The sequence below is a fragment of the Carcharodon carcharias genome, chromosome 10 (assembly GCF_017639515.1).
Source record: "Carcharodon carcharias isolate sCarCar2 chromosome 10, sCarCar2.pri, whole genome shotgun sequence".
Taxonomy (NCBI): Eukaryota; Metazoa; Chordata; class Chondrichthyes; order Lamniformes; family Lamnidae; genus Carcharodon; species Carcharodon carcharias.
The window spans coordinates 74,775,067-74,902,042 of NC_054476.1; the positions used below are offsets into that span (position 1 = coordinate 74,775,067).

The 126,976-nt window shown below is 42.6% G+C and overlaps 1 protein-coding gene across 1 annotated transcript; it reads left to right on the forward strand.

The window, feature by feature from the left end:
• The first annotated feature begins 38,012 nt into the window (after positions 1–38,012).
• On the forward strand, positions 38,013–119,230 carry chrm4a (cholinergic receptor, muscarinic 4a). Its single transcript, XM_041197950.1, has 2 exons — positions 38,013–38,107; positions 117,114–119,230. Exon 2 carries the CDS (start codon positions 117,119–117,121, stop codon positions 118,580–118,582), a length of 1,464 nt encoding a protein of 487 aa, XP_041053884.1. The 5' UTR covers positions 38,013–38,107; positions 117,114–117,118; the 3' UTR covers positions 118,583–119,230.
• The last annotated feature ends 7,746 nt before the right edge of the window (positions 119,231–126,976 follow it).

Consider the following 126,976-nt stretch of genomic DNA (forward strand, 5'->3'; position numbering starts at 1 on the left):
CATTGGGGTGCCATCTGAGCTAGAGGCTCCATGGCCCAATGACAGCACCATGGGCAAGAAAGGCTGTCTTCATGGTCAAAATTATGCTGCCGGAGGGATGTCACTCTTACTACCCTCAGGAGCCTAACAAACTTGTAATATTTTATTTGCATCTACTCCTCCGAGGACGCCTCCATGTCGAGGTGCCCTTGCAGTCCCTGACCTGCCTCAGCAGTGTCCAGTGGAAGTGCTGAGGTTCTGCAGCTGCCAGCCCTTTGATTGGGCCAGTAGCCTCAGGAGTCCACCCTAATAGGATGATGAGCATGGAAGCAACCAATTAGGAGGTGGCTCTTTGAAGATTGCTCTGCCAGCCTCACTGCTAGTAAGTGGGGATTTGGGATTCCACAGCCTGCGGGAAAATCCTGCCGTATGACTCAATGACAATTTACATCCAGTACAGGATAGCGTGTGACTTGGATAGCAATTTGGAAGAGGTGGTGTTCCCACGCACCTACCCAAGGTTGATATCATAGGTTTGATAGGTGCTATTGAAAAAACCTTGGCGAGTACATCTCATAGGTAGGATGCACAGCAGCTATGCTATGCTGGTGAAGGATACTTTGGTTGGTGGGTGTTGCCTTATACTCTCCCTGAGTTGGTTTTTGTGGTCTCATTACCTATCTGTGCCTTCCCTCTTATTCCCCACTCCCACCAGACTGGTGCCAGCCCACAAATGAGCAGATTTATTAAACCCATATACAGCCTGCTATCGCAGCACGAGTGGTATTCACCACTAACAGGATGTTGCCGTCAAGCCAAAAAGACATTCTGCCTATCATACAACTGACTAATGCGGTATATGAATTTCAGTGTCAGTATGTAGGCTGTACATCCCAAAGACTGGCAGATTGTATCAAACAGCATGTCCCAGCCGCTGTTCACAATGGGCAAGGTACAGACCGTAGCCAACCAGCCTGTGCTTGAAAAATTCAAAACACCAGTGTCCAACTTTAGATGTGATGTTGTGATTGGACAATATTTGCTAAATAATCCTCAGTGTACTAAAAATTCCTCAATGTGCTAAAAAATTGAAGATTGTCAGTCAGGCTCACAGTGTGGCACATTTGCGTGTACTGGACACTACATATATTAATACACAAGCCCTGTTCTTTGCAGACAGAAAGACCATGTACACACATTGCACCTGTTTCAGTTAAACAAAATAAGTGACAGCCATTCGCTGGTTCATTCCTCAGGGCAATGCCTTGACCAATTGGATTCAAGCTACCTGGTTTAAATTTCAAACACTGCTTGGAAATTAACTGTCAGTCACCATTAACTGGTACATCCTCTTGGCAAGGCCTATACCAATCCCAGTCCACTTGCCAACCAATCAGAACTCTCTTCTCATACAGTATAAAGTTGTTGCTTCTCCTGATATTGGTATTCTTGTGATTGTCCTGATGAGTGCAAGATGAAACATTTTGACAAAATGTATTTTTTTGTGCACTTTGTATATGGTACACACTGCTGCCATTGTGCGTAGGTGGTGGACAGGCTACCAATCAGGCAAGCTGCTTTTTCCTGGATGGTATCAAGTGACTTGAGTTTTGTTGGAGCTGTACCGATCCAGGCAATTGGAGCGTATTCCATTACATTCCTGACTTGTGCCTTGTAGGTGGGGGACAGGCTTTGGGGAGTCAGGAGGTGAGTTACTCTGCAGAATCTCCAGCTTCTGACCTGCTATTGTAGCCACAGTATTTATATGGCTAGTCCAATTAAGTTTCTGGTCAATAATAACCCCCAGGATGTTGATAGCAGGGGATTCGGCAATGGTAATACTATTGAATGTCAAGGGGAGATAGTTAGATTCTCTCTTGGTGGAGATGGTCATTGCCTATCACTTGTGTGGCAGGAATGTTACTTGCCACTTAACAGCCTACATCTGAATGTTGTCCAGGTCTCGCTGCATATGGACACAGACTTCTTTTGTATCTGAGTAATTGTGAGTGGTACTGAATACTGTGCAATCATCAGTGAATATACCAACTTCTGATCTTATGATGGAGAGAAGGTCACTGGTGAAGCAGCTGAAAATGATTGGGCCGAGGGCTCTCCCCTGAGGAACTCCTGCAGTGATGTCCCAGGACTGAGATGATTGACCTCCAACAACCACAACCACCTTCCTTTGTGCGAGGTATGACTCCAACCAGCGGAGTGTTTTCCCCTTGATTCCCATTGACTTCAATTTTTCTCAGGCTCCTTGATGCCACATATGGCCAAATGCTGCCTTGATGTCAAGAGCAGTCACTCTCACCTCACCTCTGGAGTTCAGCTGTTTTGCCCATATTTGGATCAAGGTTGTAATGGGATCAGGAGCTTAGTGGCCCTGGCAGAACCCAAACTGAATGTTAGTGAGCAGGTTATCGCTGAGTAAGTGCTGCTTGATAGCTCTGTCGATGAAACCTTCCATCACTTTACTGATGATGGAGAGTAGACCAATGGATCAGTAATTGGCTGGGTTGGATTTGTCCTGCTTTTTGTGGACAGGATAGGCCTCATGATGACCATAGCAATAATGTCAGGCATTGCCTCCTCCAAAGGTGTGAGGACATGCAGCTATGCCTGTTCCCCACTGGTTTGCTGCTTTTCCCTCATGTAATGGACCATCTTAGAGAGATAGAGGGAAGAGTGTCAATGAGTGTGTTGCAATGTGCTTGTGTCATGTGCCTGCCATAGCTGAATAGCTGGAGGCATGTGAAAGCAGTAAGATGTGGATGTGAGACTTTTCTGTAATGTTTTGATTGCTAGAGATTGATATAGGGAGAATGATGGAGATGTGGAACATTGAGCTGTGTTGTAAGGTTGGTGGTACAATTACTGGGATATGGCACTTGAGTTGCATTGACTAGCCTTGACCACTTGTATGAGGTGATTAAACTTCTTCCCACATTGTATCCAGGTCTCCATGGCCAGGCTCCTGGCATTGTTCTCTGTGACCTTCTGCTCTCACTACCTTTGTAGTGTTTGTCTGAATGGCCACATAGCCGATTTGAATAGATCACTTCTCTCTTTTCAACCTCCTGCACTGCATCCGATAATTTAAGAGCCTTCTCTTTGGCTTGCTGCATCATTAGTCAGGTTATTTCCATCCCTAATTTGTTTCACAGCCAATTGAATGAGCTGCTGCAGCCAGAATGTAACTCCCCTTCAAAAGGTGCAGGCTTGCTTTAAGTAGAGCAGGCTAACTTTAGGTGTTGCTAGCCTCCTTTCTAAGAGTACAGTCATTCAATAGTTTATTTAACACTGGGCTGCATGTCACCATCATGAAACTGAGCAAGAAGCACAAAGATTGCATCCAGCCTTCATTACTCTCAATGGGTACAGGTTAATCGCGTTTCACAATCCCTGTTCCAGTTGTTAGCTGTTATCGAACTTTTTTAGCCTTATATCTCTTCCTAGTTCAACATGAGCTTTAATATTAATCTTTTCAAGCAACTAGCTGCAATAATTTATAGATGGTTCAACATTTGTTTGTGACAGATTTCCATATGCTACTCCCCCGTTGTTTGATGGGATAAAAATTTGTTTTCCCCATTTTTATGGTGCAGGAGTCAAGGTTTGTGACCTGCCTTTTCTTGGTCCAGTGGAGGGAAACAGCGTGTACATTTGGGGCTGCCACAACATTTACCTGATAGTAGCACCAAGTGGAACAGTTCTCATGCTGCAGGGTGCCTCTGCACTCAATAGGGAGACAAGAAACGTTCACATGGTGCAGCTAGCCTTCTGTTGTTAAAGGCAATCTGTCCCCCTTAAAGGGAAACTGCACTTAATTATAGGAGGCTGCTTCAGAATACCATTGCTGCAATTCTAAACAAGCAAAATGGAATATCAGAGCAGACAGGGGGCTCCAGGGTCACAAATGTCATGCTGGAGGCCTCAGTGGTAGAGGTGGACTGGAGTTGAGGCACCATGGTTTCATGGGGGGCCAGGAGACTCTAAAGGACCACCCTCAGAAGGGAGTATATGGCCAGAGAGGTCAGTTTCTGGTGTCTGGACTGGAGGACCAGGCAGCAGTGCCACAAGATGTCTAATGATCTCACATGGTTGGTCAAGGTCAGTGAATTTATCTTCACATGACATCTTCTACCCACCACACTACCAACTCCTCACACCGCTCAAAGCACCACAGCCACATCATTCACGCAACAGCACTGTCTGGCACTCAGGACTCACATCTAATATCCAGATACCCCACCTTCCCTTCACACAGGTTCAACAGCTGCCAGCCTCATAACCACCTCTTGCTACCCTCCAGCCATTCAGCTATGGGAACCAAATCACTCAAAAGCAGTCCTACACAATCATTGACATTCCTCCCTGTCTCTTGCAGCACAAGATGGCCCATCATCACAGGAAGCAGAGCAGAACTTGTGGCTGTTTGGATTGAAATGTAATCATGTACGAAATGTACTACCTGACTTGCCATAGTCATGTGACTTCTGTCATGTGACACTGATTGGAAGCAGCCATGTTACGCTCAGTTCTCATAAAGTCAGAGTACAAGAAGCAAAGTACTCACTGAGCTCGTAACATAAATTTTTCAGGCGGCGGGCAGCTTGGTGGGATCGGGCAGGGCCAGGTGCGGAACCAATCGCCGCCTGCGTATGCCTACCCAGTGTAAGATGCAAGCGGTAGTGCTCAGCACCACCTGTGCGGGGAGGAGAGAGAGTCGGGGCCAGCATGAAAGAGCGTTTCAATCTCCCTGAGGCAGCTCCGTGCCTCAGGGAGATTCAATTGCTACTGAAAATATTAAACACATGGAGCAAAAATTTATTTAAACGTATCCCCTCATGTGACTGTGTCACATGAGATGGGACATGTTTTTATATGTAGGAACATTTTTAAATTAAAATAATAAAAGCTTTAGGAAACCCCAACCCACTCATGTATGAAGTTTCCATAAAAACACGAAGGCCACTTGGCCTTTTCGCCTGCCCGCCAACCTTAAGGTTGGATGGGCAGCATTAACAATTAGCTTAATCATTTCCCTAATGGCTTTAATAGGCTGTTTACATATTGCGGGCGTGCAGCTGACTCCGGAGCGCGCCTGCCGAATGAAACATTGTGAGACAACGCGATGATGTTAGGACACACATCCGACATCATCACACCCCATTTTATGCGTCAGCATGTCAGGCCCGCCCCCATACACCGACTGAAAAATCCTGCCCATGGTGTCACATATGGAATTGAGATTGAGTTTTGAAGAGATTTAACAAAGCACTGCTACTAAAAGAGGAACCCCGAAATGTTCAGAGCTGATGAAAGCTGCTAAAAAAGCCACTGAAAAGGAAAAGCAAACAAATGAAGTAGGCTGCAAGTAAATCACTGGGTAAGTCACAAAGGCTGTCAATTTTCCTCTCCCCGCTCCTGTCAAAATGAAAGGAGATATGCGGCAGATGTGGCAATTTTTCCAGTTGCAATGGCAAAACTATGAGATTTCGACGGATTTAATTAACATGCTAGAACAAATACGAGTAGCAACACTTTTAACACTGTTGGGGAGAGTCTGCTACAAATTGTTTACCATAAATCTCTCTGAAGAACAGAAAAAATAGACTGCAGAAATTTTGAAAGCCTTGAAGGCATGCTTTGAACCCCAAGTGAAGGTAATTTATGAACAGTATGTTTACAATTAGGGCTCAAGATGAAAAAGAGTCCATTGATCAGTATGTGACTGCAGTAACACAGCCCGCAAAATCCTGTGAATTCAGGCAACTAAAAGATGATCTCATTAAAGAAAGGATTGTCTTCGGCATAATAGATCCTGCAGTGAGGGCTTCTACTGAGAAAGGACAAACTTACTCTCAAGGAAGTGATCAATGTGTGCAGAAGCGCTGAGATTGTAAATCATTAGCTAGAACATGTTCATTGTAGAACATACCAGGCTTTGTACTGTGCTGATAGACATTCCAGGCCAAAAGAGCAGAAAGATCATGGGCAAAAGGACAGAATGCAAATACTGCAGAGGACGTCACACATTGGAAGAAGCCATTACTGATCACGATCAGAATCTATTGCGACTGTTAGAGAGTTCGCCAGATGAACCTGAAGCTGAACAAGAAAAAAGTACAATTGAAGATGCCTGAAGTCATGTACATAGGACATGTACTGACCACAAAAGATCTTTGTCCAGATCCTGACAAGTTGAGCCCTGTAGCAGCGATGTAAAAGCAGTGCAACAATTTGTAGGATTCTTGAACTATTCAGCAAAATTTTTGCCTAATTTGCTGTCGGATTGTGAACTATTACACCAGCTCACTGCCAAGGATATGCTGTGGTATTGGGGCACAGAACAAGAAGACGCATTCACTAAGGTCAAAGAGCTAGTGATGACAATGCCAGTTGTGAAGTCCTACGATGTCAACGATGAAGTCACTTTGCAGTGTGACATCACTGAGACAGACCTTGGAGCAACCCTAATGCAGCATGGACAACCAGTCATATTTGCATCCAGGGCATTTATGCAAACTTATTGGCTGTGTTCAAATCAAGTGAGTCCCTGGCTATTCTTTTTGCTTGTTAGCATTTTCATCAATATCCTTTTGGGAGAGACAAAGTAACATTGGACTCCAATCACAAGCTTCTTCAAAGCATGTTCCTCAAACTGCTACTATCTGCTCCAAAGTGTCTCCAAAGAATGTTACTGCATTTACAGAGATATCATCTGGACATGACCTACAAGAAAGGGAACCAGATGTACACTGCAGACATGCTGTCGAGAGTAGTGCCCCCCATGAAGAAAGTTGAGGATGCTACAACAGGATGTGAAATCTTCCAAATTCAACGTGAAGCAGCAGCTCAACATGATCTGGAAGTCATCAAGCCAGAAGAAACATTGAATCTGACAAGTGCCTTGGTCAAATCAAGTGAACTACCCAACAAGATGCAACTCTCCAAGTGCTGTAAGAAGTAATGATGAAAGGATGGCCTGAGAGCATCAAGGACACACCTGTGGTCACAAGAACACCTTGGGTATACCGGGATGAATTTACAGCCCAAGGTAGCATCTTGTACAAAGGAAATAGTCAATATCCCTCCGGATATGAAAGGAGAGATGCTGAAGCACATCCATGCAACCTATCAAGGGATTGAGGTGAATCTGAGGAAGGCAAGAGAAGTACTCTACTGGTAAAATGTGAGCAATGAAATTAAAGACTACATCAGCCAGTGCAGTGCTTGCATTGAGTACCAAGCTAGAAAGCCACTGATGATGCATGACATCCCAGACAGACCATGGATGAAGCTGAGAGTAGGCCTCTTCACTCTAGCAAGAAATTATCTTATCACTGTCGACTACTATTCTGACGACTGGGAGTTAGGCCAGCTGACTTCAACAGCTACCGGTGAGATTGTAGAATGCCTGAAAGCACACTTCAGTCATTATAGCATTCCAGACGTTGTGATGAGTTACCATGGCCCTCAGTTCACAAGTGAAGAATTCAGCCACTTCACAAAAGATTGAGAAATTCAACACTCTACATCATCTCCAACTATCCCCAGTTAAATGGAAAAGCTGAGGCAGCAGTGAAAATCTCCAAAGGAATCATCAAGAAATCAAGCACATCTAGCACAGATGTATACAAGGCAACCCTCAAGTGGAGAAACACACTGACTGAAGACATGGAAAGTAGCCCAGTCCAAAGACTAATGCCACACCTCACACAAACTGCTCTTCCAATGGCAAAAAAGCTATTGAAACCAGAAGTAGAAACAGGCTTGTGAAAAAATCAAGGTGAAAAGGCAGAAAGCCAAATTTCAATTTGACAAAACTGTCAAACCATTGCTTCAGAGAGCCAGTCAGGGTACAAACCCTTAACTGGAGTCAGTCCATGTGGGAACCTGGGACATGCATAGGGCAGTTGTCACCTCAATTGTACACGGTGGAAGTGAACAACCAAATATACTGGCACAACTGCAGACATGTATGGATAACTGGAGAAGCTGTTCCTTCGCTGTAGGCAGCCAATCAGGAGATGGGATCTCACCAGCTGCACAGAGTACAGGACAACCATCACTCCAGAAGTCCACTGGTACCCAACAATGGAAATGGAACAACTACAACAGTTACCATGGCAACAACAAGTGCCATGGGAACGACGCTCCCCAGAGAGGGAACATCACCCAGATGAGCAGCCAATGGCAACATGCAAGCATGCCATTAAGGGACCTGCAAGATTTACTGACTATGTATGCAATGCATGTGCTAAGACTGACTAGAATAATGAGCAGTTTGTTAATGCATGAAATGCATGGGTAACTTGGACAACTCACAGTTACACATGATAGTGCTTGCAAATTTGTCATTTGTTCACTATGCAAAGGAGGATGTTTGGATTGAAATGTAATCATGGACTAAAGGTCCTACCTGGCTTGCCATAGTCATGTGACTTCTGCCATGAGGCACTAATTGGAGTAGCCATGTTACATTCAGTTGGAATAAAGTCAGAGTACAAGAAGCAATGTACTCGAAAGAGTTACAAGAAGCAATGTACTCATGGCGCTCGTCACAGTGGGGGACAAGGACCCTTACATCTGCTGAGTTCTCAGATGGCTGAGATGGCTCTCAGCATTATGGTGCCAGCTGAGACAGAGCACATGGCATTTTGCATTTCTGAGAACATCAAGGATGTTACTGTAGAATATCCCACCCCTTTCTCTCAACTCAGTCTTCCACTTTTGACTTCTGGCTTTCAGATACTCAAGAGTAGCTGGCTGTCCAACCACAGCAGCCCCAGGAGGGGGAGAGAGGGAGCAACACCACATCACTGATGACAAGGCACCATCACAGCTACCAGCTCAGATACTGGCACTGCATGTACCTAGGAAGCTGATTTAGAGTTGGGGTCTACACATGGTGAGTTACCAGAGATGAATGGTCTGCGGCCAGGGTAAAGGATAGATTGTTTGCCAATTCACTGGGAGGGAAGGTCACAGAACAGTTCTGCGTCAGGGGGATTAGATGAACACATTGATGGGCTGGCATGGGGAGAAAGATGGCATGCATATCAAGGTGCTGGGTGCATTGGCAGGTTTGCTATATGGCCTTCTGTCACTGTCAAGGAGTATGGAGGAATCTATGGAGGAAACTTTATAGATGGTACAGTGTAGAACTTGACCTTTCTAAAGCCTCTACCTCATCTCCCTGTCGTGCTGCAAACCCAGAGGCACTGCCACTGCTCCCCGATACCTGTTCCAGCCTTCATGAGGACAGGTTCCCTACTCCTCTGCCATCCCTGTGAAGATGTACCAATACCCTCTGGCGAATCCAGGAAGCAACCCAACACCTGCAGGAACACCCCACTGCGCTGCCAGAGGCTCAGCAATAACAGAAGATTTTTTTTTAAAATGACCATAATTTAAAGGGCCAGGCACCCAAATTGAAAGTATGTTAATGCATGGTCCCTCTTGCTGCTAAATGCTTGACATTTAGTGAAAGATGTACAAAATTGTTGGATGCATGCATGTTGTCCGCATTAGTACAATGGCATTGCATCAGCCAATGGAGCTGTGAAAGCTCATGATATCACCGGTTCAGCAGCTTCCAGTGCACCAAGGAGCCCTATTGAAGCAGTGCTCCAGCGGCGAACAATGCATATGGGTTTGCACCTGAATTTTATCTAGTTTCCCTTTAAGTTAAAAAATTCTGATTACTTGTTACTCGTTGTATCTGTGATTGATTCTGTTTCCGGTTCTGCGTTGTCTTCTCAAGCTCCGCTGCTTATTTGGCACCCAGTCTAAAATATTCCCAATTACCTTGGCAGGGCTACCTGGCCTGGTCTTACTCCTGCCAGGCAATCCGCAGACTAATTCCCAAAGTAATACACTGTTCAGTCCACACAGCTGCCCGTGTAACACACTGTTCAGTCCAAACAGCCCACTGTGTGACACACTGATCAGTCCACACAGCTCCTTGTGTAACACACTGATCAGTCCACACAGCCCCCTGTGTAACACACTGTTCAGTCTGTACAGCCCCCTGTGTAACACACTGTTCAGTCCACACAGCCCCCTGTGTAACACACTGTTCAGTCTGTACAGCCCCCTGTGTAACACACTGTTCAGTCCACACAGCCCCATGTGACACACTGTTCAGTCCAACACAGCCCCCTGTGTAACACACTGTTGAGTCCACACAGCCTCCTGTGTAACACACTGTTCAGTCCGCACAGCCCCCTGTGTAACATACAGTTCCACTGTACAGCCTCCTGTGTGACACACTGTTCAGTCCGTACAGCCCCCCGGGTGACACACTGTTCAGTCCACACAGCCCCCTGTGTGACACACTGTTCAGTCCATACAGCCCCCCGTGTGACACACTGTTCAGTCCACACAGCCCCCAATGTAACACACTGTTCAATCCGTACAGCGCCCTTGTGTAACACACAGTTCAGTTCATACAACCCGAAGTATGTCATCCTAATCCCTCGATAGAAGGATGAAATATACTCAGGGTCACGAGTTTCTGCCTTGGGTCTTCATGCGGTTGCTTCTCACCTCACACATCTTTGGGCAGGTGGGATAGGTGTTGTTGGATCTGGAGTGCAGGATTTGCTTACTTTATTTGCTTCTCTACTGTTGCTCTGCCTCATCATTAAGATGTTGTGACTCAGCTGGGACTGTTTTCTTTAATGAGAAGGTGGAGAGAGGATTTGTTGGCCTTCAACATTATAAGTGTTTGGATAGAGTAAAGAGGGAGAAGCAGTTCATTGACAGAAGGTTTGGGAACCAGAGGACACTGATTCACAGCAAATAGCAAAAAACCAAAGATGAGGTTTTTTTAAACAATGCAGTAATGGTTTCGATTTGGAATGTATTGCCTGGGTGTGGTGGAGGCAGATTCAATTGAGGCTTTCAAAATGGAATTGGATAATTATCTGAGGATAAAAAAAATCTTGCAGGACTTCAGTAAAATGGCAGCAGAGTGGGATTAACTGAGTTGCTCTTGCTGAGAGCTGGCACCAGACCAATGGACCAAATGGCATCCCTCTGTGCTGTAACCATTCTATGATTCTATAGTCTGAAAGCATGATGCAGCTTGATGGATAGTTTGTCACCATTTTGAATATATTGGTAGCAAGCTCTTCCCAGTCCTCCCAATAATAGTGTTCAGTCCACACACCTCCCAGTATCACAGTATCTTTGCAGTGCAGGAGGCCATTCAACCCATCGAGTCTGCACTGACACTCTGAAAGAGCATTCCATCTCATTCCACTTGCCTGCCTTACCCCTGTAACCTTGCACATTCTCTCTTTTCAGATAACAATCCAATTCCCTTCTGAATAGCTGCTTCCACCATCCCCTCAGGACGCTCATTCCAGACGCCAACCATTCTTTGGGTGAAATTTTTTTTCCTCACATCACTTTTACTCCTTTGCCAATTATTTTGAATCTGTGCCCTCTAGTTCTTGATATTCTCTTGACTGGGAACAGCTTCTCACTATTTACCCTGTCTATACCCTTCAGGATCTTGAATACCTCTATCAAGTCTCTTCTCAGCCTTCTTTTCTTCAAGGAAAACAGTCCCAACCTCTCCAATCTATCCTCATAGCAACAGTTCCTCATCCTGGGAATCATTCTTGTGAATCTCCTTTGTACTCTCTCCAATGCCTTCACATCCTTCCTCAAGTATGGTGCCCAGATGCAGGGTTCCAAATGAGGCTTAACTAGTGTCTTATACAAGTTCAACATGACCTCCTTACTCTTGTACTCAATGCCCCTATTAATAAAGCCTAAGATACTATATGCGTTATTAACTGTTCTCTCAACATGCCCTGACATCTTCAATAACCTATGTACTTATACACTGAGGTCCCTCTGTTCTTGCACCTCCTTTAGAGGCTCTCCCTTTATTTTATACTGCCTCACCATGTTTTTCCTGCCAAAACAAATCACCTCACGCCTCTCTGCATTGAACTTCATCTGCCACTTGTCTGCCCAATCCACCAACATGTCTATGTCCTTTTGAAGTTCAAGACTATCCCCATCACTGTTGACAACATTTTCAATCTTCGTATCATCTATAATTTTGAAATCATGCCCTGAACACCACAGTCTAGGTCATTAATATATATCAGGAAAAGCAAGGGTCCCAACGATGACCCCTGAGGAATTCCACTTTAATCCTTCCTCCAATCTGAAAAACAATAATTTATCACTACGCTCTCTTTCCTGTCACTCAGCCAATTTCTTATCCAAGTGTCTATTTTCCCTTTTATTCCTTGACCTAGAATTTTGCTCACAAAAATCCATATACACCACATCAACAGCATTTCCTTTATCAACCTTCTCTGTTACCTCCTCAAAAAGCTCCAGCAAATTAGTTAAACATGATTTTTCCTTGATGAACCCATGCGGGCTTTCCTTAGTTATCCCACACTTGTCTAACTGATTATTTATTTTATCCTGTACTTTGGTTCCAGAAGTTTCCCTACCGTTGAGATCAAACTGACTGGCCTGTAGTTGCCAGCTTTATACTTGCACCCCTTTTTGAACAAGGGTGTAAGATTCACAGTTCCCCAGTCCTCTGGCAGCACCCCCTGCTCTTACCCCATGTCTAAGGAAGATGGAAGATTATCACTAGTGCCCCTGCAATTTCCACTCTTACTTCCCTCAGTATCCTTGGATGCATCTCATCCGGTCCTGGTACCTTATCTGTTTTAAGTAAAGATAACCTTTTCAATATCTCCTTCCTCTCGATGGTAAATTCTTCTAGTGCACCAGTTACCTGCTCTCTCGCCTCAGCCTGGGTAGAAAATTCTTTCTTTGTAAAGACAGATGCAAAGTACTCAGTCAACACCTCTGCTCTTCCTTCAGTCTCCACATGCTAGTCCCCTTTTTGTCCCTAATCAGCCCTACCCTTTCTTTTACCACCTTTTTATTATTTACTTGCTTATAGAAAACCTGGGGATTGCCTTTTAAATGCCAGCCTCTTTTCATGCTTTCTCCTTGCTTTTCTTATTTGTGTCTTTACTTCCTCTCTGGTCCTTCTATATTCAGCCTGATTTTCCATTGTATTTTCTTCCTGACATCTTTCATACGTACACTTCTTCCTTTTCACCTTTACCTCTATCTCTCTCATCATCCAGGGATCTCTGGATTTATTTGTCCTATCTTTTCCCTTCAAGGGAATATACCTTGACATTGACTGCAATACTTTTTCTTTGAAGGTGGCCCATTGTTCAGCCACCGTCTTTTCTGCCAACATTTGATTCCAATTCACTTGACTCAGGTACATTCTCATCCCATCAAAATTGGCTTTCCCCCACTTAATTATCCCTGTTCTGGATTGTTCTCTGTCCTTTTACATGATTAACCTAAACCTTATGATACAACTCCAGCATGATGCCACCACCAAACACATCTTCCCTTCACCCCCCCCACCACCGCCGGTGGCATTCCGCAGGGATCGTTCCCTCCGGGACACCCTGGTCCACTCCTCCATCACCCCCTACACCACAACCCCTTCCCACGGCACCTTCCCATGCAACCTGCCCCTTTACTTTCCCTCTCCTCACCACCCAAGGGTCCAAACACTCCTTTCAAGTGAAGTAGCATTTCACTTGCACTTCCCTCAATTTAGTCTACTGCATTCGTTGCTCCCAATGCGGTTTCCTCTACATTGGAGAGACCAAACGCAGACTGGGTGACCGCTTTGCAGAACACCTTCGGTCTGTCCGCAAGCATGACCCAGACCTCCCTGTCGCTTGCCATTTCAACACTCCACACTGCTCTCATGCCCACATGTCCGTCCTTGGCCTGCTGCATTGTTCCAATGAAGCTCAATGCAAACTGGAGGAACAGTACCTCATCTTCTGACTAGGCACTTTACAGCCTTCCGGACTGAATATTGAGCTCAACAATTTTAGATCATGAACTCTCTCCTCCATCCCCACCCCCTTTCCCACCCCCCACCCCTTTTTTTTACCAATAATTTATATAGATTTTTCTTTTCCCACCTATTTCCATTATTTTTAGATGTATTTCCATCCTTGTTTTATCTCTACCTTTTAGCCTTTTTCGATTCCTTCACCCCACCCCCACTAGGGCTATCTGTACCTTGCTTGTCCTGCTTTCTACTCTTAATTAACACATTCCTTAGATAATATCACCACCTTCAACACCTCTTTGTCCTTTTGTCTGTGACATCTTTTGGTTATCTCCACCTATCACTGGCCCTCTATCCAGCTCTACTTGTCCCACCACCGCCCCCCCCGCACCCCCCCCCACCACCTTAAACCAGCTTACATTTCACCTCTTTTCTATTTTTACTTAGCTCTGTTGAAGAGTCATTCGGACTTGCGACGTTAACTGTGTTCCTCTCCACAGATGCTGCCAGACCTGCTGAGTTTTTCCAGGTATTTTTGTTTTTGTTTTGGATTTCCAGCATCCGCAGTTTTTTGCTTTTACCTTATGATACAATGGTCACTGTTCCCTAGAGGCTCTCCCACTGACATTTGATCCTCTTGGGCCAACTCATTCCCCAGAACCTGGTCCAAAAGTGCCTGTCCTCTCATTGGGCTGGAAATATACTGCTGCAGAATATTAACTTGAACACATTCCAGGAACTCTTGCCCCTCTTGTCCTTTTGTATACTCCTATCCCTTTGTACTATTCCTATCCCAGTCTATATTTGGATAATTGAAGTCCCCTATTATGATTACTTTATAACTTTTGCACCTCTCCATAATTTCTTTGTAAATTTGTTTCTCCACATCTTCCACTAGTTGGTGGTCTATATGCTACACAGTCAATGCACCTTTCCCGTTCCTTACCTCTAGTCAGAGAGATTCCATCCTTGACCCCTCTAGAACATCTTCTCTCTCCAGTACTATAATGCCATCTTTAACCAATATTGCTGCAATATCCCCCTAATTCCACCTGCCTTTTCTTCCTTCCCTGTCCCTCTTAAACACCTTGTATCCAGGGCTATTTAACGCCCAGTCCTGCTCTTCTTTGAGCCAGGTCTGTGTTATATCAATAATATCATAATTCCATTTGTCAACTTGCGTCTGCAGTTCACCAATCTTATTAATCACACTCTGTGCATTTACATACATGGACATTAGTCCTGATTTAGGCTTTTTTACTTTCCCACTTATTCTGACCCCATCTCCCTATTCAGTGTGTACAATTACTTTATAAGCAGGTCTTTGCTCAATCCATGGATATTCTGCCTAATTTTCTGTAAGCTATGAGAAATGTTTCATGGATAAATCATAGTTTTCAGGGAAAAAAAACTGTACCAGAAAGTGCTGTCATGGCTTTAGTAATTGATGTGCCAATGATACACAAATTCAAATATTTTTGCAATTGAATATACTGTAGCCAGTCAATCCTGCTCATGAATGTGTAGTAATTCAGGCAAGATCTGTCATACTCCATGGGTACCTTTCAGTGAGTTACCATCTCAGTGAAAAGGCATACTAGAAGCTAACATTAAAACAAAATATTTTCTAACCCACACTCTGCCATCAGCAATTTCAAAATACATGCGTCATGGATATTGATGGAACTGAAATAAAATGAAATGCCTTCAAAGTGAAGACACATCCCACACCTCACTGGTGTCTCACATCTCAGTTTTTTCCCAACATTAATAAAACAGTAACAAAAGAAATGTAACTTTTTTTTTCCTTTTCTCCAACAGAGAAACGTCAATGACAATTTGTCATCCTAATGATGTGGGATTTTCTGACATAAGGAATCTGAAATTTTCCTTTTTGTAGCTCTTCATGTTGTGTGGGCTGCAAAACAAACTTAAGGTAGGATCTTAGAGTGATACCATACCAAAGAAGGGCCTTCAGCCCATTGTACCTGTGCTGGCTCTTCAAAATAGCTATCCAATTAGCCCCACTCCCCTGCTATTTTCCCACCAAAACTTTTCAAATTTCTTTTGAAATCTACAATTTAATCTGTTTTCACCACCCTTTCACATGGTGCATTCTAATTCACTGTGTAAACTAAAATCTCCACATTTTCCTCTGGTTATTTTGCCAATCATCTTAAATCTGTGTCCTCTAGTTACAAGCCCTCTTTCCACCAGAAACAATTTAATCTTATTTACTCACCAAAGCTATGATTAAAATATCTAATATTGCTGAAAATAGAGACATGTTGGTGAAGGTTTTCATCTTGCACTTATCAGGACAAATGCAAGAGTGCCAAATTTCAAACAATATCTCAAATCTGATCCTTGTTGTATCTGTCTCAGGTATTCAAATAGTCTCTTGGTAGTAAAGAGTTTAAATATTGACGGAGATACAGATGTGTTGCTGAAGCTTTTCATCTTGCACTCTTCAGGACAAATGCAAGAGCACCAAATTTCAAACACTACCTGGAATTTGCTTAAAGTATCTAATCCAAAGCAGAAAGTGAGTCAGATGGAGTCTTAATAAAAATGATGGAGCACACTTCAACACATAGGTGCATCTGAGTAGCTTCTTGCTTTTGCAAAGCAGCGTAACCCATTGCCTGATAGCCAACCTTCTCAGGCAATTGACTGATGCAGTCATAAGTACAAGGGAGATACTCCTATCACCACTTTCCAGTAGGATCTGACAGTGAGATGCTTCCAACTTGACGAGTATCTGTACCTATACAATGGACTTAACCCCAGCTTCGAGAAAAGAATCCCTACTGTTGGTGAATGTTATTTCTATTTCTCACGCCAGCCACCTTTATGGATCACTGAATGGCTATTAGTTTACTACAATATGTGGTGAGATACAGGCAGTTCTATTTTGTGAACTTACATGACTTGTCAACTATATTCAAGCTGACTTAACTCAATTCACTTACCTCCATCAGATGAGACATTCATCACATTTGCTGGAGCAGGTTTCAAATCTGGTTACTGGGAAAGGAAAAGAATACGAGTACAATAGGAAATTGTGGGCATGCTACACTGGTTTTCCATCTAATAAGTATTAATAATAAGACAATAATTAAATAATTGACAGATTTGCTGATGTGCACTACCCCATGAAAGGAATTGGTCCTTTCCTTTCGCTCCCACTACCCAAACCTTCCCCTCCAGATTTGTACTTTGGCCAAGTTCCTTTGTTTGCCTTTGTTCATTTTACATGTGATGAAAGGAGATTCTGCTTTATTCTTTCCTTCACGGCTGTGAGTAAACTTCTCCAGAATGTTTCTTTTGCCACCTTGAGTTATTTTTAGCTTTCGCGTTTGCTTTCAACAGAAGAACTGGGTTTCCCAATTAGCAGGAGCAGTCTGCAAGATTACTTATTACTTCCTAATGCCTCCATTTTTATTCTGTTTAGAGATGTTTGTGATTTACTCATCTTAGATTATGTGCCAAGGGTACTCTTTTGTCAGGCTTTCTGGAGACAGGTGTCTATCGTTGTTGGGTTTTAATGACATTTTTACACTTGTAGTTATGTGTAATGGGAAAAAAAACATTATAATGGTTTCTGTGTGGAACCCTCTTCAATTTAATTTCTGACCTGCTGCTGTTCTTGAGATTTCCAAAAAAGGCATAAGTGATGCAGAGAATTCAGAGTAAAGATGCGATTCCTGAATTTAGAAGGCCGAGTTATGAGAAAATATTGCCTACCTTGGACTTCACTCTCTGAACAGGGGGAGAGTTAGGGGGACCTTGATTCATGTCTTTTCAGATTTTACTGTATACAGAAAATTTGGATCCAGCGGTAATTTTCTCTGCCAGTGACAGGATTTAAGGGTAAGGGGAAGCAGCTGAGAGTCAAGATTGTCCAAAAAGTAACAAATTTAGGCAATTTTATTTTTTAGCAAAACGGCAATACAAATATGAATGAAATTACCAGTGAGGTGAGAACAGGAACACAGATGGAGGGGAAACATGAATGAAATATCTTAAATAATGAACATAGATTCTACTCAGCTGACTTGCTTATTTGAGATAGATAGGGATGATAGAACTAGGGGAAGCAATTATAATATGTACAAGCAAATGGTTAGAGCAAATGTTAGAAAGCGTTCATTTTCACCGAGAACCATTGCTCTCAGGAACAGATTACTGTAGCCTGGGTTGAGTATGGATTACCTGAACTCCTGCAAAATGGCCAAGAACCTGAAACAGAAGGATATTTTCAAAATGGTAGCTTGCAGTTTAGCTAGCAATAGGTTGATAAGTAGCCACCATCTTTTGGAACTTGCTTGGAATTTCCTAAATTGGCTACAAGTTTCATTTTTCTCTCCCAGCTGACTGGGTGACTAAAGTGGTGGAGGATTGAGGGTGGGTGGGCCATATGATGCACAAGGCTGCACTGCATCATGTCCAGACAGGATGTTTTATGAATCAGATGGTCTTCTCCCATCTCTCTATTTTACCTGTATTCAAATAAAACTATGCCAAGTTTAAAAAAAGGCTGCGTGAGTTTCAATTACAAAATACTATTAGTTCCAGCATCAGGATCCAGATGGTAGATCTGGAAAGCTATGCATGTTCAAATACAGGAAGAAAAATACACTGTCATCATGATATGTGTTGCTCCATTCTCAGAAAGGGCAAAATAATTATGTAACATAATGAGCAAACAGTATACCATTCTTAATTGAATATTTGATGAAGTAACAATGAAGGTTGATCAGGGTAACGCAGCAGATGTTGTCTATATAGTTTCTAAGAAAGTGTTCAACAAGACATCACATAAAAAGGTGTTTAACAAACTTGAGGATTATTGAATAGGAAGGTCAGTCTCCAATTGGTTAATAACTTTTCTTAAAGGCAGAAAACAGCAAGTCATAGTAAAGGGTTGTTTTTCAGACTGGAGGATGATAGACATGGTTGTTTCCTAAGGGTGAGTGCTAAGGCTACTGCTTTTTTTTGCTATATACAATAAACTTGGATCTTGGAATGTGGAGAAAATTTCAAAATTTGCTGATAATACCAAACTTGGAGGAGCGACAAACAGTAAGGATGATACAAATTACCTGCAACAGGACAACAATAAGCTATCAGAATGGGCAGAAAAGTGACAGTTAAAAATTGATACAGAAAATTGTGAGTTGATGTATTTTGCAGAAGGGATAGAAAGAAGCAATATAGACTTAATGGCATAATTCTAAAGAATGTGCGGATACAGAGGGTCCTGGAGGTACACGTGAATCAATCTTTGAAGGTGGCAGGATATATTGAGCGAATAGTTAGCAAAGCAAATGAAACCTTGACCTACATAAGTATAGGCATTGAGTACAAAAGCAGAGACGCTATGTTGAGCCTTTATAAAGCTCTGGTTAGGCCACAACTGGAGTATTACATCCAGTTCTGGTCAACACACTTTGCAAAAGATTTGAAGATCTTTGAGAGGGTGCAGATGATTTACCAGTATGGAAGGGTTTTAGTTGCAAGATTAGGTTGGAAAGGCTGGGGTTAATTGTTCTCCTTGAAGCAAAGGAGATTGAGGGGAGATTTAATAGAGCTATACAGGATTATGGCAGGCTTAATAAGGTAGACAAGGAAAAACTCTTCCCATTAGCTGATAGTGCGGGACTAGGGGACAGAGATTTTATATTTTGGGCAAGAGATTGCAAGCGGAATATGTGAGGAAAACCTTTTTTATGTAGTGAGTGGTAATAACCTGGAACTCGCAGCCTATGAGGGCAGTGGAAGGGGAAACAATTAATGATTTCAAAAAGAAATTGGATGGACACTTGAAGGAAATAAACTTGCAAGATTACAGGGATTGAGTGGGGGGTGGGGCTGACTGGATTGTTTGCGGGGAGCTGGCATGGACTTGATGGACCAAATGGTCTCTTTCTGTATAAATAAATGAATCTACAACAGGGATTAACGTGCTATTGTCAAGACACAAACACACAAGCACATGGGAATGACAAGCAATAGATTCCATGCTTACTAAGTAGAAATTACATTAATGGCACAATTGTCTCCAATTTTTCATGGCCTGTCCAACCTTATGGTTGGCAGGCGAACGAATCAGCCAGGTAGATTTTGCATTTTTCATCAAACCTCATCCAATGGCGGGATGAGGTTTCCATTAATAAGTAAAATAAAACTAAAAATCTGTGGACAGCATTTTTATCACCTCTATGTTCAGGTATTTGATTAGATGCTTGGACATTTTTTTCTGATTTTCAAAACTTTATTTGATGGCTATCGGGTCTGCAGCTCCATAAGGCAGCCTTCAGGGAGCTTTCTCTCAGCGCTCGACCATGCCCACATTGATGTCATCACCCATCCTCCTCTCAACTCTACCCTGGCAGCACTGAGCTTTTCAGTGGGTGCTTTATGCCGGCTAGCCATTAATTGGCCAGCCAGCGTGAAATCACGATTGGGCACTGTTTGCAGATGGTGGTCTGTTTCCTGGCCGATCCTGGGCCCACCGACTGTGCCCGCCTGCCGAGCTGGAAATTCAGGCCGTAGAATTTGCAGCACAAAAACAGTTCATTTGGCCTACCTAGTCTATGTTAATGTTTATACTCCACATGAGTCTCCTCCCACCCTATTTCACCTAATCCCATCGCAGCTGCGATTGAGACTTCTGAAAGTTTGGGTTCCCAAAACACTTGGAACTCCTGGGGTTGCCACCCTTATATTTGGGAATGCCAGGAAAGGTAGAAAAAACCCCACATCTGCTGTCAAAACCTGTCTCTCAGAATAATAGTAAGGATAATTACTTCCTAAAGGTCTATCTGAGGCTATCCATGTAATTGTCAACTGTCTATTCTTGCTGCAGATAATGCAAAATTAGAGCAGATGCTGTTTCTCAGAGTTAGGTTCGATAATATATTTTCCATAATTGACTGAAGAGGGTTTCCTGTCTGAAATAGATCCTAATTGGAACTTAGAAGATAAAAAGGGCAACATTTTGCTTTTCTGAGTCCACTAAGAGAAAAATTAATTCCTATCTCAGAGCAAGGAACAAATCACAAATTTAAATAAAGTCCATTTTCTCCAGCAAGCCCTGGGATACAGATGCTGCATGTATTGCAATGGCACAGTTGGGGAAAATATGATATTAAAATAAAGAATTAGTAACCAGTTGGAGATGGACTGCTACTACTTTTCAAAAATAAGAATAAAGCTCAGAAATGAAGGTTGTTGATATTAAGAGTACAAATCCCGAATGTTTTTGCATAGCATTTCTTCATCTGCGAACTTAACAGAAGGGTTAATCCACTTTAAATAAAATACATCCTGCCACAATATAAGCAACAGTCTTTTTGAGACTTATGCAAGTTTGAAACAAAATAAATCTTGCAATTTTTGTGGGAGATCTTTGAGAGGAAGTAGCTCTTTGATCAGAATACCTATGGGCACCACTTTGCTGTCCAGCAGACTCCACTCCTCTACTATATGTAGATGAGCACTTAAAATTGTCTTTCCATTCTGCTGTTCTTGCAGGCACCAACCCCTCTAGGACATACATATATCACAATAATATATTTTGTGCTCTAAATTCTCTGTTACCATCTCTCCTACAGCATGCCAAACTGACACAACAGTGGATAGAGATTCAATAGTGGCCTTCAAAAGGAAACTGGATAAATACTTAGGAGAAAACATTGCAAAGTGATAGTGAAAAGCAGGGTAGTGGGACTAACTGGTTTGCTCATCAAAAGAACATGCATAGACTTGAAGGGCCAATTGGCAGCTTCCTGAGCTGTATTGTTCTATGGTCCCACATCACAACACATTATATTAATAGAAATACATAAAAAAGGAATTAAACCATGTTAAAGACCAAACTAAAACACATGACCCAAGAACGCTAAACACTTAAGTTAAGACAAGTGTTTAACACACTACCAGTAGAGTTAAAGCACAACTGTACCAAAGTAGCATTGACGTGTTTTATATTTGTCGAAGCAGAATTTTCTATTTGCATTGGTTCCTTAGATTGTAACAAAGTCTTTCATTTTTCACCAGTGAACAATATTAATGTTCTGTTCACTGTACTAATCTCTTGCCCATTTCTGTTCGTACTTCAAAACCTTACATGCCTCTCTGCCTATGTATGCTTCTTAGTCAAGTTGATTACTCTTGCTTAAGCTTGTTTGGCACCTCCAACTCATTCTTCTGCTATGGGGCTTATCATGTTCAAAAGTCATTTTAAACTTAGGTTGACCTGATTAGATGGCCCTGACAATAAATTCGAAAGCTACTGATGGTGGTCATCTTAAACTTCCTCCTACATTTGACTCCTTGTTTTATTAAAATCTTCTCTGTAGTAAAATATGAGATCATAAAATTATAAAATATCAGAACAAATTTGTTCAATTCAGCTTGTCTGGCAAACAAAGCAAATCTTTAGGTTCATAGCTTAAAAATGAGGCTGCAACATACTGGGAAATATCTACTTTGTTCCCCCATCAGACTCACAATGATAAAAGCTGAAAATTAGGGTGGGCACCAAACTGGCAGGTGATGGGAAAGTGAGCTCATAAAGGCCACGTCTGGCTATTGTGTCAAATTTCAAACTCTGCCCCAAGTGCGAATATGCTGCCCTTTCATTAGTTGATTTCTTTGTTTAAAATTGTATCTGTCATGCACAAAATTGCACCTGTCATGCACAAAAGCTAACCTATAACCCGAGCATAAGTTTCAATTAAACTAAGGAGCAATGAAGAGAACTGCCATCAAGGATTTGTAACCATATTTTTAATATTCTACTCCAAACCAATAGTAATCATTAATCTAGATCAAAGCGTGACCAGGACCCATGAGGGTCAGTAACTTCTGCTCAAAAACTTCTTTTACAAAAGCTTCAATGTCTTTACATGGTTCAAGAGATGAAATGGAAGACACTTTAAATTCTCCCATCTATGTGTGTAGAGGGAGGAAGAGTCATTTTGCAGTATCTGTGACAATGCAATATATTAAAAAAATGTTTGTTTGAGCAATCTGTCCTCTGCTCCAATGCATTTCCTGTATAGCGAATATTCCCTGCAAGTTGTGTGCATCATGTGGTGGGGGCGGGGGTGGCAGGGGGTGGGGATGGTGGGGATAAATGGAAACCTGGAGCTCTTCTCTCCAAAATGTTGTTGAGGCTACACCAATTGACAATTTCAAAACTGAGATTAATACATTTTTGTTTGGCAAAGGGATTAAAAGTTCTAGAACTAAGGTGCATAGATGGAGAGATGACATAGATCAGCACTTCCAGTAACTAATTGAATGGCAGAACGGCTTGAGCAACTGAATGGCCTATTCCCGTACTTAAGTCCTTATGTGTAGAGGAGGCCTACACTGTTTCCCTTTCTGGTGCACCTGAGGGGCTTGGAAAATAACCAAGAACATTTCCACCAGCAACACAGATTGTTTTGTTAATGAATATCACTCCTCTGTTGTAAGTTGACCAACTAATAACCCATACAGACAAGCGCTGAGATTGATTTGCAATGAAAATGTGCAATACCGATGTGGTTAAATAGTTATCTGGTGTCTACTGTATATGGATTGAAATTAACTGAGACTTACACACTGTTCAATGCCAGATCTGATGAACTATTCTGTGACAAAACATTTGCTAGTACTGACATTTTTTCCAATAAATGTGATTTCATTAGTAGGACAGTAAAATTTTCAGAGGTGTGTGTCCTATTGCAAAGTTTGAATCACTTTTCACATTGGTTGGACAACCTATAGCCCCTGATCTATGAGCGATAGTAACGCTATTGAAGTGCAGTCAGCAGTTCCTGGTTTACACTCATTTCCTGTTCTCATAGCCAGGAGAGAGCTCTGTGCACACTTGCTTACATGCGCATGCAGACCTCTGCTTCTGAATTGGAAGAATAAACAGCAATGTCTATGCTAATGATATTTAAATAAGTTCTGTTTCAGCTCATGACATATTCAGCTGGCCCAAGTGATCCCTGAGCATTTTCAAACTCAGTTTGAAAAGGTGATGGAGTTATACCACTACACGCAGGTGTCCGGCTATGACCCAACACTAGAATTATAGTGTGGGTTTTGTGTTGCTGATAAGTGCAAACTACAATGTGGAAATTACTTTGCAGAAATATGAAAATGGAGGGACACTGCATCTTAAAATTACCTGATGTACTGCCTTTAGTAATTTACAGCATGTCAGTTGCAATGATCATTTCAAGCGTACCCCCAAGAGGATACACAAACTGATTCAGTTCCTGGTTTATGTGATGTAAGTGCAGAGTCATCATTCTAAAATGGTGATGAATCTAGGACTACTCCCCTTAAGGGTATTGAGATGGCCATTACCTACTTAGCTGACGCATAGTATGGAAACTTGAATTTTACAGAAAAAGTAAAATAATCTCAATAATGATTATATAACAGGAGGATAACTTTACCTTGAAATAATGCGCTTACAGGAAATTATGCATATAATATTGGTGAAAGCTATTCTGTCATTTCAAACTAACTACAATTGGTAAAAGAGAATGAAATCCTTTAAATGAGCCGTCCTTGAATTTGCTTGTATACTTCCTTCCCTTCCGCAAATCCTTGCATCAATTGATTGACAGACTAGGTGGTTCACTTGAGTCGTGCAGAGGAATCCTTCCTTCTTGGCCATTCTTCCCTCGCTCCCACCTGTATTGGTTTCAGAGGAAGTCCAACTTCAGATATAAAGCGGTCCTGGAATTGAAACGGTTGGCTCATATTACAATAGGCCCAATATACTTAACAATGGAGCAATGGGTTTCAGCTTTTTACCCATCCAAAGCTGTGCTATAACTCAAGTATGGAGTTACTTGAATATCTTTTGCCCAGAGACCTTTTGAAATTTCATTTTAAAATTTTTAAGTACAAGCAATAAGTTCCACTGGCTCTAAACAGGTATTACAGAGACATGGCTGCAGGACGATAAAGATTGGGTTCTTAATATTGAGGGGTACATGACAGTCAAGAAGAATAGCATGCTAGATAAAGGTGGAGGCTAGCCCTATTAATCAAAGAGGGTATTGGTGTAATAGTTAGAGATGACCTTGGTTCAGGAGATCAGGATGTAGAATCGTTTTGGGTGGAGATGAGGAATAGTAGGTGAAAATAGTCATTGGTGGGAGTGGTCTACAGGCCCCCTAATAGTAACCACAGTGTAGGACAATGTATTGAAGGGAAAATACTGTGTGCTTGTGATAAAGGGACAGCAATAATCATGGGTGATTTTAATCTACTCATAAACTGGAAAAATCAGATTGGCAGTAGTAGCCTGGATGAGGAGATCTTAGAATGCTTTCAAGATAGTTTCTTAGAGCAGCATGTTCTGTAACCAACCAGAGAGCAGGTTATATGAAGCTTCGTATTGTGTAATGTGATAGGATTAATTAATGACCTCAGAGTAAAGGCACCTCTAGGTAGCAGCGACCACAATGATTAAATTTTACATCCAGTTTGAAAGGGAGAAGAATGGGTCTAAGATTAGTATCTTAAACTTAAATAAGAAAATAAAAGCTGAGCTAGCTTAAGTGAACTGGGAAACTAGGCTAGAGGATAGATCAATAGGGAAACAGTGGCAGACATTAATGGGGATATCTCAGAGTATTCAGGGTAAGTACATTCCTATTATAAAGAAAAATTCTAAGGAGTGGACCCACCATCCGTGGTTAACTAAAGAAGTTAAGAAAAGCATCAAACTTAAGGAAAAAGCATACAACTCTTCAAAGAAGATTGGCAGGACAGATGATTGGTCAGAATATAAAGAATGGTAGAGAATGACTAAAAGGTTAACCAGGTGAAAGAAATTAGAGTGTGAGAGGAAGCTAGCTAGAAATGTACAAATGGATAGCAAGAGTTTCTACAGGTATTTAAAAAGGGAAAGAGTAAGCAAAGTGAGTGTTGGTCCTCTAGAGAGTGATAGCGGAGAGTTAATAGTGGATAATAAGGAAATGGTGGAAGGAAAGAACAAATATTTTGCTTCTGTGTTCACTATGGAGGATACAAAAAACATTCCAGTAATAGCTGCAAATCAGGATGTGAAAGGGAGAGACGAATTTGCTGAAATTGAAATCACTAGGGAAACAGAACTGAGCTGCAGGCTGGCAAATCTCCAGGTCCCAGTGGGCTACATCGTAGGGTCTTAAAAGAAGTGGCTAATGAGGTAGTCATTGCGCTGGTGTTAATTTTCCAAAGTTTGCTAGATTGTGGAAAGGTTCCATCAAACTGGAAAGTAGCAAATATAACCACTCTATTCAAGAAGGGAGGGAGGCAGAAAACAGAAAACTATAAGTCAGTTATCTTGACATCTGTTGTGGGGAAGTTGTTAGAATCAATCATTAATGAGGTTATAGCTGGATACTTAGAAGAGCTCAAGGCAATTGGGAAGAGTCAGCATGGTTTTGTGAAAGGAAAATCATGTTTAACCAACTTATTGGAGTTTTTTGAAGGAGTAACATGTGGATAAAGGGGAGCCTGTAGATGTACTGTACTTGGATTTCCAGAAGGCATTTGATAATGTGCCACATCAAAGGTTATTATGGAAAATAAAAGCGCATGGTGAAGGAGATAACATATTAGCATGGATAAAATATTGGCTGGCTGGCAGAAAGCAGGGAGTATGCATCAATGTGCTTTTTTTCTGATTGGCAGGATGTGGTCCCACAGGGGTCTGTACTGGGGCCCCAACTTTTGTGATTTACATCAATGGCGTAGATGAGGGGAGCAAAGACATGGTAGCTAAATTTGCAGATGACACAAAGTTAGGTAGGAAGGTATGTTGTGTAGAGGACATAAGGAGGTTGCAAATGGTTATAGATAGGTTGAGTGAGTGGGCAAAGATCTGGCATATGGAGTCTAATGTGGGAAACTGTGAAGTTGTTCACTTTGGTAGAAAGAAAAAAAGGCAGTGTATTACTTAAATGAAGAACGGCTACATAATTCTGAGGTGCAGAGGGGTCTAGGTGTTTTAGTACCAGAGTCACAAAAAGTTAGTAAGCAGGTACAGCAAGTAATTAAGAAGGCTAATGGGATGCTATTATGAGGGGATTGAACATAAAAGTAAGGATGTTATGCTTCAGTTGTACAGGGCATTGATGAGACCACACCCCGAATATTGTGTGCAGTTTTGGTCTCCTTATTTAGGGAAGGATGTAAATGCATTGGAGACGGTTCAAAGAGGTTTACTAGATTGATACCTGGATGAGTGGGCTGTCTTATGAGGAAAGGTTGGACAGATTGGGCTTGTTTCCTCTGGAGTTTAGAAGAATGTGGGGTAATTTGATTAAAGTATACAAGATCCTGAACGGCCTTGACAAGGTGGACATCAAAGGGATGTTTCCTCTTGTGGAAGTGTCCAGAACTAGGGGGCATTGTTTTAAAATTAGGGGTCGCCTTTTTAGACCAGAGATGAGAAGAAATTTTTTCTCTCAGAGGCTTGTGCGACTTTGGAACTCTGCCTCAGAAGGCGGTGGAGGCAGGGTCATTAAATATTTTTAAGACAGAAGTAGATAGATTCTCGTTAGGCAAGGGAATCAAAGGTTATTGGGGGTAGGCGCAAATTTGGAAATCGAAACACAAGAAGATCAGCCATGATCTTATTGAATGGTGGACCAGGCTTGAGGGGCCAAATGGCCTATGCCTTGTTCCTATTTCTTATGTTTTTATTGGTCTCAAACTGCCTCTCACGATTTAAGGTCACCTCAACAATCCAGGGCTACAGTAACAGAATGCCAAGCTAAAATAAAGAGCGGTTATTAATGAGGATTTAGAAAGATTTTGTTTCTATCTCAATTTATGTGCAAAAAAATCTTGACAGAGACCTTGTCGAATATTTTGCAGTCTCAGTTAATTATTGAGTTCCTACCACACTGCCAATTATATAAGTTCACCAACAGATGTCACGGGTAGAGTCTGTTTTTTTTCTGGTGTTTTCTTTCTGGAAAAATGTTGGAATTTATTTTCAGCAACACCCCTCAGGCAGCCATTGTTATCCAAGCTACCTCAACTATAAACGGAACTGGATGGCCTAAGCTGCATTTTCACTATTGAAGTTTCCTGCAAGGATGATAGGCCTTGAAGAAGGAGATGGTTAAAGCTGTCTGGGGTAAATTACTTCACTGGTTCCTGCATCCTTGATGCTTGCAAGCATCTGGTGTCAGTAAATTGGCTGCATGGTGTAGGCTTGGCCCAATGGGAGAACTCTCACCTCTTGAGTTAGACATGATACTTCAGTGCAGCACTAAGGAAGTGATGTGTTGTTGGAGGTACTGTCTTCTGGATGATTTAATAGCTTGTGCTCCATCTAATTATCAAAATGAACATAAAAGGAAGGTAGCAAACATAACCCAAGAAATTCGAGAAAGGAGGGAGAGAGAAAATGGGAAACTATAAGCCAGCTAGTCTGACATTAGCAGGAAATCATAATATGATTGGCAGAAGTAACATGGATTTATAAAATGGAATTGAAATTTGATAAATATGTTAGAGTTTATTGAGTTTGTAACTAGCTGGGTAGATAAGGAGGAACCAGTGGATGTAGTGTATTTGGATTTTCAGAAAGCATTGTATTGCCACACAAGAGGTTATTGCACAAAATTAAGGCTCATGGAATTGGGGGTTACATATTAGTATAGATTGAAGATTGGTTAAAAGATGGAAAACAGGAAGTAGCCATTTTCACCAGTAAAATCATGGCTGATTAGCTCATTATCTGGTCATTAACACATTATTGTTTGTGAGCATTTGTCTGCTGCATTTCCTACATTAGAACAATGGCTAGGTTTCAAAGTAGTTGGAGTGGGCAGATAGGTGGCAGATGAAGTTTAATGTGGAGAAGTGTGAGGTGATACACTTTGGTACAAAGAACTTGGAGAGACAGTATAAAATCAAGGATACTATTCTAAAGGTTGTGCAGGAGCAGAGCAATGTGGGTGTATATATGTACATAAGTCATTAAAGATGGCAGGACAGGTAGAGAGAACTCTTTCTAAAGCATACAGTATTCTAGGCTGCATTAATAGGGGCATGGATTACAAGAGCAGGGGTTATGAGAGACCTATATAAGACATTGGTTAGACCTCAGCTGGAGTATTGTGTCCACTTCTGGGTGCCACACCATAGGAAGGATGTGAACATATTGGAGAGAGTGCAGAAGAGGTTCACAACAATGGTGCCAGGGATGAGACAGTTCAGTTATGAGGAAAGATTGGAGAAGTTGGGACTGTTTTCCTTGGAGGAGAGAAGGCTAAGAGGAGATTTGATCATGAGGGGTCAGGACAGAGTCGATAGGGAAAAACTGTTCCCGTTCGTAAACAGATTGAGAACCAGGAGGCACTGTTTTAAAGTGTTTTGCAAAAGAATCAAATGTGAGGTGAGAAAAATCTTTTTCACACAGTGAGTAGTTAGGGTTTGGAATGCACTGCTTGGAAGTGTGGTGAAGGCTGGTTCAACTGAGGCATTCAGGAGGGCATTGGATGATTATTTAAATAGAAACAATGTGCAGGGTTACAGGGAAAAGGCAGGACATTGGCACTAAGTTAAAATGCTCAGAGAGCTGGTGCAGACATGATGGGCCAAATGGCCTCTTTTTACACCTTAACAATTCTGTGATTGGTTGTAAAGCACTTTGAGACTTCAGCTGCTTGTGAAAAGTGCTATATAATTGCAAGTCTTTCTTTTTTTCTTTAACTCCAGCTGATCACACTATCCTCATGTCACTTAATTCCCATAGCATCCAAAAATCTATTGACCTATATCTTAAATAAACTGAACAACTGAGCATCCAGAGCGCTCTCATTTGAAAATACCAAAGATTCACAACCCTTTGACTGAAGAAATTTCTTCTCATCTCAGCCTAATGACCACCCCTTTATTCTGAGACTATATCCGTTACAGTTTTAGACTCCCAAGCCAAGAAAAACATCCTCCTAGAACCTAACTTGTTAAATCCCTTAAGAATTTTATATGCTTCAATGAGATCATCTCTAATTCCTCTAAACTCTTGGGGATACAGGTCTAGTCTACTCAATCTCTCATCCCAGAAGCCAGTCTAGTGAACCTTTGCTGCACTCTCTGTAAGACAGGTATAAGTTCTTTAAGTATGGAGACCATACAGTACACCAGGTGGGGTCTCACCAAGGCCCTGTACAATTGTAGTAAGAATTATTTGCCCTTATAATGCAATCCCTTTGTAACAAATGCTAAAATGTCATTTGATTTCCTAATTGTTTGCCCTACCTGAAATTTATGTGATTCATGTGCAAGGCCCTCCTTCTGAATACAGGTATCCCCTAATCTTTTACCATGTGTTGCCATGTACTGAAGTATCAAACCTCTGAAGTGCAATATGAACCTATGAGCCTCTGACTCAAAGGTGAGAGTTCTCCCATTCAACCAAGCTTACAACATGCAACCAATTTACTAATGTTAGACACTTGTGAGTAGCTGTAACTAGTGAGGTACCACATGGATTGGCTTTTAAAACTGATATTGAGTTGAGGTAGAAGACTAGCCATGATCTTATTCAATGATTGTCTCAAAGGCAGAATGGCTTACTCCAGCTCTAATTCCTTCAGGTCTTAGATTTTTAAGTCCTTTAAGACCTGTCAGGAAACTTTGACAGTGCAGACAAAAGAAAATCTGGCATGGGAAACAACATCTTTGAAGAAAAGAAAAACATGTAAGGCTCACAGTAAAACATTAACTTTTCTCTCTCTCACACACAGCATATTCTGTTTAGTTCCACTATAGGAGGCTTTAAGAGATTTTCTACCTCACCCAGAAATTCAGCATTCAGCTGGAACATTGTCCAGTACCGGAAAAATAAATTCAAAACCACCTCCCATCTCCTCTCCCTGCGATTTCAACACTCTTCAATGCTGTGACTCCACTGAGGTCTGACCAGAACGTTGAAAGTCAATTCATTCCATGCATCACAATCTAAGACTATTCACCGTGTCATACTTGTACTGAATTTTGCTGTTATCCTGTGCACCACGTCATTTCGAAGGAACCACTGCTGCACACCATGTTGTGTTTTTATAATGATATCAAAGCACCAATCACTCATAAGGTCAACACATTGTGGGTTCATTTGTTAATTCTGGGCATATATGACCAGATATACACTGACAGAAAGCTTGAGGATATCAGAGCTGCAAAGCTGTTTATCTATGTACTGCTCCAAGCTGAAGTGAAAGTGGGGCTGGATCACATGACACACTTCCCTTAAAGTGATAGCATGCTGCTTTCTCTTAAAGGCTATTACAATATCCCTCACTTCCCCGACCCCACCCCATCTCCTTTCAGCCGTCTCCCACCTTCCAACCGGCTCTATGCGCCTCCTCCAAGTCGATCTACCCAGAACTGTGTGTCACTGAAGGGGACAGATGAAGCCGCAAGAGAAATAGACACAAAACGTGTCAAATTCAGGGCTTACTTCCGCATTGTTAGGCCGAAATGTTGATCAAAGAAATAAAATCCACTCAGAATACACAGATGACTATTAAATGTGCAGACCCCGCTTTCCTTTGGGGGTGGGGGGTAAATTTAATCTGTTAATCCCAGAGCTGTAACGGATTTCAGGTTCCAATTTGAATTATTGGTCATTATAACGAATGATATTAGACAATCTCCAACGACCAGGCGGCTTTATGACTTGCCACGCGGGGAATAAGGCACTGAACTGGCCCAGTTGCCCAGGAAGCCACTTTCCTTCTGAAATCGCATTGTCTCATATTAAAATGTTCTACCTCAGCCCTGCTTCGCTTGAAGCAATGGATTTGGATATCAATTTGGCTGCCATTTCAGGGAGGGGAGGAGTTGTCCCAGTTAAATGGAAAAGTGACAGCACCCCCGCACCCTTCCATAAAATGCCGCCAGAATAAGAATGAAATCAACAACACAAAATGTACCACAGTAAAAGTGGCGTCTATCCCCTTGCGATGAGATTCAATGATCAGCGACCATTTCCAGCTCCCTTACACACGGATATTAAGCAGCATGTCTGTACGGCGCTAATATAAACTCCCTTCCAAACAGGAGTATATCGCATTGAAAATAATTGTGTGTCACAGTTGCCCAGATCACTTTTACTCCTGAGTTTACTGAGTTGTAATTGGTACCATTTATATAAACCTGACTAACTGCTTTCGCCTATGTTCCGTTAGACCTTGTCAGAACTAGTTTGCCATCTTCACCACACTTCATTACCCCACCCCCACCCCGAGAAGGCAGGCAGATCAGAGCAGTTCAAATCTTTTTGATGTTTTATTTATCCTTACATTAGATTTCCACAGCCTATGTACCCCGAGGGGAGAAGCAAAGAGACCACACGGTTCTCGGAGCCAGCTGTTGGTCTCCGACTCCAAACGTCTCCAACAGATGGCTGCGGCTCGGAACCCAACCATCTGCCAAAGCCTAAGGTCCAACTGGCGAGCAAAGGGAATAGCTTGACTGGGAGAGGAGAGGGAACAAAGACAGGCGCCAAGATTTTGCGTTCGTGGAGCTTTCTATCAGTTGTCTTAGCACTTCCCTCTTGCAGGAGGTGGATGGATGCACTTGGTAATGAGGAAGCAGGGTCTGGTTAGTTAACATGTTCCCAGCTGACAGTAAAATTGAAGGGAAGGCTTTCTGAAAGGAAGTTGCATCAAGTCATGTAACATATTAAACCAATTTTATTCGCATCTGCAATTTCATTGAGTATCTCAGCGGAGCAAAACGGCAGTGTACTTTTTTGGGGCAACACTTCTCACTCAACATGGTGATCTACCAGGATCCTTTTTGAATACCTTGCACATTTAACAACATTTGAGAGGTGCTTCTATCCGCCGATGTCGATTAAATAGTAAAACAGCACTGAAAACATGTACACCTCAACTTAAAGTAACCGTATGTGACTACATATATATGTGCGTGAGCAACTTAGGTATGATTTATGACTGAAAGAATAGCAAGAGAATGTAATACTGTGTTGGTTTTGTCATTATAGATACTGACTAGTGCGTGGGAGCTACTTTGGGATATCATTCTGCCTGGTTAAAGAGGGAGTGTGAAACCCTATCACAGTCAAAATGAATTTTAGATTGTGCTGCCAGAGGTCAAAGGGGAAAGTAACTAACAAGTGACATTTCCATCCAAGGAATGCATCGATTGTGTTTTCCTTTGAAAAGCTGACACAGTTTCTGAACCTATTCATTGCTGAGGGCTGCTCAATCCCAACCGCTCTGAACACAATGATGCTGTTCTGCACACTAACTTTATCTTAATTTCTCACTAGCCAGTGATGTCAATACGTTGCCCACTTTTTGTCATGCAAATACGTTTAAAACATCCATGGTTTGAGGAATGGGTCACTCTTAGTTCCCCTTGTTTTTTGAATCAATCTAATCTAACACTTCTGTTTAATACGTTTGGATCTGGTGCGAATTAGGCACAGAGTTTCTGCAGGTTGCTGCAAGGGGTCCGTGAATGACTACAATGCCATCTATTGGCCATGCCGGTGGGCACTGGCATCATGCCTTTGTCTAGAACGAAAAGAAATGCCCTTTAAACTCTCGCTCACCATCCTGTGTCCCATCCCTTTCCTCCAGTTTCTCGAGGTCTAGTCCCTTTTCTTTCATGCATTTTTGACACTTTCTTGGCGCCGTCCTGAAAATTGTCTTCTCACTCGCACTCACTGCCTCTCGTTACTATTTGAGGGCTGCCTCTGGTCCTGATTCCCATTCGTTGTCTGTATTTGTTTTTAAACGGCCACCTTTCTCGCTCACTGTAGCTTTCACAGGGACTTTATGTTTCCATTTCCACACCTCGTGCTTTTTTTTCTGCAAGTCTGACATCTGATCCAGTATTTTGAAGAGTTATTTCTTACTACTCGCTTCTATATGACCCCACTCCCCCTCCCTCACCAACCCCCCCCCCCCTCCCATCCCCCGACTTTACACTATACGTCCCAGTAAATTTCGCAAAGTTTGTCCCTCACGCTGCCTGCATTCCAAGCATGCATCGTTTTGCAATCTAGGCTAAATCAGGGAATACCAAACAATGAATTGTGTTGCTGTCGAAGCAGCCAGATTAGTTTCAATCTCCTTATAATTGAATTAGCTTTTCCACATTAGCCCCACTGGCTTCAAACTCTATACCATCTTCCAATGATAACAAATCATGGCGAAGGTGACAGTTCAGCTGACTGATCTCCAGCTTCAAATAAAACACTATCCGTCACATTTCTCTCTATGTTCTTTTTGCCTTGGGCTGGAAATCGGGAACATCTGCAGTCTGTCCTGCCCATCCTGTTAGGTATGTACATCATCGTATATTGGCACACAGTAGACGGTTAATAGAATCCATCGTCAACTATACTAAACATAATCCTGATAAAAGCAAACATGTTATTCTTTAATAATCTTTTTCAGTGAAAAATCTGATCATCCTTGCCCCAATGGTAATATTGGATTGTAATTAAACGTGATTTATCTCAAATGCAGGCTTGCAGAAAATCATTTGAAAGTTTTCCACGCCACTAAGTTAATGCAAACGCCTGTGGTGCTTTTGTATTATTGTTTACCCACTTTGGCAGTTAAATTATTTCATTAAAATATTAACCACATTTAATGAGAGAAAGAGACAAGGAGGGAGTGCAAAAGATGGACGCTGAACCATAACACTACTACATTGGCCACGGGTGTCACAACGCAGCCGTATTCTTAATTTATCTCATTTATATATTACACAACATATGAACATAGATAACACCCCCCCCCCCCCCACCCCCCCCCCCCCCCCCCCCCCCACCTCCCCACAACCCATCGCTGTCCTAACTCAAGGACAAGTGGAGAGAAAAGCTATTAGAGAAATTCTTCAATGAATTATCACCTTAAATCTCCATCAGAATCCCATATATGTAAAGAAAGACTTGCATTTATATAGCACCTTTCATAACCTCAAGATGTCCCAACGTTTTATAGCCAACAAAGTACTTTTCAAGCGTAGTCAGTATAAATGTAGGAACCGTAGCCACCAATTTGATCACAACAAACTCCCACAAACAGCAATAAAATAATCTGTTTATTTGTTTTAGTTGTTAGATAATTATTGGCTAGGACATCGGGGCGAACCCATATTCTTCCTTCATTTACGCCATAGGATTGTTTCGCTCCCCCTGAGAGGTGGGATAGGGCCTCAGTGCAACATTTAATTCAAAAGACAGTATCTGAGTTGCAACTTTCCCTCAGCACTGTGCTGAAGTGCTGGTCTGAATTATATGCATAAGCCCGTGGAGTGGGGCTTCAACCCACCCACATTCGTCTAAGAGGTCACAGTGCTATGACTGAACTAAGGCTGACACCTATTCACTTAGGCACTATGTTGCCTGAAGTGTTGTAGATATGACTGTATGATGTGACTCAAATTTAAACGTCGAAGAGCTATTATAAAAGTGTTGTGCTGATTCAGTATGCAAGACAGAGCTCTGGCACAATTTGATTTTGCCGAGTTCCTGGTCATCTCTGATCATGGGCGTTTTAGCACCATGGACAGCGACTGGAATCTCAGCGGCTCTATCCCCGGTACTGAAATGCTGTTTACAAAACAATTAACTTTCCAAATACAGTGACTAGGCCAAGAACCCCGTTGTATAGCTGGGGAATAGAAGGAGTATGAAGCTCAAATAATTCACACATTCTTAAATAAATTGCAGACGAAGCTAGCTCATGAGACTGGAAATAAATTACCGACCCTTAACAATCCAGGGTTCGCTGACTTGATACAGAAGTGTAAATGTTTGTGACGATGCATGAAAGCGATGATTCCTCTCTGGAATCACACGGGCCTGTGCCAGACTTTTCATGGAAGAATACTAATGTTTGAAATATATGGGGGTTAATCAGAAGTGACAGAGGACATTAACATAACAATTTTCCTGTACTGGGAGTGAATAGATCTACAAGAGACGCAATTACTTTTGTAATCAGCTGTTTTGTAATCTGGATGGCCACCGACTGCGGATTTTTATTCAGAAATACTTAGGCCTCTTTGCAATGATTCCTGTTAATGGACGAAGATGGCACACACATATCCATCAATATATTCTAAAGAGAATTATACTCAGAGAGTGGAACTCGCTACCGTTTTGAACATTGAGGCAAAGAAGATTGATGTATAAGTGGAAGCTAAGTAAGTACATGTGGACAAAAGGAATAGAAGGATATGCTGAAAGCATTAGATGAAGTATTGTCAGACAAAACTGCTGTACAGCACAGAGCACCAACGAGTTGGGTTGATAGTCTGTCTTCGTGCTGTAAATTCAATGAGAGAGGAAAAAAAGCATGTCTCCTATTCAAACGAATAGTTTGCACTCAGTACAAGCTGTTGGTCCATTTTACTGGGATACAAGTTTCTCACTCGTTCAGAAATCGAAATATTGCCTTGCTCCATTCCTTCAACGCCACCCCCTCCCCCTCCCCCTCCCCAACCCCGCTATTAGAGAGAGATTGGAGGCGTTCTACTCCTAACAATATTACCCTGGAGAGTGAATTTGATAGATGGATGTTTTATCGGAATTGTTTGAAATTGGCTACACTCAGCCGATTCAACCGGAGTTTGAGATTGGATTCGGATTAATAGAAGGGTTGGCAAGAGGTAATTTGTCTACAGTTAGAGTTAAGGTTAAGAGCAATATTACCACTCAGCATTTTCCAGTTATAGTTGAGATTAGGATCTTACCTTTAAGGTTGGGGTTAACATAATTTACAGGCTTCTCATTAAAGACAAGCCGAAGCGCCAACGTTGCAAATTCAAATATCACTAAACTACCTCATGTTTTGTGTTTTGGAGGGCGCCTTATATGAATGAAGTTGAGTTGCTCCCGGGCATTTCCGATTGGGTGCCCCTCCAGTGTGTCACCTTCAAGCCCCTGTACTTGATTCTTGCGTCATAACATATGCTCTTCTATCAGTCTACATAGCATGGCCTCCCCGTGATACACGACTTTTCGCGATGGGCATTTACCTAAATCCCCCTTGTTATGACACTGCAACTGATACAGTGGCAGAGGGAGACCCTGAACAGAGGCAGGGGAATCGCTGCAGTGACAAGAAAGGAAGTCGTACTGACCAACGCTAGAATTCTTGGTTTTCCTGTCTAATCTATGCCCATGGTAATTTCAATTCAATAGCTTCTCCTACATGGGGTAGGCGACCGGGGGGAGGGGGGGGGGGGGCAATAGCTAGCCGATGATATGCCTGACATGCACCAAAGCTACCGAGGCTGTAAGCAAGAAGGACGGTTCCCCATCTAAATCCAACGATTCTCCGCCGAGCATGAGGATTAGTGTAGCAAGCGCTTTGCTTAACCGTGGCCTCGTCTTGGGAGCTTTGCGCTTTCTGAGCCAGTGGGGCAGCACGTGGACCTGTCCTTGCTCTCACTCCTCCCTGTTTCTCCACCTTCTTCCTGTGATATCAATCAGCAGTCCCATTCTCATCGTTAAAATGCTAGGAGAGCCTTCCAAAATGTTCAGGGGACAGGAAAGAAATGAACGCGATTTAATGGCCGATTACTGCTTAAGGAGCATCGTAAATCCATGAGATGGCGAGTTTGATTCTACCATCTATGTATGCTCTAACCTGATGTTTAATGTCCAATGTTAAATAGCCGGGGTGGGGGGGGTGGGGGGGGGGTGGGGGGGGGGGGGGGGTGTGTGGGGGGCTGGTTGGTGGGCGATCTATATTGTAACCAGGGGATCGGGAGACTCCGAGTTGATTGGCTGTATTTGCATTACATCACCTCTACTGGCTTGCCGGTATTTCTATGGACTGAAAAAAAGTCTGTGCTTGGCGGAGGAGCATCACATCTTGCTCAGCCTCCTCTGCTCGCTTTTTGAACACAAGTTCATGGGAGCTGGAAGCTCCGCTCCCTCTGCCAGTAAAAGGAAGGGGCTCTAAACATCAAGTAGGGCGGGACGGGGGGTAATTTCCTCAGACAGAAACACGAGCAATTCAAAAAATGTTCAAAAAAAAAGATTGGATGGACAAAGTGTTTGCCGGTAACTCATAGCTAGCAGAGATACACTGGCAGGTAGCGTCTTCGCACACAATCCCTAGCTCAGGACATTCCTGGTCAAATACTCCCAAGGATTGTAACTACATCTCAGAGATTTCATGAAACCAAAATGATGACAGTGGACGATTTCAGGTAAGTGGTGCTTTATTACAGAGTTCTGAAGTGATGCTCGTCAAGTTGTCTTCAATATGAGAGAGTTGGTCAATGCGCACCTGACCGGGTCGTACCGGGTAAAAAAAAAATAGTTCGGATTGCCGCTGACAATGCTTCTCTTTTTAAGTGCCCTGATGTATTAACATCACACGCCTGAGATTGAAATCCGGCGGACGATATGTGACTAAACGCTTGTAATCGAATTGAGAAGCTTGTAGAAGTTTATTGCAACTTTGAATCTTGTCAAAAAGGTATTCATAAAATCTTGGAAAGCGCGGTCGTTTCGCGGGAAAACGTGCCTGTACTTCTCATTCTCATGTCCTGAGAATTGCTAAACGTTGGCCCCAACCTCATAATTCAATGCAAGTCTCTAAGGGAATTAAAACGGTGCTCTCCTGCTAGATTCAGCTTTGTGTTTAATAAATAATAGGAAAGCTTATTTGGGATAATCTTCGAGATATATAGCGTTTACCTTCTGGAAATGAAGTCAACGGAGTTTTGTTAGTCGAATGCCCTTCTATTTATAACACTCGAACGTATAACTTCACCCATGTTCTGATCATGTTTGAAAACAGTACAATGATCTGAAGGTCATATTCAAAACCCCTCCGGTTAATTCTTGATTTGTAAATTGATTAAAAATTAGTTTGTCACTTGAAAAACTGTAATGAATCCAATCGATATTGGATATGATGTGAATTTAGTTATTTTACACCATTTTTCACAAGATCTCCAATCACAATGGTGGGATGGGGAAATATTGGAACAATGTCCAATTCCTGCGACCAAGCTTTCTCTTCAAATGGTCCACCCCGACTAAAACACCCGCAAAACTTCCGTTAACTTTGCCAACTAACAAATGATGCATTATCTGACTGAAGGGTTCTTCCTAACGAATCTCTATGCTCCAACTTTGAAAGCGGGGACCTAGGTGTAAGATTCAAATCCAAACAAGTATGATTTAAGAATTGGTTTCCAACCAGCAATTGTCACCGCACTCAACCTGCCATATAGTGCAAGCAAATCGTAGGTGAACGGATTGGAGGGGGGGTGGGGGGGGGGGGGGTGCGGGGGTGTGTGGTGGAGAGAGAAAGTCAATAAACCAAACACAAACAGCTCCAAGATCAAAACCAGAACCGATCAACAAACTATTCCAGCCCCAGGATCAAAATCAGGCCATGTCATAGCCAGAAAATAAACTAAACCAAACCCAAGGTCAAAATCGGTCCGTCTCAAAACCACTCAATAAATAGAAGAACTCAGGTCCACCCAAAAAAGCTATAAAACAAACATCGCGAATCCAGCTATGAAGAATGATCCACCCTCTTACCAAACCGCTAAACACAAAATAACCCAACCCATCAGCAAACCAAGGGAGGAACTGGGAAGACTCGCCCTCCAGCCACCAGATGAACAAATCCGATACGGTCGAACCGAACTAAATTTTAAGTAATCAAACCACAGCGTATGTAAACTACAGAAATTAATCAAACAGGAAACAGTCTCAAAATCCAACGACTATCTAACCTCACCACAAACGCCTCCATATGTCAGCCCCTAATGTAATTAATACATTTCCAGTCTTTTCTGAACCAATCCACGATTAGACCATGTCAAAACAAGCAGGCGAGGAGCACCCCCAGCTCACACCAACATAGCTACATCACACTGGTAAGGACAGAGATGAAGATAATGTGTTACCCTCGCATTTTGTATATTAAACTCATATACAGGACGAGTTTACGAATAATTAAATGCACATTTAGAATAAATTCCTGTACTTGCTATGTTGGCACCTTTTCGCCATTCCGAAGGGCAGACACATGCACTTTGTTACAAATGACTTGAGGTGGCATGAGGAATCTTTATTTACACAGCATATTGGTGTGATCTGGGATGCACTGAATGAAAGGGCCATGGAGTAGACTTAATGGTATCATTCAAAAGAGAATTAAACACATTCTTGAAGGGAAAAATTTACAGGGATATGGGAAAGAGCAGGAGAGTGGAGTTAATTGGATAGTTCTACCAAAGAGTCGGCACAGGTACCTCTGTGCTGTATCGTTCTATAAATCTATGGAAACAAATTATTTCATTTTTTAGAGATCTCCAACAATAATTAAAAGCTGAAGGAATGAGTCTCTGCACTTGTAAAAGTTAATTTAAATGCCAGCAAATTAGCAGCAGCTAAAATTTATCACACCGTGCATAGGGCACTTGCATTGGAATGAACAAGCCCTTGCTGTTTTTCAAATTTATCATTATCCATGAGGTAAGTACAGAAATTGTGTGCATTGCAACACATTTAAATGGTGAATCAGATGGTGAGATGCCATCTTATGGAGGGGCAGGACATCACTGACAGCACTTCCCTATTTCAGTATTTAACTGCATGCCCAGTTATGGGAAGCTACTTTTAGCATATAACAATCAATGCAATAAACCAGTATTTCCACATCTAAATCCAGCCTGATATCCTCCATAAGGAATGCAATGAACAGAAAGATAACTTCTTATTTTATAACACCTGCCCAAGCAGGGATAGGGATAGTGATTCCAATCAAGGGTTAACCTGCACCACCAGTTAGAAAGGCTCAGCTCCAATCTCAAACTGGCTAGGTTGGTCCTAATCTAAAATTAACCATGAACCAGACAAAGGATGGCAGCTTCAATTTAGAAACAAACCCCATTCTACACGAAGCCCGCTGCTTCCACTAAGGATTACCTCCCCCAACCTATGAACTAACTAAACATAACTTTCTTAAGCAATAATTCAGCTAATTTTTAAAGGTAATCTCCCTAAATAACAAGGTTAGTCCTGTCAATTAATAATTCTCCCCTCTGCTTACATATTAAGGTCAGTACCCCTCTAAAAGCAAAGACACCAAGAGCTACAATTTGTGTTTAACTAAAAGCACCAAGCTCTCCAGAACAGCTATGTGTAAATTCTCCTCACTTCAAAAGAATGGTTCGGTGACTTTCTCACTTAAAGAATATTAACAAAATGGGATCCTACCAATTCTAATGTATGAAATATGGGATACCCTGTGAAATCCTTTGCTTTTTCATGTGCATTTACAGCACAACTGCAAGAAAACTGTTTCAATTATATTCATTAGTAGCTAACAGTCTCAGGAAATCACAGTTTGAAGCTCATGTCTCCCAGCTATATTATGTTCATTATAGGTCCTGATTAAAACTATGCTCCAGGTAATAATTATTTGCTTTATATGTTTTATTCAATGACACACCATAAGTAAAACAATGCAATGGTATTTATGGAGCTAGGACAGTGCCGATAATGAAAACAATAATTAATGTAATGAAAAGGAGTAGCAGACCCCGATTATCAGAATTGTTATTTCTTATCACAATTTTTACCCAACTGCAATATTTACAATAGGTACAAAGGCACATGACTGATCTCAGATAAACACATGCTGGATCCATATACAATTGTGATCCAGCACAGAACTCACCTCCCAATCATTCTCATCTATAAAATTCAAATGGTGACAGCAGTAGGTTTATTCCCATTGTATACCATTCTCAAACAAGCAAAAGGAAACTACAAGAGTATTCTAGAATGCTTCTGTCATAAGCTGCTAATGAATATAGTTGATGTAATAGCTAATAATCCAGCTTTAAAAACATCTTTAAATAAGACTCTTTTGCGGATAGATGAAATAATTTGTAAATATGCATGATGATTTGATTAAACTAATTCAAGCACTGCTGTTTGAAATAAATTTTAATTGGAATAGCATAGCTGTAATGGAATTAAAGCACAATATTTTAAACAATTTTGATTGATACAATACCCTGGATTAGAGACAATAGGTTAAATATGGCAGCATCACCTTATTCTCTGTTTTTTTTAATGAGTTAACAAATACCTGGGAGTGTGCTTTAGGGAAATACACATTGTGAGATTCAGATGTCCTTGCAACCTGTTATAGAAAATTTGAATGATTTATAATGACAGCAGGAACCTAGCCACATTGGTAGAGCTACGACATAAATTCTCCTTTTTAATTTGGTACAAGTGATGTTGGTATTTCTTTTGCACTTTTTGGAAGTATTGGAAGAATAAGGCTGCAGAATGAATAGCGGGGCTGAAAGCCAATAGTTATGGCATTAGTAGATGGACTATTACTATAATATAACAAAATAACCAAAGCATAATAGACTGATGGGTATTGTTATTTCCACGGTTTGGAAATGTTACATATATGGATTTTCATTAATCTACAAAACATACCATATTCATATTTGAGAAAGTACAGTGAATTTCACTGCATACCTCCACCTCCAAGCCTTGTAAAAATTTAGACCCTGCATATTGTTTTCCAACTGATAAATAACAACATGGCATAACACTAGAGATTGCCTGTACTTATTTTCCCACAGTTGCCTGTGCTTATTTTCTCACAGTTTCCATTAGGTACCAATGATTCCATGTTACTGACTTCATTCAAAGTCTGCCAGCCCTTCCAAGGTCTCTGTGCTCCTCTAATTCTGGCCCCATGTGCATCCCCGATTTCCACTGCTACATCATTGGCAGCTGCATAGGCCTTAAACTCTGCAATCCCCTCCTTAAACCTCTCTGCTGCCAATCTTCTCTCTTTCTTTAAGTCACTCTTTAGAACGTATGTGTTTGACCAAGCCTTTGGTCATTTGTCCCAATGTCTCTTCATTTATCTCAGTGTCACGTTTTGTCTGATTATGCTCCTGTGAAGCACCTTGGATGTTTAATTAAGTTAATAGTGCTACATAAATGCAAGTTGTTGTTAGTAAATCACTGTATTAGTGTTTTCTTTTGATACCGTGCATTTCTGGGAAGTTTGAAGTATATAGCAGTGGAAATAGACCTGGGTACATCTCCAAACTAGGCTGGGCCAGAATGGGACATACCAGTCCAAGGGTTAACCTCAACCTTTCAAGGAGCACATTTTCTCCAATCTAAATATGATCTCATGTTGCTAACACAGAGAACCCACCACTGGCAATAAGAAATCAGCTTAATTCCTGTAATGTACAAGAAAAATAGTGGTCATTTTTGGTTCCAATCTAATCTTGAAGCATTTTTTTTGGAACAGCAAAGGAAATGGTCAATGCATTAGAATAACGAAGGAAGAAAGAACATATAATTGGTTTTCATTGGATTTAACTAAACATCGATTTTTTTCAATAGATGCTTTGTGATATGCCTTTCACTGAGGCTGAACACTATACTGGAAATATATCAGTAACAGTTATCTCTTAGATTGATGTTCTTAACTAACCACTGGAGACTCATTTGACCAGTTACAAGAAGACATTTCTTTGTCCTGTACTGTTGGCATGCAATTTTGAAACTCATGTCGGCAGTAATTGAGAGGCCATAAAACACATCTGTCAAAGCAAAGTTACCCATCTAATAAACCATCACTTTCAGTGCAAGAATGTCATATCTTAGTTCCATTACACAATTAAAGCTCCAGTTCTACATATTTATAAGTACTTTTGAAAATATGATATTTTATTTAGTGCCACAAATTTTGCTCGCTGAGGTACTTTATGTGGATGTCAGGTTAGTGATTAAAGGGGTATCTGTTTCAAAAAAAAAATCCAATACCTCCTCCAATCCCTCCTACTCAGCCTTATGTAACTTTTGACTCCATCCCTATAAATCTTTGGGTTTTATAAGTACTACAGCCACAAGGTGAAAATAAAATTTATATTGCTTTTCAGAAAAATAAAATGAAGGTACAATTTATGGTTCAAGTTTTTCAAAAATATTTGTCCAGATTTAACATCCCTCTCATTAACACGTGCATATGCGCAAATGTTGAATTCCTTTGTCCCTTTCTTTCATCACTGTTAAGACGGGACTCAGGTTCCATCCGATCACCAATCTCCCATCTCATTGTTACTTTATTTCTGAATTAACCCACCCTCTCACCCTATCCTCAAGTTACATTGTGGTTAAATTTAGCTTAATATTATTTTGGATGAGATTAATTTCCTTGAAGGGGGAGAGTTTATTTTGGGCAAGATTATGTATGAGCATGAGGGGGAGGCAGTGGCATAGTGATATTGTCATTGGACTAATATTCCAACAAACCAGTGTAATGCTTTGGGGACTTGGGTTTGAATCCCACCTTGGCAGACGGTGGAATATGAACTCAATGAAAATCTGGAATTAAAAGTCAGATGATGACCATGAAACCATTGCTGACGGCTTACTAATGTCCCCTTAGGGAAGGAAATTGGCTGGCCTACATGTGACCCCAGACCCACAGCAATGTGGTTGACTCTTAAATGCTCCCTAAACAAGGGCAATTAGGGGTGGGAAATAATGCTGGCCTAGCCAGTGATGCCCACATCCCATGAGTGAATAAAAAAAACTTATCAGGGCAAAGGTTAGACATATTTTCTAACTTGGAACATCAGCGCGGTTCACAACGTCAGTGCCTGGATATAGCAGTAGCATCTCAGCTGGCAAAGATACTACAGAGAGAAAAAATGGCAGCAGAAGTTCCATTCTGGAGTGGCAGTGGCAGAGGTATGTCTGGTGGGAGGGAACATAGCCTATAGATACAGTAATGTCATGGTTATGACACTTAGAGGTCAGGAATTTAATTCCTGGCATGATAAGTTGTGTAACTAAAGATGATAGATTTGGGCATTTGTGGGTTAACACCAAAGAATATTATTTTCAAAGCTGCTGGATTGCTATAAAAATTAAACTGATTCACTGATATCATTCAACAAAATGAACCTGTCAACTTTTCCTGCATGTGATGCCAGTCCTACAATATGTGTCTGACACTTGCCGATGTATGTCCTCTGAAATGGCCTGGCAAGTCATTCAGTTGTATAACAACAGTTTTTTTTTATATTATTTGTTCATGGAATCATCCCTAAGAGGGCATTTCAGAGTCAACCACAATGCTGTGGATCTGGAGTCACATGTAGGCCAGATTAGGTAAGGACAGCAGATTTCCTTCCCTAAAGGTCATTAGTGAACCAAATGTGATTCTACAACATCAACACTGGTTTCATGGTCATCATTCAGCTTTTTTAATTCCAGATTTTTATTGAATTTGAATGCCACTATTGGCTGTGGCAGGATTTGAACCCAGGTCCCCAGAGCATTACCCTGGGTCTCTGGATTACCAGTCCAGTGACAATACCAATATGCCATCACCCCCCCCCCCACCCAAGGATATAATCATAAGAGAAACATCAGACTTCACTGGTATCCCAATCCTCAACCATGCCAGGACCCAGCACTTGAGGGCAAAAGATGAAGGGTGCAAAATGGGGTTCTGTAGTACTTCTTGTGCTGGCGCTACAGAATCCCTGAAGCAGGAAAATGGCATCATTTGTGTTTCCAGCCACTCCCACTGTGGTCTGCATGGTGCCACAAGTTGGGAAGGGCACTAACTAGACATGCTGTACGTGCACAGGAAGGGTCAAGAATGATGCTGCCATAATGTCAAACAGCCTTTCTGGCCGATTTGATGTTATTTTCATCTGCACATGTGCTGTGAATACCTGTGTTGATCATTCCCAGCTGAAGAGGTATTCAGAAGTATGAGGGCCACACAACAGAGATATTAAAACAAAACAGATAGCAAGGTGAGGATTTTTTTAGTTACTTCTGCTTTAGGCTGAGTTTATAGACTTGCGGTGCTGTATTTTTGGAGCTGTTTTGGAGAGCTGGTGCTTAAAATTATGGGGGATACAGGTATTAGGTGAACAAGTTATGAAGAGTGTGGTTGCCGTGCCTCTTTGTCTGTAACATAACCATGAAAGGAATGAAGGCTGTAGTGAGGGGAAGCTCTATGAAGAGGGAGGAGGAGGAGGGCTCTCCACAGAAGGACCTACCCACAGAGCACTTCTTCTACTGCCACCTGATCCAGAAGCAGTGCCTGTTGCAACTCGGGTTCAATAAGTAGAGCGTCACTGAACTCTGCCACCTCCTACAATACAACCTGCACCAGAGTAGGAATGTCCCTGCTAGTGGCTGTAAAGATCATGGTGGCATTGAGCTTTTATGCATTAATTCTTTCCAGGCAGGAGTGGACAACATCTCAAATATTTCCTAGAATGTTATCCATCAGAATATTCAGGAGGTGACAGAGGCCATCTGCCCTAGAAGAAGAGGGTACATTGTTTTCTCTGTCAACAGAGAGAAGCAGGATTAAAAGGCATGTGGCTTTGGAGGCTAATATGATTCCCAATGGTGCACAGTGCCATCAACTGCACACATGTAGATCCGCAGGCACCCCCCCACCCCATGTCAATGGGGAGTGGTACAGAAACCCCAAGGGCCATCACTCAATTACAGTTGGTGTGTGGCCATACACAGTACATCATGTTGATAACTGCCCACTATCTTGGCATGATGCATTCATCCAGTGGTCCAGTCGTACTGCGAGCCTCTCTAGAGAACCAGAGGTGACTGTTTGGGGAAAAAGGCCCAAGTGCATATGGCTGAAGACACTCCCCCGACACCCTCCTATCCCCACCACCTGAACCATGGAAGGGCAGCAGGCATGTAATGAGAGCCACTGTGACACAAGAAACATAGTGGAGCTGACAAGCAGCCTGCTTAAGCAACTGTTTTACTATTATGCCAAGAGAGCCGTCCAGAGCAGGTTTTGAAGTTTGTGGTGGTCTTCAGTATCTTCCACAACATTGCCACCATGGAGGTGCAGCTATTACCTCCAGGAACCCCAATGTCATCTCTGCAGGTTGAGGAGGAGGAGGATCTGGTGGGAGTAAAGGAGGCAAGGGAGATGCATTCTGGATCCCTTCACTTTGGGTGAGCTATCGGAAAGCAACTTCCCAGGCTCTGCTTTCAATAAAACTACTTCCCTTGGACCACCGTTCCCCATCATTACATCCATCTGAGATATTCCATCACAGGGACCCCTTGGCCACCATCCAAGGAAAACCCTCTGAAGGGATTGGGAGCAGGTGGGTAGGGAGGTCAATGCAAGAAGTCTGGCGCTGAGAACATAGCAGCAGTAGCTTAATGACTTTATGGGGCTGCCACACTATTGAACGGAACAGCAAAGAAGATAGAGGGGATAACTGTCTACATTGTGAAGTCGGCTGCAACAAAACTAGTAGCATCCATCTTTGGTTTGCTTGAGGGCCTCCTGAGTGCTGACGAAAATATTGTCTCCCTCCTCCTATCCATCTTGATGACAAGGGCTTTCAGCACCATTTCCCTGTGCTGTTGAGTGCTCTTTCTGCCCAAGCATTCTGTCTCCCTTGGTTACAATTGCACCAGTGGCATTCAACAGCAGCCTCCTGTGAATCAGTGCAACTTCCCTTTAAGAGGAACAGACTGCCCTTAAGCACTAAAGGCTAACTAGAATAGGCACTTGTCTTGCACTCTATTAGATCCTCTGTTGTGCATGCAGCCAGCCAACAACCCGGATCAAACAGATGAAGTTATAGAAATGAGGAGGCAGTGTGAGGTTTATGTGCTGACTGCCTGCCTGGAGTGGGTAGATCATGAATTGTGACCCCTGCAACCAAAAATGTGTGTGAATCAATCTTTCCTCCAAGATGTTCAATGACCATCTTCAGCTAAGAGCGCCAAGGGCACAATTTCACTTGTCTCCTTCTGAAATCCCCAGCCTCATGGATGCAAATGTCCATCCAAATTGATTAATTCCATTTAATATGAAGAAGTGACATTGGACTTAGGGAAGGCTACAATTCCTGACACCTTGATTTTCATTTGCATTGATTTCAATGGAGATTAAAATCAGGTTGTTTTATAAGGGGAAGTCAATCTGTGCAGGTGTTGGTCCCGCTGCTGGATTTATGGGGACAATTTTATTGGCTGTGGGTGGGCTGAGATTGAATTTTGTCATGGAGCATGCTTCTGGCCACTAGCAGCTCACGCCAAGAATTTAGATGATGTTAGAGGGTCAAAATCTGGTGACTTTCAGGGCTGTTTGCGTCCTCTTTCCAGCACCAAATATTGGCCTGAAAATAGGTCCAGATGAAAACCTACCCAATACACATTCGTATAATGAAAGGCCAGGTTCATTTGTTTTAACTATTGTTCTGTGTATACTATGGGTTATCCTCTATTTAATATCAAACACCCTATAGAAAATAAACTGTTACTTTTGTGTGCAAGCAATGTTTGCTTTCCATCCTGTCAAGCTAGTCTTCTCAAGTTGAGAAGGACAACCTGCCAGGGCCACTCCACAACCAGTTGCTAAGGGGGGTGTAAAAGGCCCCATTAGTGATTAGTCCTCTGATTCTATCCCAGTACCACACCAGGAATCCATTCGATTACCAACTTACTGTAAGGGGAATTAAGGAATGGTTTCCAGCATGATGGATTCTGACAGAAGCACTGATTGGAAAGGGGTTGCTACATCCCTTTCATCCCATCCTAAGACATCCTATCCTAAAGGAATAGGTGCATGAATTAACGGGTAAAACATCTCCTTGTCAGGGAATTTAGTAGAAGAATTGTTAAAGAGACTGCATTTTGAGGAGTTGATAGTATTACTGACAGGAAAAAGCAGCTTGAAATATTATGACTTTCATCCATGAAAGTTAGCCTTCCAAATCTTGTAAGACATGGAATGTTCCAAAACAGCTATATTATGAGTACAATTCCTTATACAGCTTCTTGGGAAAGTGAACCAGGGGATGGGTGATCACTATCTTTTCTCTTATTCTAATTGTCACTCAAGATTACATTTTGGCCATGTGAAAAATGAAACCTTATAGCAAAGCAATTTATTTTAAAAAGCACATAAGGCGATCTCTGGATACCTCTAGGAACAAATGCATGAAACGCACTCACCTCAGATAATCAAAATAGAACAGAAGAGACAGTAGTGACCTCCGATTAACCTTTCAAAACAATTACAACAAACAAGGAAATAACCAGTGAAATAAAAGGGGGCAGGAATGAGGCAGAGCAGACTTGTGTCTTTATAAGGTCTGGGTGTAGGAGTAGAGACTGTGCAGTAATGTGCCCATGCATTTATTAAAGTAATGTCCGACAGTGGAGGGAAAATGAATTCATTGCACACATTGATATGGTGGAGAAGGTGCAGCAGAGATTTAATAGAATGGTACTAGGGTTAATGAACTTCAGTTATGCAGAGAGAGTAGAGAAGATGGGACTGTTCATCTTTGAGCAGAGGTTAAATGGAGATTTAGTAAAGGTTCCAAATTTTGAAGAGTTTTATTAGAATAAATAATGAGAAACTTTTCACCAGCAGGAGGATTGGTACCCAAAGGTCACAGATTTGAGAATATTGTCAAACAGCAGGGATGTGAGAATTTTTTTTAAGCAGTGAGATGTTGTGATTTGGAAAGCATTGCATGAAAGGGCGGTGGAAAAAGATTCAGTAATAACTTTAAAAAGCAAATTGAATGTAAACTCCATAAGCGAAAATCTGCAGGGCTGTGAGGAAAGAGCAGACGAGTGGAGCTAATTAGATAGCTCTTTCAGAGAGCCAGAACAGGAGCAATGGGCAGAATGGCATCCGTCTGTGTTGTACAATACTTTGATTTTATGATTCTATGATAACAGCACTCCCTTAAGAGCCCAGTGCAGCAGAAACCAGATGCAATACAAAGCTCCCTTATGATGCGTCAGAATGAGATTACTGAATTACTGCCAAATTGATGACCAACGTTAACATAGTTTTGTAACTGGATTTATGTTCAGCAATAACTATATTAAACTGCCTAGCCTCATTGCACTAAATAGCTTTAACATGCTTCAGGGAAGAAACCTTAATTCTATCGCTGGAATACTATTAGAAATAACAAAAGAACTTGCATTTATGCTGCAATTTTCATGTCCTCAGGATGTCCCAAAGTGCTTCACAACCAATGCATTACTTTTGAACAAAGTGAAATATTTCAGATGTCGGGAATCTGAAATAGAAACAGAAAATGCTGGAAATCTTCAGCAGATCTGGCAGCATCTGCAGAGCAAGAAACAGATTTCATGGTCGAGATTTTCCGTCCCCACCATGGGGGGTGTGGTGGGCCAACGAGAAGCCCATTGACTGCAGGCAGTGAGTGTCCTTTCATTGAAACAACTTCCATCAGACTTACTTTTCAGGTTTAGTTTTGAAGGGAGCATATAGCAAAGATTTGCAAGCAGCCAATTAATAAATTATCATGTATAGTTGAGGAATGAACTAGGGCATATGGAGAACTCTACTGCCCTTCTTCAAACAGTGTTGTGTCCAGCTAACAGGGCAAAGTTTTTTCTTATTCATTCATGGGATGTGGGCTTCACTGGCTGGGCCAACATTTATTGCCCAAGCCTAATTGCCCTTGAGAAGGTGGGGGTGAAGTACCTTCTTGAGCTGCTGCAGTCCCTGTGGCATAGGTGCTATTAAGAAGGGAGTTCCAGGATTTTGACCCAGTGACAGCGAAGGAAATGGCGATATATTTCCAAGACAGGATGGTGAATGGCTTGGAGGGGAATGTCCAGGTGATGGTGTTCCCATGTATCTGCTGCTCTTGTCCTTCTAGATGGTAGTGGTAGTGGGTTGGGAATGTTCTGTCTAAGGAGCCTTGGTGAATTCCTGCAGTGCACCTTGTAGGTGGTACACACTATTGCTACTGCGCGTCAGTGGTGGAGGGAGTGAACATTTGTGGATATAGTGCCAATCAAGTGGGCTGCTTTGTCCTGGATGATGTGAAGCTTCTTGAGTGTTGTTGGAGCTGCACTCATCCAGACAAGTTGTGAGTATTCCATCACACAACTGTCTTATGCCTTGTAGATGGTGGACAGGCTTTGGGGAGTCAGAGGGTTAGCTACTCATCGCAGGATTCCTAGCCTCTACCTGCTTTTGTAGCCACAGTATTTATATGGCTAGTCCAGTTCAGTTTCTGGTCAATGGTAACCCCTAGGATGTTGATAGTGTGGGGTTCAGTGATGGTAATGCCATTGAACACCAAGGGGCGATGGTTGGATTCTCCCTTGTTGGAGATGGTCATTGCCTGGCAAATGTTATTTGCCACTTGTCAGTCCAAGCCTGTATAATGTCCAGGTCTTGCTGCATTTGGACATGGACTGCTTCAGTATTTGAGGAGTCACGAATGGTGCTGAACATTGTGCAAATGGAACCTCAGCTTAAAATCTCAGCTGAAAGATATTGCAGCACTCCCTCAGTACTGATTGAAATCAAAGGGGTTCATTTTCACCCTTGGCTGGGGTGGAAATTTGATGATCGTACATCAGCTGCTTTATACATTTCACCTGTCAAATGTAAGTGGACAGTAAGATTTGATGGGTTGTATAACAGATGGGTGGTCTGCTGTAACCAATTCTCATGCTCCAACTAAAAGTGAAACTTGCTCCCGAAGTTCCAAGGAATAATATTCATGCATCAAGAGACCAGTAACCAATAGTGAGCTAGCCAAGCTTTCACTAGATAAAGTGATACTCAAAGATACAATCAAATGTTAGGTATTTGCTTAATATATATTAAATAAACATTATCTCACTGTCACCATTTAACTTTCCCAGCAGAGGTTTACATAGGCTACTTGCTACCAACTTGAGTATTTAATACATATACTCGAAACAATCATAGACAGAATCTCATTGGTTTCTGTGTTGTGCCAACATTCATTCATTTTTCCTCTGAAGTTCTCTAGTTCAGAGAGCTGTGGATGCTCAATTGTTGAGTGTATTCAAGACAGATAGTAGTAGGTTTGTAGATACTAAGGGAACCAAGGGATTTAGGGGTATGAACATACGAATTCAGAGCAGGAGTAAGCCACCCAGCCCCTCCAGCCTGCTGCACCATTCAATAAGATCATGGCTGATCCGAATGTAACCTCCACCCCATATTCCTGCCTACCCCGATAACCTTTCACCCCCTTGTCATTCAAGAATCTACTTTAAAAATATTCAAATGCTCTGCTTCTACTGCCTTTTGAGGACGGGTTCGAAAGACTCACGACCCTCTGAGAGAAAAAAATTCTCCTCATCTTTGCCTTAAATGACAAACCCCTCATTTTTAAGAATGAACCCCTAGTTCTAGATTTTCCCACAAGAAGAAACATCCTCTCCACAGCCACCTTGTCAGGACCCCTCAGGATTTTAAAAGTTTCAATCAAGTCACTCTTACTCTTCTAAACTCCAGTAGATACAAGTCTAGCCTGTCCAACCTTTCTTCATAAGACATCCTGCTCATTCCTGGTATTAGTCTAGTAAACCTTCTCTGAACTGCTTCTAATGCACTTATATCTTTCCTTAAATAAGGAGACCAATAGTGTACACAGTAGTCCAGATGTGGTTTCACCAATGCCCTGTACAACTGAAGCATAACTTCCCTACTTATGTAATCAGTTCCCCTCACAACAAACAATAACATTTTATTAGCTTTCCTAATTACTTGCTATACCTGCATAATTGTCTTTTGTGATTCATGCACCAGGACACCCGGATCCCTCTGAATCTCTGATTTCTGCAATCTTTCACCATTTAGATAATAAGCTTCTTTTTTATTCTTCCTGCCGAAATGGACAATGCAGGAAAGTAGGGTTAAGGTATAAGTTCAGCCATGGTCTTCTTGAATGGCAGAGCAATCTCATAGGGCTGAATGGCTGACATCTGCTCCTATTTCTTAGATTCTTATTATGTGTAACATCATTATATGTTGTCTATGCTGGTAAAAAAACATTATACAAGTGTCTGACAATAATCTCCAGTGCTAATCAGATTATGTGAGTCATCTGAAATCCTGACTTCAAAAGAAGCAACTGGTTAGAAACGAGGCTTTAAATTCAGTTGACCATTCAGATCTTTGAAATGTGGTCATATGGAGGACTGCACAATGTGAAGATGTAAAACACATTTCAATTCCAATTGACAGACTAATTACAAAAGTGGTATGAGAAAACAAGGGTCCAAGAATACACTCGGCATGAACCTGGCTGTGCAACCCAGAGGGTTGTTTTATTCATTCTTGGGATTTGGGCTTCACTGATAAGACTGGCATTTATTGCCCATCCCTGGTGGCCTTGAGAAAGTGATGGTGAGCCTTCTTTTATGAACTGTTGCTGCCTGTGTGGTGAAGGTGCTCACACTGTTTGGCTGTGTGCTCCAGGACTTTTATCCAGTGATATTGAAGGAACAGAGGTATATGTCCAAGTCAGGATAAGTTGTAACTTGGAGGGAAGCTTAGAGGTCAGGGTGCTTCCATATGCCTGCTGACTTTGTCCTTCAAGGTGCTGAAGGTCACTTCTGACATTTGGTGATGCCTGCTTGCTTGTGTTGGCCAGAAAATCTAGCCATTGCAGAGTGAGGGTGGGACTTCTCAGGCTCTTACACCCCAACCTCAGCCGCAGTCCATAGCTGCCTGAGAAAAGGGGATGATCTGTATAAATTATCTCAGAAATCAATTGAAGGTCCAGGCCTCTGTCCATCTTATGGAAGGGTGCAGCTCCGGTTGGTGTATACTTTGTAAGGGGAGCATAGATGTTACAAGGCCACTGGAAAACTCCCAGAAATGCTAGAGACTCTGTTCGACTGGGTGTCAGCCATTTCCCCTGGTGCAGTGGGGTAAGAGGGTGAGGGGAGGGGGTTCTGCACATTTCCCACTCAAGATACAGAGGAGATAGAGAAATCTGAGGAGTTTGGAAACAAAATCTTTTGAATGCACCAGTTTGTTGTTAATCATGAGTTGTGAGGCCAAAGCATTGAATAAAGAGTCCTCATCCACCCAAATTGTCTTATGAGACCTGTGAGAGAGAAAATGATTCTCTAAAAGCCGTAACTTGTAACAGGCAGTGACACTTGAGTACATTTGAACATTTGAGTACATTTGGGCTGATGACTAGCAACATCTGCAAACTCCAGGGGAGATGGTGGGTGATGGATATATGTCTTTAGCTTGTTTTTGAGAAAATTAGTCTCCTTAACACATTCAGCCTAATCAACCTTGCAAGATGTAATGCAGTTACATATCAACAAAAGCATCTTTTGTGCTTTGGTTCCTCAGAGCACTTATGGGCCCCTGCAGTGTCATGATCAGCAGCTGAAAAGCAGATCCTCGCCCATGTCATGATGAGCCCCTATTTATGAAACTAATTACGGTATCTTCCTTTGCCAAGGGAGCCCCAATTGAAGGATCCTACTATCCGACAGAGTTTCTCTTGTCTTGGCTGTATTTTGTCCTCAGTCATGGTGCATCAGTTCTCCATTCCCCATTTACCTCTTTCTCTTGCTCAGGCATATGGTACTGCTTCCTAGTGAGGTTTCACAAGCGAATGAACTACCCGTGTCAATATGAAAGTGCGTCGAGATAATGTGACTGTAGGATCAGTATCATCTGAGGTAGTTTTCTTTTAATGACAACACCATTTAAAAATTCAACTATATAAAACAGAAAATGCACTTGAGTAAACATCTGTAAAGAGAAGCCGCTTAGCTGCTCTGTATTCCCAGCATTTTCTGCTTTTATTTCCGATTTCTAGCATTTAAGGTTTTTCTTTTACTTGAATTGAATGCTTCCTTACAAAAGATTATGAGCCACAGAGAAGCATATGGGTAATGAACATCATTTATCTGATGTGCTTTGCTCTGTCCTGGTCTTTTGGCAACTTTATATTTTCATAAATTACATCTATCCCAGTAATTTAAAACAGTGACTGCTGTAATCTACATGCTCCAATTTTAGAAAATTCATTGTTTGTACACATTATATGGAACAGCACGGCTCCATTCATTCTTCCCAACAAAAGAGACTTCTTTTTGTAACACAGTTCCTCTTGCTTCTTATTACTTATTACTTAGGACTACCTTGTCCTATTGTTACTGGTTTCAGGTCTTTCCTCATCTTCTGAATCTAAGATTTATTTTTGACCAATTTCAATGATCAGTTGATTTTTGTATCTGGCATTTTGATCCCATATTTGTTCTCCCATTTATACATATATTTACATATTTTCATGTTAAAGCATTAAGCTTATGCTACCTGGAAATGTGACTAGCAGCTTGATGGAATTCTTGCACACTATTGTAAGGTTGTATGTTGTCTCATGAAGTGGTCTAGAGGCTTATATGGTTGAACAATAACTATTTATTAATAACAAATAATTATACATGTATATATAAGATACAGCCCTGGCTAGGTGCTATCTTCTCGCCGACTTCTACCAGACTCACTACTATAGTCTACTACTCTCATGTGACTCTCTACATCATAAGATGGGCCGTACTGTTTCCCCAGTCCCACACTGTCACGAATACCCTAATGCTACACCTCCCCCAAGTCTTAAGCCAAACAGACTCACTACTATACTCTACTACGTCATATTGTGGATGGTAGATACAGTTTCCCCAGTCTCACATTAACTCTTCAGTCCCAATCACCCTAACACTACACACACCATATTCCTTTTGCTACCTGAAATGGGAAGTAAAGCCACTTTTATATTGGCAGTCAGGCCTTGAGAAAGAGAAAGCAACTTAAATACCTTGTTCCTCCATGGTTATATTCTAATGCTGCAGCCTACTGAACCAGTTAAAATGTGATATTACTAAGTATTTACAGATTGTCTGTACATTGTAACTTGCTTTTGCCAAATGTGTTACAGCTCGCATCTATATACTGCCAGTCATAATGTTTCACGTTTCAGCAATTGTGGAACAAGTGTACTGGGCTATTGGTCAGTTTGACCCTCATGTCAGGAGCTGATGGCGCAAGAACAATAAGCTGAATTTTGCTGGAGTGGGGCGTCTGAAATGTAAGCCATTGGATATGTTTTCCTGCAATGTTCAGCTCAAAAAAGTTTGCACTGTAACTTGCTGGCAATGTGAGATGATCGCAGCTGATAATGAAAAGAAGAGCAGGGCATCTAGCAACTTAGTGGACATGGGACCAACAGTATATCACTTTAACCACTGAGATTAAGGATTGAGAAAGAAACAGAGCAATGACTGAGAAGGAAGCTGAATTTATGTAAATTTACATTCAGAAATAAAGAAAGGAAAGAAAGAAAGATGGATTAGGAGAGACAAAAGGGAGACAGAAAGGAAAAGTAAGACAAAAAATATTTTAGAAGTCACTTGATAGTACAAAACATGAGTATTGCTGAAAAAGTGACAAGCTGTTAAAGCTTTTCATCCTGCACTCATCAGGACAGATTCACAAGAATACCAAATCTAAAGGGAACAACAATTTCTACCGCATGAGAAGAAGGTGCTGATTGGTTGGTTAGATATTTAAAACCTTAAGTTTCTAAATCACCAACAAAAATTTGCTTGGTACAGGAAAAAGATTGAATACCGTAAATTGTTTATTTTCTCGGCCAGAGAGGTTGATTTGCATTGTGTTAAAAGCGGTCAAACTCTTCAAAGGGTACTTATGCTCTTGATTGCCAGACTCAATTTTCTGCATTAAGTTCAATAGATAATTAACGTGTAAATCCAGCAAGTTTTTAAAAATATTCTGGGCAGGTTGAGGGCAAGATGGCTTTTTTGGGAAGCAAACCTCCGAATGGTTTCTGGGATTCATGATGATTCTCTTAATACCCTGGATTTGCTGGCTGATTTGTATTTAATATGAGCATGCATTATAAACATGCCATTATTTTTTTCAGCAAGATCTGGCCCAATAGCTTAAGTCCAATTCACGGGTAAAGGAAAAATAGTTGCTCTTCTACCTCTAAAATGATTAATTTGCAGGATATATGACTGGATGATCCCATTTATTATAGGCTGTGAAATAGCACATCGAAAAATTGATAAGTTGCATGTATTTTCTTAATTGTTAAAAAAGCATTCATTACCTTCCCATTTAACAGGCCTACATAGGACAATCCTATGAAAATCTTTAATGGTAAGACAAGATGGCAGACTGGAGTCTTTATTATGTGTTAGAGACACTGTTCTTGTCCACAGTGATGGAACTGATTGAATCAGAAAATTGTTCTTTCACAACTGCCATCTCTCTCAGGACCAGTAAGTAGACAAAGGTTGAATGATCTCAAAAAGAGCTATTATTCCTGAGGTGAGAAATGGATTCTGAATCTTTAGTGGTGACCTTATCACTCTGCAGAACGTTGACAGGTAATCTTTTATATATTTAGATTGTCAAAACAGACATCAATACTTTAGCACATACATGCAGACTGATGGAGACACACTGCACACGGATCCACATATACATTTTCTTTCACAAACCAATTTGTGAATCATTTGAAAGAGAATATGTGAAATTAAATATATATAAATGAAGATTACCCTGTAAAGAGAATGAAAATTTTCTACCCCACAGCTTTATGATTAAGAAATGCATATGATGCACAAATCAAATTTAATTTAAAATTCACAAAGGTAGCTGAGAATCCAGGACCTAGGTAGACAGCTAAACAATACATCCATCAGGCCACAACATTTTTTCTGTTTGTGTACTTACTTACATCAGTTTCTCCTTATTTGTTTACAGTGCTTTGGGATTCATGGGTAGCAGATTGGGGGCTGGGGGGCAGGTGGCGATAACCTCCCTAACTAATGAGTCTAGATGAATGTGGGAGCAGCATTTTCCCATCAGGCCCAGGAAAGTTCAAAATGTTGTAACTAACACATGAAAGAAGATGGCAGATCCAGCATGAGCAAGCAGATCATACTGGCTGCTGGAGGACAGCCGATGTCAGTGCAGCAGGCCAGGCCAGGAAGAGGGAGGCATCAGCTGAACCCAGGTTACAGGGAGCAGGACCTATCACCCAGCCAATAGAGTAAGGAGTAGACAGGCATCCAGTCAATTGGACAGTACGGAATTTCACTTTTACTGTGTGGGCATAATTGTCAATAGGAACAGTTTTTCACCGTTAACACATAAATCCTGGGTTGTTTGGAATGATTTAGAAGGCTGGGCCAATTAATGTGGCAATGCTTTTTGGAAAAAAGAGAGCAACTGAGTCAGAAGTGGTGCTTGATCATAATTTAGCTGAACTCAAAAAGTGGTTAAATCATGTGAGACTCACTCAATAGCTATAGTTAAAGGATCCACTCCCTCTCATTAGCTGTGCGATGTGGGTCCGCCCCTACTCACTAGTCCTCACATGGATCCGCCCCTACTCGCTAGTCCTCACGTGGATCCGTCCCATTCACTTGTCCTCACGTGGATCCTCCCCACTCACTAGTCCTCAAATGGATCCACCTCTACTCGCTAATCCTCACGTGGGTCTGCCCCTACTCACTAGTCCTCACATGGATCCACCTCTACTCATTAGTCCTCACGTGGATCTGCACATATTCACTCGTCCTCACATGGAACTGCCCCTACTCACTAATCTTCACGTGGATCCGCCCCTACTCACTAGACTTCACGTGGATCCATCCCTACTCACTTGTCCTCACGTGGATCCGCCCCTCTCAAAAGTCTTCATGTGGATCCACCCCTTTTCACTTGTCCTCACGTGGATCCATCCCGACTCACTAGTCCTCACGGGGATCCGCCTCTACTCGCTAGTCCTCATGTGGATCCGCCTATACTCACTTGTCCTAATGTGGATCCGTCCCTACTCACTAGTCCTCATGTGGATCCGCCTCTACTCGCTAGTCCTCACGTGGATCCACCCCACTCACTAGTCCTCACGTGGATCCGTCCCTTTCACTAGTCCTCACATGGATCCACCTCTACTCGCTAGTCCTCACCTGGGTCCACCCCTACTCACTAGTCCTCACATGGATCCACCTCTACTCACTAGTCCTCACGTGGATCCGCCCCTATTCACTCGTCCTCACATGGATCCGTCCCTACTCACTAGTCCTTACGTGGATCCGCCCCTACTCACTAGTCTTCATGTGGATCCACCCCTACTCACTCGTCCTCATGTGGATTTGCCCCTATTCACTCGTCCTCATGTGGATCCGTCCCTACTCAAAAGTCTTCACGTGGATCCACCCCTACTCACTCGTCCTCACGTAGATCCGCCCCTATTCACTTGTCCTCACGTGGATCAGTCCCTACTCACTAGTCCTCACGTGAGTCCGCCTCTACTCACTAGTCCTCATGTGGATCCACCCCTACTCACTGGTCCTCATGTGGATCTGCCCCTATTCACTCGTCCTCACGTGGATCCACCCCTATTCACTCGTCATCACGTGGATCTGCCCCACTCACTAGTCCTCACGTGGATCCGCCTCTGTTCACTAGTCCTCATGTGGATCCGCCCCACTCACTAGTCCTCACATGGATCCGTCCCTACTCACTAGTCCTCAGGTGGATCCGCCTCACTCACTAGTCCTCACGTGGATCCGCCCCACTCACTAGTCCTCACATGGATCTGCCCCTACTCACTAGTCTTCACGTGGATCTGCCCTTACTCACTATTCCTCATGTGGATCCGCCCCACTCACTAGTCCTCATGTGGATCTGCCTCTACTCACTAGTCTTCACGTGGATCTGCCCTTACTCACTATTCCTCATGTGGATCCGCCTCTACTCGCTAGTCCTCATGTGGATCCACCTCTACTCGCTAGTTTTCATGTGGATCCACCCCACTCACTAGTCCTCACATGGATCCGTCCCTACTCACTAGTCCTCAAGTGGATCCGCCCCACTCACTAGTCCTCACGTGGATCCGCCCCACTCACTAGTCCTCACATGGATCTGCCCCTACTCACTAGTCTTCACGTGGATCTGCCCTTACTCACTATTCCTCATGTGGATCCGCCCCACTCGCTAGTCCTCATGTGGATCTGCCTCTACTCACTAGTCTTCACGTGGATCTGCCCTTACTCACTATTCCTCATGTGGATCCGCCTCTACTCGCTAGTCCTCATGTGGATCCACCTCTACTCGCTAGTTTTCATGTGGATCCGCCCCACTCACTAGTCCTCACGTGGATCCGCCCCACTCACTAGTCCTCACATGGATCTGCCCCTACTCACTAGTCTTCACGTGGATCTGCCCTTACTCACTATTCCTCATGTGGATCCGCCCCACTCACTAGTCCTCATGTGGATCTGCCTCTACTCACTAGTCTTCACGTGGATCTGCCCTTACTCACTATTCCTCATGTGGATCAGCCTCTACTCACTAGCCCTCACATGGATCCACCCCTATTCACTAGTCCTCACGTGGATCCACCCCACTCATTAGTCCTCACGTGGATCCGCCTCTACTCGCTTGTCCACATGTGGATCCACCTCTACTCGCTAGTCCTCATGTGGATCCTCCTCTACTCACTAGTCTTCACGTGGATCTGCCCCTACTCACTAGTCCTCATGTGGATCCGCCCCTATTCACGTCCTCACATGGATCCGCCCCTATTCACTTGTCCTCACGTGGATCCGCCCCTACTCACTGGTCCTCATATGGATCCATCCCTACTCACTAGTCCTCACGTGGATCCGCCTCTACTCACTTGTCCTCACGTGGATCCATCCCTACTCACTAGTCCTCACGTGGATCCGCCCCTACTCACTAGTCCTCATGTGGATCCACCCCACTCACTGGTCCTCATGTGAATCTGCCCCTACTCACTAGTCCTCACGTGGATCTGCCCTTACTCACTAGTCCTCATGTGGATCCACCCCACTCACTAGTCCTCATGTGAATCTGCCCCTACTCACTAGTCCTCACGTGGATCTGCCCTTACTCACTAGTCCTCATGAGGATCTGCCCCTACTCACTAGTCCTCATGTGGATCTGCCTCTACTCGCTTGTCCACATGTGGATCCACCTCTACTTGCTAGTCCTCATGTGGATCCACCCCTACTCATTAGTGTTCACATGGATCTGCCCCTACTCACTAGTCCTCACGTGGATCTGCCTCTACTCATTTGTCCATACGTGGATCCACCTCTACTCGCTAGTCCTCATGAGGATCTGCCCCTACTCATTAGTCCTCACATGGATCTGCCTCTACTCACTTGTCCACACGTGGATCCACCTCTACTCGCTAGTCCTCATGTGGATCCACCCCTACTCTCTAGTCCTCAAGTGAATCCGTCCCTACTCACTAGTCCTAACGTGGATCCGCCTCTACTCACTTGTCCTCATGTGGATCAGCCTCTACTTACTAGTCTTCACGTGGATCTGCCCCTATTTACTAGTCCTCACATGGATGCACCTCTACTCGCTTGTCTACAGATGGATCCACCTCTACTCGCTAGTCCTCACATGATTCCACCCCACTCACTAGTCCTCATGTGGATCCGCCCCACTCACTAGTCCTCACGTGGATCCGCCTCTACTCACTTGTCCATACGTGGATCCACCTCTACTCGCTAGTCCTCACGTGGATCAGCCTCTACTCACTAGTCTTCACGTGGATCTGCCCCTATTTACTAGTCCTCACGTGGATGCACCTCTACTCGCTTGTCTACAGATGGATCCACCTCTACTCGCTAGTCCTCATGTGGATCCGCCCCACTCACTAGTCCTCACGTGGATCTGCCCCTCACGTGGATTCGCATCTACTCACTAGTCCTCACGTGGAGCTGGTCCTGCTCAGTAGACCTGAGGAGTTCAGCACCTGCTCCAAGAGGGTGGAAACTCTTACTTTCGAGCTGCACAGAAAATTAAAAGCCTTGTGTAAACCTCCACTTTAACATTAAATCGACCATAATATTTTCACAGCTGAACTAGAAGTAATTTTTAAACATATCCATGTTGAAAAATAACAAATGATTAATCAATAAGGAATAAAAAGTGCGATGGGTTTTTTAATTTTTCAAAAAAAGCTCTCCAAAAAGTCTAACTTATTGGAAATAATGGTGTGAGCTGAAAAGGATTGATTTGGACTGGTCCTTTTAACGATTGCCATTTAAGAGATATCGCATCCAGAGACATCGTATGGTGTAGGGTTTATTTCAATGTAATGTTCTGGTTGCTTTGGTGATCAGTGGTTTGAATAGATCTCATCATAGGTCAAATAGCATATAGAGTGTGGGTGGGATTGTGTTTGATGGGCCAAATGGTATTATGCAGTTCAATGTTTCTCAATATTCTTAATTGCCCCACCCTATTGTGTGCTTCCTCACTATAACACAAGCAAGATTAGGAACTCAACAGGTACACAGCCCAAGCATAAACACACACCCTGTCATTCTGTCACATAATGAGTGTTACACCATTGCACCACCATGAGTGTGTTGTATTTTCAAGTGTTTACTGATTATCAAGATGATGGGATTTTCCATCCAGCTGTGCTTACCACCAAGGGAAATGCAGAACCAGCCACCCACAGTTAGCACCAGGTGATCATACAGGTTCAGTGCTTTATTCCTCTGAACATACGCGGTGGAATGTTAATCTATTTTATGTTAATCTATCCAATAAAGTGTTAGATTGAATTGCGCAAATAGAAAAGCTCAGCAAATGGAATTAACCTCCTGACCTTTATTAACAAGTCAGTCCAATTGTAACAGTAGTTAAGTGACGTGTAAAAATCTGTGTATCCAGGAGCATCAGCTTCAGATTTTAATGGAGCAACTTACTGAAAGTAAAGAGGTATTTTTAGGTGAGCAAGCCAATACCTCAAGCCAGTAGACATCACTATATTCAAAATATGAGTGCATCTCAAAAAATAATGGGGGCTGTTGAGGTTTCAGTAAGTTGCCTATGGAACTCAAAGGGTGGATGGAGCATTGCAAAACTGAGGCAAGTGTGGAGCTGCTGCTGTTTGTCACTTCCATGGTCCTCTGCTTGCCATCTTCTCACAATAGGCTGAGATCAGGAATATGGGCACCTTAAGGAATCATTAACAACTAATTTGCTCACTGACCTACATTGGTTCCTAGTCAAGCAATATCTTATTTTAAAATTCTCATATTTGTTTTCAAAACCCTCCATGGCCTCCCCATCCCTACCTCTGTAATCTCCTCCAGCTCCACAACCCTCAGATTTCTGCTCTCATCTAATTCCGACTGCTTGAGGATCCCCGATTTTAATTGCTCCACTATTGGTGGCTGTGCCTTCAGTAGGCTCAGCTGCAAGCTCTGGAATTCCCTCCCTACATCACTGCCCCTCTACCTCTCCTTTGACCCACTCCTTAAAAGTTACCTTTGACTAAGTTTTTGGTCATCTGACCAGATATTTCCTTTTGTGACTTGTGAGGTGTCATATTTCACCTCATACTGCTTCTGCAAAGTGACATGGGACAATTTATTGTGTTAAAGGTGCTATGTGGCTTGTTGTTGTTGAAAAAAATCCATCTAAAACTATAACATGGCTACACTGTGCCACTCTGAAAGCAGGAAGAAACACACGTTGACAGAAGCCTTGCACTCTGGTAGGTTGCTGCTGTGTTATACATAAAAGTGTTAAGCACATCATTAATACGATGCCAGAAGCACATCATGAAAGCTCACAGACATACAATTCATTTCTATAAGATTTGCAATTAAACATATTGTTCAAGGCCTAACTCATGCATGGTCACTTGTTAAATTCGCCTCCTCACATGATGTGGAAATGAAAATAATATATTCAGCAATATTACTCCTATATCCCACACGACGATTAATTCACAGAACTACTATTCCTGGTTAATTCTTCCAAAGATGGTATTATGTCTGTGTCAGAGCATGACGTGCAGAAGGAGCAAGCAGAGGTGGAGGTGGTCCCCATTGGCACTTTGGGCTGCCATTCAAGGTCTGAGGGCTATGAAGTGACCAGTAAAAGAGAAAGGATGAGGATTGTGACTCAAGTCCAGAATCCGACACAGGCAGTACTGCATGAGTATTAAATTGTACTTCAATCAACCTTCATAAATAGGTCTCAGACTTTAACCTACAACTTAAGACAGTGGGAGGGCAGGCATTGCTCTGGGGCATCAGGGTATTGAAATTGAAGTTTTTCAGTGTAAATCAGGTTCAGCTAGTTGCAGAGGTATTAACCCCACCCCAGGCCAGGAATGTTGATAAACCCATTAAAAATTGTAAGGTACACAAAGGCCAATCTGTCGTCTCAGGTGGACATCAAAGGTCCCATGCCAATATTTCTAAGAAGAGCGGGCTGGTTCTCTATGGTATCCTGGCCAATATTTATTCCACAACTAACAACTAAAAATAGTTTTTCTGATAATGGTCACATTAATATTTGTGGGAGCTTGCTGCACACAAATTAGCTGCTAAGTTTCCTACATTACAACAATGACTTCACTTCAAAACTATTTCATTGGCAGTAATGCACTTTTGAGTCACTCAGTGGTCATGAAATGCTTTCTAGTCTATCATTCTTTCTTTTACTTTTCTTATTACGGAATTATAGGGTGGGATTTTTCGGTCGGCGAGCAGGGTGTGGGGCTCGCTCGCTGATGCATAAAATGGCGGAACTCCCGACAACACCCCACCTCATTTCCATTTTCAGGTCAGCAGGGGCACAGCCAAATCAGCTGTGAGCCCACCGACCTGTCAAAGGCCTACTGAGGCCATTTAAGAAGTCCTTAAAATAATTAATGGACATGCCTGTCCAACCTGACGGGCTTGAGAAAAAGCATGAAACCTCATCTACAGGCGGGATGTGGTTTCACGAGGGTTTTAAAATATTTAATAAAGGTTTCACTAAAAGTGATGGACATGTCCCAACTCATGTGACAGTGTCACATGAGGTGACATGTCAGGGAAATTTTGTTGTTGTCTCTTTAACATTTTTAAATTTGGAGCCAATCTCCCTGAGGCAGCACTTAGCCTCAGGGAGATCATTGTGCTCTTTTGCGCACATGCGTGAGAGAGCACACTTCCGGCTGAGGGAATTCCCCTCCCCCCGCCAGCATAGGGAGCGCATAGCACTTCCTGGCCAACGTCACGCTGGGCGGGCCTTAGTTGGCCTGCCCACGTAAAATGGCGGTGCGCCCCCAGTTGGGGGTGCCGAACGGAGGTGTGCCTGCCCCCGACGGGGGGAGAATTCTTACCATAGAATGGTTATAGCACAGCGGGAGTTACAAGAACAGTTCAGATAGTCCCACTCCCCTGCCCTTTCTCTATTGCCCTACAATGTATTTTTCTTTTCAGGTGTTCATCCAATTCTCTTTTGAATCTCCTTCCAATACACTCTCTGGCAGAGAATTTCAGATCCCAATCACTTTGTTGTTCAAAATAGATTTTCCTCATGTGACCTTTCATCCTTTTGCCACTCACATTAAATCGGTGTCCCCTGATTCTTGACCCTTTCTCCAACAGGAACATTTGGTCTCTATCTACCCTATCCAGACCCATCTATCAAATCTGCTCTCAATGTTCCCTTCCCAAAGAAGAACAGCCCCAGCTTCTCCAATCTATCCACATAACTGAAGTCCCTCATCCCTGGAACCATTCTCATAAACCTTTTCTGCACTCTCTCTAGGTCCTTCACATCCTTTCCAAAACGTGAAGCCCAGGACTGGATGCAATAGTCCAGTTGAGACTGAACCAGTATTTTATTCAGGTTCATTTGCTTTCGTACGTGCTACCTCCATGTATGAGACCCAGGATCCCGTGTGCCTTTTAGTCACTTTCTTAACCTACCTGGCCACCTTCAATGATTTAAGATGTACCAGAAAGAGAGTCAGGTTCTAAGCAGATCTGAGCTAAGAAGCATTGCTTACTGCAACACATCAGCTTGCCATTATTATAAGAAATGGTAACAAATCATGGTGATGGAATAATATATAGCACATATTAGATTAACATACAAAGGTAAGCCATTCCATAACAAGACACCAAGTGTGGTACTGAAAAGAAAGGTGATGCCTAATTTGGCATTGGTTTGTTTAAGTCTGTTTCAACCACAATAATTGATTTAGTTGGTGGTTTGCACAATGGTGCATTGCACCCATGATTAATGTACCAGCACAAATGCACGTGAGCAATGACTACATTGAAACAAGCTAAACATGCTTAAACATTACCATAGACACAACTATTCCTGGATTACTTCCAAGACAAAGATTAAGTATGTGTTAGTGATACACTGAGGGCCTTCATAGAATCCAATGGGTTCCTATTGATAACACATGGCAGTTAATCACAGATTCTGTTGTAGTATTAGATATTGAGATAATTTTGGAAGGTTTAAAATCCTGGTAATGCAGCACATTCACTGGTATACAAGGTGGTCCCCCATGGAGTTACAGGGCACAGCTCGATGGCCTGGGAATGAAATACATTGGTGCACAAGGTGCCTTGTGGAGTGTCAGGGCACACAGCTTTGAAGCCACATGCTCTCACAAGCTACCCAATGCCAGGCTGATCATCTGGGTGAGACACTGAAGAGAGAGATGAGGTGGTGGAATTAGGGAGGGATCAGCAAAGGAGAGATTGGTGATAGGACACATCACCAAAATAGTGAAAAGATATATTTTAGCTGTGAGGAACTCCTTTGATTTGGTATTCCTGACCAATATTCCCACTAAGCTGAGCCTGTCCCCTACCATGCAGCAGCCTGGAAGGAATTATGCAGCCCTTGTTCTGTATTGGAACCACGCCTCATGGATGTGCCCGAAAATTTGAAGGAACTACTCATTGAAAAGCTGCTCGTGCACAACAAAAAGATTTACAGGAATCTTATTTTGCTCCTGCAAAAAATAGACTGGGCTGGATTTTAGTCCCAGAGTCCTGCTCCTGATGCCAGGATGAATTCGGGAACCCCGAGATGCTGGTGGTAGCATCCTGGAAGCGATTTTGGTGGAGGCAGCCATTTCTGGTCCAGTGAAGAATGGACAGGCTCCCGAGGCTGGAGGGCTAATAAGATGCCCTCTAGCACTGTAAGATCGACAGCCCTACCTTTAAAGATGGGAGCTGCTGATGTCGGCAGGAGCAAGATAGAGTGCCTCAAAGTGAAGGCCTTTAAAAAATTTATAAATACAAAGAGCCCGCAGCTGTCAGGCCATCATCATGGAGGGAAACCCCTCTACTGGATGGCCAGTGGCTGTAGCTGTGGTCCTATGACAGATGTGATGTGTTGTGGGAGAGGGGCTTCTTGCAGGATAGGAGCATTGATCCTTCTGGTCCACCAGTAGGAGGTAGCCTCCATCCCTCAGCTGTCTTTCAGTGTCTTTCAGGGCCCGCATGCTGACTGGAAAGTTCCAGTCAGCGTCGGTAGGGTGGCCTTAATAGGCCCTTAAAGTGGCCTATTTGGCTACCCGTCACTTGCAGGCAGGTAACCGTCCCATCCTCTATTACCTCCACCGGCCCCCAGCTTCCTTCATCCCATACAATCCAGCTTGCTCCAAAATGGCCCAAAGGCAGGAACATACCAGCAAACTGGCATGTTGGCGGTAGTGGGTAATTGCCGGCCCATCCGTCTCTGGCCCTGTCTCTGCAGCTGTATGAAAATATAGCCTATTGTTCCAGAATTACAATTAGCCTAATGCGTTCCATAATAACTGATATTTATTTCACCTTGTCCAGAATAGTGTATCCAAATGGCAATGGGGGTTAAATTCAAAATGAGTCCAGTAAGAGGGTGGTCAAACTATGGATCTGGCTCGCTATAGGGAGAGAATGGAAACAGGTAGTTCTGAGCCGTTCAAATGTGAATTATCTGGATATTTTTTTCAGAAGATAATGTTTTCAGACACAGTAAATGAGTAATTTAAAACATAACTTATGGTAAGTGCAGAATGTTTGGGAAGAACCGGTGCGTTTGGAGCCAATGTTCCCAAAACTCTCCAACACTGGGGTTTAACTCACCTTCATGTCAATTGTTGATCAATGTAAGTGACTGATTGCTCTGATTAGTCAATGACTCCAGTATTGTTGTATCCTGTGATCAGCAGGGCGGTAGAACTAGGTGGATCTTGTTTTCTTTCTTTGTCCAGTAGTTCCTATGCTCCTATAATTCATATCCTGCATTTGGGCAGTTACAATGGGTTCTGGGTAATATAGGCAATGAACGACATTCAGCGAGAAGCTAGTTCAAAAAGTGATGACTATTTTACAGAGAATAAAAAGTTTTGCATTCAGTTACTACTTGCTGCCTGCTGTACTTTTTTTTAACATGAATACTTGTTGAAGTAATAAATGCTAATTAAATCACTGGGGGCACAGGCAGTGGAGGAGTTAGTGAGCCAGTCAGTGCACAACAGCTGAATTATTGTGAAGTGCAGTTAAAGGAATTAGACTACAGGTGCACGGGTGGTGTTAATTGCATTCCCTCATGCTGTCAAACACAGTAATGAGAAAATATAATCAGGAAACAAAATAAATGCAACACATTAAACCTAATTATAATTCCTTGAAGTGAAGACTAGATGAGGTTGTGCTAGCAACAGGTCACGTGGGGTCTGATCTACCCAACAGTGGCTCAGCAGAATGGCTCCTTGAGTCCATATGTTGTGGGTTCACTCCAGAAACTTGAGCATAAAATCTAGGCTGACCCATCAGTGCCGTACTGAGGGAGTGCTGCTCTGTCAGAGGTGCTGTCTTTATGTGAGACATTAAGCTAAGACCCCCCCCCCCCCCACCCACCCCCTCCAACTGCTCTCTGAAGTGAGTGAGAAAGATCAGATGGTGAGTGCCAGAGTGGGCTGTTTGAAAGCCCATGGCCCCATAGTCCTTTCTAGCTCCAATGCAACTTAGTGCCAAACTCTGCCAACCCATGAGCCCCACTCACCTCTTAGCCCTTTATATACCCTATGTTAATTTCTTGCCAACTTATGCCTAACCCATGCCTCCCACCCACCATCCTTTGCCCTTGCACCTTCCATGCCAACTCACCCAGTATCCACCATGAGCAGACCTCTAGAGCCAGGCTATGAAATAAAATAAAGTTCTAGGTATCTATCACTGTATTTTTAAAAAATCCTCATTGATAAAAGCCCATTTAATACATTTAAATTTCTTCAAGCATTTTATCTCTTATAAACACAAACATTTTTATTCATAGCCCCATATTAAAGACAACTAATCCCTCCAAAACCACTTGGAGCCGTCAGTCAAGCTGTGAATTTACAGCACACAACCCACGCCCCCACCCACCCGTGATAACGATACGTTGTGGAAGCAGTCAAGCAATGTTATTCCTATAGTGCTGCTCTGTCAAAGGTTCTGTCTTTTAGATGAGACATTAAGCCGAGACTCCCCGTCTAAACTCTGATGTGGGCGAGAAAGATCTGATGGTGAAATTTTGAGGAACAGCTGAGAAGGTCCGGCCAATACTTATCACTGAAATATAGCAGGCCGAATTTTTGCTCCCAAGTCAGGTGTGCAGAAAGTTCCTGACTCCCCAAAAAGTCACATTTTAGCTCGGGGTGGGGAGTGAGAGGCTAATTGGAGTCAGGCCCGCCACACCTGGAAACAGTGTGGAGACAGCTACAGGTTCTGCCGAGTGCCAAAGAGGACTATTTAAAAGGCCCACCTTGGTGCTCTGGGATTTCATCAGTAATGCCTTCTAGCCTCACCAGCCACACACTCCCCATGACAAATCCATGCCAAGTCATGCCCCACACCACACCCGCACCGCATGGCCTCTCAGTGCCTTCCATGCCACCTCATGGCCCTCTACCCACCCTCATGGCCCCTATGCTGACTTAGTGGCAGCCCATGACCCCCAATTATCCCCATAGTCCTTTCTAGCCATTATGCCAACAGTGCCAATTCATACCAACCCATGAGCCCCACTCACCTCATAGCCCTTTGTAGACCCTATGTCAATTTCATGCCAAACACATTCCCCCACTCACCGCCCTATGCCCCTACATCTTCCATGTCAACTCACCCAGCATCCATCATGGGCAGACCTCAGGAGCCATTCTGAGATTAAATAAAATAAAGTTCTAAGTATCTATTATAGACTTCTCTATATTAAAAAATTAGCCCCAACGATAAAAGCCCATTCAATACATTTAAACTATTCAAGTATTTAATCCCTTATAACAAACATTTGTATTCATAGCCCCACATTAAAGACAATCAATCCCTTTATAACTAATCGGAGCTGTCAAACTGTCAACTTACAGCCACACCACCCCCACCACCCAAGCCCCCACTGACCCAAAATGTGATAATGATAGGTTGTGGAAGCAATCAAGCTGTACCTATAATGACAACTCTCAGGCTTATGTCAACAAACATCTATTGAAATTATAAGCACCAAATTATTTCAATTGAAAATGACAGCAGGCTACTTAAAAAAAGTTAAAAGATAGTGAATTTAAGGGCGGAGTTTTGCCCTTGGTGTGCAGGATTGGAGGAGGCGAGTAGAGGCATTTGGAAAGCCAACTGCCGCCTGCGATCAGCAGTGTTCTGCGATTTTACATGGGCGGACCTTAATTGGCGTGATATGCGAGCGGCAGCGCTGAACGCTGCCTGTGTGGGCTGGGTGGGTGAGGAGTGCGAACAGGCCTAGTGTGAACTTTGTGCATGCGCGTGACAGAGCGCAGAATAATCTCCCTGAGGTACAGACCTGCCTCAGGGAAGTGAAGAATTTTCTTTTAAAAAAGCAGAAAAATATAATGAAACATGCCCCTCATGTGATTCCATCACATGAGCAGGGACATGTTTTTAATTAAAAAATAAACTTTTTATTTTATTTGTATTTGCTTTTGGAAACCTTATTCTGCCCATGGATGAGGTTTCCAAAAATGGCATTTTTGCCTGCCCGCCAACCATTAGGTTGAATGGGCAGTGAAAAATTGAAGTCAATTGTTAACTCAATGGCCTTGATTGGCCTTTTAACTGTCGGCGGGCATGCTGCAGGTTCCGGCGCATGCCCGCTGACTGCGCATTGATGTTGGCATGCTCGGCCGACGTCACTGTGCATCATTTCATGCTCAATCAGGTTGGGCCCATGCCTACCCACCAAGCTAAATATTCTGCCCTTAATGACTTTAGAGCTTGACAATTCCACAGATTTAATGCACTTTTTACACATATTCATATCTACTGTTAACAATTCTGAAATGGTACCTAAACCTCTCCAAAATGGTACCTGACCTTTCCAAAGAACTCCAGTAGGTTTAGACATTTTCCTCAAATTCACAAAGCCCCAAAAGACTACCAACTGGCCTTTGTGAGGAATGCTAAATTCAGACCACAATTGCATTGAGGTTGAAGTAAGGGTGTATTGCAGGGATGGTGCAGAGGGAATTTTAATCAGCAACTGTCCTGTACTACTGAAAACTAACTGGTCGGTGCTGACATTTAGAAACGGAAGCAGAAAAAGTGCAGTACTCTGTTCCCTAATACTAAAATCTTAAGGTTTCCTCAGTGTTACAATTTGGATTTCCCTTAATGTTCTTTATTCATGCTTTCTTTGAACTAAAACGTAAATGCTTTGTTCTTGCAATGATTGGCCTAACACACCCTATGGTCAATATTTACCCAGTTCTTGACTTATATGTTGGACGTATGGGATGCTAACATAGAATGCTGATTGCAGAAAGATATGTTGAAAGACTGCATATTTCATACTAAATTTTATTGTAAAATACAGATGCTTACTACCAATAATGAAAGCCGCAAGTAAAGCACACAATAATATTAAACCATTATCCCAGATAAAAATATTTTCTACAACACATCAACTTGTCTTATCATAGGAACTTGTAACAAAGCTCACTATTTCTAAAAATCACAACCTTTTCAAGTAACAAGATGTTCAAAAAGATTCAGAGTGTTTCAAATCCCTGACCTTGAATAATTTGAGCACTTAGGCTCCACAGAGTCTCAGCGCTGTGGCATGGGGTTACACAGTGGAGACAAAGGAATTAAAGATATGGTTGAAATAGTTCTTTATTTGAGCCTGAGACAATCCTGCATTCAAAGTTGATAACTAAGCCATAACAAAGATACATGATTGGAGATTATGACATTCCATTTTAAAGAGCACTGACACTTTAACTCCCATTTAAAACTAATAGGGCAGGTTTGGATCAGATGCCCATTTTACACTCCGTACATTAACTTCAATGTGGTGCAATAGCAAGTGGGTGTAAAATGGACATCCAACCCGACACCGCCTCACCCCCCTGGTGGAGTTTGGTTTAAATTGGGGCTTCGTGACTCAGAAATTGGTATTGCTGGTGTTGTGCACCTCTGGCTAGCTTTTCTAAAACAAGGTTTATTTTTGACAGCCTAAACTTCAAAGAAATTCCACAGGCTTGTGATGTACATCTGACCAAAGATTCAGAGAACTCTCCAAACAATGACAATTGGTTCTGTCAGTGGTACTGATCAGATGGGTGAGGAGTTTATTCTGGGCCTTAGGCCCTTGGGTTTTGCTTTGAGCTCACAAAGCACCATCTTGGTCACCCAGGTCACTATTCAAGAGCAAAAAAGACATCTGTACTTTTCTAATCTCATTAAAAGCCCTGTGAATTTATGATCATTCATTAACTGTGACCACAAATATAAAATAGAAAACTGTAAAATGCAAAACCAAAGCAGTCCACAATTAAAACCAGCAACAAAAACAATGCAAGAATAAGCAATGAATACTGCTCAAGACAAAATGGATTTAAGATACCTATTGACACATTTGTCGAATGCTTTGTGCCAGTAATGTACTAAAGTAATTCCATACCCATTTAAATGGGTATAGCTAGAAGGCCACCTCAGTCACCTTTAATATATCAATCCTAGAGAGAGGTGCCATAACTAGCTGCATAAATTTATGGAGGAATAAGATGTGATTTACTCAGTACATAAAGGCAGATGGTTATTCTTCTCAAGCATTAGCCATTCATGATGTCTCCTGTGTCCATTTAAGTGTTCACTAACTGCATTAGACCGATGTTAGCATATTAATGTAAATTAGCAATCGCAGATGCCAACATTGAAGACAGCTCTACTCACAGCTGCCTGTCTCTGGCAGGCATTGAAGATATACTGGCTAATTTAAAAAGAAAATCCTTTCGTCTGAAATGTTATGTATGCCTAATTACGACGGTCTCTTCCTGTATTTTATGTATACACAAATTCCGGGTAAGGATCAACTCAGGGTTACACATTCTCTCATGCTGGTGGTGGTGGAATGTGAAGCCACATGCCCCTTGGCCATCTACTCAGATAGTTGCTCCTTTTGTATAACAAAACCTTCTTTGGTAACAATATGAAGTTCCTCCCTGGAGACTGGTTGCATAAAGAGCAGGGAACAGGTCTCATGTTCCAAATAGCTTAAATATAATAGAAAATAAAGTGCAACCTTACATTTATTCAGCACCTCTCATGACCTTAAGGCATCACAAAGCACTTTACAGCCAATGAAGTACTGCTGGGGCTGGATTTTATGACTCTACCCCCACACCCCCCACCCCAGATGTGTTTTCACTAGGGCGGGGGTGACACATAGAATATGTTGGGTGGCCAGCCCACTGCCTTCCCACCCAGCCCCAATCCACTATCCATTAAGTGGAAGGTGGGTGGGTGCTAAAATCAGCAGTCCACCCGCCATTTAAAAAAAAATTACAGGCAATTCAGCTTGTTAACATGCCAATTGACCTGAAGTATTATGCTGCACATGCCATAATACAGTTAGCCTGGGCAGGAGTTGGAAGGCTTTTTTATAAACCAACTTGTTAAAAGGTGGGAAGGAAGGGGGAATACATCCTTTGGAGGCTGCCCTGTGCGCATAGGGAGCACCTGCTCCCAAGATGTTACCCCTCCCTTTGTTACTTCCCGCCCGGGCACCAAAGCCTGCTCCCCACCTCTTCGTCCGTCTCCCTAAACACCCCAATACCTTCCCACCCAAAAAGCCCAGGAGTCACCTGGATCCATCCTCGATCTTCATGGGACTGCTTGCAGCCCTGACAGCGCCTACTACTGAGTTCTGGCATTGCTGGAAGTGCTAGAGCTGTCAACCTGCAATCAGATTGACTGGCAGCCCTCATGGGTGGGTCTACCACTTGCAGCAGTCTAACCCTCACCTCCTTAAACCTGCCTGGGGCGGGGCAGCCTCTTTTAAAGTCAGTTTGTTCGGGGCCGACTTTTCTTTTGAGAGACAAGCAGTACATATTCTGTAAAGTTCAGCCCTTGAAGTGTAGTCACTGTTGTAAAGTAAGGAACACAGCAGCCAATTTGTGCATGGGAAGATCCAGCAAACAGCGATGAGATAGTGACCAGATAATGAGTGCAAAATTCATTACTGGAGGTAGTGCAATGGGCATTTTGCTCTGCTGTGCTGAGGTGCGCAATGCTGCCATTTCTAGGGCAACCCAAGCAGCACAAACTCTTCAAACTGGTGCCTGCATGGGCAACACCAGTGTACACCAGAAGCCTGTAAAGTATTGATCGCTTTCCCAATACCACACAACCAAATCAGCTGCTGTGACACTAGGATATCTAATGTGAACCACGCAGGCCCTGGCAATTAATGCATACATAACTCTCTAAACAACAGATGCTGAGTTGCAAGATGTTCCTTAAGTGGTCAGGCACCCAAATTGCAGTAAGATCATTTTTAAGAACTTCTGCTATCACAAAGTGTCTAGAAGTACTCTGGAGTCTTTTTAGAGGTGTTGAGCCTCTGAATTTGGCTGGGGGTGTTGGTGCATCCCCACAGAAAGGGCAGTACATTTTTTGGCCTGTCCACTCCAAGGCTGCAGTAGGTATGGGAGAGCAGTGGCAGGGCCTCTGTGTCTGCAGCAGAACAGGGAGGTGGAGCAGAGGCTGCAGAGAGGGCAAGCTCCATGTGAAGTCCCCTGCCAACTTGGAACCAGCTCCTTGACAGTGACAGGAGGCTGTCTGGCTAGGCCAACCAATTCTCCCGGCATCCCAATGTGCATGTCTGACAGCATCTGCGGAGAGGGATACGGTTGACATTTCGAGTCCGTATGACTCTTCATCAGAACTAAGACATATAGAAATGAGTTGAAATATAAGCTGGTAGAAGGGGATGGGACAGGAGAGCTCGATAGAGGGCCAGTGATAGGTGGAGGCCAAGAAAAGACTGCCAAAGATGTCATAGACAAAAGGACAAAGAGGTGTTGATGGTAGTGATGTTATCTAAAAGATGTGCTAATGGGGGCATTAAGGGGAGTAAGCTAGTGGCAAATGGCCCTAGAGCAGGTGGGGTGGGGGAAGGGATCGAAATGGGCTAAAAGGTGGAGATGAAACAATAGATCGAAATAACTTTAAAAATAGGAGGGAAGAGAAAAAAAAGTTGTAAAAAAATTTAATTTTGCTTCCAATTTCCACCCCTCCATCATTTTTAAGTGGTCCATCTCTGACACTTCCCTTCCCTTCCTTGACCTCTCAGTCTCAATTTCTGGTGATAGACTGTCCACCAATATTCATTACCCGCACTGGCCCCCTATCAAGCTCTCCTGTCCCATCCCCTTCTGCCAGCATATATTTCATCTCATTTCTATATGTCTTAGTTCTGATGAAGGGTCGTACGGACTCGAAACATCAACTGTATCCCTCTCCTCAGATGCTGTCAGACCTGCTGAGTTTTTCCGGGTATTTTTGTTATTGTTCTAGGTTTCCAGCATCCGCAGTATTTTGCTTTTATCCCAATGTGCATGCCCATCAGCAATCTCCTGTATGCCACTCATCGAGGTGCTCATCTGAGTCCATAGCAGAACTTGCTTGTGACCTCATCTTCGGGTGAGCTGGAAAACAACCCTACTCCTTACCCTTGCCTGGCTACAACCCACTGATGCATGACTCATGCTGATCCCAATTCCATACTAGCCTTGAAGGTGTGTACAGTGCCAGTATCTGAGCTGGTGGTTACAAGTGCCTGATCGAGTGACAGGGCCTCTTCAGCAGTCCTGTGCTGTTGCTTTCTCTTTTTCCCTTGGGCAAGCAGCAGCCCGGGGATGTCTGCAAGCAGGGAAATCAGAAGGTGAAGGACAGGGGTCACACGATCTGCAGCTTTCTCATCATGCCAGATAACAGGGTGAGGGTGCCCTAGGAGTTGAGAAGGGGCATAAGGCAGGAATACACCATCATCCTAAGTGCTCTGCATTGTGCTGGGTGGCCTCCTTTCCCCCACCGAGCCTGCTCTTCCCCCTGTTATGGACCACCTTGTCCTGCAAGAGAGGGACTAGAATGTCAGTGACTGTGCAGCACCATGTTTGGGTGTTGTTCCTATCATTGCTGAATAGCTAGAGGTATGTGGAGGCAGCAAATGGTGGGTGTGAGGCTGGCATCATTGGAGGGTGTCTGAGGCTGAGGTGGAGTATCTGGATGCTAGACCCAAGTTCTGAGTGCCAGGGTGACTGTTGGGGGTGTGGTGCATAGAGTGGCGGGTAGGAGATGTCATATAAAAATGCATTCGTTAACCCTGACCATCTCCATGAGGTCATTAGACTTCTTGTGGGACTGCTGCTCGGGCCCTCGGATCCAGACTCTAGGAATTGACCTCCATGATCACCTACCCCCACTCCCTTCTGAGGGTTGTCCTGAAGCACCTCATTTTCCCTCCATGGAAACATGACACCTCTCTTCCTGCCCACGTGTGCCACTACCACATCCAGTGCCCCATCCATTGTCCTGGAACCCCTCTCTCTGCCCTGGTGTACCGTTTTCCATCATTTAAATTGTACCAATATTATTCAGTGCAGTCTTTAAGAGGGACAGCCTGCCTTTCAGAATGGCAGGTTGACTGCACCATGTGGTATCTGCACAATGAATCTCAGTCCCCTGCCGAACACAGAGGCCACAGCAAGCATGAAGAAGGACGCATTCAGGGACACGCTTGCCCATTGCTACGACCATACAGATGAGGGTGGGACATCAAATTTGTGTGTTGCCCTTCTCAATGGGGGATGGCATGGGCAGGTAATGAATCATGACCCCCACACCCAAAAATCAGGCACACAAATTACTAACCTGATCTGCTTTAATGATATTGGCTGCAGAATAAATATTGGCCAGGACACTGAAGAGAACTCCCTCACTCTTCTTTGAATAGTACAGCACCAAAAGATCTTTAACTTCCACCTGAGAGGGGTAAATGGGGCTTGGTTTTCATGTCTCCATTTGAAAGACGGTACCCCCAACAGTGCTGCACTCCCTCCCTCTGCAATAGATGTCAGCCTGGGTTTGTGTTCAGGACTCTGAGTTGGACTTGAATCCACTTAAATGAACAAAACACTGTCAAGGAGCCTTTGGCATACTGGGAGTATCCCAAAAGAAATAAATGAATTTAAAATACACAGACCCCAGGAAAGTCATGTTAATTTTCAGTTGGAGGCTGCAAGTAACAATGAAATAACAAAAGGATTCTGCTAATATCTTCAGTACAAATTAATGGCTACACATGGAAGTCAAAGATAATCCCCTTAAAAACTTCTCACAAAAGGAAGCTGATGGGCATTAGAGATTGAGAGTGATGTGTGAAGTAGACCATTCAGCCCCTCAAGCCTGCACTACCCTTAATCAACTTATAGGTGACCTGTACCTGAACTCTATTTGGCCACCTTGATCCCATACCCATAACACCCTCATAAAATTCTATCAATCTCATTCTTGGAAGCTCTAATTATCCCAGCATTCACAGCCTTTCCACGTTCTGTGGAATTCTGTGTTCAAAGACAGCCAGAGCCTACGTTTCCCTTGGCTGAACAGCTGTGGGACGTCGTTCCAATATTAAAGATTTTTAAAATTCATTTATGGGATGTGGGCTTCGCTGGCTGGGCCATTATTATTGCTCATCCCTAATTGCCCTTGAGAAGGTGGTGGTGAACTGCCTTCTTGAACCGTTGCAGTCCAGGTAGTGTAGGTACACCTATAGTGCTGTTAGGAAGGGAGTTCCAGGATTTTGACCCAGCGACAGTGAAAGAACAGCGATATGTTTCCAAGTCAGGATGGTGAGTGACTTGGAAAGGAAATTCCAGGCGGTGGTGTTCCCACCTATCTGTTGCCCTTTAATGTGCAAGATGCTGTTGTAATTGTTGAATCCAAACAGACTCTTTGTAGATTTCCAAACCTAGACCATTTACAACAGACCGCTGTCAATTATTATCATGTTAGAATTGTTTCCATGAGAAATAGAACAAGAAAAATGAAATAGCAGCAGAATATTCCTCTACTCTCAATAGAAAGTTGTCAGCTGTGCTGAAATGCTGCAGCCACTAATGGATAGAAAAGTCACAGGCCCTAGTTGTTCCATAAAGGTCAGACCATTAACTGAGATGAAACAACATGCGCTACATGAAAAGGTAAAGATGTCTATTTGAAACTCCCTTTAAAGGTCCAATAATCCTTTATTCACTAGCGCTGTATGTGAATCTTGTTCCCATGGGTCCACTGGAGATACAAGGGCATTTTTGTCATGAGCCCTATTCCACTCTGGTTGAATTCCTCAGCTGATGGCACTTCACGTGTAGGCTGGGAGTCCAGGACGGTTTGCAGCTGGTTATGTGATTCTGAGTAGGTTACTTAGGGCAGGATTTTTCACTGAGCGGGCAGGCGCGTACCCGACCCATTCGAGTGTAAAATGACACACCAAGTGAGCTTCCCGACGTCACCATGCACTCGTGCGATATTTCTGTTGATGGGCACGCGTGGGATTCAGCAGCATGCCCGCTGACAGTTGAAAGGGCTACTAAGCCCATTACAGTCCCAATTAAATGTTATTTTTCACTGCCAGTCCAACCTTACGGTTGGCGGGCAGGCGAAAAGGCCGATCGGCCATTAGCACTTATTAGGAAGCTTCATCCACGGGTGGGATAAGGTTTCCGACAGCAATTAAAAATAAAATATAAACTTTGACATTTCATTAAGAACATGTCCCCACTCGAGGGACATATTTTTAAACAATTTTAAATTGTTTATTTTTAATTCTTAAACTCTTAATCTCCCTGAGGCAGCTCTCTGCCTCAGGGAGCTTTTTCCAGCGCGCACTTGCGCACATGCGCAAAGTTGAACGCTCGCCCCCCAACCCCCCCCCTCCTTGCCTCCCCCCACCCACATACAGGCAACACTGAACGCTGCCGGGCATGTTGCACGCTGGGCAGTCCTTCATTGGCCCACCAGAGTGAAATCGCGATCCGGCCCCAATCGAGGGCAGCGGTTGGCTTCCCGACTGCTCCCGCCTGCCCCCACTGAGCCCGCCTGACGAGGGAAAAGTCCTGGCCTTGGAGTTGCAGCATTATAGCAGAATCAGAAATGGATTTGTGCAGTTTCACTGAAATGAACAAGGACCTCATTAAACCAGAGTTGCTGTTCGCATGGAGTTAAGTCTGATGACATTACCATTAGTTTTCACAATACTCCAACAGACTTAAAACAAGTCATCACCAGCAATAATGTAACCCATATTGTTTTTCTGTAAGCTAGTTAGTTGTCAGACTGTCACTGAGCTAATAGTGAAATGGCCAACATGTTTATTCTGGTTAGCCCACAGAGCACAGGTTTAGCTGCACAACAGAAACAAGACAGGATGATAGTGAACTACTCTTCCTCAAATTGTAGACAGGGTGAGGAGTGAGGTGGAGTAAAGAGAGAACATTCTATACTGAAAATTCTCTGTGCCGTATTCTCCTTTAACATGCAGTTAATGCTGCGAAATTCCCATTCTTGCACACTCGAGCTAGATTTTAATTGTTCATACTGGGAGCTGAGAGGAGTGAGCCCATCACAAGGCTTGGGTCTCCAAAAAGGCATCTTGATGAACTCTCTGGATTGGGGCACCAGACACTGCCTGGTCAGAAGCAAAGTCAGGGGGAGAGTCTGTGGCACAGTGACCAGGGTTTTGTGAGGCCTGGATGAGCGCTCCTGACCCCACCAAAACAATTGCAAGGCTATCTTTTCAGGGCCTCTTTGGCTGCGCCACCATGTTGCTTACGATTCAGTCAGCTCTCTAAAAATGGCTATCATGGCTCTACATCCAGTATCAGACCCCAGTTTGCATATTCCTCCTGGATCAGGCTGGCACTTCACCACTAGGCCTAGTCAGGGTATTGGCTTTAATTGTATGGCAAATCCACCGACAAATTTTGGGGCCACTGGCTTCCCATTTAAGCCAATATTGCAAAGTGAAAATCAGACTTATTTTTTCCAGTTTCCATCTTTACTGGAATTAGTGGTTTAAAAGGTTATGGGTAGGAAGGCAACAAAAACACTGTCCTTTTTGGCCTGGGTTCAAATTAACTCAGAGAAAGCAGCTTGAGATCTCACTTCAGTGGGTCATATCCTATTGTTCCCCTATTCCAACTGATGCAACTTCAAGTCAGCCTGCCATTCTCGCAGCAGTTCCCACCTCCTTAACAGGGAGAGAAATCAGGAATAAAAACTGAAAATTCTGGAAAAGCTCGGCTGGCGAGCCATCGAAATCTCCATTCACATTGGTGGAACTGGAAGATCCCGCCGGCATGAGGTGCAGGGAAATTCCAGCCAGCAGCTCTGCCAGCGTCTGCGGAGAGAGAAACAGAGTTAACGTTTCAAGTCCGCACGACTCTTCTTCAGAAATCAGGAAGTTGTGAAGGTGAGGTGAGACCTAATTTGTGCATTAAAGAAAGAAAAATAGAAAGACATGCATTTATAGTGAACCTTTCACAAGCTCAGAACATCCCAAAGTGCTTTACACCCAGTGAAGCAGCTCTCAAGGGTGGTTACTGTTGTACTGCAAGAAATGTAGAAGCCAATTTTCAGAAAGCCCCACAAACAGCCACGTAATAGTGACCAGATAATCTGTTTTTAAGTGTCAGCTGATGGATAAATATTAGTCAGGACCCAAGCAAAAATTCCAGTCTTCCACATAATAATCCTATGGGCTCTTTTACTTCAACCCAAGAGGTCAGATGGAGCCTCAGTTTAACATCTCATCTGAGGGATGGCACCTCTGACAGTGCAGCATCCATTCAATGTAGTGCAAGTGAGTCAGACTTGAATCCAAATCTTCCTGACTCAGTGCTAACACTGAATAATGGCTGATTTGGGAGAAGGCCTAAAGTTGGTGCTGGAGGATGGGGGAGGGATGCCAGGTTGTGCTGATTTGTATCAACACATGCTGACTGTCTATGTTGAATCAGTGCACAGTCAAAGTGCCCACGTTAATGATGATAGGTGCAATCACTCCATTTTTTGTTGGCACAAAGTAACTAAAGAAACACTGTATGAGATTTCCAAGCCATTATATTTCTATTAATATTTTTGGCATAGCTAAATAACTGTTGGCATCATTGCATTATAAAGAGGTTGTCAATTAAACCAATTTGTTAAAAGGTGGATCTAACAACAACTTTTTTAGGGTTCATATACCAGCATTAGATATGTGCAGTAAAAACAAAAGGTATTTGTATAAGTGCCTTTCACATCCTCAGGACATCCCAAATTACTTCCTAGCCAATAACTTACTTCTAAAGTTCAGGCACTGTTCAGGTGAAACGCGGCAGCCATTTTGCGCACAGCAAGGTCCCACAAATAATAATGAGATAAACGCTGCATATGATGCTGCATGAGGGATGAATTCCTTGCTCTTCTTTGTGTTGTAAAGCTTTTATGTTCACCTGAACAGGTAGATAGGACTTCACTTTAACAATTCATCCGAAAGAGGCAACTCCGACAGTGCAGCACGCCCTCAGTACTGAACTGAAATATCAGCCTACATCATGTGCTGAAGTCTTGCAGTGGGAATTTGAAGTGAGGTTAACAATTACTTCCTCACAGAGGATCTATCAGTGCATTCCCGAGATCCCATGCCTTATGGTGGAATATCCATTTCTGCAGAAGGATAACTGAGATACCAAGAGGGGGTTCTGGAAAATGAGGTATCAATCTCTTCAGGGAATTTGTCAGAAAAGCTTACTTCAGGTTCAGTAAAGGCACACTCACTGATGTATATTGTCCACAGCACATAGACTCTCTCTTGCTTCATCTGTCACTGTAGACATCAATGCCTCAATGAATATCTGATCTACTTACCATTTCCTGCACAATCGAACACTTCAAAATGCATAACAAAAACAGAATTACCTGGAAAAACTCAGAAGGTCTGGCTGCATCAGCGGAGAAGAAAAGAGTTGACGTTTCAAGTCTTCATGACCCTTCAATAGAACTAGGTGAATCCAAGGAGAGGGATGAAATATAACCCAACCCCCACCGCCCCCCCACTCCCCACACCTTAAACCAGCTTATATTTCACCCCTCTCCTTGGATTCACCTAGTTCTGTTGAAGGGTCATGAGGACTTGAAACGTCAACTCTTTTCTTCTCCGCTGATGCTGCCAGACCTGCTGAGTTTTTCCAGGTAATTCTGTTTTTGTTTTGGATTTCCAGCATCCGCAGTTTTTTGTTTTTTACTTCAAAATGCATAACTGGCAACATTGGTGCACCATTAAATAAGGACCTCCCAGCACACATATTTCCCAAAGAGTGGCAGGTTGACCCTCAGTGAAGGTTCTGTGCTTGGCGCCATTGAAGGCAACACTGCTAAAATTGGATTAACTGCTTGTTCATCATCTTCTTGTGCAGCAAATAATAGTCATACATGACTACAAAGCAGTGACTGTGCCTCAAAATAATTTGTTATATGCAAAGTGCTTTAAGGATCTGAGGGATGTAATCAGGTGCCATATAAATGCATATCTTTCTTTAAACCTTTTTGTGACATAGAACCATGGTTCTGGCTTTATGAATAATTGCATTTATAAATGACTTGTATATTGGAAATAGAGTAAAACTTTGAAATTTGCTGATGATTCCAAACCTGGGGATGTGACTGGCAGTAAGAATGATACAAAACAACTGCAACAGGACATAGGTAGGCTAGTAGAATGGGCAGAAGAGTGGCAGATGGAATTTAATAGATAGAAGTGTGAAGTGATGCATTTTGGCAGAAGCTATAGGGAGAGACAATATAGATTAAATGGCACAGTTCTAAAGAGTGTACAAATAGAAAGAGAACTGGGATGCATATGAATAGATCTCTGAAGGTGACAGCACATGAAGAGAGCTGTTAGCGAAGCATATGCAGTCTTGGGCTTCACAAATAGGGGTATTGAGTACAAAAGCAGGAAGTTAAGCTGAACCTTTATAAAGCCCTTGTTAGGCCACAACTAAAGTATTGCATCCAGTTCTGATCACCTCTCTTTAGGGGGGATGCAAGGGTCCTTGAGAGAGTACTGATGAGATTTACCAGAATAGTTCCAGGTATGAGGAGTTTTAGCTACAAGGTTAAATTGATGAAGCTGGGGTTGTTCTCCTTGGAGCACAGGATGTTGAGGGAGATTTAATAGACGTGTACGAGAAATGCAGAGTGGGGTGGGAGGGGATGGTGCTGGTGAGGGGAATGTGAGGAAGGACCTCTTTATGTAGTGAGTGGTAATGACCTGCAACTCACTGACTATGAGGATGGTGGAAGCAGAGAAGGTCAATGATTTCAAAAAGAAATTGGATGAGAACTTAAGGAAAATAAAGTTACAGGGCTACAAGGATAGAGCAGGAAATGGGGCTCACTGGATTGCTCTGCTGAGAGCCAGCATGTACTTAATGGACAGAATGGTTTCCTGCTGTGTAATAATGACTCTGTGGCTCTGTAGCCGTGATTTTCATGGAATCAGGCCAAGTTGGGAGGTCTTTAAAAATGGTGGGTAGGATCCAATTCTATGATTCACAGGCTAATTCCCGTTTCTGGCAATTTTTGCCAGTGTGGGCTTAAGATGTGGGTAGTCAATCCACATGCAGCACTCCAGCCCTTGCCAGCTGCATTGCTGGACTGGGAATTTCAGATCCCCAAATATTTTGAAGATCTTTGGCTCATTTTGTTGGTTTTGTTGGGAGACATAGTTCACGGAACCTGAGAGGAGTCATGAAACATGAGGAAACCCAAGTTTCAAGTCAGAAACAAAAAAACACAGCCATTCAATATCCCATTGGAAATACATTACCTTCTTCTTATAAAGCTATCAAACACAGCCAATCATAACATTAATGACAAAAATGTTAATCCATTTCACATCTCTTAAACTTGTATAAATAAACACATGGGCATTTAAAAACTCTTCAAAGAAAGATTGGGGGTTTATTGCAAGCTAATAAAGATGACAAACAAATCTCGTATTTATCTTCAAGCTGTGTAAACAGGCCCTTGCTTAATTGAGTGTTTTGGAGATCAGCCAAGCATTCATAATTCAACAATCTGGTAATAATTTCAATAGAAGCAAATTGAACAGTTGGCAAGCCATGTTTCCTGATGGCCTCATTATGAATTGCTTAGCCGAGCTCCAAGAATGGCTAATGGACTGAGGCCTCAAGGCAATATTGACACAGCTTGCAGGGGCATGTTAGCTTTGTGTGACTTGCATCTTTATTAGGTTGTATAATCTGGTCTTTCTTTGAAGAATTTGTTTTCAATGTCTGTGTGTTTATTTACACAAAATTAAAAGTGTGAAGTGTATTAAAGATTTTTGTCATTGATGCTATGAATGGTTGTGTATGGTTGACACATTTCAGAGGTTGTAAGATGAACAGTTTTTTTTTGGAGGAGATTTTCATGGCCTCTTTTCTTATTGTATCTGTTTCAGGAGCATTGCAAAGATTTTCCAGACTCGCCAATGGCTCATTGGTTCAGAACACAGTGAATGCTAAAAGAGTGCATATGGAGGATGCATGGGGGCATAGGAGATATGATAGACGTGAAGTGGGCATGGGTTGTATGAAAGAGCATGGAGAAGGCATGGGCAATATGAGGGGCCATGGGGGATTTGAGGGGGCATGAGGGATGGGAGATATGAGAGGGCATGGAGGGTGACATGGGGGTGGTGAGGGATAGAGGGCCTAACAGCCAATTATCACAGCTGGGTCGTTGGAAATGGAGGTGGTCCTTGTGACCTTCTGGCCTCGCCATCTGCCCACCTCTGTTGCCATCTTAGAGCTGCATGCTGAGGTGGCGGGACAGCCTCCAGCCCATGCTCAACTCATTGACACAAAAATAGGACGGGTGGCCTCCTCCAGGACGGAGACGGGATCATGGGGTCGAGGAAATTCCCGACTCGCAATATCCATCTCCTTGACGAAAATTCAGCCCCAGTAGCTTCCTGGAATCAAGCCAGTCATTTATTTAAATTGTGTATTAAAGTGTGTATTGAACTTTGAGACTATTCCATTACTCTCTTGGTCAGTCTCCCATTTTCCAACCTCCATAAACATGAGTTCATTCAAAACTTTACTGCTTGTATCCTAACTCACACCAAGTCCTATTCACCCATCACCCCAGTGCTCACTGATCTACTTTGGCTTCAAGTCTAGCAATGCCATGATTTTAAAATACTGATTCCAAGTGTTCAAAACTATCCCTGGTTGCACCCCTCCATATATCTGTAGCCTCTTTCCTCCCTGGGCTCAAAAACTCCAATTCCAGTCTCCTGTGTGTTCTTTCACTTCCTTTGCCCCACCTAGACTCCAAGCTCTGAAAGTCCCTCCCTCAACCTCTCTATCTCTTCATCTCTCTCCTGCCTCTCATCTACCTCTTTGATTGAGCTTTTAGTCATTCTAATATCTTCCTTGTTTCGGTGTCGATCTTTGTTTAATAACACACTTATGAAGTGTCTATTATTATTTTACCATATTAAGGATGCTATATAAAAGCAGGTTGCTGTCATTGCAGTTGTGCTTTCACAGCTATAAATTAATCAAATGTGCAGCTTAAAAGTGATGTACTGGTGATTTACTTCCCATTGATCTAAGTTTTTTTGTCCTGTCCCTAATTCTCCTTACAGTCAGAGTGTGGCTCTCCAAAGGTGCCACTAGCAGCCATTTTTTTCTGGTTCATATTATTTTCTCTCTGATTGCCATCTCTCTCCATCGTTGTCACTGCTGACATGATGGCATGTCCAGGGTCTCCAGCAGAGGGCACTACATCCCCATCATCAAGCTTCCACACTGAGAAGCAGAAACAAGCTGTAACAGTCCCCAATATAAATAAGTAATGAATCCCAGATACTGGATCAAATCCAGGGTTATTAACTACCAGAGCTGAGGAAAAGTCTCCATGTCAACTGCTTATAGTTAGCAGCAGTGTGGACATTGTGTTTTAATAAAATCACTGGACCTAATGCCCGCTGGGTTTAATTTCCATATAGTGGGGGTAATCATATCTTAACTTGACCAACCACATGTAACATAGGTTAGGGGGAACATTGGGCTACAGAAAATAATACATCAACCAAATACATTTATTTTTCAGTAATTTTTATATTCAATTGCTTAGCTTCCATGACATTTTCCTTATCGGGAATATGGGACAGTCCACTTAGTGTAGCTGCCATTAATATTGCTTCATGCTGGCCAACAGAATTTTTGGATACGTTGCCCCACAACCTCCAGCAGCATTCGCTTTCACATGTACCCTCTGATGTTATGAATAAGGATCTCCCATCCATCTATTGACATCACAGCTTGAGGTTCAAAGGTTTAAACTCACTGCCCAAAAGGGCGTAAGGGGCAATGGTACAAAATATGGAGCGGGCACCAGGGGGGAAAATTTAAGCAGTGTAAGTTTCATGTCCAAAATAAGTGTAGGTTTTGAGATAAGATGCACACTCACATAAGAAAACAAGACATTTTGGGAATACAGAGCATTGTTTCATATTGCAATTGCAATTTCACATTGTGTACTATGGTGACAGCATGGAATAGCCTCACAAGGCCTTCATCATAGAAACACACTCCCCAGACATTCTCTATGCTGAAAAATTTATTTTAACCCTCTGCCAAACATATCCAATACTTCCAAATAAACCAGCTCCACACTCAGATCCGATATCTCCTATCAATCCTAATCTCAGATCCGATATTTCCTAACAATCCCAATTTCATATCCACTAACCACAGCTCCAACACCTATACTGACCTATCTTGGATAACTCTTAACTATCCCCCTGCACCTCCTACACAGAACTTTCTCAGTTTCCAGAATCTGATAATGGCTGAAATTTGGTGCTGACGGACTTTTAGCAATTGATCTTTTCCCTTCCTCATGTGTTGATGTGTCTGAACGTTCCATTTTCCCTGGACACTTGTAATATTCTGCATATTTCATATTTCAACTCTTTCTTGGACTCGAACGCAAGTTCTGTCGACGGGTCATGAGGACTCGAAACGTCAACTCTTTTCTTCTCCGCCGATGCTGCCAGACCTGCTGAGTTTTTCCAGGTAATTCTGTTTTTGTTTAATATTCTGCACTTTGGCCATAATTCACTTCCATGACCTGTGCACAATGGACACAGTTAAGTATTTTTTACTTGTTTAATTTGAATTTTTTTCCCTGTAGGTGTTGACTCTCTGTTAGTGTATGATCCCACTATCTAACCTTCATGTGTAAGCTGTAACATTGAGTGTCAGAAGATCCTTGGTCATGGAGAACATCACAAACAACCTCATTCCCCCTCCCACCTCAATATTAATGGTATCCAATGTTCACATGAATATATTTTCCATCACAGAATCATGGAATGATACAGCACAGAAGGAGGACATTCAGCCTCTGGTGCCTATGCTGCCTCTGTAAAGGAGCCATACATTGGTCCCAACCTCTGGTCTTTCCCCAGACCCAGCAAATGTGTTTTTAAAAAATATTTACCTGATGCTCTTTTGAACATTGCTATTGAATCATCTTCCTCAGTTTAGGTAGTGCATTCCTGATCATAACAACTCGTTGCTTTAAAAAAATTCTCCTCAGCTGTCCCTTCGTTCCTTTACCAGTCACTCGATAGCAAAAGGATCTTACTGATTTACCCCTCCATGGAGTTGAAGTTAACCGTACTGCTTCTAGCTGGGTTCCTTACTGAAATGGGCAAACTCAAAATAGATAGCAATAGAAATGGTCACCTGGGGAGAGTTCTTAATGAAAACTATTTTTTAAAATCTTGAACTAAAAAAAAATCACACACTGACAAGGAAAAGAAGACTTTCCAGTTTAACTTAGCGTTATAAATACATTTTCAACCACCCTATTTCAGCACCTCTTTTAGACAAAAGCATCTAAGCAAAGTAAAAAAAATCAAACCAATCACAGAAAAAAAGGGAATTGATTTTGTTTGCCCTAGGTTGATTTTTGAAATATATGTTGATCAGTACACTGTCCTAAATTTACAAGCCAGGAGGAATCAACCAACTGTCACAGACCAAAGTGCGTTAATTCCCCTGTAATATAAATGAAAAAACACTAGAGGGCACTGCTTTTGTCAGTCTCTGGGTATGTATCCTGTCACATGCACCATTCAATCAATTCAGCTGATAAAAGAAGCAGATCATTGGCCCCTTGCTGACCACAAAATATACAGACTTATATAGCCCCAATCACCTTCTTTATTAATGTCTGTCTTTGGTTGGCCTCATGTGAGTCAAGTTCTGGGATGAAGGTGGGGGAGAGGGTGGATGTCCATCACTCTGATACAAAACTGCAGTTAGTACTGATCGCATGTTTGTGAGGTACCAGCAAATATATTTGAAGTGTCTTATAAATGTATCTATAACTTGGCTGCGCTGGTTTTAAAGTGACCCTTCTTTGTTGCTGTGTTGTTCATTCCTCAGTCCATCAACAGTGGTGGTCACGTTGCTGTAGTGCATTGAAGTCAGGGATGGAAGAAGAGCAGGAGCTGTTACTGACTGAAGACAGTGCCTATATTGTTGTTTACTTCCTGATGGGAAGTAACAGACTTTGATCAAATTGCTGTTCTGAGTAATTGTTGGGAAGTTTTCTTCTGCTTACTTTCTTTCACTTACCTGTTTCTTCTTCAGAAATGCACGAATGGCTCCGTTGACACTGAAGGCACACTGCACTTTTTAAAGGAAAGATCTTTCTCCAGTAGCCCAGAATTTTTCTCTTCTTTTGTATTGAGGGTTGTGCAGACACTCTCAGGCTATGAATTGGTATAAAGGAGTATAGAAAATTGAGGAATTAAATGATCGTGAATTTTAAAATGTTAAAATGATTCACTAGGTTAAAAAAGCAAAATAGGATGGATACAGAGAAACTATTTCCACTGGTGAGAGAATCAGGAATGAGGGACCATAAACTTAAAATTAGAGCCAGATCACTTAGGCACAAAATCAGAGTGCATTCTTTCATACAAAATGTAGTAAATATCAATGCCTTTCTCCCACAGAAGTCTGTAGATTCTGGTACAATTGGAGCTTTCAAATCTGAGATCAATAGATTGTGGTTTGGTCAGGGTGACAAGGGATTTGAAAAGAAGGAGGGAAAATGATGTACAGAAACCATAATCCAATAGAATGATGCAACAGGCTTGAAGGGCCGAATTCTTCCTATGTTTTTATTGTGCAGTGTGGCTCAATATAGTACTTTCTGAGTCAGCAGGTCGTGCATTCAAGTCCCAGCCCAGAGACTCAAGCACATAATCTAATCTGACACTTAAGTGTAGTACTGAGGGTGTGCTGCATGGTAGAGGGGTTATCTTTCAGATGAGGGATTATACCAAGTCTCCATCCAGTCTCCCAGGTGGTCGTAGAAGATCCCATGGCACTATTTAAAAGAAGAGAAGGTGACTTCTCCCAATGTCCTGTCCAATATTTATTCCTCAATCAATATCACTAAAACATCGTACCTGGTCATTATCTCATTGCTGTTTGTGGGACCTTGCTACGTGCAGTTGGCGGCCATGTTTCCCTATGTTAGAACAAGTCCTACTAAGAGAATGCAAGAAGTTAGGAACTAACTTACAAAACAGAACCTCAAGGGTGATGATCTCAGGATTTCTACCCAGCCACGTGCTAATCGGCATTGGGATAGGCAGATCAAGTATGTGGGTGAAACACTGATGTAGGAGGGAAGAGGTTCCATTTCATGGGACACTGGCACCACTATTGGGACAGGAAGAAGTTGTACCAGTGGGTTGGGCTTCACCTGGACTGGAATGGGATGAGTATCCTAGCAGAAAGGATAAACAGGGCTGTCGATAGGGCTAAGATTGTAAGATTGGAGAATGGGAAAGAACCTGGTGAAAATAAACATAAGCTTGAAGATAAAAGAAATAGGAGATGAGAACAAAAATCAGACAAAGAAAGGCCTATAAGAGAGAAATAATTAAGGAATAAATACAGTTATAAAATAAAAGTATGTAAGGACTGTTAAAAATCAAATTAAAGGAGCAACTATTTGAGATCAATTTAACTGCCTCTTCAGCAATGTACACAGCTTCCAAAATAATATAGGGAAACTAGGGGCAATAGCCCATGGGTGTAGTAGGAATAACTGAAACATGGCCAAGTAAAGATCAGGACAGCTAAATGTTGAATGTTCTATACAGGCAAGGAGTAGCTGCACTAATTAGTAATAACATAATGGCTGTAAGCAAAAGGTACTCAATTAACAGAAGGATTGAAACAGAATCTTCATGGATGAAAGTAAAAGCTAAGAGGGATCTATTGCATTAATAGAGGAACACTACAGACCAATGTTTCCCCTAAACTGCATGAGTGCACAGCCACAGAACAATCAGGAACTTGCCACACAGGGGACAAACAGGCTATGTACGAGCAGCAGTCCTTTTAAGATGCACACATGTGCAACCAGTTGACAATGTTAAAAGGGTCATGCAGTGCAATAAATGCACACAGCAATGTGGAGTAGGAGGAAGCATTGCTGCAGAATGCCTAATTGTGGAAACTAGTCGAGGAAGCAAATATGTGTAATAAGTGAAGGACATAGAATAATAGTCATGGGAGATTTTAGTTTCCAGCCTCCCACAACTAAACTGACAAGGAGATGTATTGAAAGTGGTACAGAGAATAGAGATTTTACAATGTGTATGGGACTTCTCTCTTAACCAGTTTGTAAGAAGTCCATCTAGAGGGAAAGCACTGCTGAATCTAGCAAGGGGAAATGAACCAGGACAAATAAGAGAAGTAAGCATAGCGGAACTTCTAGGCAATACCGATTACAACATGACTAAGGCAATAGCATGTCGAGTCAGGGAAACAAGTAACAGAATGGAATAACCGGCTACAAAACAGAGAGTAGGGGTTAGGATAGTTACTTAGACTAGCAAAAGGTGGCAAGTGGTATTCCATAAGGATTAGTGCTAGGACTAGCGTTGTTGTTCACCATTTACATAAACAATTTGGCTCGGGAATCTGAAGTATTATTTCAGAATTTGAAGACAACACCAAGCTTGGGGGTATAGTTAATGCAGAGGATGACTGCAACAAAATACAAGAAGCCATGAATAAACTTGTAGAATAGACAATTAATTGGCTAATAGTCTTTAATATAGATGGGTTCGGGGTGATATATTTGGGTAGTAAGTTTAAGAAGGTTAAATCCTGTACTCCTTTGAAAACAAGTGTTGAAATGGAGTTGAGGAACAGAAGCATTGTGGATTGGGGTTGTTGGTACAGATACACCAATCATTAAAAGTATTGATGCAGGTTGATAAGGCCATAAAAAGCAAATAAAGTTTTGGGTTTAATTCTACAAGGATAGAATTGAAAAGTAGAAAAAATATGTTAAATGTATATAGAACCTTGGCTAGAAATACTATCATTAGTATAACATCCACGTAATAAAAAAGTTTTAGAGGCTGTGGAAAAGCTGCAATAAAGGTTTACTAGGGTGATACCAGAACTGAGAGATTGTATTGATCAAGAAATATTGCACAGCCCTCTACTGAACCAGCCTGGAGTACTGGTTTTTGCCTGCAATTTTTCCACCTTCCTCTTTAGAGTAGTGGTGTGCTCCATCTACTTGATCTCACCACACACCTCTTTCCCCCACACCAGTTTTTAATGTGGGAAAGCAGGTTAAATAGACATGAGTTTGGAGGTTTCCCTCAAGGCAAAACCTTCCACTCCACTCAGGCATGACAAAGTTAAACTAAGTTCCCGCTGCAGCATCTACACTCAAGAAGAACGGCCAACCTGTGTGATGAATAGTTTGCCAGCCCTTTCTGTCTCATTATTACTGACAGCAACATGATTTCAATTTCTGGAAGATACTGCAAATTTTCTGTAATTAATCACATCACGCTTTGCTACCAAAAATAGCTGCTAGCTGCATTTTTAGAAAAAGTTGATAAGTCCACAAATGTCCTAGTGAGCTCAACCCAGTTCCACTTCTAAAAAAAATTATTTTGAATCTCTGAATAATTTATTTTGTATGTGTCTGTGTGAGCACCCAGAATTGCATATAAATCTAACTTAATAATGGACAGTCCTTAAACGCACTACATAGAGAGTGATTGGCTGATCACAATAGGGTGTATATCCACATGAGGGGTTCAGTGAAATGCAAATGAGCCCAGGGTTAATTTAGAGACTGTATTTCTCTGAAAGACCCCAAATATTCCCGGTAAAATAAAGCTTCTCAAAGTTTTTGACAGTAGCTGTATTCTTTGCTAATGGAGGTTAATACCAAAATAGCACCTGATTTTACAAGCTATCGGAATTAGATATGGCACCTCACAGACTATCTTCTCTGACATGGGACCTCATGGCATAGTTGCTTTGATAAGAGAACCTACAGGACATCTAAGAACATAAGGAATAGTTGGGGGAGTAGACCTGCTCTGCTGAATAGGATCATGCCCCTTGACATTCAATAGCATTACCATTGCTGAATCCCCCCACTATGAATATCTTGGGGTTACCATTGACCAGAAACTGGACCTGCCATATAAATACTGTAGCTACAAGAGCAGGTCAGATGCTGGGAATCCTTGGCAATTAACTCACCACCTGACTCCTCAAAGCCTGTCCACCATCTACAAGGCACAAGTCTGGAGTGTGATGGAATACTCTCCACTTGCCTGGATGAGTGCAGTTCCAACCTCACTCAAGAAGGTTGACATCATCCAGGACAAAGCAGCCCTCTTTATTGGCACCCCATCCACAAACATTCACTCCCTCCACCACTGACGCACAGTGGCAGGAGTGTGTACCACCTATAAGATGCACTGCAGGAATTCACCAAGGCATCTTAGTCAGCACCATGACCTCTACCCCTTAGTAGAACAAAGGCAGCAGACACATGGGAACACCACCACCTGCAAACAACACCCACAAGCCACTCACCATCCTGACTTGCAAACATATCACCGTTTCTTCACTGTCTCTGGATCAAAATCCTGTAAATCTCTTCCTAACAGCACATGGGTGTACCTACATCACCTGGACTGCAGCGGTTCAAGAAGGCAGCTCACTGCCACCTCTCAAGAGCAATTAGGGATGGGCAATAAATGCTGGCCTAGCCAGCAATGCCCACATCCCATGAATGAATTAATAAAGAAATCATGGCTAGTCTTGAGCTTCAACTTCACTTTTCTGCCTGCTCCCTATAACCCATGATTCCCTGAGACCAAAAATCTGTCTCAGCCTTAAATATATTCAATGATGCACATCCACAACCCTCTGGGATAGAGAATTCCAAATGTTCACAAATCTTTGAGTGCAGAAATTTCTTCTCATCTAAAATATTGGCACACTATCCTGAGACTGTGCCCCCTGTTCTAGATTTTCCAACCAGAGCAAACAGCAGGTGGAATCTTGTGGAGGTGCCAGGGGTCTTGGCTGCCAGCTGGAGAGCCCACGACCGGCAAGAGCTGTCAGCCAATCAGAGGCACCCCAGTTGGATGGCAGCACCACTAGGGAAGGGGTAGCCGCAGCTGGTACAACACCCACCCGACACCCAGGATCATTGTTGGATCCCAGGCCAGAGGTGAGTGATGGAGGGAGGGGCATCACAGGGTGGGAGTTGCGGAAGAGGGGGGTCAGCAGCAAGCGAAGCGGGTAGCTCTCAGAGAGCCCCTCCTCCCAATGCTGGGTCATTATGCGATATAATAATATTATTATAGCATTACATAATAATATTATTCTATTATCATAATGGCATTAGTTGCCCACTTAAGGGCCTCAATTGGCAGCAGGTAGGAAAGCAGACCAAGGGCCTTCCCTCCATAGACTTAATTGGGGTGGAGGCAAGAAGGTGGAGGCGATCCCACCTGTCAATCTCCCATCTGATTAAATGCTGCCGCACCATCAACATCGCTATGGGGGAGGACACAAGATTCCCCTAATGTCTCAGTATGCACTCTGCCAAACCCTTTATAATATTGAATGTCTCACTGAGATCACCTCCCATTCTTCTAAATGCCGGAGACAATTGGCCCAATTTATGCAGCCACTCATCCCAGGAATTTAGTGAACCTCCACTGTACCAACACCAATGCAATATATCCTTCCTTAAATACAGAGACCAAAGTTGCATGCAGTATTCCAGGTTTAGTCTCACCAAAGCCGCGTATGATTGTTGCAAGACTTCTTTATTCTCATGGTTGGAATTTTACAATCGCCTGCCATCGGATTCATTGGCATGGGTGGCCGTAAAGTTTTTCGGAGGGCCTTCCCCACCCTGGGCTCCCGCTCGCCCTGACCTCTTCACAATTTTACTCTGGGACGAGTGAGGCCTAGGCCAGCCCACCTGCCCTTGCCCCGTATGAGGCTGTTAAGTGGCCAATTATTGACCACTTGAGGGCCGTTTAATGCCCAGCCTCCATTTTAAGGCTGGTGGGAGGAGTTCAGGGGCAGAGGTGAAACTGGCAAAGTGATTCTGCTCAGGCCTTCAGCAGCCTCCTTTTAACATTGGACAACCACCCCCCCACCCACAAAATGTCTGGCCCCTGTACTTGCTCCCTCTGCTCCCCCACACTCCCCTCATCACCAGCCCCTCCATCAATACTCCCAGCCCCCTTTGTTTCACCTCCCCACCCCATCCTGAGACCCCCATACTTATCTGGTCCTGAACCCCCAGGGCTTAGGCCCTGGGGACTGCTGGCAGTCCCAGTCCCGTCCACTGCAGCTTCTGATGCTGCAGGGACTAGAGAGCTGCCAGCCAATCGGATTGTCCGATATAGTTCCAAGTCAGGGCATTGGGCTCTGACAAAGCTGTACTTCTGCTGAATGTTCCACCAACTGTTGTGAGAGTATTCAATTTTCACCAACTCTCTGCTTCTGTCCATGACCAATCCTCCATCCATGAACAATTTTCTATTCATGTATCTACTCTATCTACTCTAACTCAGTGGGATATCCATGCAACATGGATTTTCATGGGATCTCAGTTGTGACATGAGACCATAAAGGATAACAGCTTTTATACTAGACCTATGGGACTTCAGTAATGATGTAAGACCCCAACTGTTTGTCAGGCTGATAGAGAAGAATTCAGTATCCTCCCATTTTATATTAATGTCCAATTTGATCTGGCAGGCAACATTGTCCCAAGTAAAACAATGCTAATCCTCCAAATGCTCTTGAAGTAGTACACAATAACATATACCTCCTTTCCCTCAACATCTTTGAAACCCCCTCACACACGTCATGCTTCCATATAACACTCATAAACCAGGCATGTACTCGTGAATGATGGACAATGTTACAGATGAATGATGGACAATGTTACAGAAAGGACAAACAAACATCTGTCCTGAAGTTACCAGGTAACAATTCAATATTATGGATTCCAATGACATTTTTAAACCACTCAAGTTTAACTGTTATGGTTATCAGAAGCATTCAATTGAATTATGGCCTGGATATTCTACACACATTTTGATATTCGCTAAAGAGCAGAGGATTCTCTGTGCTAGATTGGATTTCCCTCTTATTCCTGCCTCACGTGTGTGAAAATTATTTCAAGATGATTCAATTCAAAGCCTTTAGTCTCCTTCAGGCTCTGGCCACCAGCCAAATAGACTAAGGGCGGAATCATCCCAGATTTGCGCTAAATGCGGTACCTGGCAGGAAAAAGAACGTTTTACCCACTGGCAGCAATGGCAGCTGTTTACACCGTATTGCCTGTTTCCTGCCTCATTAATTATGCAGCCACAGGAAACACGTCGTCTCGCTGGTGGGCGGCCTCTGAATTGCCCGCCATGTTGTTACCTCCTCTTTTCCTCACTCCGGGAGGAAACTGCAGCCGTGCACACAGTTCTCAATGCTTGCAGCCCAGGACTGCTCCAGTGAAGTCATAGCCTCAAAATTTAAGAAGAGTTCAGTGACCAATCACGGGAATGCCTTTAAGAAGCCCGCCATGACATCCTCTCCACCCCCACTCTGGCTGCAGGAGATCCAGCAATCTCATCATTCTGGCTTGGGAGGGGGTGGTAGTGGTGGTCAGTGCCAACGCTGCATAGAAGAGGTTCACCATCCATTGCAGAAAGAAGATAAATGATCTCATCCATGCCGCCAGGGTAAGGCAACTATCTTATCACTCTAAACTCACACACTCACAAGGCATATTCATTGGTATCTCTCTCACTGCCAGCTCAAGTGACACCACCACTCACTCTGTCACACACACCTTCACATCTCCTCATCTCCCCTGGAGACTGCCTCCTCAGCCCTCACCATCCTGAGGCCACTTTCATAAATCAACATGTGTTCCCACATATACCCTGGGGCATTCCCCTTCCCCAGTCTCATCCTGCAGCCATTGAAAAAGCCGTCCCCACCTTACAGCTTAGTCTGATAGGTTGAGGCCTGCCCTTGAGCCCCTCTAAAAGTCATGTGGTGCAAAGCCTGGCACTGCGAGTGCTGCCCGAAGCAAGGTAGGCAAACAAACCCTCGAAGTCTCAAGTGAAATGCAGCTCTCCTGGTGCATGTTGCGTATGTACATTTGTGAAACATATGGGCGTGATGCCGGATGATCCAGGGTGGGGGCATGATTCCAGTGGGCAGGGGTTAATTATATGCAGATGTATTGCAATGACGTTCTCAACGCCCAGTGGTGGGAAACATGGCCCCCCATTGACAGGTGGAGCAGATGACAGCAAAATGGTTTCACGATGTCGTGAAACCGATTTTTGGCCTTCCTGCCATATTGTCTACTCGTGCCCACCATGATGCCCGACGCTAACGGGGTCAGAAAATTCCACCCTAATTCTTGATGGACATGAAATTGGAAGAGACATTGTTCCAGGGTGAGTTCTCAAATGGAAAAGCATTTTTTTCAATCCTACCTCAATCCATATTTTTAAAAAATAATCGTCTTACCACTCACCTTTAAATCAAACCTTCAGTGTGTTCCAGAGCTGAAACCTTGAATCTTCCTGACCCAGTCTGTTCCAGAGCTGCCTGTCTTTTAATTCCTCTTGATCGCTTGGTCTGTTCTGGAGCTGAATTATTGAATCCTCCTTAGTCGGTCCCAGAGTGGTCTGTCTCTTGAATTTTTTTGACCCAGTCTGACCTAGAGCTGAATTCTTGATTCCTCCTGATGTATTCTAGAGTTGTCTGTTCCTTTAAATCTGCCTCTGTAAATCCAAGGGCTGCTTTTCACTCTAAACTTCCTGCCTCAGTCAGTCCAAAGTCTGTGCTTCAGTTGCTCATTGAGATTGCCTTTGAGAGGCAGCACACAGAAAGGAGCTACTCCAATTCAATAAAAGAAATGCCTTGACTCTGCTGGTAATATTCAGATCAGTGTTGTCAGCCACTATGGGGGAGTGTGACATTGTTCACCCCCAAGATACTGGAAACAAGCACGCACAAACTGAAAAGAAACACAATACGAGTGGTTGGATTCTCCTTTGGAAGGAAGCATTTGTTGAATTCTGAAGTATTTCACCTACTACGAAAGCTCAGATTAGTGTTATTATGGCTTGAAAATAAAGGATCTGAACTGATGATTTACATGACGTTGGTTTGAGGAGAGTCTTGTGTCACAACTCACTGGGGATTTTGCGCTGTAATAACAAGTCCCACTGCTCCCCTAGCCTTGACAAATGTGAAAAGTTTGACCAAACCACCAGATTGCCCCAATTCTACCTAACTGTTTAATTTAGGTTAACAGAACATGAGCACCAGGTTTGTAAACTTAATAAATAAATAACTGTTTATTGAGAAAATTGTGTTTAACCAGTGGCAAAAGAAAGAAATATTAACTGCTAACTTCTGACACTATGGCCAGGATTTTACATTCGGTGTGTGGGGATGGGCCCGACATGCCGGAACGTAAAATAACGCGTGATGACATCGGACATGTGTCCCAGCTGCGCGATGTTCTATTCGGTGGGCGCACGCCAGGGTCAGCTGCATGGCCACCGATAATTAAAAGGCCTGTTAAGGCCATTAGCAATCCTTTTAAATTGAAATTTACGCTGCCTGTCCAACCTAACCCTTTTCCATTTTACAGGGACTTCATCAGAAAGAGAGCAGGTTATAGAGATATGAGGAAAAGAGATTTTAGATGTTTCCTCTTTGCAGGCCAGGAGATTTCTGCTGCACTGCTACCATTCAAAACCCTGGTCACCTAGCCAGGAGCCAATTAAAATACTGCTGTCAGACAGCTCCCTTGGACCAGGACTCCTTTCCGGCACCATCCTGTCTTTTATGCCATGCTCTGACCCAGGACTGCAACACTGTATATGTCTCTCACCCTGTTCCAGTGGACATGTCCTTTAAACTGCAGCCATTGTAATTCTAATCCACAGTCCAACAGGAATGTTCTTTACAACAGTCCAACAGAAATAAGATATGATCCTTACACTTGTGAATTCTAAAACACTGCTTCCAAGCCAGAAATAGGAAGAAGAGTTTGTTATTTAGTAAACCCTTTAGCAAGTCTTTTTTTCAACCCCATGCAGACTTTTGTCATGCCAAGGATGGTACTGTTGTTAATGAGGAGAAATTTGAGGTACCAGACCAATTGTCACTGGAGCAGAGAATTGTTTTTTTTAATTATGAAGGATTTTGAGAGGGTAAATAAAGTGAATGGGAGAAAGACTATTCCATCTAGGAAGTCACTGCAAGTGAAGAGAGAGGTTAAGGGAAATTGCTTTAATAGAGGGTTGTTAAGAGTATGGAAAGCTTAACGATGGGGAATGGTTGAGGCAGAAATTATTGCATCTTATAAACCAAAATTGGATAAACATTTGAAGTGGAGGAAAACACACAGCTATGGTGGGAGACCAAGAGAACTGGATTATTTTTTGAATTGCTCCAGCAATGTGCCAGTGCAGAGTCAATGGGCCAAATGGCCTGCTTCTGTACTATAAAACCTGTGCTAAGCCCACATATCAGCGCTTCAGGAATTTGTCTTTTCACTGAATGTTTCTCCTGAGCCAGCAATCTCTACCTTGTCCAGCAATTAGTCTCCTAAATTAGTTCCTTTAAATGCTCCTTTACATTAATAATTAAGCTCCTTTAAATGCAACATAGTTAATCCTCGTGCAGTTAATTCAAGGTATGCTTAGGCTATAACCTAGTCCCATTGACCACTTTCATTTCAGCACCAGAAGCTACCGAATGTAATTTAAAAACATGAATCATGATCAACAACTGCTCACCACCTTACTATGTTTGCATTCCAGTTAGAACAACATGGACATTGTAACAAGCAGTGCTGTATTGGCTGCATGTAGTGTTCATCATTCTGCCCCATAGTTCGTTATTATGATAATGAGAATGTATTAATTTAGTGTTGATCATCTTGAACAGCTGTTTTACAGAAAAGGTAGAACTCAAGCATATGCTTAGCAGCCCCTGAGATTTCCTGTAATTGAAACAAAAGTTGATGGGATATGGGTGTAGGAGTACAACAGTAAAGCTTTTGGCTGACTGGAGTTTTTAACTGCAGCCGCATGGTTCACTACTCACACCTTTTCCAAACAATGTCCCAAATATACCTAACAGCACTACAACACCAGATCAACAGGTGTCCTGTGGTTATTGCATCAATTTAGTGGACTGCGTCCTCTCCAAAGCAAGACTTGCACATTAACGAGGACATTTTCAATCCCTATTGATTTCAGATCCCAAACCAACCTTAATGTCAATCAATAAGTTCATTGCTCTGAAGAAGGCTCATGTGGACTCAAAACGTTAACTCTGTTTCGCTCTCCACAGATGGCATCAGACTTGCTGTGTTTTTCCAGCATTTTCTGTTTTTACTTCAGATTTCCAGCATCTGCAGTACTTTGCTTTTATATAAGTTCATTGCACTGACTACCTCTATGTTGCTTAAAACTGGAATTTTTAAACCACATACTGCAGGTTCAATCTTAATAATGCTTTCAAGGATAACATTATGAAGGAGCAGGAATAGGCCCTTGAGCTTGTACCATTGCTGATCTGTACCTTTACTCCATGACCCTTAGCTAATAGAAATCTATAAATCTCAGTCCTGAGAACTTCAATTGATCTAGCATTTGTAGCCTTTTGGGGAGAGAGGTTCAGATTTATACTATACTTTGTATGAAGAAATGCTTCTTAATTTGACTCCTAAATGGCGTAATTCTAATTTAAATTAAGCTCTCTTGTATAAGATTCCCAACCAGAAAAACCATTTGTGTCTATCTATCCTATTGAATCGTTTTACCTTTTTAAACAGCTTGATTATATTACCTTTCAACCATCTAAATTAGAGAATACAAACCAAGTTTATGCCACCTATCTTCATAATTTGTCTTTGTAGTAACCCTTCCAAGGTCAGTATATCTTTTCTAAGGTTCGATGCCAAAAACGGAATGCAATGTGATAGATGGGGTACAAGACTCTACAATCAAAGCATTACTTGCTCGCTATTGTACTCAATTCCTTTTGAAATAAAGACTATCATTACATGAGCCATTTTGATTATCTTTTGTACCTGTGCACTAGCTTTTATTAAGTTTTACACATGGACACCCAAATACCTTTTCTCCACCAGCCTCTCATCATTTTTCTCAGGATGTTTCACCCTACTAAAAGATGCCATATAGCATATTACTGTGAGAATTGATTTGTAAGGAAATCCCGTCTCGTCCTTCCTTTTCCTGACACTTCCCTTATGAGGAAGTTTGACAGGAATGAGCTTCATTGAGCGGCATAATCTTCCTTCATCCTCTGCCTTTTCTTTATGGCTACACTGGATTCATCCTAAGCTCTCAATCTTCTACATACTTTCTCCAAAACAACATTAGCCTACAATTAAAAAATACGTTAAAAGAAAATAATCTCCAAGGTGAATAATTTGAGTACTACACAAACTGACACCTAAACATTTTGCATTATTCTGCATAGAATATGCACTTACACAATTTCTCGTGGGCTTCATTCCTTCTGGGTGTACGAGGCAAGGTGATAAAAATGCTTTTCCCAAGGCAAATAAAGTAACACATCAGCTTGCAGGAACTGACTAGTGCCAAAGCATCCTCACTGAATATTTTATAATCCTGTTTAAGTGCCATGATCATGGACAATGTACCCATGCAGGACATGGCTCTCATTTATACAGCTGCCATAATCCTCGATAAACATCTGATTCCCTATCACCAACAAAGATCCTCCTGCTCTCGAGCATCGGTTCCATTGCTGTGGTCAGTAAATAATTTGCTCAGTTTGCAGCACCTGGTGCAGAACTGCACTATATGGCCCCAGCTGTAACTGTTCCTCTTTCCTCAATGTTTTCTGGATGATTGTAGAGGTTACTGAGATGTACATGAACCGTACAACAACAGAAAGGAGTGAATGAGCAATGTTTACACAAAGCCGAAAGATAGCCATCTGCTCAATGCACATGTTCACTGTTGTACAGTTATCAGATTGGCCCATGTCTTAATAATGAAATACTAATTAACTTCTAATAATAATTAATCTTACTGCTGTGCAAGCTAAGGCTGCCATGTTGCCTACTAACCATAACTGCATTTAAAAAATAGTTGATTTGCCTTTAAATTTGGTTCTGAAATATTCAATTTTATGGCACTACAAATACTGCCTTGCCTCCAAAATGGGATCCACAGCTCATGTATTCAATCCTGGTGCTATCAGTGCCAAGTGCCATTTTAGTGAGGGCATCAAAACAGACGAAGAAAGATTCCACTAGAAGTATGCAAAATAAGCAGATTGTGACATCAACCTTGATGTGTAATACTGATTTGACAGCAGCACTGCCATTTTTGAGCTCCAATCTCCAGCTAATGCCCTTCCTTAACCTCACACAACTGAACACAACTTCTGTTCTAGGAAGGGCACCCCAAACTATTTAAGGAAGTCACTCAGCTCCAGACCTCATTACAGCCTTGATCCAAACATGGACAAAGAGCTGAATTCATTAGGTAAGGTGAGAGTGACTGCCCTTGACATCAAGACATCATTTGGCTAAGAGTTGCATCACAAGGTGCCTTGGCAAAATTGATTGGAGTCATACCTAGCACAAAGGAAGATGGTTGTGGTTATTGGAAGCCAATCATTTCAGATCCACAGGTACTGAAGTGGTCCGTGCCCATATACAGCAAAACCTGGACAACATTCAGTCTTGGGTGGATAAATGGCAAGTAACATTTCCCACACAAGTGTCAGGCGATGACCATCTCCAACAAGAGAGAATCTAACCATCTCCTCTTGATGTTCAATGCATTACTACAGCTGAATCCCTCATCATCAACACCTTGAGGTTTATCACTAACCAGAAATTTAACAGGAACATATATATCTACGAGAGCAGGTCAGAGGTTGGGTATTACATAAGAATGTAAGAAGTAGCAACAGCAGTAGATCATTTAACTCTTTGAGCCCACTCCAAAATTGAATGAGATGATGGCTGATCTTCTACTTCAACACCATTTCCCTGCACCATCCCCATATTGCTCAATGTTTTTAATATGTAGAAACCTATCCATCTCAGTGTTGAACATACTCAATGACTGAGCCTCAACAGCTCTCTGGGATAGAACGTTGCATAGATTCACCACCCTCTGAGTGAAGAAATGCCTCCTCATCTGATTCCTAAATGGTCTGCCCCTTATTCTGAGACTGTGTCCCCCAGTTCTAGACCCCCTCCACCCAGGGGAAGCTTCCTTCCTGCATCTATCCTGTCGAGCCCAATAAGAATTTTGTATGTTTGAATGAGATCACCTTTCATTCTTCTTAACTCCAGAGAATAAAAGCCCAGTCTTTTTAATCTTTCCTCATAGGACAACCCCTCTATCCCGGGAATTAGTTTGGTGAATCTTCATCACACTCCCTTTACAGCAAGTCATATCTTTCCTTTCAGTAAGGAGACCAAAACTGTGCACAATACTCTAGTCTCACCTTTATTTGCAATAAGACATCTTTACTCCAGTACTTAAATCCTCTTGAAATGAAGGCCAACATACCATTTGCCTTCTTAATTGCTTGTTGTACTTGCATGTTAGCTTTCAGTGTTAGCTTTTCATGAGCAAGGACATTCAAGTCCCTTTGAAATTCAACACTTCCCAGCCTCTCACCAATTAAGAATGTACTTCTGCATTCCTGTTTTTCCTACCAAAGTGGATAACCTCGATTGTATTCCATCTGCCAAACTTTTTCCACTCATTTAGCCTCACCAAATCCCCGAAGCTAGTTTTGTACCATCTGCAAACTTGGAAGGATTACATTTAATCCCCACATCCAAATCATTAACATTGACAGTGAGTAGCTGGGGCCCAAGCACTGATACTTTTGGTACCCCACTATTTGTACTCTGAGGGGAGTAGCTTATCTCCTCATTCCCCAAGGCCTGTTCACCATTCACACGGCAAAGTCAGGAGTGCAATGGAATACTCTTTAATCCCCTGCTGGTTAGGTGCTGCTGCCTATGGTTAGATACCACCTTGTCTAGCAACAGGGAGGCAAATGTGTCAATGAATGCGAAACAATCTGTTTGAGTGATGTGGCTGGTTCAATAGTGCATGCAGGCTGTGGGATGTGGGTGTGAGGCTTGCAGCTGATTTTGAGGATCAGGTTAATCCATGAATGTTAGGTATGAGACTGATTGATAGGGATTATTGGTAGGTTGCTGATGGGGATATAGCGTGTTAAGCAATATGTGAGGCTAGTTGTGCAGTTGGTGAAATATGGCATTTGGAGATGCATTCAGTAACCTTAACCACTCATTGGGGTCATTGAACTTCTTGTGACACTGCATCCAGGTCCTTGGGGACTGCTGGCATTGACCATGGTGACTATCTGCACCCACTGTCTTTGCAAAGTTTTTTTGGATTGGCCACCTCTAGATCGATTACATCTCTGCTACTCTTCACCTCCTGCATCAAGGCCTCCAGTGCACCATTAGAAAATCTTGGAGTCATCTGTCATGTTGTGTCTTTTCCTGGTCAACATCATTTTTATAGTGGCTTCTGGCACCTGCTCCAGCTCTGCTTAAGAGATGCAGTTTAGCTTTAAGTACTGCAGGTTAGTTTCAATGTGTGATAACCCCTTACAATTTTGTGCCACCTACTCAGGTGTGCAGCCACTTGGAACAGTGTGCTTAGTGCCAGCTGCACATTACAATCATTTAAATGAGCAGGTAGTATAAGGTTTGTGTGTTGCTTACATTGGAAGTGATGGACATGGGTTAGCTGTTCATTTTGATCCCTGTGCCTATTTTTGGGAGCTATCCAATTTTGCAGGCCTCTCTCTTGAGGGTTTTGTATAATTCCCATGACAAGATAAGAAATTACATTTACAGAAATCATTCTTTTGCTGCTAGTCAGAATTGGCTCTTTCCCCCTTCTTATCATCCCCTCCGAATCACACTGCTTTATGTTGGGACATGTGCCCATTGTTGGACTGCTTTCTTGTCCTGATTCATTCTTTTACATTAAGCACGCACAACAGTTGTAACAACTGCAATATCAGGTCCTTCATGAGACATAATATAATCCAGTATATGCTCTCAGGTACATCCCACTACATGATTCCAGTCTGTGTACATGGGCCTTTAATGAGCTCACATTTCAACATGAGTACAGAGGTACACTACACTCCATAATCCGGTATTTATACCCAGGTACATCAAATTATGCAATCCAATATGAGTAAAACATACAGTGGTTCAGTCACACAACTTTATACAAATTCTACCTTTGGTCTCTATATTCCATAAATACTATCACTAAATCGCAGTACATCAAAGATACATAAAAAGTGACATTAAAATAAAAAGGCAAACTTAGGATCACTTCTAATTATTCTTTTACCATGGTTATATCGCCTACTTCATTTTATTACCATAGGCATCAGTGACCAAACCAATGTTTCCTGGACTGAAAATATAGATGAGTGACTTCCATATATTGCATCAGTTCTTCAATCTTAAGAAGAAACCCTTGCATTCAGCCCATTTGCACAATTCATCCATGTTCAGCAAAAACTGTTTTAGCTTAATGTATGCTGATCCAACAAACAGCCCAGGATATCAACGTATGCAGGTAGTGTGAGCTATCATTCCCACACCCATGACTCACAGAGATCTTTGCCACATTGCCAGTTTTTATGTTAGCTAAGACATTGAATGTTAAGCAGGCTATTTGCCCACAGAGATCATTTAGGCAAATGACCAAGCTCTTTCTCACATAGACAGCCACGTATTCTCACAGGTATTAAAGAGTTGGAACCCTTTGCAAGCCCAGGGCATGAAAATCCATTGTATTGCCCCTGCAAGAGCTCCAACTCAGATCAGCTAACCTTGCAATGACTGAATATCGGGGTCGCTTTCATGTTACACTTAACCACGGAGTCATCGCAGGATTACAGAATTGGCTTAATTGTAGAAAAATAAGGTAAGATACAACTCACAACTGTATCGGTCATGTTTAATTCAATGTTTAGCACCCTTCATTCAATCATTGAAACTTTGTTGCATTTCTATGCTTGCTTCATGCAAACTTACCAATCTCACACAGGACTGGTAAGCTACATGTAGGTTCGGTTTATTTGAAGATGTGGTATAGGATTTCTCAGCAGATAGATTTACTATAAAGATTCAACAGCTATTGTTCACAGAAAAGTACAGCTGCAACTTCTCCACATGACATGCTACTAGCTAAACTGAAAGCTCCTCTGAACAATATCTCCTGGCCAAATGGTTTACATCCTGGCTACTTACTCATTAGCATATTTTCTCTTGAAGCGATATCACAACAACCTTTGCAAGTCCGGGGCACTAGAACCTATTGTATTTCCCCAGTAAGTGATCCAACTCAGATCAGTTAACCTTGCAATGACTGAATATATGGGTCATTTACACGTTGCATTTTACCACTGAGCCATTTTGGAAGCACAGAATTGGCATAATTGTAGAAACACAAGATACAACTCATAACTGTATTGGTCATGTTTAATTCATTGCCTAGCACCCCTTCATTCAATCATTGAAGCTTTATTGGTTTATGACTGGTTGAGGCTACTGTATGGCTCAGGTAAAGGCATTTAGGGGTCATGACCGATATGACAGGCAAGGTGAAAAGATGCACTGGCCACGGATTTTTAAATGTGCACAAAATGGGCAGAGTAGAAAACAAAAAGTCAGTTCTGTTTTGAGGTGCAAATTTGACACAAGTTTCTAATCAGCAGGCGCAGCATTCCAAGGGGAACAGAGAACTTGCATATTGAGCTTTGTCATTAGAATGCAGTAAAGCATAAGGATGGACAGATGATATTTTCACACAGTCGACTGCTTTGGAAATGAAAATTGATAATGTTTAAGAGGCTGCCAACGCATTATCATCCATCTTGCACCATTGCACAAAGTTAATATGAGCCCCTTTTTTTTATCTAACAACTTGTATTTACTTCTAATAAGACATCTTAAGGTGCCTCACAGGAGTCTTATAAAATATTTGACACTGAGCTGTATAAAGAGACAGATGTCCAAATGCTTAGTGAAAGAGGTAGGTTTTAAGGAGTGTCTAATAGGAAGAAAGAGAGGTTGAGTTTTGGAAGGCAATTTCAGAGCTAAGGAATTTGGCAGCTGAAGGCATGTCCACCAATGGTGAAGCGATTAAAATCGGGGATGCTAAGGAGGCCAGGATTAGAGGAGTGCAGATATCTCAGAAGGTTCTGTGGCTGGAGCAGATTACAGATTATATATATAGACACAAATGTACAGATTATAGCAAGGGGTGATGCCAAGGAAGGATTTGAAAATAAAGGATGAGAGTTTTAAAATCAAGGCATTGCTTAACAGTGTAGAACAGTGAACACAGATTGAACAGGACTTGGTGAGAGTTAGGACACGGGTAGCAGAGTTTTGGATGACCTCAAAGTTACGGAGTCAATGGCCAGGAGAGTATTGGAATAATGAAATCCCGAGGTAACAAAGTTATGGATGAACATATCAGCTGCAGATGAGCTGAGGCAGTGGTGGTGTTACGGAGGTAGAAATAAGCAGTTTTAGTGATTGCATGGATATGTGGCCAGTAGTTTGTCTCAGAGTCAAATAAGACAGCAAGGTTGCGAACAGTCTGCTTTAGCCTCAGTAGGCATGGAGAAGCTTGGAGTCGGTGGGTAGGGAACAGATTATGTGGTGGAGACCAAAGACTATGGTTTCCGCCTTCCTAATATTTAGTTGGAAGAAATTTCTGTTCATGCACTACTGAATGTTGGACAAGCAGACTGACAATCTGGAGACAGTGGAGGGGTTGAGAAGGGTGGTGGTGAGGTAGAGCTGGGTGTTGTCAGTCTGCATGTAGAAACTGATGTGTTTTGGGATGATGCTGCCAAGGGTCAGCTTGTTGCTGCAAAATAGAATGGGGCCAAGGATAGATCCTTAGGGGACATCAGGGGTAATGGTGCAGGAGCAAGAAGAGAAGACATTGCAAGTGATTCTCTGGCTACGATTAGATAGATAAGAATAGAACTAGGCAAGTGCAGTCCTACCCAACTGAACAACAGTGGAGGAGTGTTGGAGCAGGATATTGTAGTCAACCATATAAAAGGCTGCAGATAGTTTGAGGAGGACAAGGAGGGGTAGTTTACCTTTGTCTCTGGCACTAGGATTACATTTGTGACCTGAATAAGAGTTGGTTCAGTATTGTGGCAGGATTTCAATAAAGCTTGCAGAATTGATCTAAAAAACTGGAGTGGACTATTCACCTGTACTGACTTGGGGGGGTTCATGACAATAATGTGTATTTTATACAAAGTCCAAGGAGTGGATGATAGCCTGCTAAAGGAACTTTCCCATATGATCCAATCAGATACTTTAAGAATTAAAGAAATTTTCCCCATTACTAATAATCCAGGCAGAAGCGCAGGAGGCACTGGGCAGCTGTCAGTTCTTCTGATGGGAAAAATGCGATGGTGGTTAAAAGAGGCATAGATTGCACAAATACCTGAGTGGAGCTGGAGATCAAATGTGCCAGATTTGTTTAAGCAGACAAATCAAATCCTGCTTCAGGTAAAGTTAGTCTGAAGTGCTTGGCTGGCCGACCGGCAAGGTGCATTATGATTCTATTTGGCAAGAAACAAGAGTGTGGATAGGCCATATGTTATCCAGTCATAAAATCGCAGTGGTTCCTAGAAGCTGGAAGTCGGTTCCAGGTTTTAGTCATTTTAATTTAGTGTGAAGTCCTTCCATTTTTGCCTAGATTCTGGGCTAATATCCACCTGGTGACAGACCTTGGGGAATTGGACCTGCTCTTTCCTAAAGTATGTTGTGATAGAAAAGCTTCCTGGTTAAAATGTGGACTGAAAGCTTACATCATCTAATGTCTGTCTGCCTGGTGTTCTCCTCCCAGAGGGAGAAGGCAGCAGTGCAGAGAGAAGCACCTATATCTATCATGCAAAAGCCAGAAATCGTCATTATTTTTTGGTTTGGATCACATAGCTTAATGAGAGGAATGTATGTACTATGATGCACAAGGGCGTCACTATTGTGTGGGGCAGGCTCAGTGGGCCAGGGGACTTATCCAGTCTGTCATTTTTCTTATGTTTGTACCACTAGCACTCCCAGGACCTCCCATTAATCCAAATCAGTCTGCCGTATCCCTTTTTTGAAGTGGAAGAGTCCAATTGCAGTTCCTGACAAGCAGAGGGGGACAATTTTATCCCATTAGTCTGGGCGAGTTACACAGCAAAAGTGTTAAGACTACAAAGCTGTTTGATCCGTTGAAGCTCATGCCTAAGCATTCCACCCCTCCCAGCTGAGCATCGGACTGTATTCTGAATGTCCCTAAATCTGCCTCTTAATTACCCTGCTCTTCGAGACATTTACAAACATTTGTGTGAAAACATTTCTCTGCTATTTATTCTGAGTTTGTTTTTCATTTGTTTCAATTTATAACCTCTGATCTAATTATCCTTCCTTGTTTTAATGTAACATCTGGAACATGTTGTTCCAGAAAGTTACCTTGAATGTACTCAAGACATTCAGTATACTTAAAACTTAAACTATTCTGCACTTCCCAATTGATATGACAGTTAAAGTCTCCCATTATCTGTCACTCCTACTGTAGCTACTTGAGCTACTTTCATATTCGCTTCACTTGGAGTATTTATATTGCTGTTTGTGACCTGAACTCTGCTCTTACCTCTTTTTAAAAAAACAATCTCCTCACCTCATTAATGTTGATAAACCCCTTTAAAATTCTAAGGCACATAGCCATTACCTCTCCAGTCTGCCTCTCAGCTGGATATCAAAGATCCTGTGCCACTACTTTGAAGAAGAGTTGGAAAATTGCCCTGGTGCCCTGGTCAATATCTTCTTAAATATAACTTATCTAGTCATTTTCAAGTTGCTGTTTCTGAGCTCTTGCTTTGCTACATCACAACAGTGATTTCACTTCAAGAGGTACTTCATTGGATCATGAATTACAATTGATGAATGCAATTCTGTCTTTCATTGTTGCTTTTTTTCCCCCTTTATTCCTCTCTTTCTCTCCATATGTAGCAGGTCATCCTCCACCATTTCTGCCACCTCCATCATAATTTCACCACCAAACACACCTTTCCCTCCCACCCTGTTTCAGCATTCCGAAGAGACCGTTCTGTTTGTGATACCCTGACCCACTCTTCCACCAACCCGATCAGAGTCACAACCCAGCTACCTTCACATGCAACACTTGCAGGAGGTGCAACACTTGCCCTTTCACCTCCACCCTTCCTACCATTCAGTGCTCCAAACAATCTTTCCAGGTAAAACACTGATTTACTTGTACTCCTTTCAATTTAGTATGCTGTATTGTCTGCTCACGTTGCGGTCTGCTCTACATTGGGAGACCAAATGCAGATTGGGTTATCGGTTTGTGGGACAATTCCATTTGGTCGGCAAGTGTGACCCTGAGCTTTCAGCCACCTGTCATTTTAATTCTTTGCCCAACATCCACCTTGATCTTTCTGACCTTAGCCTCCGATACTGTTCCAGTGCAGCTCAGCGAGAACAAGAACCTCAACTTCCAATTAGGTACTTCACACTCATCCCAACTCAACAGCGAGTTTAACAATTTCAGATCACAACCACTGCTCTCGTATTTTTCAGCCAGCAGCTGTTGTTGATGATTCTGCGTTTCACATTCACACTTCCTGTGGACCCATCTTTTGCTTCTTTACTTCACCCATTACCACCCACTTTTGCCTTGTACCATCATCTCTTTTGTCATTTAGTGTCTTCTGCCTTCCATCCTATCACGGACCTTCCCTTTTGTTCTTTACTCCTTTCAATGCCTCAGTTCTTGTTTAAAACCTGTTAAATATCTAACAATTTCCAGTCCTTTAAAAGGTTATTGATCTGAAAAGTTAGGCTGGATTTTCCCATGGATTCAGAACTCCGTTATTTTGGGCCAAATGGTGTCCTGGCAGTGAGGCCAGCGTTCAGCTGTCTTTCTTGAGGTGGTATCCTAATTTGAGCTTGCCTTCCAATCAAGGACAGTGGGCAGGCTTTCAATGCTGCAGCCCAAGCAGAGGGCCAGCAGATTTAGAAGCTTGGCAACCCCAGTGGGAGAGGCAGGCACTGCTGTGGCAAGTCGGGCACCGTGAGGGCACGTGAACAAGGAGAAGCCTTGGTTGGCCTCTACAGTAGTGCAGAAATGAACAAGATCAAGGCCAGCAGGGTTGAAGAGGAAACCCCTTTGCTCAGTCAGAATCAACTGTGGTCTCATGCTCAAGGCCTTCAATGCCCTCCACCCACCAGCAACCACCTGCACACCCCCCCCACCCCACCCCACCACCCCGCCCCCCACCCACTCCCCACCAACACCCCCCTCACCCCCGCACCCACCACACCCCACCACCAACAGGTTGCCGCAGGGAGGCACCTCCACTGAGCTGGCAGACTCTGCGCTTGGGGGTTTGGCTGCTTCGCTGGTGTCAAAATGCCAGGAAGGCCACAAAATCGCTCCTATTTGAGGGTCTCAATCATCCTAATTGGCCTCTGTTCTGCAGGAATTAATCATTTCCCTAAACTGCCCTCAAGAAACTTCCCTGGCAGCCAGAATACGTCATGGTGCTGTCCCGTTGTGGCTCCCCCACTATTTTCCCAGCGACACCGCCTCCAACCCTCTTTACCTCTCAACAAATGCTGCCTAACCTGTTGAATATTTCCAGCATTTTCTGTTTCTTTATTTCAAATTTCCAGCACCAGTTATGTTTTGTTTTGCTACATTTGTATGTACTGAGGATGGAGGAGATCGCAGCTCCCTGGTTATTTTATCTTGAGCCTTTTAAAAAAAATTAATCTGTCATGGGATCTGGATGTTACTGGCAAGGCCAGCATTTATTATCCACCCCTAATTGTCCTTAAGCCAAGTAGCTTGTTGGGCCATTTCAGAGGGCAGTTAAGAGTCAACCACATTACTGTGGGTCTGAAGTTACATCTAGGCCAGGTAAGGACACTTTAGTCAAGCCAGATGGGATTTTACAGCAATCAACAACAGTTTCATACTTGTATTAAGCAGGCTATTTTTTAAGCACATGTTTTATTAATTGAATTTAAACCCCACCAGCTGCCATGGTGGGATTTGTACCTGAGCCCCCAGAGTATTAGCCTGGATTTCTGGATTACTAGACCAGTGACATTGCCATTATGCTTACCCCCACCTTTTGAGTATATGCATGGAAAGTGTACCTTTCTGCTGTCTGCCAAGGCAGGTTACAAAAGTGACTGAATATTGTTGTTGGATAATGCTAACAAATAGAAAGCAACCAAAGTAACTACAAGCCAGTCAGTTTAACCATGGTGGTGAGAAATCTTTTAGAAACAATAATCCAGGTCAAATTTAACAGTCACTTGGACCAGTGTGGATTAAATAATGAAAATCAATACAGACTTGTTGATGAGGTAACAGAGAGGGTTGATGAGGGTAAGCGGATGATGTGTATAAATGGACTTCCAAAAGGCATTTGATGAAGTGCTATGTAACAGACTTGCCAGTAAAGCTGAAGCTCATAGGGTAACAGGGACAGTGGCAACATGGGTACAAAGTTGGTTGAGTGATTGGAATTGGAGAGTAGTGATGAACGGTTGTTTTATGGACTGGAAACAGTATACAGCGGGGATCCCCAGAGGCCGGTAGGGCCACTGTTTTTCTTAACTTATATTAATAACTTGGACTTGGGTGTACAGGGCATAATTTCAAAATTTGCCGATGATACAAATCTTAGAGGTATTGTGGACTGTGAGGGTGAAAGCAATAGACGTCAAAGGGACATAGACAGGTTGGTGGAATGGGCAGACATGTGGCAGATGAACTTTAATGCAGAGGTAGCGAGAGCTGATACAATTTATAGGAAGAACAAGGAGAAGCAATACAAAATGAAGTATACAATTATAAGTGGGGGGAGGTGGGGGTGGAGTGGGTGCAGAAACAGAGAGACCTTGTGTTTAGATTATTGAAGGTGGCAGTTGAAAAGTGGTCAAAAAGACAATCGGGATCCTGGGTTTTATAAATAGAGGCATAAATTACAAAAGCAAGGAAGTTATGGTGAACTTTTATAAAACACTGCTTTGGCATCAACTAGTGTATCGTGTGCAATCCTGTGCACTGTACTTTAGGAAGGATGTTGTGCATTTGGAGAGGGCATAGAAGAGATTTACGAGAATGGTCCCAGTGTGAGGGACCTCAGTTACAAGGATGGATTAGAATTGTTCTCCTTCAAGAAGAGAGGGTAGAGAGGAGATTTGATAAAGGTGTTCAAAATCATGAGAGGTCTAGACAAAGTAGATAGAGAGAAACTGCTCCCAGTGCCAGAAGGGACAAGAGCCAGAGGACACAGGTTTAAGGTGATTGGCAAAAGAACCAAAGATGGCATGAAGAAAAGCTTTTTAACATATTGAGTGGTTAGGATCAGGAATGCTATCCCTGAAAGTCTGATGGAGGCAGATTTAATCAGGGTTTTCAAAAGGGAATTGAGAAAAAGAGAAAAAAAACATGCAGGAGAAAGAGAAAGGGAATGGGACTATCTGAACTGCTATATCTGTGCTGTAACCATTCTATGATTCCATGATAAGAATTAAAAAAGAAAGACTGATAGACTGACTTATATTCATATAAAGAATTTCTCGACCACAGATGGCTAAAAGTACGTTCTCACCAATGAAATACTTTTGAAGTGAAGTCACTGTTGCAATGTAGGAATCTTAGCAGCCAATTTGTGCACAGCAAGCTCCCACAAATTGCAATGTGATAATAACCAGAAAATCAATTTTTAGATCTTCGTTGTGCGATAAGTATTGGCCAGGACACCCTGGAGAACTAACTTTGAAATGTTGGCACGGGACCTTTGATGTCCACCTGAGATGACAGATGGGGCTTTGTGTACCTTACAATTTTTAATAGGTTTAACAACATTCATGGCCTGGGGTGGGGTTAATCGGCAAGTTTAAAGGCCAAGAGATAGCATCAGATTTAAGGTCACAAATGCTAATGTGCCAGGTGAAGAGAATACTAAAGTAATTAGTTTTACCAGGAGTGACAGAAATATTTTAAGCTGCGTGAGAAAGATAGGATCAGGACAGAAAGACAAGTTCTGCCCAAATAAGCATTTTATATGCTCATTAATGGAATATAAGAAATCATTTTGAGTGAATTAGAGACTCAAGCACAGCTTAGGGAGTCTGACATATTGGTTATTACTGTGCATGTCTGCAAGCTAGTCATGACTGTGAGTTAAATATTCAAATTTATGAAGTCTTTAGAAGGGATAGGGAAGCTGGAAGAGAGGGAAGGGTATATTTATTGATTAAAGATACTATTATAACATAAGTAAGAGAGGTATAGGGAAAGGAAGGCAATCAGTGGAGATTCTATGGTTAGAACTGAGGAAGAAGAGGGCTTAAACTGTAATGGAGCTGCATGTTTGTGTTTGCAGCAATAAAGTGACAGAATGTATTAATCCAGAAATTAAAGAGGTTTAATCAAAAACAGAGTTGTGCCAAAGGGAAACCTTCACAGCCTTCTCTTCTTGAAAGAAAATAGCCCCAGATTCTTCCATCTATCTTTGTTACTAAAATTCCTCATACCCTGGAACCATTCTTATAAGTCTTTCCTGCACCCTGTCATGTCTTTATGTCCTTCCTAAATTGGGGTGCACAGGATTGGACATTATGCCTCTATTTATAAAGCCCATGGTCCCCTTTCCTTATTAATCACTTTCTCACACTGCTCTGTCATTTTGTGCATATATACCCCTAGGTCCCTCTGCTCCTGTACTCCCTTTAGAATTGTTCCCTTTATTTTATATTGCCTTTCCTCATTCTTCCTACCAAACTGTATAAATTCATATTCCTTTGCATTAAATTCCATCTGCCACATGTCCACCTACTCCAACAGTCAAACCCTCTTAGACTCTCTTATTATCGTCCTCAGAGTGCAGAATACTCCCAAGTTTCGTGCCATCTGCAAATTTAAAAAATGTGTCATGCACACCCAAACCTAGGTCAGTAAAGTAGATCAGAAAAAACAGTGATCCTAACACTGACTCCTGGGGAACCCTATTACGTACCTTCCTCTAGTCAGAAAAACAATCAGTCACCATTACTGTTTCCTGACTCTCAGACCAACTTTGTCTCCATGCTGATACTGTCCATTTTGTTCCATGGCTTCATTTTGCTGAAAAAACTATTTTGTGGCACTTTATCAAAAGTCTTTTGGAAATCCACATATACCACATCAACTACACTACCCTCATCAACCCTCTCTGTACATCAAAAAGCAGTCAAATTAATTAAACATGATTTGCCCATAATAAATGCATGCAAGCTTTCCTCAATTAATCCACAATTGTCCAAATGAGTGTTAATTTTGTCCTGGAGTATCGTTTCTAAAAGTTTTCTCAACACTAAGGTTAAGCAGAATGGTCTGTGTTTGGTGAGTTTATCATGACATCCTTTTTTCAACAGGGGTACAACATTTGCAGTTCTCTAGTCCTCTGGTATCACCTCTATATCTAAGGAGGATTGGAAGATTATCACCAGGTGCCTCCACAATTTCCTCACTTCCCTCAGAATCCTCAGAAGCATCCCATCCGATCTTGGTGACTTAACAACTTTAAGTATAACCAACCTTCCTAACACCTCCTCTTTATCAATGTTTACCCCATCCAGTGTCCCAACTGCCTTCTCTTTCACAAAGACTTTGGCAGCATCTTCCTCCTTGATAAAGCCAGGTGCCAAGTCTTCATTTAGTACCTCAACCATGCCCTCTACCTCCATTCTTAAATCCTATTTACAATCTCTAATCAGCCTTGCTGATCCTTTTGCCACCCTTTTTTAACTATTTATATGCTTGTAGAAGACTTTTGGATTCTCTTTTACGTTAGCTGTCAGTCTCTCCTCTTACTTTATTTTTCCTGCTCTTACTTCTTTTCCCACTTCTTCTCTGAATTTTCTATATTCAACCTGTATCCCACTTGTATTTATCAACCTGACAATTGCCATAGGCACCCTTTTTCTGCTTTATCTTACTTTCTATTTTGGCTTTCAGTGAACTCTTGCTTCTTTTTTCCTACCTTACCCCTTTGTGGGAATGTACCTCAACTGTACCTGAACTATCTCTTCTTTAAAGATAGCCCATTGTTCCTTTACAGTTTCACCTGTTGATCTTTGATTCAAATTTCCAATGGAGGCACCCTCTGACAGGTAAGTGAAAAATCACAAGTCAGAGGGGCCAGGCAGGCACCTCCAAATGGCCCACTGGAATCATGGTGGCAGCCCGTCTTGCCCTCTGGCCCTTCTTTGTGGCATAGAGCCTCTAGTTCTAATTATCCCTTGGAGTGCCACTGGGATGCTGCCTCCCTGGAGCTGGATTTGTAATGGTTAGGTTATATTGAATGAATCACATTTAATTTTTTGAGCAAGTAACTAAAGGAATAGATAGGGGACGTCTATGGATGTTATTTACATGGACTTCCAGAAGGCATTTAATAAAGATCCATTTTGTTAACTAAAATTAAAATTAATGGAATTGAAGGTAAATGACTGATCTGACATGAGATTGGTTAAGCAGTAGAAGACAAAGAGTAGAGCTAATGAATACGCACTTCAATTGGAAGGGAATGACTAATGTCCCACAACTAGAGGACCTCAACTATTCACTATATTTTTTAATGACTTAGAAATGACAAGGGTCATATATGAAAATTTGTCAATCATACAGAGATTTGTGATATAGTACACTGTGTAGACAGGGGCATAACATTACAAAGAGACATTGATAGATTAAGTTGGCAAGCAAAAATGTGACAGTTGGATTTCAACGCAGGTAAATGTGAGATCATTCATTTTCGGCTCCAATGATTAAATTAAGATCACATTAACTAGGCCTATATTTCCTGGAATATTTCTATATTAAAGGGTGATTTGATAGATGTTGTTAGGATTTTTTGTAAAAATTGACAGTATACAAACTTTCTCTGCTGCTAAGAAGCCCCAGACAAGAACTCAGAGCCAACCTACTTAGGAGTGAAGCTAGGCAACACTTATTCAAAATGAAGTGGTAGAACTGTGGAACTTTCTCCCACAAAAAGCAATGGTTGCTAACACAATGAATCATTTTAACTCTGAGAGTGAATGATTTTTGATAACCAAAAATATTAAGGGATATGGTGCCATGCTGGCTGGATAGAGTTAGGATACAGATCAGCCGTGATCTCATTGAATGGCAGAACAGTCTTGAAGGGCTGAATGGCCTACTCCTGTTCCTATGTTCTCATGGAACACCTGTTCCTTTAACATAATGCATATAATTCATATGTCGATGAAGTACACAATGAAAAAAGCCCACAATATACAGCTGCAACACACATTATTTGATGCACAGCAGTGAGAGTGGGTTTTTGCATTCAACTATACCACCCTTAAAAAAAGGAAAGAAGGGATGATAAGCTGGAAGGCCTAGCAGTGCAAGGCTGATCACTGGTAGTCGATAGGACAAGGGGGCAGGTATTTACCATTCTAATTATGCTTTACTCTGTGTTTCAGATTCTATGTATAACACGTTTGGAGAAAACTTTCTGCTGAAAATGGAGAATGTCACATTTGAGAATGCTGGAGCCAACAACTCAAACATAACTTTTGAAATGACATGGACCAGCCCTTATAAGACTGTTGAGATTGTCTTTATAGCTGTTGTAACTGGATCCCTCAGTTTGGTGACAGTGGTTGGCAACATATTAGTTATGTTATCCATCAAAGTTAATCGCCAATTGCAGACTGTGAACAATTACTTTTTATTCAGCTTGGCCTGTGCCGATCTGATCATTGGAGTCCTTTCCATGAACTTGTATACAGTCTATATTATTAAAGGCTATTGGCCTCTGGGAGCTGTAGTCTGTGACTTGTGGCTAGCTTTGGACTATGTTGTGAGCAATGCTTCTGTAATGAACCTGTTGATTATCAGTTTTGATCGTTACTTCTGTGTTACGAAGCCACTGACTTATCCAGCTCGAAGGACCACCAAAATGGCTGGGTTGATGATAGCAGCGGCTTGGATACTCTCCTTCATCTTGTGGGCTCCAGCCATCCTCTTTTGGCAGTTCATTGTTGGCGAACGCAAGGTGAAAAAAGGACAATGTTACATTCAATTCTTCTCCAACAAGGCTGTAACATTTGGCACAGCCATTGCAGCGTTCTATCTGCCAGTTGTCATCATGACTGTTTTGTACATCCAAGTCTCCTTTGCCAGCAGGAGTAGAATGAAAAGTCATAGGACTGAAAGTCAGAAAGAGAATACGTCTCGATCTTCCAACTTCCTCAAGAATCACTTCAGCAAGCAGCAGAATAACAATAATTTTCCCAAGCCAACGACAGACTCCTCCAGTGACACTCTGAGGAATGGAAAGGTGGAGGAAAAGCTCTCCACGAAACACGTGTCCATAAGCCAACGAGAGGAGAAGGAGACCTCAAATGAGTCCAGTTCAGCCAGCACTATCCCACCTAATCTTAAAGAGAAAGGCACAAGTGATGTCATACAGCATGCACAAGCACCAAAACTGTCCAAAATGCAGACCTCCAAATGGTCAAGGATCAAGATAGTCACCAAACAGGCTGGCAATGAATGTGTCACAGCCATCGAGATCATGCCTAGAAATGCAACCAACAACACAGTGGCAAACAAGCCCGGCATTGTCGCCAGGAAATTCGCTAACATTGCAAGAAGCCAGGTGCGAAAGCGACGCCAAGTAGCTGCCAGGGAGAAAAAGGTCACACGGACAATCTTTGCAATCCTACTGGCATTTATATTCACGTGGACTCCTTATAATGTCATGGTTCTCATCAGCACCTTCTGTGGTAACTGTGTCCCTGAGACTGTTTGGGTCATTGGGTACTGGCTGTGCTACATCAACAGCACTGTCAATCCGGCTTGTTATGCCCTCTGCAACATTACCTTTAAAAAGACTTTCAAACACTTGTTACTGTGCAAATACAAGAATATTAGTAATGCAAGATAAAGTGAATGCCAGAGTCTGGTGCGCAACTTGTATTTGCTGTGGATTTAAAAATGGAGGCGTTGTAAAGCGGTATTTTCTGAGATACCAGACTTACACTGTGCTTGTATTTTCAATCTAAAATTCTACTCTTTCCCTTCCTTAAGTAAAGCATGTACATACCATATAAGCAAAGACATGGCAGTGTGAAAAAAAATCATAACACATTCTAATATTGTGTAGGTGCTAGTAGTAGACCAAGTCAGAAATGTGCTTTTCCTTGTGTCTAGCTTCAGCTCATCAGCTCCAATTGCGTCAGGACACAGAAGCTTGACATGTTGAGAAGTCTGTAAATTACAAAAACTGAAGTAAAAGTGTAAGATATCTAGACATAGCAGAGTGAATGCTGTGAGCAGCATTTAACGGGTGATATCACAGATTCCAAAAAAGGTTTTTGACATCACCTGTACCCCAAGGTTAAATTACAGCCCTTCCTTCCCCCTCAGCTATTTAAATAATGTAATGTGATCTTGACCAAGTGAACAAGCCCATGTGAAAGCTGATATCGTACTGACAGGGAATGATGAGCAGAATCAATGAGGCTGTCACTGCCAAATGTGACAGTCACATGATTCACCAAAAGGTATGTTATTGGAATTATATATCCTTTATTTATTTATAATGAAATTGTTTAAAAATGGAGGAGTTGAGGTCAGGGCATATATTATAATGAACTTCTTGTAGTCTTTTCAATAATGCTATAGCTGGTGTAACTTTTATCCTTTAATATTATTTACAATATAAATATTTAAAACATTCACCCATGCTGGAGTGTGCTTTATGGATGTGTGATGGGACACTTTCACCATTTCATTTTCTTCATTGCAATCTGGTATTAATATCTAGAAGATATCAAGTATTTGGGAAATAGGTTGACTCCTGTCACAAGATGTTGTCTCATCAGGAGCAACCAAGCAGCAAAACATGGCAATAACAGAAGAAACTGTGCAGAATGGCTTGGTTCAGGTAGCAGGCTTTATAATGCTGGACTTCAGAGAGCTGACTCCCTCAAGGTGTGTGACACAGGAAGTGACAGGTGGCTGGAAATAAATAGATTTGAGGCAAGGTTGGAGAGGAGGAGGTTATCAAGATTGGAAAGGATTTAAACACAAGCTAAAAAGTTTATATTTAAGGGATTGGGTTCCAAGGAGCCAATGTATGTCAACGAGATTGAAAATAATGGACTGATCCAACTGAGATAGCATATGGGCAGCCTAGTTTTGGATGAAGTAAAGTTTGCAGGGGGATGCTGATGATTAGTCATTCAGAGAAGTATTAGTATAGCATAGAGGTGATAAATACATGGATAAGTCACTGATACACAGGCAAATGAAGGTAATGTTGTGGAGGTGGAAAGAATATTGGGTCATAAACTCAGCTCAAACCCAAATCAAACTCTAAAGATCCAACCAGTCTGGCTCAGCCTGAGATAGGGGCTGGGGTGGGTGTGGAATTGTTGGCAAGGGTACGGAGTTTAGAACCATAGAACCATAGAAAAGTTACAGCACAGAAGGAGGCCATTCAGCCCATCTTGTCCATGCCAGCCTGAGGACACCCAGGTGCCCTTTCTGATCCCACCTTCCTGCACTCAGCCCATAGCCCTGCAGTTTATAGCACTTTTGGTGCAGATCCAGGTACTTTTTAAAAGAGTTTAGAGTTTCTGCCTCTACCACCAACTTGGGCAGCGAATTCCAGACACCCACTACCCTCTGCGTAAAAAAGTTCTTCCTCATGTCCCCCCTACACCTTCTGCCACTTATCTTGAATCTATGTCCCCGGGTTCTATAATTCTCCATCAAGGGAAACAATTTTATCCTGTACACTATTCCCCTCATAACTTTGTACACCTCAATCAAGTCACCTCTCAGCTTTCTTTGTTCCAAGGAAAATAACCCCAACTATCCAATCTCTCTCGTAGCTACACTTTTCTAACCCTGGCAACATTCTTGTAAACCTCCTCTGCATCTCTCCGTAGCTATTACGTCCTTCCTGTAATGTGGTGACCAGAACTGCACACAATACTCCAGTTGTGGCCTCATCAGTGTTTTATACAATTCCAGCATTATATCCTTACTTTTATATTCTATACCTCTGCCAGTGAAGGAGAGCATTCCATATGCCTTCTTTACAACATTATCTGCTTGAATTGCTGCCTTCAGGGACCTGTGTATTTGGATGCCAAGATCTCTCACTTCATCTAGCCCTCTTAGTATATTCCCATTTATTTTGTAATCCCTGTAACTGTTTGACATCCCTAAATGTATGACCTCACACTTCTCTACGTTAAAATCCATCTGCCACTTTACCACCCACTCCACCAACCCATCTATATCGTTTTGGAGATTATGGCTATCCTCTACACTATCCACTACTTGGCAATCTTTGTGTCATCTGCAAATTTCCCAATCATGCTCCCCACGTTCATGTCCAAATTGTTAATATATAACACAAACAGCAAGGGTCCTAACACCGAGCCCTGTGGAGCACCACTTGAGACAACTTTCCATTTGCAAGGGCATCCCCATTGACCATTACCCTTTGTTTCCTGTTACAAAGCCAACCTTTTATCCAGTTTGCCACATAACCCTGAATCCCATGGGCTTTTACTTTCCTGACCAATCTGCCATTTGGGACCTTGTCAAATGCCTTGCTAAAATCCGTGTATACAACATCCACTGCACTACCTTCATCAACCCTTCTTGTCACTTCCTCAAAGAATTCAATCAAATTTGTGAAGCAAGACCTTCCTTTAACAAATCCATGCTGACCATCCCTGACTAGTCCATGCCTTTCCACATGACAGTTAATCCTATCTCTCAGGATTGATTCTACTAATTTGCTCACCACCGATGTAAGACTAACTGGCCTATAATTGTTTAGCATTTCCTTTGATCCCTTTTTAAGCATACATTTGCATTTCTCCAGTCCTCCAGTACCTCTCCTGTATCTCATGAAGATTAGAAAATCATCCTCAGAGCAGCTGCTATCTCCTCCCCGACTTCCTTCAGCAGCCTCAGAAATAATCCATCTGGCCCTGGCGACTTATCAACTTTCAAGGATTTCAACCCTTCGAGTACTTCCTCTCTCTTTATGACTATCCCATCCAATATCTCACAGTGTTCCTCCTAGACTACTCTATCTACATACTCCCTTTCCTTTGTAAACACTGAGGCAAAATATTCATTCAGAACCCTTCCCACAGCCTCTGTATCTACACACAAGTTTCCATCTTCATCTCTGATAGGTCCCACCTTTTCCTTCACTAACCATTTAGCATTAATTTATTGGTAAAACATCTTTGGGTTATCTTTAACTTTAATTGCTAATCTTTTTTCATGCCCTTTCTTTGATTTCCTTATTTCCTTTTTTAATTCATCCCTGCACTTCCTATATTTGTCTAGGCTATCTGCAGTGCTTAGTTCTTTGTGCCTATCGTAGGCTTTCTTTTTCTGTTTGATCTTCCCCTGTATTCCTCTAGACAACCAGGGGGGTCTAGATTTGGTAGTACCACTCTTATTTTTATAGCGGACATGTGTACTTTGTACAATTAGGATCTTGCTTTTAAGTGCTTCCCACTGGTTTTCCACTGTTTTATCCTCCAGCAGTGCTGTCCAGTCCTCCTCAGACAAGTCCCTTCTCATTTCTGCAAAATTTGTCTTCCCCCAGTTCAAGACTTTTACTCCGGCCTTATCTCTGTCCTTTTCCATGGTAATGCTAATTCTGACTGAACTGTGATCACTGTCCCCGATATGGTTGCCAACTGTCACTTCACCCACTTGCCCTTCTTTGTTCCCCAAGACTAGGTCTGGAATTGCATCTCCTCTCGTTGGGTTTGTCACTAATTGGTTAAAAAAAATTTCCTGGACACACTGCGTGAACTTTTCTCCCTCAAAGCCCCTTATATTGTTTGAATCCCAGTTGATATTAGGATAGTTGAAGTCTCCTACTATTATGGCCGTCTTTTTCTTACAAGCAGAAATTTGCCTACATATTTGTTCTTCTATCTCCCTTTCACTAATTGGGGGTCTGTAGTATACTCCCAGTAGTGTGACTGCCCCTTTTTTATTTTTAAGCTCAACCCATAAAGCCTCGTTTGTTGACCCATTTAGTATATCATCCCTTCTCACAACTGGAATTGATTCTTTAACCATTAGCGCAACCCCCCCTCCTCTTTTATCTCCTACTCTGTCGTGTCTGAAGACTCTATAACCAGGGATATTTAGCTGCCAGTTTTGTCCCTCCTTTAGCCAGGTCTCCATTATAGCAATGACATCCTGCTGCCGTATGTCTACCTGTGCCCTTAACTCATCTACCTTGTTTGTAATACTCCTTGCATTGAAGTATAAACAGTTTAATCCCGTCAATTTCCTTGCTGGACACTTTGTAAACATTGCTTCTCCTGTAACTCCATGTCTATCACAACATCCCTAGCTAATGTTCTACCTCAATTTTTCTGATCTGAATCTGACCTATCTGACCCTACTCCTGGGATCCCAGCCCCCTGCCACACTAGTTTAAATACTCCCCAACAGAACTAGCAAAAGTCCCCACCAGGACATTGGTCCAAGCTCTGCCTGGCTGCAGCTTGTCCGGTTTATACAGGTCCCACCTTCCCCCGAACTGGTACCAGTGCCTCAAGAATCTGAACCTCTCCTGACTACACCATCTCTCCAGCCATGTGTTCATTTGGTCTATCCTCTTATTCCTGCTCTCGCTAGCACGTGGAACTGGGAGTAATCCTGAGATTACTACATTTGAAGTCCTGTGTTTTAATTTATCTCCTAACTTCCTGCACTGAGCTTGCAGGTCCTCATCCCTTAGTTTACCTTTGTCGTTGGTACCAATGTGTACCACAACCACTGGCTACTTACCTACCGTCCCCAGAATGTCCTGCAGCTGCTCAGTGACATCCTGGACCCTGGCACCAGGGAGGCAACATACCATCCTTGATTCACGTTTGCGGCCACAGAAGCTTTTGTCTGTGCCCCTAACTATTGAACCCCCTATCACTATAGCCCTGCCACTTGTTTTCCTCCTGCCCCTCTGAGCAGCAGAGCCACCCACGGTGCCGTGAACTTGGCTGTTGCTGCTTTCCCCTTAGAAGCCATCCCCCCAACAGTATCCAAAACAATATATCTGTTAGAGAGGAGGATGACCACAGGGGACTCCTGCACTACCTTCCTGAGTCTTTTACCGTTCCTGATGGTCACCCATTCCCTTTCTGCCTGTGTAATCTTCACCTGTGGTGTGACCACCTCGCTATACGTGCTATCCATGACTTGCTCAGCATCGCAGATGCTCCACAATGAGTCCATCCGCAGCTCCAGCTCCAAAATCCGGTTAGCTAGAAGCCTCATTTGGACACATGGTCAACAGGGATGCTGGAAGAGTCCCTCATTTCCCATATCTTGCAGGAAGAGCATACCAGGGGTCTGAGATCTCCTGTCTTGATGCCCCTCTTGATTTAGCTAGTTACTCCCTTGTGATGGGTGCTTAAAGACAATGACTTTGTTCTTACCAATTGTTAACTGGACTTATCTGAGAGTGTACGCCAGACAAACAGACAATGCAGATACAGGTCTTGAACATCTGTGGGAAAACTGACCCAATATCTATGGAAGATATCACCAAGCAGCACTAGGCAGATGAGGAAGAGGAAGAACTCAAGGATAAATCATTGGACACCTCCAGAGATAACTGCATGGTAAGAGCAAAGGAAGCAAAGCTATTGCTGGGTGTGATTAGATGGACAAGAGTGGACCAAAACAAGAGCAATCCCAGTTGAACAATGGAGGAGGATGGCTTGCGAGTGTGCAAGGGCATACAAGGAAGACTTAAAATGTCAACTCCTTAGTGGGAATGGGAAAGGATGTGTTCAAGGTGAATTTAGAGGGTATGAGGAAGGCTAGAAGAGATTCTAGAGAGAGATGCAATTTCAGATTTGGTCAGGGAAGCATTTGGAGAAGTGAGATTTGATGTGAAAGGGGTGGGGGGGAGCAAGAGAGGCAGCTTACAGATAGCCTCTCTCTTAATGACAAAGGTGGGGGACAAGAAGAAGGGCTTAAGGATCCAGTTAGTGTTGGTGAAAAGAAACCCTGGTTATCTTTGCACTCCTGAATAAACCAGGTATAGTGAATGGTTTTAGTAGAGGACACTGAGGGCCAATAGCACTTGATGTGGTTCAGCCAGATCTGGAAATGGATATTCAAGCCAGTTGTGCACCAAATACATTTATCTCTGTTGCTTCATCATCCGAAATACAGGAAGTACCAATTTATTGGCGCTGAAGAAAAAGGCAAAACTAAAGTCTGATGTGGGTCCAATGGAAGGAGGTGCCCCATACAATAAGGAAAGGCAGTGTCAGCAGAGGTCCAAAAAACACACAATAATAAACAAATTAAGAGAAAGCAAAAATACGTTGAACCAATACAATGAAATAAGCACATTTCCTATTTCCACCCACCTCGCCTCTCTCTGTGCTGAACAGCATATGCTACTAATCTGAAATTTTCACAAGCTACAAGACCATTCACATCCTCTTCATTGTCACTCACAGCCGACCATAGAGTGAAACAGTGAGAGACTCATATAGTTAGTCGCTCATTTCCTGTTTCTGTTATGACCCCTGCTAAAGAATACTTTCTCACACCCAAGTTGGATGTCAGTGAGCAGACAACTTTCACACTGTGTATTTTCTTGTTAAGGGGGTAAGTGGCCCACAGCCAGAAGCAGAGAACATGTTGTGATACCCCCAGTCTCTGGACTCTTGCCCCTTATGGAACTCATGGGTCGGCCTACAGGGGAAAGGGGATGGGACATACCAGTGCAACTTGGTCATAAAATTCATCTTCTCATGGTTCCTGTAGAACAAATGAAAATTGTCCTCTCTATACATTCATGAAGACCTGGCTCTGAAAGAGCTATGGCCATTGAACAGCTCATCCTCCCCCTTCCTCCCCTTCTCCTGCCCCTCCTGGGTGCACTGCAGCAGCAAGCTGGGGACGAGCACCTGCTCAGGAGGAACTCCACCCCTGCTTACCCATGGCACAAGCTCAGTTTGTGAATTTGAGGGTAGTGTACAAAACACAAGATACCAAGATGGTGGAGGTCAGAAAGTGGTCATTCCTGATTGAAGGGTCAGCAACCTGTGGCTGAGGAGCCTAGGGATCCTAAACTTGTGGGTCCACCATTTATAAGCAGGATGCTTGTGCAGAATCATGCTTATGAGCAAGCATTGGAGATGGTGTCCTTGAATATGCTGCAGATTTTATTTCATTTGGAAAAGTCCATTAACTGCATGGCAGATGTGCTTAGAGACACACTGTCGATCCTAATACACTTGATATCTCCAAAACATTTAGCTGCCTCCATAGATGAATTAAGTCCAACTGCAGGTTCTGGTATTGAGCTCAAAAGCCACCAAAGATGGCTTGGGCCTAATAATGGAGAGGTTGCTCTCTCAAGCCTTCAGTAATCTGATTAGTGCCATTTGGGTCTGTTTTTCTGCTGTTCAGTGTCCAAGTAGAGCCAGTGTTTTGCACTAGTGGCCTAGCAAATAGACGCTTGCATGATGATGCAGCCTCTCAATGCCACAACTTTGCCCTCCTGCCAGCCTCTTCAGATACACATGTACTAGAAAGGAATTAGGGCCAAGCTATCCTTGCAGCAGTAGAAGAGATGCAGCCTGATGTAGCTCCCTGTAGGACATCAGCTGCACTGAGACGAAGGTCGTCTGCAGCCCCAGTGGTTCCTGCTGGAAAGCACCAGGCAACAACTTCAGAACCTACTATCCCTGAGAGAGCAGTGAGGAGAAGAAGGCAGCTAAGGTCTGAAAGGGAAAGTATTTTCAAAGGGAGGCATTATGATAGCCAACAGTAGAATGCAACACAGCTTTCTACTCAACAAATAATGCTTCATACAGATATCATATGTACAGCTTAATTGGAAGAAGATCTGCAGATGATTTGCAGTATGACTCTAAAGTGGGAATCTGGAACACTCTGGAGGAGAGCTAAATGCCAACATGTGATAGGGGGACTATGATGGTAGGACTGGGTTATAGTAGGCTCACATTTAATTTAGGTAAAGTTGTCTCTGATGAGAACCACCGCAGATATCTCACAGACAAAAGGAACTCTTGCACAAACTCTTCCTGAAGAGGGTCCTTGGCTGCACGCACATCCTGATGGCCTGCTCCACATTTCTCCTTTTTTTTTGGTTTCTGGCAAATTCACACCTCTTTGGTGTATTACTTCCACCTACTGTATTGGACGAAGGAGTACAATGCAATAAAAAAACCTAAATCCTATTCACTAACCCTGTGAAGTATAAAAAAGACTACAGGACTTTATGAATATC

Coding starts and splice junctions, on each gene's coding strand:
- chrm4a (XM_041197950.1), top strand. CDS start 117,119: ATGTATAACACGTTTGGAGAAAACTTTCTGCTGAAAATGGAGAATGTC.